Below are 113,747 nucleotides of genomic sequence, written 5' to 3'. Positions count from 1 at the left end.
ATTCATGAGTCAAAGGATGTAAAGGGCTCTGCACTCATCTCTGTAATATGGAACTTTGTTCTTAGAGAATTCTCTAGAGCAATCTTTGAAGTTCTGTCTTCTACTGACATTTCAAGCATGGCATATAGCCTTAAGTAGAACAAGAGGTTTATATAAAGATATTAAAGAGCTAAATTATTTTTGTGCATCTTATGAATGAAAAAAACGCTCAGCATAGTGGTCAATCTTATTCCCCACGAAGGGTGCGAGGTGCCGTTACCGCAGCAAGTAAACTCGCACCCCTCGCAGCCCCTTCTAGTGCCCGACTCACAGATTTTTGCTTGCAGCCCTGTGGGTCTGCAAATAAAAATAAGTGAGTCGGCGGTACCGTAAGTGCGGGGCAGCGCAGCACTTACTTGCTCCCGCAAAGCATTGTGGGGAATGGGATGATACAAATGATAGGTCTGAGTCACAAACAGCGCAAGTGTTGCGGGTTGAATGCACGCATGATTCACAGTGGTACACATCTTAGTTGTTTCTCTAAATGGGGGTTTCTGTATGGCATTTGGGCGGCAACAACGGGTACACATGCAAGACAACCGTTTTGTGGGTGTGTCGGGTGTATTTTGTGGGTGCGTGGCCAGAGTATTCACTAATCTGATTTATGCATATGCATTATGGAGCCCAATTTCAAGTGCATGTCCTGGTCATGGTGTAAGTGATGATGATGGCCACCGTTCCCGCGCACGGAAAGGCTAGGCGATGCGATGGAAAAGATACATATGCTTCAGAGGGGTTCACTACGGCTGGCCGGCGGTCGGGCTCCCGGCGACCAGCATCCCGGCGCCGGGAGCCCGACCGCCGGCTTACCGACAGCTTGGCGAGCGCAAATGAGCCCCTTGCGGGCTCGCTGCGCTCGCCACGCTACGGGCACGGTGGCGCGCTACGCGCGCCACACTATTTTATTCTCCCTCTATGGGGGTCGTGGACCCCCACGAGGGAAAATAATTGTCGGTATTCCGGCTGTCGGGCTCCCGGCGCCGGTATACTGAGCGCCGGGAGCCCGACCGCCGGCAAACAGAAGACCACCCCTTCAGAGAGTGCGTATAGTCGTATTAGCATTCCATTTGTAATTGGAATTGCCTGGTGCAGTGATGTCAGTTCACACACGTCACTGCACCTTTTGCAGTGGGCGTCCAAAGTAGCGCTCACATCATTTACTCAGAATCTGTCCCAATATATTTACTGATTTATTTATATCCTGAACACAGTAGAAACACAAAGTAACGTAATGTAAATAATCAGCAAGTTGATGATATGGAGAAATGCAGAAATCTAGTGTTTGCCTACAATTGTATTTGTGTGATTTCTCTGCAGAATACATCCCAGATGGAGAATCTGACATTCATGGATGGGACTTGTGTTTTAATCATATATGGTGGAACGAATGAACAGGCAACTATTTCCTTAAGGCAAACATATGTGAAAAACACAATGATAAACTATAAACAATCCTTTGTCTGAAGTGTAGAAACTGGAATTTGGACCTAATCCTTCTTGTGTCAGCTGCCTGCAGGGCCGGATTAAAAGCCACTTGGGCCTGGAGCCGAAAATGTTCAAGGGCCTACTGTGAGAAGGGGAGGAGCAGTGACCAGTGCTTTATGGGTGTGGTCAAAACCATGTGGGTGTCTAAGTTGGCAGAGTGTATTGGAATTGCCTGGTGCAGTGACGTCATTCCACACACTTAATGACTTAAACAGTAATGCAGGATTATTCAGTGAACACAGGTGACTGTAGATGTAATACTGATAAAGGCAATTAGGGGCCCTTATATCATACAAGGTAACAGCAGTGGTGGCGGTACTTATCAGGAGTTGTCTCCGGTGGTGAGGGATGGGGGACTGCACAGCCGTGCAGTCTGACTCCCGCTGTAGAGAAGATGCGGCGCCCGGCTCAGTGTCAGCTCCAGAGCCGCGATACATGCAATGGAACGCTGTGAGTCTCTGCACGCTTGCACACACCAGGACTCAGTCTCTCTCACTCACTCTAAGATGGATGAGCAGGGATTACATCACATAGCTCCGCCTCCGAGTGACTTTTGGCACTAGGGGATTAACACTAGGGGATGCGCCCATAGACTGCTGTGTAGAAGGAGACAGGCACAGAGCGCATCATATCCTATCAGTGTACACCCCCTACCAGGGTGGATTAGGTTGAAAAACCGGCCCGGGATATTTCTGGTAAGCAGCCCTAATGAGAGCGGAGTCTGTTAAGGGGTGGGGTCTGTTGAGCCCACGGCCTAACCCTATCCGGAGGTGCCTAAACCTAACCCCCCCCAGTGGGCTAACATTAACAGGGGTCAGCATACTTACAATTGGGATGCCAGGTGTCGGGATTCTGGTGTCTGCATTTCGGCTGATGATGGAGTTCCGGCGTCGGCACTGTGGCTGTGTGTCTGGATTCCAACTGCTGCCATCCCAACCGCCGGCATCCTGACCACATCCCAAATCTAACCCATAGGGTTTAAAAGCCACTCATGTAAAACATATATTAAGTTTGAGTTTTATTGTATTTTTCCTTAAATAGGTGAATGATGTATTGCATTCTCTGATATGTTTACTTGTTTTGTTTCTTTTTATTGGGTCAGAAAGACGAGCTGTTTTAGATAGCAATATATTGACTTCCCATCAGCTGTGTTTTTCTATATTTAGGCAATGTTGCTACAGCTAATAGATTCAAAGTCGGTTGCAAATGAGATTAGATCTTGTGGGTCCTGCATTATAAAGCTTGGTACCAATTGTGGCACCCTAGAGTATCACAATTATTTTCACGACACCCCTAGGCCAGAAGTTTCTTATTGAAAAATGTAAAAAGAAATATTAAATTAAGTCAATTGCACTCAATGTAGGATAGCAGCAAAAAAGGCAAACAAGGTACTAGCATGCATAAAGACTAGAGGCGTATTGAGGCAAGGGATGAGAGTGTTATACTCCCACTATATAAAGCCCTAGTGAGGCCCCATCTGGAATACTGGGCACAAGTTTGGGCACCTTACTACAAAAAGGATATCCTGGAACTAGAAAAGGTTCAGAGGCGGGCGACCAAACTAATTAAGGGGATGGAGACGCCTGGAATACCAGGAAAGACTTGCAATGCTTTACATGTTCACACTGGAAAAGAGGAGATTAAGAAGGGACATGATCAACATTTATAAATAGTTAAGGGGACAATACGCAGAGCTTGCGGGGGATCTGTTTTTGTTAAGACCAACACAGAAGACACTCGGACACCCACTTAGGTTAGAGGAGAGGAGGTTCCGCGCACAGAGTCGGAAAGGTTTTTTTCACAGTAAGGACAATACGAGTTTGGAATTCCCTGCCAGAGAGAGTAGTAATGGCAGACTCATCAATACTTTTAAGAATGTCCTAGATAAATTCCTAATGGATTAGGATATACAGGGTTATGGTGGATAGATCACGTACCATAGTTGTAATAAAATGAGGAAATACAACATAATGGCTGACTTTATCAACAGATAAAATTACTCCTGAAAATAAAACAGTAGGAGAACTCAAATAGGTTGAACTCGACGGACGGATTGTCTTTTTTCAACCTCACAAACTATGTAACTATGTAACGCATATATCATCCTTAGGTTCAGTTGTGTGGTGAGGGACAATATTTGCTTCTGTTTGTCCACATGACATGATTGGCAGCCACCAGCACTGGTTTTGAGTATTACGTTGACCATAAATAATTTGAATTGGTCCCGGACTTCCAACCCAAGTCCCCCCTGCAAGTGTCCCGATGCGCCCCAGGGTGCCACAGCACACAGTTTGAGAACCACTGCATTAGACAATACGCCCCATGAGCGATACAGTATATTCTAATGTTTTCCGTACCCTCCCTGGCGGCCAATTTTGCGCGTACACACTGATATCGATAACAATATCGTTAATTGACGTCACCCAGCGACTGGGTCCAAATTTTACTGCATGTTCATACGATAGAGAGGGTCATACACATTAGGCGATGTTTTGTTCATATGTTTGGAAATCCAGTCATAAGGACACAGAGACATGCGAGTTCACTGCTGTGCTGTTTTATTCCATCACCAACTCCAGACACACTGCACACTGGACCACCCACTTCCCAGCATCCCCCTGGTCCTAGGGACCATTCACTGAAGATTCAGGCTTACACATATTAGTAAGGGAGTGTCTACAAATATTAAGCATTCTAATACACTAACATCACATCCTCTTTTCTTTAAAGACAAGCCCTGTACGCTTCAATGCAACAATTAACAACGTCATATTAAGAACATCATCTAACACGTTTCAATGAGTCTCTCAGGTCTGCGTATATTTCCCTTTTTGGGTCTTTCATACACAGTCTGTGTTTCATCGACCATGTTGGACCTTTCTAGAATCGTGGTTGGTTCACCATTATCAGGATCATCATACATGTCAGATGAAGGGTATTCTTCAGTCATGTTGTCTTCATTATGGTTAGGTTGAGATCTTAAATCCACCCGATTTCTTCTTACTTCCGTTCCACGCTCTGTACGTATAGTATAAGATCTTGGTTCTACTTGTGCTTGCACAATACCTTTCTGCACCCAAATACCTTTCTCGTGATCTCTGAGACAGACTTGGTCACCCGATTTAGATCAGATAAGCTTTTTGTTCGCCTGTCATGGAATAGTTTCTGTTTCGCCTGTTGACGTTCCTTACTCAGTCTGACCAACGCTGAGTTATGTGTATTAAGCAGTTCATCATGTATCGGGAGATTTGCTCTAATCCTCCTTCCCATCAGCATTTGTACAGGAGAAAGTCCATTCTGTAAAGGTGTACTGCGGTAGATTAAAAGACTTTTGTAGAAATCTTCTTTACCTTCTTGAGCTTTTTTCATGAGACTCTTTACAGTTTTTACTGAACTTTCCACCAACCCATTTGAGCGTGGATAGTGGGGACTTGACGTAGTATGGACAAATTCCCACTCATCAGCAAATTGTCTAAATTCAGCACTGGAAAACTGAGGACCATTGTCAGTGAACACTTCCATAGGAACACCATGCCTTGCAAAGATTGACTTCATGCAATTGATTACGGCTTTACTAGTAGTTGTATGTATGTAGTGTCTTCACCTCAGGGTAGTTAGAGTAATAATCAGTCGTACGTTTTCCCATTGCAATCAAACAAATCTACGCCAACTTTCTGGTACGGTCTCTCTGGCACTGCGTGAGGACTCAGTGGCTCGACTTGTTGTTTCGGTCTATACATAAGACATAATTCACATGTAGCTGTAGTCTGTGCTATGCATTGGTTCATTCTTGGCCAATACATAACTTCACGCGCTCTCCGCTTACATTTTTCTTCTCCTAAGTGGCCTTCATGTATCTTGCACAGCATAGTTTTTCTTAGTCGTGCAGGTATGACAAACCTATTGCCTTTGTAAATAATACCATCGACAACTGTAAGGTCACTGCAGTACATCCAATAATCATGAATAGACAGCGGGCACGCATTTTTTTCTGCTGGCTAACCTTTCAGAATGATATCTTTCAACACTTTCATTGTGTCATCTGTCTCAGTTTCTTTCCTAATCTGTTCTTGTCTTGCAAGAGACACTGCTAGAGAAGCTACGATCAAATTAACATAGGCTTTTATCTCTTCATCCATCAGACTTTTGAACCTTCACTTTTGTCCACAGCAGGAGAAAGTGTATCAGCAATGTACATGTATTTACCGGGACAGTACAGCAAGTGTACATCATATTTCTGTAGTCTGATAAGCATTCATTGAATTCTCATGGGACAGTCATGTAATGATTTAGTCATGATAGCTACCAATGGCTTGTGGTCAGTTTCCACTGTAAATGTTTGACCATACACAAATTGATGAAATCGCTCACATGTATATGTGATCACTAGAAGTTCTTTTTCTATCTGAGCATACCTTGTTTCAGCACTTGTCAGTGCTCTTGATGCATAGATTACTGGTTGCCATGTATCCTCATGTTCTTGTAACAACACTGAGCCTAGGCCAAATTGCGAAGCATCTGCTGAAATTCTTATTCTTTTCTCAGGATCAAAGAATTTTAGCACCGGTTGCTCTGTAATGATCTGTTTCAAGTTTTGCCAACTTTTTTCTTGTTCATGTGACCACATCCACTCGTTATCTTTGTCCAACAACCATCTAAGAGAGGCTGTTCATTCAGAGAGTTGAGAAAAACTTTCCTAAGTAAGTAGTCATTCCTAGGAATCTTCTGATGTCGTCTTTGTTGTTAGGACATTCACTATTGCTGATATTTTTCTTGGGTCTGGTTTTACACCTTGATCTGAGACCACGTCGCCCATAAAGGTAAGTGTATTCACGCCAAATTCACATTTGTCCTTGTTTAGCTTTAGATTCACTTTCTTGACAAGTTCCATTACTTATCTCAATCTAGAATCATGTTCATCCTTTGTAGATCCCCAGACAATTATGTCATCCAGCATTGTTTCAACACCTGGAATATGTTCAAAAATCATGTGTATCTTTTTGTGATATACTTCTGGAGCAGACAAAATTCCATATGGTAGTCGAAGAAATCTGTATCGACCTTCTGGTGTATTAAATGTACAAAGCTTTGAGCTGGCCTCATCTAGCTTCATTTGCCAGAATCCTGAAGATGCGTCCAATTTACTGAACCATTTTGCTCCCGCAAATTGCAACATGATTTCATCTCTAGTTGGTAGCTTGAAATGTTCTCATTTAACAGCTTTGTTGAAATCTCTGGGGTCTAGACATATTCTGAGTTGTCCATTTTTCTTTTCAACAATTACTAAGGAGCTTACCCATTCAGTAGGCTCATCAACTTTCTGTATCACACCCAAGGCTCCCATGCAATTTAACTCTTGTTTCAGTTTTTCTCTCAGCACAAACGGCACTTTTCTACAGGGGTGTATCACTGAAGAAACTTGTGTGTCTATATTTATTTTATGCTCTCCAGGCAAGCAACCAAGACCTTCAAACAAGTCTCTGTATTCTGTAAACATCGATTTGCAGTCATCTTCTACTTGTGATGTCACCATAAAAACTTTCTTTAGCAAGCTTAGTTTCTCACAGGAACTTATTCCTAGAATCGGTTGCACATTTTTATCCACAATCAGTAGAGATGTTTTAAACTGTTGTCCCTTATATTTCAGTGTCACTAAGCATGTACTTTTCACATGAATTTCCTCCCCAGTGTACCCTGTAACTTTCACTTTGGCTGAATGAATTTTAGGTTTTACTCTAAAAGTCTTATAGTCTTGAAACGATATTAAATTCACCTGCGCGCCAGTATCAAGCTTAAAGGGAATGACAATCTCGTTCACAGTTAAAGGGACAATCCATTCTTTCTTATCTGCACTGCAAAGTTCAATGCAATCCACAAAGAACTCCTCTGTTTGTTTAACAGCATGCACATTGGTTGTTTCATTTGCCATTTTACAACATTTGGCAAAGTCATTAAGTCTACCACATTTCATGCAGGTTTTACAATAAGCTGGGCACATTTTAGGATTGTGAGCATTTCCACATCTACTACAAATTTCCTTATTAGACTGTGGCTTAGACTGCTTCATTCTTGAGAATGGAGGTTTGCTTGGCTCTGTTTTCTGCACTACATGTACAGGAGCATCAACTTCCTTGTGTAACGTTTTGGCTTGAAATCTAGTTATTTCTGCAGATCTGCACATAGTCACTGCCTTATCTAGTGTTAGGTCTTGCTCTCTCAGCAATCTCTCTCTCTGAGTCCATTATCAGGTATTCCACAGACAATACGATCTCTAATCAGTGAATCCTTTAAATCACCAAACTCACAGGTTTTACTGAGTGATTGCAGCTCTGTAACATACTGATCAAATCCATCTCCAGACTTCTGATCACATGTGAAAAACTTATATCTTTCATATGTCACATTTTTCCTTGGCACAAAGTAATCTTCAAACTTTTGCATTATAGAAGATAGCACCATATTCTGCCCCTCATCAAACTTAAAACTATTATAAATGTCCAGCACATCCTCTCCTATCACATGGAGGAAAATGGATGCCTTAGTTTTGTCAGCTTCTGTATCAGCTACACATGCAGCAAGATATATATTAAACCTTTGCTTAAATCTTTTCCAGTTTTCAGACAAGTTACCAGACATCAGCATGCCGGTTGGAGGAGCTAATTTATCCATGGTTACTCACTGTTTGAAGATAGGAGCATACGGCAGGCTTTGCAGACACTGAGTATCACAGCCTTACAGACTGCTGCAGGATTCTTTCACACTCTGAGAGCACTAGCAGTCCAAGTTAAACTTCTTCTGACACCATGTTTTGTTCATATGTTTGGAAATCCAGTCATAAGGACACAGAGACATGTGAGTTCACTGCTGTGCTGTTTTATTCCATCACCAACTCCAGACACACTGCACACTGGACCACCCACCTCCCAGCATCCCCCTGGTCCTAGGGACCATCACTGAAGATTCAGGCTTACACATATTAGTAAGGGAGTGTCTACAAATATTAAGCATTCTAATACACTAACATCACATGCGATATGCACGAAAATATCGTTAACGATATCTATATATATATCATTAACTAAAATCGCCTGTGTATCCACCTTAACAGTCAAAAAGGAGAAACTATATGCAGAAATGAAATAATATATTTTACCTATACAGATTTGTTTACTAGATTTTATCTTTATTCTGTAAAATAGTTTTCTTACACTCCACATAATAGGTTATCAATAGGGTTTGATACTAGTTATTGTCACACAGTTCTTGCTTGTCTACATAATGCCCACTATTAATCTTACCACTGTTCAATTTAAAGCATATGCTGGCCTGCAGTCTTATTTATATACCACACTCATCATATGGAATACATATGATTCCCCGGCGCAATGGGATGCCAGCTGTCATGATCCCGACAGCGGTATCTGTCCGACAGAATGCCGGCAGTGGGGCGAGCGCTAGAAAGCCCCTTGCCACAGGTTATATTCTCCCTCTATGGGTGTGATGGACACCCACAGAGGGAGAATAACCTGTGTCACCGGTATTCCAGCGGCGGCATTTCACCGCCTGTCAGGATGCCGACGTCGGTATTGTGACCAGCGGGATCCCAACTGGCAAGTATTTTAACTGCTTCCCCATCATACTTAACATTTTTACAAATCTGTGCGGAATGCTGACAGAGGGAAATGGCAGGCGTGGCTGTACTATCTGTTCCAAAACAACTTCCAGTAATCAAATATGGAAAACGCACCATATATTACTGCTATCCCTGAGCAGGGCCGCCTTAACAGCAGTGTAGGCCCCTGGGCACAGCATTGCACTGGGGCCCCTACCCATCCTCCAGCAGTAGGGGTGGGGGGTGCTATCAGCGGCAGCTTTGATGTCCCACTGGAGGTAGGGGGTGTTCTATCTTCCGCTCAGCATGTAGGACCTGGAGCAGTCATTTCTGCTAATTACTCCTTTACTGCACAGATGGTGGGAGATGGGGCGGGAGGGAGAACACTAAGCTGTAGAAGGGGGCATTGGGCTGAATGAAGGGGCCCCGGGAACATGACTTCCAGGGTGGTAGGGGGTGTTTAATGTAGGGGAGGGGTGTGTAGTGGAGTGGGCTTCATATTCATCATTTTTCAGTAGGAGGGCAGCTTGCTTGACTGCAGATATCTCCAATTTCTGGTAATAGAGTTCTTAGCTTTCAATTGGATAAAAATAACTAGAGAGTCCCACTTTTCAGGAGGTGCTGGGGAGTTGGGGGTCAGAGTTCAGGAGCCAGAGCAATCCACCGACGAAAATATAAAACTGCATACCAGGCGTGACTTGATTGACAGGCAGAGGCAATCGCATTTTCTGCACCCCCCGCAGAAAATGCGGGGGGGAGGACGGGCGCTGCGCATGCGCCTGCATCTTTTTAGCAACATTTGCGGTTGGATCGCGTTTTGCGACCCAACCTGAATTAGCTCCACAGTACACACACAGGGGGGAAAGGGTCCCCCTGCAAATTCCCAAATTCCCGGATCAGGTGATCTGGGAATCCTACCCGAGTAGCTTGCCGGGATGAACACGTGTTCAACCCGGTAAGCTGTGTAGTGTGAACGGGAGCCGCGTCGAGGTGACAAGGCTCCTGTTCATAGTGTATGGGAGGGTGGCGCTGGGAGATCATGTGATCTCCCAGCGCCGCCCCTGCCGCGTCACTAGCAGCGTCACCAACCAGGTTGGTGAGCGCTGTGTGAAAGGGGGCTGTAGCACGGGTTGCAGCCGTGTCAGGCGACACGGCTGCGACCCGTGCTGCACAGTTGAAAAGGGGTATAATATAATGTGGTACTGGGTGTAATATGAGGGGGGGGGCTGTGTATAATATAATGTGGCACTGGGTGTAATATGGGGGGAGGGGCTGTGTATAATCTAATGTGGTACTGGGTGTAATATGGGGGGAGGGGCTGTGTATAATATAATGTGGTACTGGGTGTAATATGGGGGGAGGGGCTTTGTATAATATAATGTGGTACTGGGTGTAATATGGGGGGAGGGGCTGTGTATAATATAATGTTGTACTGGGTGTAATATGGGGGGAGGGGCTGTGTATAATATAATGTGTTACTAGGTGTAATATGGGGGGAGGGGCTGTGTATAATATAATGTGGTACTGGGTGTAATATGGGGGGGCTGTGTATAATATAATGTGGTACTGGGTGTAATATGGGGGGGCTGTGTATAATATAATGTGGTACTGGGTGTAATATGGGGGGAGGGGCTGTGTATAATATAATGTGGTACTTGGTGTAATATGGGGGGGGGGCTGTGTATAATATAATGTGGTACTGGGTGTAATATGGGGGGGCTGTGTATAATATAATGTGGTACTGGGTGTAATATGGGAGGGGCTGTGTATAATACAATGTGGTACTGGGTGTAATATGGGGGGGCTGTGTATAATATAATGTGGTACTGGGTGTAATATGGGGGGCTGTGTATAATATAATGTGGTACTGGGTGTAATATGGGGGGGCTGTGTATAATATAATGTGGTACTGGGTGTAATATGGGGTGGGGCTGTGTATAATATAATGTGGTACTGGGTGTAATATGGGGGGGCTGTGTATAATATAATGTGGTACTGGGTGTAATATTGGGGGGCTGTGTATAATATAATGTGGTACTGGGTGTAATATGGGGGGCTGTGTATAATATAATGTGGTACTGGGTGTAATATGGGGGGGCTGTGTATAATATAATGTGGTACTGGGTGTAATATGGGAGGGGCTGTGTATAATACAATGTGGTACTGGGTGTAATATGGGGGGCTGTGTATAATATAATGTGGTACTGGGTGTAATATGGGGGGCTGTGTATAATATAATGTGGTACTGGGTGTAATATGGGGGGCTGTGTATAATATAATGTGGTACTGGGTGTAATATGGGGGGGCTGTGTATAATATAATGTGGTACTGGGTGTAATATGGGAGGGGCTGTGTATAATACAATGTGGTACTGGGTGTAATATGGGGGGGCTGTGTATAATATAATGTGGTACTGGGTGTAATATGGGGGGCTGTGTATAATATAATGTGGTACTGGGTGTAATATGGGGGGGCTGTGTATAATATAATGTGGTACTGGGTGTAATATGGGGTGGGGCTGTGTATAATATAATGTGGTACTGGGTGTAATATGGGGGGGCTGTGTATAATATAATGTGGTACTGGGTGTAATATTGGGGGGCTGTGTATAATATAATGTGGTACTGGGTGTAATATGGGGGGCTGTGTATAATATAATGTGGTACTGGGTGTAATATGGGGGGGCTGTGTATAATATAATGTGGTACTGGGTGTAATATGGGGGGGCTGTGTATAATATAATGTGGTACTGGGTGTAATATGGGGGGGCTGTGTATAATATAATGTGGTACTGGGTGTAATATGGGGGGGCTGTGTATAATATGATGTGGTACTGGGTGTAATATGGGGGGGCTGTGTATAATATAATGTGGTACTGGGTGTAATATGGGGGGGGCTGTGTATAATATAATGTGGTACTGGGTGTAATATGGGGGGGCTGTGTGTAATATAATGTGGTACTGGGTGTAATATGGGGGGAGGGGCTGTGTATAATACAATGTGGTACTGGGTGTAATATGGGGGGCTGTGTATAATATAATGTGGTACTGGGTGTAATATGGGGGGGCTGTGTATAATGTAATGTGGTACTGGGTGTAATATGGGGGGGGCTGTGTATAATATAATGTGGTACTGGGTGTAATATGGGGGGTTGTGTATAATATAATGTGGTACTGGGTGTAATATGGGGGGGGGCTGTGTATAATATAATGTGGTACTGGGTGTAATATGGGGGGGGGGCTGTGTATAATATAATGTGGTACTGGGTGTAATATGGGGGGGCTGTGTATAATATAATGTGGTACTGGGTGTAATATGGGGGGCTGTGTATAATATAATGTGGTACTGGGTGTAATATGGGGGGGCTGTGTATAATATAATGTGGTACTGGGTGTAATATGGGAGGGGCTGTGTATAATATAATGTGGTACTGGGTGTAATATGGGGGGGCTGTGTATAATACAATGTGATACTGGGTGTAACATGGGGGGGGCTGTGTATAATATAATGTGGTACTGGGTGTAATATGGGGGGAGAGGCTGTGTATAATATAATGTGGTACTGGGTGTAATATGGGGGGAGGGGCTGTGTATAATATAATGTGGTACTGGGTGTAATATGGGGGGAGGGGCTGTGTATAATATAATGTGTTACTGGGTGTAATATGGGGGGAGGGCTGTGTATAATATAATGTGGTACTGGGTGTAATATGGGGGGAGGGGCTGTGTATAATATAATGTGGTACTGGGTGTAATATGGGGGGAGGGGCTGTGTATAATATAATGTGGTACTGGGTGTAATATGGTGGGGGCTGTGTATAATATAATGTGGTACTGGGTGTAATATGGGGGGAGGGGCTCTGTATAATATAATGTGGTACTGGGTGTAATATGGGGGGGCTGTGTATAAGCCGCTCATAACTTTATTGTGATTACATAAACCTTTTACTTAAGCTAGCTTATCACTAAATAAAACCACACCACACACTGAAATAAAGACACGGACACAGTAGCTGGAGTTAAAGGTCAGACGATGTTTATTAATCGCTGACCAACTCTTTAAACTAATAATTGAGGCCGAATTAGAATTGAATTGAATATATATTAACTTTAGTTTGGAGGATGGCAAACAGAAAACCGCTGCCAAACACCAGCACCCGTCACCTAGATGACAAACCACCAAACCAAGGAGGGGAGTACACATACCCCGCCTCCTTCCCGCATAACCCGCATTGTGCTGGCCTTACCCCTCTTTCTCTGGCAAACGTTCGGTTCCCGCAGGGGAACGTCTAAATGTCCAACCGCAAGAAAAGGACACACCTGCCGTCCATTTAAAGAGGGAGCCCCACAATGACCACTTATGCCTGTGTGACAGCTGGTTGGCAGCGATTTCCCGCCAATCTGGCTTTCAATAGCCCACAGCAAGAACCAAAAAACGTAGACGCATTCTGGGAGGGCGGGCGGGCATAAACTGAAAGGCAAGAGGGAGTCTAGCAAGATGGCCACCCCCTATATACTAACCTAAGACCCTCCTCTTCATCCTGATGCACAACCCCTTAAACCAATAGGAAAAAACCAACCGGGAAAACTGATCTGCCTAGCAACTGCTTAGTCATTTAACAACCAATCACAAAAAGTTGATCGCTTATATGGCCTCAGGCTTATGCAGCCTTCAGCTTATCTAAGCCGCTCATAACTTTATTGTGATTACATAAACCTTTTACTTAAGCTAGCTTATCACTAAATAAAACCACACCACACACTGAAATAAAGACACGGACACAGTAGCTGGAGTTAAAGGTCAGACGATGTTTATTAATCGCTGACCAACTCTTTAAACTAATAATTGAGGCCGAATTAGAATTGAATTGAATATATATTAACTTTAGTTTGGAGGATGGCAAACAGAAAACCGCTGCCAAACACCAGCACCCGTCACCTAGATGACAAACCACCAAACCAAGGAGGGGAGTACACATACCCCGCCTCCTTCCCGCATAACCCGCATTGTGCTGGCCTTACCCCTCTTTCTCTGGCAAACGTTCGGTTCCCGCAGGGGAACGTCTAAATGTCCAACCGCAAGAAAAGGACACACCTGCCGTCCATTTAAAGAGGGAGCCCCACAATGACCACTTATGCCTGTGTGACAGCTGGTTGGCAGCGATTTCCCGCCACCAAGGTTTTCCAAACCGCCACCGCCATCCGCAAACAGAACCTTAACCAACCAGAAACTAACTAGCTCTAACGAAAAAGACCGAAAATATCTTCCAGAAAAAACTGCACTCCTTCCGGAGAAAGGTGAACCCCATCGTCTCTATAGAACTGCCTGTTCCGCAGCACCAGCAGAGGATGCTTAATTGCCACTCCGCCTATGGCCTTGACAAACAGAGACACCGTCGAGTTCACCTTTTTGCGTGCTTTCTCCAGCGCCGAGAAACGCACCGCACCACGCCAATGGAAACGGGGCACCATTTCCGACCAGACAATGCATACCCCAGGCCAGTGACAACGTATCGCCACCACATCCGCCTTTATAGACAAAATCAAGTCTATGCCTTTAACTCGGCCCAGATCATTACCACCCAGATGAATGATAATACAACTGGGGCGACCCCAGCGGCGCTCCCTAGAAAAAAGGACGCGCAACAAATCACCCCATAACATGCCCCTAACACCTAACCATCTAAATTGCCGGGACCCAAAAATCTCAGTCGCCCTAGATGCCATGGGATGTTTCTCCGCCCAAAAAACATATGAATGACCAACCATCCATATGTGGTCTCCAAAATTGCTGACAGCTGTAAAAGAAAATATCCTAATGTCAGATTATGCACATAATCTGTAATTTAAACACAACGTAACCAATAAAACCCAAGTGAAGGAGAAAACTCAAAAAACCTCCCGTGGACCTTGGTAGAACAGCCAATTGAAATTAGGCCCCCTCGGAGGAAAAATTTTAAAAATTCGCTTCACACCCTCGATTCCTGAACGGTAAGCGTTCAAAAACCGACGAGTAAACACGTTTTTGGGTTAGCGCAACAGGCGCACTTATAATTTATCTATACGGACATAGGACTTATAGGAGGCCGACTTCCAGCGACCCAACTCCCGAATAGCCGCTGGTGATGAACCAGCGGCCGCCGCATGGGTAGCCGCCCCAATCCGAAAGGAATGAGTACCGAAGTCCGCCTCCTGCAAGCCCAACGCCGTCAAACATTTCTTGAACACCGATGAGAACTGAAACTTTGTCAGAGGGTCCAACTGCGCGTGCACCAGCAACTGGTTGCCCCCCGGAGGTCTTAACCGCACATACTCTTGCGTCAACCGCAGCGGGCAAACGCCCATACCTCCCTGAGCCTCCAAGGACAACCAGCGACCCCGACCTGTTTGATCTGTCTTGGACCGCACAATCCTACAGAGCAACAGGCCCTCCTGCAAGCGCACATTCTCGTAGAGCAGACCCGATTCCCGGGACGCCTTGCTGCTCGCCACTAGCTCGCTCACCCGAAAAGCCCCGAAAAAGGCCAGGGCATACGCGCTACTAAACAATGCCACCTCAAATTCCGAGGACGCAATCCGAGGTAGCACACGCAGCAATTCCGCTAGCAGCTGCAACGTTATAGGCCTACGTGAAATCCGCAGGCGCCGGGTGCAACCTAGCCCAACCTTTCAGCGCTCTGGAAAGGACAAACGACCCCGTGGGGTCCGTTGTCCCGTGGAGTCGCGAGTGAAAGGCGATGCCCGCAAGGGCAGTAGCCATGGCCGCTTTTGACCTACCGTTTTGGTAATGCTCCCAAACAAAGGTCAACAGGGCGTCGGCCGAGGACTCACCTGCTACCCCGTACCTACTCTGAAAGGCTGACCAATCCCGCCATGCAGCATCATACGCTCGTAGCGTAGAGGGAGCCAGTGCACACCTGGCCAACGCCGTTAAACCGCTTCGACCATCTGCCAGACAGAAGGTGGGCACTGTAACCCCTCTGCCTCCGCTCCCGGAACCAACGTCCTGAATTTGTCAAACTGGAACCGGGACAATGCATCCGCAATTCCATTGTCAACTCCAGGTACGTGGCGAGCCCTAAAATTAATATTGCGCTGCAAACAAACCAACACTAAATGCCTTAGCAATCGCAGCGCCTGCGGAGATGAGGAACGCTGGTTATTAATCGCATGCACTACCCCTAAGTTGTCGCAAAGAAACAAAATGTCCCTATTTGCGAACCGTCCGGCCCATAACTCAAGCGCCACTAAGATCGGGAACAATTCCAGCAGAAGCAGGTTCTTGGTAAACCCACGCGTTACCCAAGATGCCGGCCAGGCCGCAGCGCACCATGAGCCAGCGAAGAACGCGCCGAAACCTCGACTGCCTGAAGCATCCGTGAACAACTGCATCTGCTTACTGGAACAACAAGGAGCGGGCCACAACACTTCCCTGTTGAAGGACACCAGGAACGAGACCCAAATCCGCAAATCATCCTTGATCTCGCGGGAAAGGTACACGGAGTGATTCTGTCGAACCGTCCCCGCGGTGGCCCGCTCAAGTTTGCGACAGAAAATCCTACCCAAGGGGATAATCCGACACGCAAAATTGAGAGAACCAAGCAAGGACTGCACCTGTTTAAGCCGAACCCTGCGTTTTCCTAAACAGTCTGTAATCAAACCCAATAGTTTCCGCACCTTATCCTCGGGCAAGCGACAGCACCCCCCTACCGTGTCAATCTCGATACCTAAATAGCTAAGACAAGTGCAAGGACCCTCGCACTTATCCTGCGCAACCGGTACCCCTAAAGCGCAGAATAACGACCTGGCCACCGAGAGAATGTCCCCACAGACCGAACTGTCTCCGGGGCCTACAAAAAGAAAGTCATCCAGGTAGTGAGCCACCCCCATCTGCCCGGAGGCGGTCTGGACGCACCAGTGCAAAAACGTGCTAAAGCACTCAAAGTAGGCGCAGGAGACAGAGCAACCCATGGGGAGACACCGATCGACGTAGAATTCGCCCCCTATTTTGAAACCCAGAAACCGCAGGGAATCTGGGTGTAGCGGGAGTAGCCGAAAGGCCGACTCCACGTCCAATTTTGCCAACAGACTCCCCGGACCACAATCCCGCACTAATCGCAGCGCGTCGTCAAACGACTGATATCGAACTCTGCATTGGGCTTCCGGGATAGCGTCGTTGACCGACAGCCCCGGCGGGTGCGACAAGTGCTGTATCAAACGAAACTTACCTATGGCCTTCTTGGGCACTACCCCTACTGGGGAAATACACAAGGAGGGCAACGGGGAAAGGGCGTAGGGCCCAGCCATGCGCCCCAGCCCAATCTCCCCGTCAACCTTCCGCCGGACTTCCTGCAGGAATTCCCGAGCCGATCTCAAATTCTGGCGTGCAACCACATACACCGAATCCGGGATTGGCAAACGAAAACCGTGCTGAAAGCCCTGCAAGAGAAACGATGCCGCCGACTCATCGGGGTACAAGGTAAGCCAGCGCTGCAACTCGGGAACTATAATCGGGGAGAAGGCCTTACTTGCCAATTCCACCGGCCTCGGTGGAAGCGGCAGGCTTACCGCCTGTCGCCGCGGTGCATTCCTTGGCCGGGTGACTGGCTCCGCACAACCTGCATGAGTGGCGAAAACGACAGCCCGTTCCTTTGCCGCATTTGCCGTCGTTGTAGGCAAAGCACTTGCCTTTTCCCGTCAATCGAGAAGCCACCGCCCCGGCCGCCCCGGGCTTCTTGGCCGTGACGTCCGGGGTGGGTTTGACCTGCTGCGTGACCTCCAACCACACCTCAACATCCTTAAAACCCGCGGGCAGGATGGGGTTGCCATCCTGATTGCGACGAAACTTCTCGTCGTAATCCCGCCACGCGGAACCCTTGGATTTTAAGTACATATCGTGTACTAAAAACAAATATTTCACCAAGTTGGCATACTCCGCGGGACGCGATTCCGTGTAGCAAGCCATGAACACCAAAAACCCACGCAGCCACTGGTGAAAATTGCGAAACGCATTTTCCCCAATACCACCCGGTTTCTTGGCCGCGTCAAAACCCTGCCGCATTTCCTCTGTAAGGGTGAATATGTCTACATACTTCCCCTTACGTATTTTTTCCCGCATGCGCTTACGAACCCCTCTTGTCACTGCCGTGTTGGCGCAATGTACCATCTCGCCGTAACGGGGAGGGTCGGAGGGGACCACCTGCGCAGGAGCGGCCACCTTGTGCGCCTCCTTGGCCATTCGCCGCGCGATGAGCCTAGCTAATTTACGCGGGCGCCGCGGAGAGCCGGATGATACGCTGCTAGAAGACGAGGAACTACAAGTTGAAACGTGTAAAGGAATATTTAGCTCACCGGAGTTTGAAGGACCCGGAACCGCGTCGTCCGCTGCACCCGCCTCCGCTGATGGCCGTACCTCCACGTTCGCAGTCGCGCTTGTCCGTGACCTTCGCCTCGTGACGGGCGTAGCCCCTGAATTAGACGGAACCTGCAAGGGAGAAAAAGAGGGGACAACCGGCACCGGGGGAACCAGAACATCATTAACACTTGTCCGCAAATGCGGAGGCGGAGAGCCCGTCCCCCCGTTCCGTGGCGGATGGCCGCCCGGCAGCTGCAGGGAGGGGGCCCCCGCCGAGGTGTACCCGATCGACTGCGTAAAGGCTGACCCGCTCACTGCACCAAAACTCGCGGGGTAAGACGGCCGCCACGCCCATCCGTATGACGCCGGAAGGAACTGAGGGGGCGCCGCGAGAGGGGGCCAACTCTGTGCCACCTGATACCCACCGCCCGGTGCCTGCCCGTACTGCAGGCCCGCAAAGGCCGGCAAGGGCACCGCGACTCGGGGGCCACCGACCGACCATGTGGACTGCACGCCGGCGCCCGCGCTGGCCCCGTGCGGGGAAAACTGTGTGCCGGACACCGTCATGAAGCCCATGGAAGGCATGCTGGCGGCTAAGGGGAATGCTGGAGCCGGAGGCCACGCAAAACCCCCGGGGAAGGACTGGCTCCCCGCGAAGCCTTGCTGCGCTGCTACCGAAAGCGCCCCGCCGGGCGTCATATAAGCCGCCGAGACGGATGTCTGTGTGGACCCAAACTGAAAAGGACCGGGAAGGGCGTGGAGAGGGGTTTGAAAACCGACGAGCGGGGGCGCCGTTAATGGCGTCGGGGCGTCTGACACCCAGGAGGAGCCCGAGCAGGCCACCGAGGCCGGGGGAAAACCCTGCCATGTGACTGCCGCCGGGGCGGGTGTGGCGGCCGCCGCTGCCACGTCCCCCGCCCCGGCGACACTAGGCCCAAACGGCCCAATATTATTTAAATTGAGGTGCGGTGTGCTAAACCCCCCGCTGGAGGGGGGTAGTATGGGGCCCTGTATTGTCCCGGGGACAGCGGGAGCCGCTACCCGCTGCCCTGGGCTCATATCCCCCAGCTGCATATTGACCCCCCCTCGCCCCCCGCAGCTCTGCCGCGGCCGTCCGGCACAGCTTGTGCCCCCAGGACGCCGCCGAGAGCCGGCCGCGGGGATGGAGGAGGAGGGCCGGAGGCACTTATGGAAGGAGGGAGGGAAGTCGTTTCGCCCGCGGGAGGCGCCGGGGAGTGCGGCCCAGCCGGACCGCGCGCACCCGCGCCACGTGCAGAGCGGCCGCCGGCCGCCGGAGGGGAAGTGCTGCAGACGCCCGAGGCAGGAGGGAGAGGAGAGGCCCGTCCCGCTGCGAGCGCCGGGACGCGCGGCCCGGCCGAGCCGCGCGCATCGGCACCACGTGACGAGCGGCCGCTGGCCGCCCGTCTCCGTGCGGCAGGGGAGCGGGCTGTAACTGCCCGTCCCCGCCGCCTGTCTGAAACAGGGGGAAGTCCTCTCTGTGGCGCAACGCTCGGGGAGCGGGAGCGGAAGGCGCTCCCCGCATCCACGAGGCGCCGGGGGGGGGAGCTGCACGTTTTGGACGAGGCATGGCAGAGGGGGGAGAATCTGCAAAAGTAGACAATGACACGCAGAGAGGGGGCACAGCACTGTATAATGCCCTAGAGAAGGCAAATGAAATTCAAAAAAACAAAAAAACAAAAACAATTTACAGGCAGTGAAAATAAGCAATAGTACTTATCCTTCCTGGGGCATAAACTGAAAGGCAAGAGGGAGTCTAGCAAGATGGCCACCCCCTATATACTAACCTAAGACCCTCCTCTTCATCCTGATGCACAACCCCTTAAACCAATAGGAAAAAACCAACCGGGAAAACTGATCTGCCTAGCAACTGCTTAGTCATTTAACAACCAATCACAAAAAGTTGATCGCTTATATGGCCTCAGGCTTATGCAGCCTTCAGCTTATCTAATATAATGTGGTACTGGGTGTAATATGGGGGGAGGTGCTGTGTATAATATATTGTGGTACTGGGTGTAATATGGGGGGGGGGCTGTGTATAATATAATGTGGTACTGGGTGTAATATGGGGGGGCTGTGCATAATGAAATGTAATATGGTAGTGGGCAGAGGCGGAACTACCGCCAGTGCAACCAGTGCGTTGCACTGGGGCCCGCCTCTGTCCAGGGGCCCAAAGCATGTAATGAGTCAAACTGACTCATTACATGCCGCTGTGCGCTGCGGGCAACCGCTTCCCGCAGCGTACAGCCGCCCGGAGAGAGGAGAGGAGCAGCGGTATGGGGCAGAAGGAGGAGGAGTGAGCCGAAGGAGGGAGCCGCAGCAGCGCTTTACTACTGTTTGAGGCGCTGCTGCTGCTGCCCCTCTGCTTCACTATAGGCTGTTTTCTGAGAACAGCCTATAGTGAAGCAGAGGGGCAGCAGCAGCAGCGCCTCCGCCAATGACAAAGCGCTGCTACGGCTCCCTCCTCCACCTCCCTCCTCTACCTCCCTCCTCCTCCTTCTCTCCAGCCCGGGAATCGTCAGAAGGTGCACTGAGGAGCCTGAGCCAGAGGAGAGGGTAAGTATAATTCTTTCTTTCTTTCTTTCTTTCTTTCTTTCTTTCTTTCTTTCTTTCTTTCTTTCTTTCTTTCTTTCTTTCTTTCTTTCTTTCTTTCTTTCTTTCTCTTTCTTTCTTGGGACTGCCTGCCGCAATGTGTAAAAACGGGGGACTGCCTGCCGCAATGTGTAAAAACGGGGGACTGCCTGCCGCAATGTGTAAAAAGGGGGAATCTGCCTGCCGCAATGTGTAAAAATGGGGACTGCCTGCCGCTGTGTGTAAAAAGGGGGAATCTGCCTGCTGCAATGTGTAAAAAGGGGGAATCTGCCTGCCGCAATGTGTAAAAACAGGGGACTGCCTGCCGCAATGTGTAAAAAGGGGGAATCTGCCTGCCGCAATGTGTAAAAAGGGGGAATCTACCTGCCGCTATGTGTAAAAAGGGGGAATCTGCCTGCCATAATGTGTAAAAAGGGGGACTGCCTGCCGCAATGTGTAAAAAGGGGGAATCTGCCTGCCGTAATGTGTAAAAAGGGGGATTGCCTGCCACAATGTGTAAAAAGGGGGAATCTGCGTGCCGCAATGTGTAAAAAGGGGGAATCTGCCTGCCGCAATGTGTAAAAAGGGGGGACTGCCTGCCGCTATGTGTAAAAAGGGGGAATTTGCCTGCTTTAATGTGTAAAAAGGGGGACGCTGTCTGCCGTAATGTGTAAAAAGGGGACGCTGTCTGCCGTTATGTGTAAAAAGTACACGCTGTCTGCCGTCATGTGTAAAAAGGGGGACGCTGTCTGCCGTTATGTGTAAAAAGTGTACGCTGTCTGCCGCTATGTTTAACAAGGGCACGCTGTCTGCTGTTATGTGTAAAAAGGGGACGCTGTCTGCCGCTATGTGTAACAAGGGCACGCTGTCTGCCGTTATGTGTAAAAAGGGGGACGCTGTCTGCCGTAATGTGTAAAAAGGGGGACGCTGTCTGCCGTAATGTGTAAAAAGGGGGACGCTGTCTGCCGTAATGTGTAAAAAGGGGACGCTGTCTGCCGTTATGTGTAAAAAGTACACGCTGTCTGCCGTCATGTGTAAAAAGGGGGACGCTGTCTGCCGTTATGTGTAAAAAGTGTACGCTGTCTGCCGCTATGTTTAACAAGGGCACGCTGTCTGCCGTTATGTGTAAAAAGGGGACGCTGTCTGCCGCTATGTGTAACAAGGGCACGCTGTCTGCCGTTATGTGTAAAAAGGGGGACGCTGTCTGCCGTAATGTGTAAAAAGGGGGACGCTGTCTGCCGTAATGTGTAAAAAGGGGGACGCTGTCTGCCGTAATGTGTAAAAAGGGGATGCTGTCTGCCGTAATGTGTAAAAAGGGGATGCTGTCTGCCGTTATGTGTAAAAAGTGTACGCTGTCTGCCGCTATGTGTAACAAGGGCACGCTGTCTGCCGTTATGTGTAAAAAGGGGACGCTGTCTGCCGTTGTGTAAAAAGTGCACGCTGTCTGCCGTAATGTGTAAAAAGGGGACGCTGTCTGCCGTAATGTGTAAAAAGGGGGACGCTGTCTGCCGTAATGTGTAAAAAGGGGGACGCTGTCTGCCGTAATGTGTAAAAAGGGGATGCTGTCTGCCGTAATGTGTAAAAAAAAGAATCTGTCCGCTGTAAGGTGTAAAAGGGTCTCTACCTGGTGTAGTGGTGCTACTGTGCGGCGTAATTTGAAGAATGGAGACTACTGTGCACCGTTTTATGAATTGGTATTATTTTGTGGCCACACCCCTTCCCCACAAAGCCACGCCACTATGTATTTTTGCGCGCGCCTACGGCGCGCACTGCCCCTGTTTTGCATGCACACACTGCCGTTTCTTGCACACACTGCTAAAATGTCTAGTTACGGCACTGTTGCTAGGTATCCATTTCTCTGGCCCTGAGCAGGTTCCCCTCACCAGATCCTCTCCAGGGGTGAGGGGGTGGACTTGGATGGGATGTGGGGGGGAGGGGGGGGGGGGCAAAGCATTTTGTCGCACCTGGGCCCACCGCTCGCTAGTTCCGCCACTGTGTAATATGGGGGAGGGGACTGTGTATAATGTAATGTATTATAGTGCTATGTGCAGGCTGTAACTAGGGTAGAGCACTGTTCATGCTGTTGCACCGTCTACTCTTACCCCTATTGACCAACTCTATCAGCAATGCTGTTGACAGTTGCAGCACTGCCTGCTGTGTATATTACAGCAGGTAGCGCTGGGTACCCTGCGTGTCAACCCCTGTGTGGTGCGCTGCGCAGTTGAAGCGGTGCCGCTGAGGAGGGTGGAGCTGTGGGTCATGCTGAAGTGCTGCTGTCTATCATGGTGTACGTGACACACACACAGACAAACACACACTTTCTCTCTCTTGGGCGTAAGGGTCTCTGCCTGGCGTTATGTGTATAAGGGCCTCTGCCAGGTGTAATGTGTATAAGGGGCTCTGCCTGGTGTAATGTGTATAAGGGGCTCGGCCTGGCGTAATGTGTATAAGGGGCTTTGCCTGGTGTAATATTTATAAGGGGGTACAATATGGGTACAATATGGGGGTGCTGGTACAATATGGCACTGGGTACAATATGGGGGTGCTGTATGTACTGGGTGTAAAATTTATATATTGCCTGTTTCTTCCCACAAATGTACATAGTACCTTAATATAGTGCACCTTAATTTGGTGTGAGCTACTCAAGAAAAATTAAACCTCCTAAAGAGCTACTAGAATTTTTTTTGGGGAAAATCTGGCTAATAACTGAAAAATTATTAATTAATTTAATGAAAATGAAATAAATGTTTCATAGAAAAACAACAATGCATTTAATTAATACAGTGATATTGTTGCTATGCCCGTGATACATTATGCCACGTACTGCAATGCCCGTGATACATTATGCCACACACCATAATGCCCATTACACACAATGCCCCACAGTAAGGCTTCTAATTACTTTTAAATTACCTACTCATTGTCAGGGCTTTCATGCTCTGGGTTCCATGGTCGTTGCGAAGGGGTTTCATGCTCCTTGCCAGGGGTTTCATGCTCTGGGTTCCATGCTTGTTGTTAGGGGTTTCATGCTCTGGGTGTCATGCTCGTTGCCAGGCGTTTCATGCTCTGGGTCCATGCTCATTGCTAGGGGTTTCATGCTCTGGGTTCCATGCTTGTTGCCAGGGGTTTCATGCTCTGGGTGCCATGCTCGTTGGTAGGGGTTTCATGCTCTGGGTGTCAAGCTCGTTTCCAGGGGTGTAATGCTTATTGCCAGGTGTGTAATGGTCATTGCCAGGGGTTTCATGCTCTGGGTGTCATGATTGTTGCCAGGGGTTTCATGCTCTGTCTGGGGTAATGCTCGTTTCCAGGGGTGTAATGCTCGCTGCCAGGAATGTCAGGATCCCAGTGCTGAGCACTCCTGGCATTTTTGGGTAGCTTTGTAGCACTCTGATCCCTCTCAGATGCTAGAGGTCAAGTATGACCTCTAGCATCTGCCTCCTCGGAAGCGGAGGATTGCTGCGGTGGGTGGGGGGATTCAGGGGAGTCAATTGCAGACTCCTTCTGAGGTCGGGCAGCACAACCCCAGGGGTCGAGCTACCCGGATTGTGGTGGCAGCCTTGTGGGAGATTTGTGCCCATTTGTGACCCACTTTGGAAGGAGACTCTTTGGCTTATTGGATAGCGCTATAATTGGTTTTACATCAGGCTAATCCAGGAAACCAACTGTGGATTAAGGATACCATCAATAGTGCACCAAATTCTGCTGCTATCTGGAATCACTGTCAACTGGATCCTATGGGGATAATACAGACCTGATCGCTAGGGTGCGTTTTTGCATCCCTGCGATCAGGTAGTCGCCGCCTACAGGGGGAGGAGGAATTCGCTGTGCAGGGGTGCGATCGCTGTTTGTGCAGCTCTCCTGCACATGCGGTTTGTGCAGTCTCTGCACAGCCCAGGACTTACTCAGCGGCTGCTATGATCGGGCCGGCACTGACGTCACGAATAGGGATGAGCGGGTTCGGTTCCTCGGAATCCGAACCCGCCCGAACTTCATGTTTTTTTACACGGGGCCGAGCGACTCGGATCTTCCCGCCTTGCTCGGTTAACCCGAGCGCGCCCGAACGTCATCATCCCGCTGTCGGATTCTCGCGAGGCTCGGATTCTATCGCGAGACTCGGATTCTATATAAGGAGCCGCGCGTCGCCGCCATTTTCACACGTGCATTGAGATTCATAGGGAGAGGACGTGGCTGGCGTCCTCTCCGTTTATAGAGAAGAGAGTGAGACAGTAGAGAGAGACACAGTAGTAATTTTGGGGAGCATTAGGAGGAGTACTAGTTACTTGCTGAAGTGATAGATAGTGTGACTGTATATTATCTGACTTGTGGGGGAGACACTGACAGTGGGGAGCAGTTAGAGTCTGAGAGCAGGACTCAGGAGTACATATAACGTACAGTGCACACTTTTGCTGCCAGAGTGCCACACTGCCATTGTGACCACACTGACCACCAGTATAATATATATTGTGATTGTCTGCTTAGGAGTACTACTTGCAAGTTACTGATAGTGTGACCAGTGACCTGACCACCAGTCACCACCAGTTTAATATATATATAGATATATATATATATATATATATAGAAGTCCAGAAAAAGAACAGCGGCACTCGAGGATTTAGGTGAAGCAATCAATTTGTATTCAAAAAGATGATTACATAAAAGCCAACGTTTCGGGGCTTACATGCCCCTTTGTCAAGGTGTGTAACTGTGAAAGGTGCAAGAGCTTACCTTATATCCCCGTGGAGTTCAAACGCAGTGCAGGCGTGTGGATGGAGCCGCCGGACTTCCGGTCGCGGCTCTGTGACGTGTGAAGTGCTGCGCCTGTTGCTGTGGTAACCGGAACGCTGGAGACGCTAGCCACAATTGGGCAGTGACCGGGTAGAGGTGCGCGTGTCCATGGCAACAGGAACGCTAGAGTGCTGAGTGCTATAACGGGTGTATCCGTGGGCATCCGGGTTAAATGAATGTTAGTGAAAAAAAGTGCGCTGTGCTCGCTGCCTGGGTGCATGGGAACCATCACTACACCTTGGGGCACGGTGCGATCCGGGAGCCGAGGGATGAGTGGATGTGTCACAACCTGGTGGGAGTCAGACCTAGGTGGTAGTGAAAATGTCACTATATGGCAAATGGATAGAACGTTTAGGTGTAAACTGAAGTCTCAGATATCATGAGTCCGACTCACAGTCCAGATGAAGCTCTGGTGGGAAATATGACCTGGCCCAATATATGACCAGTGTACCCAGGAGGACTTAATGAGAAGTTCTCATGGAACATTTTTCTATAGCCTGTATTGTACAGTTTAGTGCACATCAGCCCCATAACGCGTTTTAGAACTGCACTACTAGATAAAGTCACCATTCTATCTACACACAGCCCAGGGTTTTCATTTATATTTCTTTCACTAGCCCGTGGTAGTCAAGACCTGGTGGAAGCCCGTCCCCTTTTCACAGCCCCCATTAGGCACTGTCTTCGCCGCCAGTTATGACACTGGTCATATATTGGGCCAGGTCATATTTCCCACCAGAGCTTCATCTGGACTGTGAGTCGGACTCATGATATCTGAGACTTCAGTTTACACCTAAACGTTCTATCCATTTGCCATATAGTGACATTTTCACTACCACCTAGGTCTGACTCCCACCAGGTTGTGACACATCCACTCATCCCTCGGCTCCCGGATCGCACCGTGCCCCAAGGTGTAGTGATGGTTCCCATGCACCCAGGCAGCGAGCACAGCGCACTTTTTTTCACTAACATTCATTTAACCCGGATGCCCACGGATACACCCGTTATAGCACTCAGCACTCTAGCGTTCCTGTTGCCATGGACACGCGCACCTCTACCCGGTCACTGCCCAATTGTGGCTAGCGTCTCCAGCGTTCCGGTTACCACAGCAACAGGCGCAGCACTTCACACGTCACAGAGCCGCGACCGGAAGTCCGGCGGCTCCATCCACACGCCTGCACTGCGTTTGAACTCCACGGGGATATAAGGTAAGCTCTTGCACCTTTCACAGTTACACACCTTGACAAAGGGGCATGTAAGCCCCGAAACGTTGGCTTTTATGTAATCATCTTTTTGAATACAAATTGATTGCTTCACCTAAATCCTCGAGTGCCGCTGTTCTTTTTCTGGACTTCTACATTGCTGCTACCACAGAAGGCACCGGGGTACTTGAACGCCAGCCAGGAGAGTGCCAGTCCCATTTGGGATATATATATATATATATATATATATAATTGTATATAATATATATATAATATTGTATACCACCTACCCGTGGTTTTTTTTTTCTTTCTTCTTTATACATACTACTATAGTAGCTTACTGTAGCAGTCTGCGGTGCTGCTGAGCTGACTGTGTCCAGCAGGTCCGTCATCAGTCATTACATAATAAATATATATACCTGTCCGGCTGCAGTACTAGTGATATTATATATATATATATATATATATATTGATTTCATCTCATTATCATCCAGTCTATATTAGCAGCAGACACAGTACGGTAGTCCACGGCTGTAGCTACCTCTGTGTCGGCAGTCGCTCGTCCATCCATAATTGTATACCACCTACCCGTGGTTTTTTTTTTCTTTCTTCTTTATACTTACTACTATAGTAGCTTACTGTAGCAGTCTGCGGTGCTGCTGAGCTGACAGTGTCCAGCAGGTCCGTCATCAGTCATTACATAATAAATATATATACCTGTCCGGCTGCAGTACTAGTGATATTATATATATATATATATATATATATTGATTTCATCTCCTTATCATCCAGTCTATATTAGCAGCAGACACAGTACGGTAGTCCACGGCTGTAGCTACCTCTGTGTCGGCAGTCGCTCGTCCATCCATAATTGTATACCACCTACCCGTGGTTTTTTTTTTTCTTTCTTCTTTATACATACTACTATAGTAGCTTACTGTAGCAGTCTGCGGTGCTGCTGAGCTGACAGTGTCCAGCAGGTCCGTCATCAGTCATTACATAATAAATATATATACCTGTCCGGCTGCAGTACTAGTGATATTATATATATATATATATATATTGATTTCATCTCCTTATCATCCAGTCTATATTAGCAGCAGACACAGTACGGTAGTCCACGGCTGTAGCTACCTCTGTGTCGGCAGTCGCTCGTCCATCCATAATTGTATACCACCTACCCGTGGTTTTTTTTTTCTTTCTTCTTTATACATACTACTATAGTAGCTTACTGTAGCAGTCTGCGGTGCTGCTGAGCTGACAGTGTCCAGCAGGTCCGTCATCAGTCATTACATAATAAATATATCTACCTTTCCGGCTGCAGTACTAGTGTGATATAATATATATTGAATTCATCTCATTATCATCCAGTCTATATTAGCAGCAGACACAGTACGGTAGTCCATGGCTGTAGCTACCTCTGTGTCGGCAGTCGCTCGTCCATCCATAATTGTATACCACCTACCCGTGGTTTTTTTTTCTTTCTTCTTTATACATACTACTATAGTAGCTTACTGTAGCAGTCTGCGGTGCTGCTGAGCTGACAGTGTCCAGCAGGTCCGTCATCAGTCATTACATAATAAATATATATACCTGTCCGGCTGCAGTACTAGTGTGATATAATATATATTGATTTCATCTCATTTCATCTCATTATCATCCAGTCTATATTAGCAGCAGACACAGTACGGTAGTCCACGGCTGTAGCTACCTCTGTGTCGGCAGTCGCTCGTCCATTCATAATTGTATACCACCTACCCGTGGTTTTTTTTTTTTCTTTCTTCTTTATACATACTACTATAGTAGCTTACTGTAGCAGTCTGCGGTGCTGCTGAGCTGACAGTGTCCAGCAGGTCCGTCATCAGTCATTACATAATAAATATATATACCTGTCCGGCTGCAGTACTAGTGATATTATATATATATATATTGATTTCATCTCATTATCATCCAGTCTATATTAGCAGCAGACACAGTATGGTAGTCCACGGCTGTAGCTACCTCTGTGTCGGCAGTCGCTCGTCCATCCATAAGTATACTAGTATCCATCCATCTACATTGTTTACCTGAGGTGCCTTTTAGTTGTGCCTATTAAAATATGGAGAACAAAAATGTTGAGGTTCCAAAATTAGGGAAAGATCAAGATCCACTTCCACCTCGTGCTGAAGCTGCTGCCACTAGTCATGGCCGAGACGATGAAATGCCAGCAACGTCGTCTGCCAAGGCCGATGCCCAATGTCATAGTACAGAGCATGTAAAATCCAAAACACCAAATATCAGTAAAAAAAGGACTCCAAAATCTAAAATAAAATTGTCGGAGGAGAAGCGTAAACTTGCCAATATGCCATTTACCACACGGAGTGGCAAGGAACGGCTGAGGCCCTGGCCTATGTTCATGGCTAGTGGTTCAGCTTCACATGAGGATGGAAGCACTCAGCCTCTCGCTAGAAAACTGAAAAGACTCAAGCTGGCAAAAGCACCGCAAAGAACTGTGCGTTCTTCGAAATCCCAAATCCACAAGGAGAGTCCAATTGTGTCGGTTGCGATGCCTGACCTTCCCAACACTGGACGTGAAGAGCATGCGCCTTCCACCATTTGCACGCCCCCTGCAAGTGCTGGAAGGAGCACCCGCAGTCCAGTTCCTGATAGTCAGATTGAAGATGTCAGTGTTGAAGTACACCAGGATGAGGAGGATATGGGTGTTGCTGGCGCTGGGGAGGAAATTGACAAGGAGGATTCTGATGGTGAGGTGGTTTGTTTAAGTCAGGCACCCGGGGAGACACCTGTTTTCCGTGGGAGGAATAGGGCCGTTGACATGCCTGGTGAAAATACCAAAAAAATCAGCTCTTCGGTGTGGAAGTATTTCACCAGACATGCGGACAACATTTGTCAAGCCGTGTGTTGCCTTTGTCAAGCTGTAATAAGTAGGGGTAAGGACGTTAACCACCTCGGAACATCCTCCCTTATACGTCACCTGCAGCGCATTCATAATAAGTCAGTGACAAGTTCAAAAACTTTGGGCGACAGCGGAAGCAGTCCACTGACCAGTAAATCCCTTCCTCTTGTAACCAAGCTCACGCAAACAACCCCACCAACTCCCTCAGTGTCAATTTCCTCCTTCCCCAGGAATGCCAATAGTCCTGCATGCCATGTCACTGGCAATTCTGACGAGTCCTCTCCTGCCTGGGATTCCTCCGATGCATCCTTGCGTGTAACGCCTACTGCTGCTGGCGCTGCTGTTGTTGCTGCTGGGAGTCGATGGTCATCCCAGAGGGGAAGTCGTAAGCCCACTTTTACTACTTCCACCAAGCAATTGACTGTCCAACAGTCCTTTGCGAGGAAGATGAAATATCACAGCAGTCATCCTGTTGCAAAGCGGATAACTGAGGCCTTGACAACTATGTTGGTGTTAGACGTGCGTCCGGTATCCGCCGTTAGTTCACAGGGAACTAGACAATTTCTTGAGGCAGTGTGCCCCCGTTACCAAATACCATCTAGGTTCCACTTCTCTAGGCAGGCGATACCGAGAATGTACACGGACGTCAGAAAAAGACTCACCAGTGTCCTAAAAAATGCAGTTGTACCCAATGTCCACTTAACCACGGACATGTGGACAAGTGGAGCAGGGCAGGGTCAGGACTATATGACTGTGACAGCCCACTGGGTAGATGTATGGACTCCCGCCGCAAGAACAGCAGCGGCGGCACCAGTAGCAGCATCTCGCAAACGCCAACTCTTTCCTAGGCAGGCTACGCTTTGTATCACCGGTTTCCAGAATACGCACACAGCTGAAAACCTCTTACGGCAACTGAGGAAGATCATCGCGGAATGGCTTACCCCAATTGGACTCTCCTGTGGATTTGTGGCATCGGACAACGCCAGCAATATTGTGTGTGCATTAAATATGGGCAAATTCCAGCACGTCCCATGTTTTGCACATACCTTGAATTTGGTGGTGCAGAATTTTTTAAAAAACGACAGGGGCGTGCAAGAGATGCTGTCGGTGGCCAGAAGAATTGCGGGACACTTTCGGCGTACAGGCACCACGTACAGAAGACTGGAGCACCACCAAAAACGCCTGAACCTGCCCTGCCATCATCTGAAGCAAGAAGTGGTAACGAGGTGGAATTCAACCCTCTATATGCTTCAGAGGTTGGAGGAGCAGCAAAAGGCCATTCAAGCCTATACAATTGAGCACGATATAGGAGGTGGAATGTACCTGTCTCAAGCGCAGTGGAGAATGATTTCAACGTTGTGCAAGGTTCTGCAACCTTTTGAACTTGCCACACGTGAAGTCAGTTCAGACACTGCCAGCCTGAGTCAGGTCATTCCCCTCATCAGGCTTTTGCAGAAGAAGCTGGAGGCATTGAAGGAGGAGCTAAAAGGGAGCGATTCCGCTAGGCATGTGGGACTTGTGGATGGAGCCCTTAATTCGCTTAACAAGGATTCACGGGTGGTCAATCTGTTGAAATCAGAGCACTACATTTTGGCCACCGAGCTCGATCCTAGATTTAAAACCTACCTTGGATCTCTCTTTCCGGCAGACACAAGTCTGCTGGGGTTCAAAGACCTGCTGGTGACAAAATTGTCAAGTCAAGCGGAACGCGACCTGTCAACATCTCCTCCTTCACATTCTCCCGCAACTGGGGGTGCGAGGAAAAGGCTCAGAATTCCGAGCCCACCCGCTGGCGGTGATGCAGGGCAGTCTGGAGTGACTGCTGATGCTGACATCTGGTCCGGACTGAAGGACCTGACAACGATTACGGACATGTCGTCTACTGTCACTGCATATGATTCTCTCACCATTGAAAGAATGGTGGAGGATTATATGAGTGACCGCATCCAAGTAGGCACGTCAGACAGTCCGTACTTATACTGGCAGGAAAAAGAGGCAATTTGGAGGCCCTTGCACAAACTGGCTTTATTCTACCTAAGTTGCCCTCCCACAAGTGTGTACTCCGAAAGAGTGTTTAGTGCCGCCGCTCACCTTGTCAGCAATCTGCGTACGAGGTTACTTCCAGAAAATGTGGAGAAGATGATGTTCATTAAAATGAATTATAATCAATTCCTCCGTGGAGACATTGACCAGCAGCAATTGCCTCCACAAAGTACACAGGGAGCTGAGATGGTGGATTCCAGTGGGGACGAATTGATAATCTGTGAGGAGCGGGATGTACACGGTGATATATCGGAGGATGATGATGAGGTGGACATCTTGCCTCTGTAGAGCCAGTTTGTGCAAGGAAAGATTAATTGCTTCTTTTTCGGTGGGGGTCCAAACCAACCCGTCATTTCAGTCACAGTCGTGTGGCAGACCCTGTCACTGAAATGATGGGTTGGTTAAAGTGTGCATGTCCTGTTTATACAACATAAGGGTGGGTGGGAGGGCCCAAGGACAATTCCATCTTGCACCTCTTTTTTCTTTCATTTTTCTTTGCGTCATGTGCTGTTTGGGGAGTGTTTTTTGGAAGGGCCATCCTGCGTGACACTGCAGTGCCACTCCTAGATGGGCCAGGTGTTTGTGTCGGCCACTAGGGTCGCTTAGCTTACTCACACAGCTACCTCATTGCGCCTCTTTTTTTCTTCTTTGCGTCATGTGCTGTTTGGGGAGTGTTTTTTGGAAGGGCCATCCTGCGTGACACTGCAGTGCCACTCCTAGATGGGCCAGGTGTTTGTGTCGGCCACTAGGGTCGCTTAGCTTAGTCATCCAGCGACCTCGGTGCAAATTTTAGGACTAAAAATAATATTGTGAGGTGTGAGGTATTCAGAATAGACTGAAAATGAGTGGAAATTATGGTTTTTGAGGTTAATAATACTTTGGGATCAAAATGACCCCCAAATTCTATGATTTAAGCTGTTTTTTAGGGTTTTTTGAAAAAAACACCCGAATCCAAAACACATCCGAATCCGACAAAAAAAATTCGGCGAGGTTTTGCCAAAACGCGGTCGAACCCAAAACACGGCCGCGGAACCGAACCCAAAACCAAAACACAAAACCCGAAAAATTTCAAGTGCACATCCCTAGTCACGAATCCTCCCACAAAACGCCGGGTCCCTCCTGCGTTTTTCCAGACACTCCCTAGAAACAGTCAGTTGCCACTCACAAATGGCCTCTTACTGTCACTCTTCTTGCGACCACCGGTGCGATCGGATTTGTCGCACCATCCCGTCACTGTCCAGTACTCCCCGTCGCTGTGGACTGTCACACCTGTGCATTGCGGCACATACGCATGCGCAGTTCAGACGTGATTGCCCGCTGTGCGAAAACGCACAGTAGCGATCAGGTCTGAATTAGCCCCTTTGTTCTGGAACACAGAGCTGGTAATATAGGGGGTCATTCCGAGTTGATTGCACGTAGCAACTTTTTGCTGCTCGTGCGATCAACTAGACGCCGCCTATGGGGGAGTGTATTGTAGCATAGCAGGGTTGCGATCGCTTTTGCAGCCCTGCTAAGCTAAAAAAGTTTCATGCAAAACAAGACCAGGGTCAGACTTACTTACCCTGTGCGACGGATCCAGCGATGAAGGTCCCGGAAATGACGTCAGACATCCGCCCTCCAAACGCCTAGACGCGCCTGTGTTCGTATCTCCACGCCCAGAAAACGGTGAGTAGATACCCCGGAACGCCTCCCTACTGTCAATCTTCTTGCGATCACTTTCTTCTTTATTCTGGCCACTGCCCGGCAACGCCGCGCATGCGCAGTTCCGACCCGTTCGCACCGCAGCGAAGAACCGCTGCGTGCGAACGGGTCGGAATGACCCCCATATTTACAAACTGGATGCTTGCATTATAACTTAAAAAGTCTGCACCTTGAACTGTCCATTTATCTTATATGGGACACGTTTATGTTGCTCCTACATTTGGCACCTAATCAATTATTGAATCATATCAATCCCTATATACCCCAAGAAGTCCCTATTTAGGTAGAACTGTCCCAGCTCCATTATGGTATGAGGCCTATCATTTCTATAGGTGCTTGCATCATACATCTGCTAGAAGCCTTCACTCTGTCCAACTTCACCCAAGTATATTTTATATTAAGGGGTTGATGTGGGGAAGTTAGGATGCTGAATAGTGAATTATCGCAGGGGTGCACAATTTTTATTTTGTGCTGCGTCTTTTGCTGCGTTTCATGCAATAAACAGGTCAGAAACCACCAGTATGGACTCATTGTAGCCTCCAGTCATATTTTATCCTGAAGGCTGATTGATTATAGATCTAGGGTGACAGATTTATCCAAAGTTTGGTGCTTAGTATGCTACAGTAGATACTGTAGGTGGATCTAGGCCAGTGTAGGCGATCTGACACAGGGCGTAATTCAGACCTGATTGCAGCAGCAAAATCTTTCTCTAATGGGCAAAACCATGTGCACTGCAGGTGGGGCAGATGTAACATGTGCAGAGAGAGTTAGATTTGGGTGGGATATATTGTTTCTGTGCAGGGTAAATACTGGCTGCTTTATTTTTACACTGCAATTTAGATTTCAGTTTGAACACACCCAGTGGCCTGACTATGCCTACGGGCCTAATGCCCAATCCCTGGTGGTCTGGGGAGCGGGGGGAGGGTAGGTCACAGGTGCCCTCACCGCGAGCCTACCTGTCCCGGTGGGAGAGGCTGTGGTGGTGTACTTCGTTGAGCTCTTTTTCATCCTGCCACTACAGCCTTCTCCGGTCCTCAGCTTCAATCTACTGCTGCTGACCCGTCCTGTCCGCAGCTGGACATCTTCTTTGTTGATGGTCGCGTCTTCTGGCCTCTTCCGCGGTGTCTTCTGTCTTCTCCTGGCGCCGCCCGTCTCTTCTTCGCTCTCCCCAGCGGCATCTGACATCACACGCCAGGGCGGGGCCAGGTGTGGCGCAGTGAGCTCTGATTGGCTCACTGCGGCCGCTTCCCATTGGCTGCCGCTCTACGAGCCATAATTGGCTCACGGAGAGTGCCGGTGTTAAAAGGCCCCATGCTACGCTTCCTATTAGCTGCAGAATCGGTGACAAATTTAAAGTGATACTAAAGAGCCAATGGGGAATTCAGCTGCTGGTGAGGTGCCACCAAGTGCCCACATATTAGTCAGTGATGGTAGCCCCTATATTGCTACGATCCTCTATGGGTTGGCAGCATTTGCAATGCAGATGGACGCTGCTTATCGTTTCCAGCCTTCAGCACTCTAAATTAAATTAGCACAACTATGATCAGAATCTCTGACATGCAGGGGGGGTAAATACTGGCTGCTTTCTTTTTACACTGCAATTTAGAGTTCAGTTTGAACACACCCCACCCAAATCTAACTCTCTCTGTACATGTTATATCTGCCCCCCCTGCAGTGCACATGGTTTTGCCCATTAGAGAAAAATGTTGCTGCTGCGATCAGCTCTGAATTAGGCCCATAGGGGGTCATTCAGACCCGACAGCTGCTGTGCGTTTTTGCACAGCAGCGTTCGGGTCTGAACTGCGCGTGCGCCCGCGCTTCTGCCTGATTGACAGCCGCTGCGGCCCTCACAGCGACGGGTAACTCCTGCCAGCGCACAGGAGCTGCATTGGTAGGGAGTTTCTCCTAAAGTACAAAAGCATCGTCGCTGTGCATTGCTTTTGTTCTTGTGTAGTGGGGTCGGCCCTGACATGCGGGACGGATTAGCTCTGTGCTGGGCGTCCCCCCGCATGTCAGGGAAGCTGATCGTAGATGTGCTAAATTTGATCAGGTCTGAATGAGGGCCATAGTTCCTGATCAATAAACACACAGGCATTTAGTTGCCATATAGTAACTTAAAAACTAAAAACATGACCCTAAGGCTACGGCCACACATAGCGACCAAGCGGTTCCCGTTTAGCGGAACTCACTTGGCCAGAAGGAGAGTGCACATGGGTGCCTATGCAGGCACCTACACATGCGGCAGTCCCGTTGCCGCCGAGTCTGACTCTGACCGCAGCATGCTGCAGTTGGGCTGGACAGCAGGACAAAGGGATTTCAACGTGAACACATACATTTCAATATATGTGTTCACACTGTGCCGCACTGTGTTACATCGAAATCCTGTGTGTCACTGGCCGGATCCTGTTCTGCGGCATCCCGCGGAACACAATCCGTGTGAACACAGAACCCCCCTTTTGGCCAAGCGGGTCCGCTTGGCCTCTATGTGCGGCCTTAGCCTAAAGGTGGCCACACATGGAACAGTTATCAGCCAAACCATGCGCACAGCATCTATTCAGTGGAGACAGGAGGAGAGGGGGCATGCCAGCGGCTCACAGAGCGCTGGGCACGCCCCCTCAGTGACGAAAATGGGGCATGGCTTGCGATTGCGGGTCCTCTTGCGAAGCCACGCACCCTTTGCACAGGCCACGCCCCTTTTTGGGAGCGCACGCGGCTTCGCCGCGTGTGTCCCTCCTTGGGCCAGGACAAATTTGGGAGGTATGGCCAAACCAACGAACGATAGTGGTTGAGTGTGTTGGAGAGAGTGACTGTAATCAGATTGCTCCCACACGCTGTCACACAAGCAGGTCTACGTCTGTTCCTAGCACTGGCAAACTCTTCTGTTACTCAGCGCAAACCCACTCTTTCTAGTCAGGCCCGGTGCTGGTAGCCTGCTGTGCAGGGAGAGAATGAACATCCCAATAGAGCAGTTTCCAAACGGCCATCTTGGATTACCTCTGCCCATGGAGCCATATGAGATGCGGGGAGGAGACAACAGCGGTAACCAGAGCAACAGTGACGGCAGGGAAGATCATGCAGTCACTCCCCCCCCCCCCCCCCTTCAGGAAAAGGTGGCAGAAATGTAATAAAATTGTGTCATACTTTTTTCACCTAAACTGTGTATGTGTCTTTATTTTTAGAATTTTATTTGGTGAACTATAGGTGCCAGCTCACTGTGACAAGTAATGCTGGGACCTGTAGTTTGCCAAAGGTCAAATGTATTTTAGCTACTATTAACCCTTCATTACCTTCGTACCCACCCCAGGGCGATTGGCATGAGTGGGGAATAAATACAAGTGCTGGTATTTGTAGTGGACACAGGTATAGTGTCACCGGGCCTGATTCAGATTTGTACGCAAACCCAATGGCGAGAGGACAGCACAGGCTCGTTATGCACATGTGCACAATGGGTCCAGTGTTGTCATACATAGGGCCTAATTCATACCTGTGCGCTGTGCTGCAAATTACACTGTCCTGCGATCAGATAGTCTCCACCCAGGGGTAGCAAGTGTGCGATTGCATGTGTACACTGTGCGCAAATTCCCCTCAGTCAGCGGACAGCTGCAAAACCATTCGCATCACACTCACCATCAAGCGTTTTTCCCGTTCTGCGCAGTGTGTGTGTGTATCCCAATACTTACTCCTCCAGTGCAAAGAAATTAGGCTGATCGGGGTCGAAGCTGACGTCACACACCCGTCCTGAAACTGCTTGGGAACGCTGCATTTTTCCCGACACTCCCAGAAAACGGGCAGTTACCACCCACAAACGTCCTCTTCCTGTCAATCACCTTGTGAACAGCCGTGCGATCGGAGGTTTCGCACCATCCTGTCGCTGTTTGGTCATATGCGAGCACATTGCGTTGCATGCGCAGTAGTTCGATAATCGCCCACTGTGCAAAAAACGCACAGCAGCAATCGGGTCTGAATCGGCCCCATAGTACCATCTAAGGTCAATGACAGGCATCGGCCATTTGGGGGAGGGGGTGGTTCTAGAAAATATGCCCCCGTTTTCTGGGAGTGCCGAACATAGCGTCTGCGTCTTCCGACACAGATTTACTATGGAGCTGATGCAGCTATCTGTCCACCTGTGAATCACCCCAGCTGTCTGTTCATGATTACTTCTTGCCATGTTGGGTCTCAGAGAAAGAGTGGAAAGAAGCTACTTAAGTGACAAAGGGACTGGATTATTTCTGCAATGGTGCCCTGGACTTTTACCTAAGTGCCCATAGCAATTCTGGAAACATTGGCCCTCATTCCGAGTTGTTCGCTCGGTATTTTTCATCGCATCGCAGTGAAAATCCGCTTAGTACGCATGCGCAATGTTCGCACTGCGACTGCGCCAAGTAACTTTACTATGAAGAAAGTATTTTTACTCACGGCTTTTTCTTCGCTCCGGCGAACGTAATGTGATTGACAGGAAATGGGTGTTACTGGGCGGAAACACGGCGTTTCAGGGGCGTGTGGCTGAAAACGCTACCGTTTCCGGAAAAAACGCAGGAGTGGCCGGGGAAACGGTGGGAGTGCCTGGGCGAACGCTGGGTGTGTTTGTGACGTCAACCAGGAACGACAAGCACTGAAATGATCGCACAGGCAGAGTAAGTCTGGAGCTACTCTGAAACTGCTAAGTAGTTAGTAATCGCATTATTGCGAATACATCGGTCGCAATTTTATGAAGCTAAGATTCACTCCCAGTAGGCGGCGGCTTAGCGTGTGTAACTCTGCTAAAATCGCCTTGCGACCGATCAACTCGGAATGAGGGCCATTGGCCCTCATTCCGAGTTGTTCGCTCGGTATTTTTCATCGCATCGCAATGAAAATCCGCTTAGTACGCATGCGCAATGTTCGCACTGCGACTGCGCCAAGTAACTTTGCTATGTAGAAAGTAATTTTACTCACGGCTTTTTCATCGCTCCGGCGAACGTAATGTGATTGACAGGAAATGGGTGTTACTGGGCGGAAACACGGCGTTTCAGGGGCGTGTGGCTGAAAACGCTACCGTTTCCGGAAAAAACGCAGGAGTGGCCGGAGAAACGGTGGGAGTGCCTGGGCGAACGCTGGGTGTGTTTGTGACGTCAACCAGGAACGACAAGCACTGAACTGATCGCACAGGCAGAGTAAGTCTGGAGCTACTCTGAAACTGCTAAGTAGTTAGTAATCGCAATATTGCGAATACATCGGTCGCAATTTTAAGAAGCTAAGATTCACTCCCAGTAGGCGGCGGCTTAGCGTGTGTAACTCTGCTAAATTCGCCTTGCGACCGATCAACTCGGAATGAGGGCCATTGATACAGTCTCTAATATTTGTTTGGAAAAAAAATACCAAGCACTAGAACAAGTTATATAATTAATGTTACATAGCGTTCATTATTTCCAGTCACTGGCTCACCAATGTGCTCGGTTTGTACCAATTGTTCCCCAAAGTTAATCTCTCCTGACTTTACTGTACCAGCAAATACTCACTGGTGATCTAGTGGCTAAATATACTTCTCCCTCAGCCCGGAGGTATGTTCAGCTGTCCTCTATACTTAGACAGGAGTCTAGGACCAGAGTGCACTGCACGTAATACTGGGGTTTCATGTACAGTCTGACAAACTAGCAATATCTCCAGGTGCCAGGATGACCAAGTCTCAGAATACATTACAGCCGTAGATACTGTCACTGGAAGCTGCAGGAAGGGGTGTGGTTCGTTTTATCGACAGTATCTAGGTTGACAATGTTTAGGTCGACCACTATAGGTCGACAGTCACTAGGTCGACATGGATGGAAGGTCGACAGGGTTTCTAGGTCGACATGTGCTAGGTCGACAGGTCTGAAGGTCGACATGAGGATTTTTTTTTTTGGGTGTCGTTTTCTTCGTAAAGTGACCGGGATCCCAAATTAGTGCACCGCGTCCCCTCGCATGGCGACCTTCAGATCGCAGGGATGCAAAAAATGCACCCTAGCAATCAGGTCTGAATTAGGCCCATCGGGGGTCATTCGGAGTTGATCGCTAGCTACCGTTGTTTGCAGCGCAGCGATCAGGCAAAAAATCGGCACTTCTGCGAATGCGTATGGTGCGCAGTGCGCATGCACGACGTACTTTCACAAAAGCCGATGCAGTTTCACACAAGGTCTAGCGACGCTTTTCAGTCGCACTGCTAATCGGTGAGTGATTGACAGGAAGTGGGTGTTTCTGGGAGGTAACTGACCGTTTTCTGGGAGTGTGCTGAAAAACGGAGGCGTGCCAGGAAAAACGCAGGTGTGTCAGATACAAACGCAGGCGTGGCTGGGGAAACGGGGGAGTGGCTGGCCGAACGCAGGGCGTGTTTGTGACGTCAAAACAGGAACTTAACAGACTGAAGTGATCGCAAGGTAGGAGTAGGTCTGGAGCTACTCTGAAACTGCACAATCTTTTTTTGAAGCAATGCTGTGATCCTTTCGTTCACACTTCTGGTAAGCTAAGATACACTCCCAGAGGGCGGCGGCCTAGCGTTTGCACTGCTGCTAAATGCAGCTAGCGAGCGATCAACTCGGAATAACCCCCATAGTCTGCTACTTGGTCAGTGGTAACCTGAGCGCACTGTGTCATAGAGCAAGAGGAAATAGGGATGACGTACAGCAGTGTCCAAATTCAAATGGAACTGCACATACTTAATATATTTTACTTTTTTGTTTTTTACTTTCAATAGCAAGTTAAGAGCCCTTTAAGCATTCATCTAGCTCTAGCACATGCCTCCCAACTGTCCCGATTCCAGCGGCACAATTCCGCTATTCGGATACTGTCTCGCTGTCCCGCCCGCGGGCTGCAGTGTCCCGCGGGCAGGGGTGGGGGTGGGGGGCTAAGTTGGGAGAGCCTGTGATCACCTCTGCTGTGCAAAGCAGCCGTTGATCACTGAATAGATGCCATGTGCATGTGCACGGGATCTAACAGTGCGGGGCGTGAGCCGGGGGCTGCCCAGCTGCTCAGGGAGTGCTGGCACGCCCCCAAAGTGATGATAACGGGGGTCGGAAAGTGAGGCCCGTCCCGTTACACAAGCCCATGCTCCCTTTACCCGAGGCCTCACCCCTTTTTTGGCCACGAAAAAAATGGGTGGCTAGGTCCCGAATTAGAGACTTTTAAAGTTGTGAGGTATGATCTAGTAGTTATTGTTCTTAGTTAGTTTATCACCTTTCCAATGCCTGTCTATGAGGAGCGCAGCTCTCAGTATGTCATGTGATGGCAGAGGGGGGAGAAGGAGGGTGGAGAAGTCACACTGCACAAACAGATACAAAACACACTGGGCCTGATTCGCACACTAACAAACTTTTTTAGAGCCTGCAACTAACTAAGGGAGTCTTGCCCGGGCTGCTTACTATAGCACTCTGTTTCTACATCAGCTTAAAGGGATCCAGCATATGCTAAAATTATTAATATTTTTTGTTATTATTTTATGTTATTGTGCTACAGAACTTGGATAGAAAGGAATTCAGTGTGAATTGTGATGAATTGCTACAAAATAGATATTAACTAATCTGACTGGCTTTATGGTTTTATTGTATATTTTTATGTTATATTTTATGTGTAAATGAATTAAATGTGTAACATTTTGGGAGATTGATAATAATAAAAGAATCCCCTTTATTAATTCTTACCAGCCAGAGGCGGAACTACCGCCAGTGCAACCAGTGCGTTGCACTGGGGCCCGCCTCTGTCCAGGGGCCCAAAGCATGTAATGAGTCAAACTGACTCATTACATGCCGCTGTGTGCTGCGGGCAACCGCTGCCCGCAGCACACAGCCGCCCGGAGAGGAGCTCAGCGGCACGGGGGTAAGGAGGAGGAGGGAGGTGGAGGAGGGAGCCGCAGCAGCGCTTTGTTACTGGTGGAGGCGCTGCTGCTGCTGCCCCTCTGCTTCACTATAGGCTGTCTGCTGAGAACAGCCTATAGCGACGAAGCAGAGGGGCAGCAGCAGCAGCACCTCCACCAATAACACAGCGCTGCTGCGGCTCCCTCCTCCACCTCCCTCCTCCTCCTTCTCTCCTGCCCGGGAATCGTCAGAAGCTGCATCGAGGAGCCTGAGCCAGCGGAGAAGGTAAGTATAATTCTTCTTTCTTTCTTTCTTTCTTTCTTTCTTTCTTTCTTTCTTTCTTTCTTTCTTTCTTTCTTTCTTTCTCTCTTTCTTTCTTTCGACTGCCTGCCGCAATGTGTAAAAAGGGGGAATCTGCCTGCCGCAATGTGTAAAAATGGGGAATCTGCCTGCGGGGAATCTGCCTGCCGCTATGTGTAAAAATGGGGAATCTGCCTGCCGCTATGTGTAAAAATGGGGAATCTGCCTGCCCCATGTGTAAAAAGGGGGAATCTGCCTGCCGCAATGTGTAAAAAGGGGGAATCTGCCTGCCGCAATGTATAAAAAGGGGGAAGCTGTCTGCGTAATGTGTAACAAGGGCACGCTGTCTGCCGTAATGTGTAAAAAGGAGACACTGTCTGCCGTAAAGTGTAAAAAGGGGGACGCTGTCTGCCGTTATGTGTAAAAAGTGTACGCTGTCTGCCGTAATGTGTAAAAAGGGGACGCTGTCGGCCGTAATGTGTAAAAAGGGGGACGCTGTCTGCCGTTATATGTAAAAAGTGTACGCTGTCTGACGCTATGTTTAACAAGGGCACGCTGTCTGCAGTTATGTGTAAAAAGTGTACGCTGTCTGCCGCTATGTGTAACAAGGGCACGCTGTCTGCCGTTATGTGTAAAAAGGGGACGCTGTCTGCCGTTATGTGTAAAAAGGGGACGCTGTCTGCCGTTATGTGTAAAAAGGGGACGCTGTCTGCCGTTATGTGTAAAAAGTGCACGCTGTCTGCCGTAATGTGTAAAAAGGGGGACGCTGTCTGCCGTAATGTGTAAAAAGGGGACGCTGTCTGCCGTAATGTGTATAAAGAGGAATCTGTCCGCTGTAAGGTGTAAAAGAGTCTCTACCTGGTGTAGTGGTGCTACTGTGCGGCGTAATTTGAATAATGGAGACTACTGTGCACCGTTTTATGAATTTGTATTATTTTGTGGCCACACCCCTTCCCCACGAAGCCACGCCACTATGTATTTTTGCGCGTGCCTACGGTGCGCACTGTCCCTCTTTTGCATGCAGGGGTGGGGCTCCGATGCCGTTTCTTGCACACACTGCTAAAATGTCTAGTTACGGCACTGTTGCTAGGTATCCATTTCACCGGCCCTGAGCAGGTCCCCCTCACCAGATCCTCTCCAGGGGTGAGGGGGTGGACTTGGATGGGATGGGGGGGGGGGGGCAAAGCATTTTGTCGCACCTTGGCCCACCGCTCGCTAGTTCCGCCACTGTTACCAGTGCTTCCTCACAGTTAAGATAGAGCTCATATGGACATTCCAAAGCCTCTCTGCTGACTAAATCCTATGCCATGTGACTGTGGTTACCTACACAGATTTATGAAACATTAGTGGCAGGTTGAAGCAAAAATGTAAGCAAATATAGTAAATACCAAGATTACAGCCTGACCCAGTGATTTATATACACAACTTCTCATGGGATCACTGCTTTAACTTTTATCTGGCGTGCCAGCTGGAGATTTCAGCTGACATGTATCAATTCAATTTGAAAAGATTCCAGTAGAAAGAATTCCTCACAGTGACCTGGGACATACCTCCCAACACAACCCTCTCCAGGAGGGACAGAATGCTCTGCTCCTGGACTTGCCTCTTAACTTTTGATTGCCATCACCTGTGGTGAAACACCTTTCTTATCCATTAACCTGTTCAAAACAGGTGCCAGCAATCTCAAATGAAGAGAAAAGTCCAGGAGTAGAGCATTCTGTCCCTCCTGGAGATGGTCATGTTGGGAGGTATGACCTGGGATCCAAGGTGTCCCATAACTCAAACCCAAACTGATCTTCTTCCACCACAGACTATAGGGGTGGGAAAACATGTAGAGATGACTGCACAGACTAATAACTTCTTATTGGTCCACATGGTAGCACCCTGTGGCTACACCCACAGTACTGGCTTTTGCCGAGTCTGGGGCTGGTAAGGACAAGATGCAGCTGCCTTGGGTCCCAAAGCTGCCACACTTCTATGCCTGGCCTCTTAGATACTGGGCTCCCAATCATTTATGAGCACAACGGCAGATGCCGGCACTATAAGAGTAAATGTTAATAAATAAAATAAATAATTTCACCATAGAATATAGGCCCGAGTCGGACGCAGTGGGAATGTTGGATGCAGTGAACCAGTGTTTTCTGTCTACGCATGCACCATGAAAATTTAGACGCACGGTAGCATAAATGTAAGGGGGCGTTCCTGGGTGGTGACTGGGAGGTAACGGGGGGGCGCTAGAAGGACGCACAGGGATACTGTTTGCATGTCGTGGGCGTGTCACTGACAGTGATTGTGTACAGAGACGCACAGTACTTGCACATTCGGATGCAGATACACAACAGGAAAGAGCTTTGTAGCTGAATTGTCGTAATGTCACAGGGGCAGCTACAGCAAAAGACACAAGGATGCCTGCTGCTGCCGTAGAGTCCTAACTGAATGCTGTGCTGTGAAACCGTGTACCAACGTGTCTTGTGCTGTTACTGTGTGTGTGTATGTATGTATATATATATATATATATATATATATATATATATATATATATATATACATTCTATACATTCTACCATACACTATATGGTAAATCACCGGCAGGACCGTGATACATCCCTGCTTGGCAGATGCACCCTGAGATTGCGAGAGATGTAATGTGATGCAGATTCCCCTATAACTACACATCATGTTGTTTTCCTGTTAGTTCTATATTTAGAAGATGAATTATATGGTGGTGATTATTACTGATGCTCCCAATATGGTAACATTTGTGAACAGGTCACAGGTATCTACATGAAACCACTGGGTGTAGTTCATTAGGTCGACATACATTGAGTTGACCATTTTGTTCGACATTCCATTAAGTCGACATGATCACTAGGTTGACATGGTCATTAGGTCGACATGCGTTTTTTTACTTTTTTTGGTGTCGTATTCTTTGAAAAGTGTCCGGGAACCCCAATTAGTGCACCGTGTCCCCTCGCTTCGCTCACCATGCTTCGGGCAAGGTGCCTCGCTCCGCTACCGCTGCGCTTGGCACAAGTTACCGTTCCCAATTGTAGTCCACGTGGATTGTTAAGTATGAACAAGGTCAAAAAAATGAAGAAGAAAAAATTGTGAAAAACTCATGTCGACCTTTTTTCATGTCGGTCTAGTACATGTCAACCTAGTGATCATGTCGACCTAATGGAGGTCGACCAAACGTGGTCAACCCAATGTATGTCGACCTAATAACAGCCATCCGAAACCACTTACAGTATGAGTGACTCTTCTGCTACTGTATGTCCTACTGTATAATATACAACTCACAGGTCAGGCAGACAGTGATAAAATGTTTAGCGCCATCTACTGGTGATAAAAATGAATTGATTTTGTCTCCTATAGAAAACAATTAGAGGTAGAGGCATCACCATATGTTCAGCTTATTTACTAATATTTAGCAAAAGTGGATTTCACAGTGACTTATAACAACCAGTCTGGTTTTCACACAGGATCAATCAGATAGACAGTGTGTGCAACTGCAGGGAAGGGAAACTTCCTGCAGCTGCAGCTCTCAGAGGGACTGGAAGGTCCCTCTGCCTCCCTGGGTATCCGGTTGATAGATAGGCAGTGTCTAGTTAGACACCATGGGGTATATTTACTAAGGTCCCGATTTTGACCGAGATGCCGTTTTTTCTTCAAAGTGTCATCTCGGTAATTTACTAAGCAAAAATCACGGCAGTGATGAGGGCATTCGTAATATTTTGGAAGTCCTAGGAAAAAATCACGAATCAATACACCATCGGTCAAATACGCCTGCAATTTGGTAGAAATCGGGAATTTACTAAAAAGTGCAAAACACAAACACTGCCGACAATAGCCAAACACTGCCGTGATGAAATACAAATCGTGAAAAAGTGCTAAAAAAAACCAGACCTGCTTTTTTATCCCGTGTTTGTATAGGCATGCACGGATCCATGAGATCCGTGCATGTTTTTCAGTGGGAAGGGGTGGGAAATGTTATAATTTTTCACAAAAAAAATGCGTGGGGTCCCCCCTCCTAAACCAAACCAGCCTCGGGCTCTTTGAGCCGGCCCTGGTTGCAAAAATATGGGAAAAAAATTGACAGGGGTTCCCCCATATTTAAGCAACCAGCACCGGGCTCTGCGCCTGGTCCTGGTTCCAAAAATACGGGGGACAAAAAGCGTAGGGGTCCCCCGTATTTTTGAAACCAGCACCGGGCTCCACTAGCTGGACAGATAAGGCCACAGCCGGGGGTCACTTTTATACAGTGCCTTGCGGCCGTGGCATCAAATATCCAACTAGTCACCCCTGGCCGGGGTACCCTGGGGGAGTGGGGACCCCTTCAATCAAGGGGTCCCCCCCCCAGCCACCCAAGGGCCAGGGGTGAAGCCCGAGGCTGTCCCCCCCATCCAATGGGCTGCGGATGGGAGGCTGATAGCCTTTGTTGAAAGTAATGAATATTGGTTTTAGTAGCAGTACTACAAGTCCCAGCAAGCCTCCCCCGCAAGCTGGTACTTGGAGAACCACAAGTACCAGCATGCGGCGGAAAACCGGGCCCGCTGGTACCTGTAGTACTACTACTAAAAAAATACCCCAATAAAGACATTACCCACACACCTTGAAAGTATAACTTTAATGCATACATACACACCACCATATACACATACTTACCTTATGTTCACACGAGGGTCGGTCCTCTTCTCCATGTAGAATCCATGGTGTACCTGTTGAAAAAATTTAACTCACCAAATCCAGTGTAGAGGGCTCCTCGGGTAATCCATTTGTAATCCACGTACTTGTAAAAATAAAAAAACGGACACCCGACCTCGCACTGAAAGGGGCCCCATGTTTTCACATGGGACCCCTTTCCCCGAATGCCAGAAACCCCCTCTGACTGATGTCTAAGTGGGTTTCTTCAGCCAATCAGGGAGCGCCACGTTGTGGCACCCTCCTGATCGGCTGTGTGCTCCTGTACTGTCTGACAGGCGGCACACGGCAGTGTTACAATGTAGCGCCTATGCGCTCCATTGTAACCAATGGTGGGAACTTTGTGGTCAGCGGTGAGGTTACTTTCGGTCAACCGCTGACCTCAAAGTTCCCACCATTGGTTACAATGGAGCGCATAGGCGCTACATTGTAACACTGCCGTGTGCCGTCTGTCTAACATATGGTGTCTATCTATTGACTGTCTTACTAGACACTATCTATCTTTTATACCACACCCGCCTTCCTGGCCTGCACCCTCTCCCAATGTATGCCATGCTGCTGATCACTGCTGATCGGTCAGCATAGCAGGATCCCCCGGCGGCGGCTGCAGACAATAGCAGCAGCTCGGGAAGTGTAAATTACCCTCACCCCCCAAGTTGATGGATGCAACGTGTGTGACACTCACAGTAGTGCACATAGGGGGGTTTCTGAGTGCCCAGAACTCCCCTTCCCCAACAGAGGAGAGAGGGCCTCCTCATGGCCAATTGTTGCGATTTACAGATAAATGGGGAAGGGACAGAGCCAATAGGATGCAATTCCATTACAATTGCATCACCCCCTCCCAAAAGACCTGCTAATCGCAGCATTTTCCAGCGCTGATTTGTACGCAGATGGTCTATGGAAATAGTGCATCTGAGAAGCACTGAGCATGCACCGCGATGGTCTTTTGACAGCAGTCACAGACAGGAATAAGACGCAGAGTGATTTGCAGATGGTGGCCATTTGGTGGTGGTAACAGGAAGTGGTGACAAACCACAAAACGCGACCATTTCTGGGCGTACGTCTGCCAGCGACTGTGTCTTTCGTCGCTGATTCACTGGTTCTGGCTCTTAGTTTAGGTGCTCATTCTGAGAAACCTGAGGCTTGCTCCGATGTCCGATGTGCTACCGATGTTACCGATGTTGGGTCTTCCTACACCACATGCAGAACTACAAAAGATGCTGATTGTGGGTGTCTCAGTACACAACCCTGCGGCTGAGACATTAGCATATTTTCGCATGCAGAGCCGGCCCTAACCAACATGATGCCCTAGACAAGATTTTGGCTGGTGCCCCCTAGTACCACCTCAGACCCTGCACCCCTTTCCCAGCAGCATCACCCCTCACCCACAGCAGTCATCATTTTGGTGTTCTATTAGGGGCGTGTTCTTGCTGGGAAGGGGCATGGCCACACTGTAGTACCCCCAATTTAAATTACGCCACACAGTAGTGCATCTTTATTCACATTATGTCATGTGATAGTGTCCCTAATTCATGTTACATCACACAGTAGTACCACTTTACCTTATATATACGTTACTGCTCACAGCAGTGCCCCTTTTTCACATTACATCACACTGAATTGCTCCTTATTCACATTACACCACACCATATTACTCTTTATTCACATTATATCATGTGATAGTGTTCCTTATTCACGTTACATCACACAGTAGTACCACTTTACCTTATATACGTTACTCCTCACAGTAGTGCCCCTTTTTCACATTACATCACACTGAATTGCTCCTTATTCACATTACACCACACCATATTGCTCTTTATTCACATTAGACCACACAGTAGTACCCTTTCTATACGTTACGCCACACAGTAGACCACCTTATACACATAATGCCACACATTAATAATGCCTTCATACACCTAATACCACACAGTAATGTCCCTTACATATAAGACGTTATTAATGTAGTTATCAACATAATGCGCCTTACACATTATGCCAACCTTTATTAATGCCATTATACACATAATGTCCCTTACACATTTGCCGCACATTATTAATGCATTTATACACATGACACACATAATGCCCCTTACACATTTGCCGAACATGACTGCACAACCAACCCCCGCACACAGCACTCACATGGCCGATAACAATGTGACCTCTGCCTCTGCTTGGATACAGATGTGTCCTCATACATCTTTCCTCAATACACCATGCAGCAGGAGATGCCTGGCGCCTTTTTTTGATGAAAATGCATCTTATTTGCATTACTATGTGGCTAGGATGCTCAAGAAGCTTTTGCTGATTAAATAATAATAATAATAATAATTTTATTTATATAGCGCTCTTTCTCCAATAGGACTCAAGGCGCTTAACAGATACATTGCATAATATAGTACAGAAAATAATGAAGTACATTTTCATAAAATACAGAAGCATGAAGATACTAAAAGGGACACTATGGAAATGCTTTGGTAAACAGAAAAGTCTTGAGTCTACTTTTGAAGGATTCTATAGTTGGGGCCTCTCGCACTGTGCGGGGAAGTGAGTTCCATAGAGTCGGAGCCGCATGACTAAAAGCTCGACCCCCAGATGAATTACGGTAGATTCTAGGTACAGGTTGAGTATCCCATATCCAAATATTCCGAAATACGGAATATTCCGAAATACGGGCTTTTTTGAGTGAGAGTGAGATAGTGAAACCTTTGTTTTTTGATGGCTCAATGTACACAAACTTTGTTTAATACACAAAGTTATTAAAAATATTGTATTAAATGACCTTCAGGCTGTGTGTATAAGGGGTATATGAAACATAAATGAATTGTGTGAATGTACACACACTTTGTTTAACGCACAAAGTTATAAAAAATATTGGCTAAAATGACCTTCAGGCTGTGTGTATAAGGTGTATATGTAACATAAATGCATTCTGTGCTTAGACTTAGGACCCATCACCATGATATCTCATTATGGTATGCAATTATTCCAAAATATGGAAAAATCCCATATCCAAAATACCTCTGGTCCCAAGCATTTTGGATAAGGGATACTCAACCTGTACTGCTAAAAGTCCTTCATCTACAGATCGCAGTAATCGAGTGGGGCAGTATGGGGTCAGAAGCTGTTTCAGGTACCTTGGGCCCTGGTCATGTAATGCTTTGAAACTCAGTAAGCCAATCTTGAAGATGATTCGCCATCTTACAGGCAGCCAGTGAAGGGAGTAGAGGATGGGTGCTATGTGGCTAGAACGGGGCTGGTCGGTTAATAGCCTGGCAGCTGTGTTTTGCACCAGCTGTAAGCGTTGCAATTCTTTTGCTGGTAGACCAAGGTAGAGGGCATTACAGTAGTCTAAACGAGATGATACAAATGCATGTATGACTTTTGGCATGTCATCTGAGGGAATTAAGTGCTTGATTCTGGCTATGTTCCTCAGGTGAAAGAATGAGGATTTGATTGTGGCTGATATCTGATGTTTAAAGTGATATGCGTCATGCCTATATTCTGTGTGCGACTGTGACTGTATCTGCATACGAAATGCTACTTTACAGTGATTTCCAGGAATACACTGTAACGTAGCATTTCGTATGCAGATACATCCGCAGTACCACAAAGAAAATAGGCATGTTGCATATCATTTTAATCAGCAGAAGCTGCTTATGTCCCTAGGCATACCAAATGCCCTAGGCATTTACTTAGTTTGCCTATGCCTAGGACCGGCTCTGTTCGCATGGACAGTGGGAATTGCGCAGACCTCTAAATCAGGCCCAGAGGGTGGATGGCAGCTGTGTAATCGACCTCTGCAGAAGTGCCCTGTGTGCATTGGTGTTTCATACACAGGACCAGCGGTATCATGGGCGTCTTACATACTGCAGCCTCAGCTTTCTGAGCACTTACCGTTTAATGGTCCTTTAATTTGTTATTTAAAACCAGGCTTGGACTGGCCCACAGGGGTACAGGGGAAACCACCGGTGGGCCCCGCTGCCTGGGGGCCCGCCTCCTGCTCTAAGGATCAGGTTCCAGAGTGCACTTGAATTATACATTATACATGTGTTACCTTATATACTGGACTATGGTGTATTTTCTACAGTGCATTGCTGTTATTAATCTGGTACATTATCATGCATGCAGCTGCTGAATTTACTGTATATATTTATGAAGGTGCCCAGATGTTGCACTCTCAAATGGGTAGTCAAACCAATGAGGTGGCAGGCCACACCCCCTCAGCAGACTGACCACACCCCTAAACTTGGGCCCCTACCACTGCATTACCCCGGTGGGCCCTACATGCCCCAGTCCGACACTGTTTAAAACGAATCTATTAAAATAAAATTATGCTCTGATTCCTTATAGAAAATATTTATTAAATCTACATTGTTGTGCACATTGATTCGTATTGTACATTAGCTGGCTCATAGCCGTGGTCTATGGGGTAACAGGACGGCGGTCTTATCTAACAATATGCGGCTAGTTGCTTTGGCTCAGTGAGAAGGGAACCACCTCAGGCAGCTTTCAGCTTCTCTCTTCTCTCTTCCTCTATTGCGTGAATCCGTTCTCTCTCCTTTATCAGCTGAACCCCGCAGTACGTCACAAACCAGATAGACGCTGTGCTCGCTGGGAAACCTGCCGTAAGCCAGACGGAGAATAATGGTTACAGTGTGAGAAGAGGGACATTTCACTATAAGCAGAATATTCCAGTCTGAAATGTTAGTGCCTGGACTTCAGGGGCACAGAGAGTTGGGCAAGACAGGGTCAGATTGCCTGGGCCCGGGCCTGTCTGGAGGGCCTGATGGGAAATTTGAGTAAAGGGCCCGCTTGGTGCTTCACAGGGAACTGTAAGCAGAGCGGGCAGCAGCCGTGCTTCCACATTGGACCAAGCACGCCTCTAGTATAGTACCAGGGCTTCCTAATGTCTCAGCAGCCCTGCTGGACATTATACTAATGGTACAACCCTGAGGGCAAAATGGCTCAAAAAACATTACACAGTCTGAGAATCGCCCCTGATTCACCTGAGTATTTTGGTTTATACTCATCCTTCCTGGCTTTATAAAAAGAACACTGGGCTGTATTCAGAGACAGAGGTCTATTTACTAAGCTTAGAATGGAGATAAAGTTGACAGAGATAAAGGGGGTCATACTGAGTTGATCACAGGCTAGCTGTTTTTAGCAGCCGTGCAAATGCATAGTCGCCGCCCACAGAGGAGTGTATTTTCGCTTTGCAAGTGTGCGAACGCCTGTGCAGCCGTGTTCTGCAAAAACAGCTTGTGCAGTTTCTGAGTAGCTCTGGACTTACTCAGCCGCTGCGATCACTTTACCCTGTCCGGTCCCGGAATTGACGTCAGATACCCGCCCTGCAAACACTTGGACACGCCTGCGTTTTCCCTACCACTCCCAGAAAATGGTCAGTTGACACGCATAAACGCCCTCTTTCTGTCAATCTCCTTGCGATCGGCTGTGCGAATGGATTCTTCGTTAAATCCATCGCACAGCAATGAACCCGTACGACGCGCCTGCACATTGCGGTGCAGTAGTGACCTGATCGCTGCGCTGCGAAAAACGTCACTGTGCGATCAGGTTGTAATGACCCCCAAAGTCCTAACCAACCCGCTCCTGTAATTTTTCAAACACAGCCTATGACAGTAAGGAGCTGATTGGTTGGTACTTTATCTCCGTCCACTGTATCTCTCTCCAAGGCTTAGTAAATAGACGCCTCAGTCTTAAACTCAAGTTGAAAGTTTTGAGGTTTTCTGCAATTTGGGGGCTGAGACCAGGGCTGGATTGAATGTGGATTCGCAGAAAGTGGGCGTCAATGCAACTACAGTGGGCGTGCAGTTGCAAAAGTACAGTAAGTACGTACAGTAAGTACGTACAGTAAGTACGTACAGTAAGTACGTACAGTAAGTACAGTAAGTACAGTAAGTAAGTACAGTAAGTAAGTACAGTAAGTAAGTACAGTAAGGGCGTGTTCTGGGTGCGTAGCCTCAAGTACAGACAAATGTGGTGCTGAAATGTCCCAATCACAGCCACCTGCCTGGGTGTGAGCTATTACCCTGGTGTACAGTGATGACTGCGGATGATGACTGCGTCCGATTGGTCTCAACAGGCCCCTTGAGCTGAGAGAACCCGACTTGCAGTGGCCGCCTACATGTACAAGTGCAGCTAAGCACAGCCAGGGCGTGCACATGTAATATATTGAGCAGCAGTAGACATTTCTTATAATCTGTGGACAGTACCTGTTATAAGAATCCTCTTAGCGACCAGCAGAGCGAACTCCAGGCTGTTGAGGGCTAAAATATTGTATAAAATAATTGCCCAGAAATTAGCTGCGCCGAAACCCCCCCGGATTCTCCTGGACATTGATTCTGGCAGCTTGGCCTACCGGGGGAAAATGCAGAACGTTAGCGAATGTACGGTAATCAGTTCTCTCTCTCTAAAATAACATATTACATGTTTAGTGTACATTAGTTCACAAAGATAGTAAATACAAAGTAACCTTTATGATGTCAAAATTTTTTAAACCAATCTCTTGTCAATACATTTATATGGAATACGTATGATATCCCGGCACACGGGGAGGACAGCTGTCACTATGGGGGGTCATTCCGAGTTGATCGCTCGCTAGCTGTTTTTAGCAGCCGTGCAAACGCTATGCCACCTCCCACTGGGAGTGTATTTTAGCTTAGCAGAAGTGCGACCGAAAGGATCGCAGAACGGCTACAAAAAAATATTGTGCAGCTTCAGACCTACTCAGCGCTTGCGATCACTTCAGACTGTTCAGTTCCTGTTTTGACGTCACAAACACGCCCTGCGTTCGCCCAGCCACACCTGTGTTTTTCCTGGCACGCCTGCGTTTTTCCGAACACTCCCTGAAAGCGGTCAGGTTGACACCCAGAAACGCCCACTTCATGTCAATCACTCTGCGGCCAGCAGTGCGATTGAAAAGCTTCGCTAGACCTTGTGTGAAACGACATCGGCCGTTGTGAAAGTACGTCGCGCGTGCGCATTGTGCCGCATACGCATGCGCAGAACTGCCAATTTTTTGCTTCATTGCTGCGCAGCGAACATTTTCAGCTAGCGATCAACTCGGAATGACCCCCTATACCGTCTATCGGACTCCCGGCAGCGAGGCAGCAAGTTCCCTCGCAGGCTTGATGCGCTTGCCACACTTTATATTCCCACTCGGTTGGTGGCGTGGACCAACCAACCAAGTGGGAATAACCTGCATTTGTTAGAATTCCGACTGACGGCATTTCACCAGCTGTCGGGATTCCGGCGTAGGCCTCCTGAACGCTGTGATTCCGACAGCCGGGATATTAACTGCATCCCATTTATATTCATACAGAAATGTCTATAGATTAGTTAACTTGCGAGCAGGGCCCTCTTACCTCTTACACACGGTATTGTTTTATTAATAATATTATTATTATTATTATTATTATTATGTGTTACTGTGTTCCCAATCACAAAGCACAAAGGGATACACTACCAGTCATAAGTTTTAGAACACCCCAATTTTTCCAGTGACGTTTACGCAGCCCCATTACACCCAGGTACGTTTAATGTCTGAATGTTCTCTGACATTTAAGCATAGAAGTAATAAACAATTGGAGGTAAAAAAAAAGAAATCATAATATAATTTTGTTTAACAAAACTTCATCTAAATGTTTGACTCATCATAGTAGCCGCCTGTTGCAGATTTATCCGCTGAACACACTCATGGCTTTCATTCTACAAGGGAAAGCAATTATTGTACAGGAAGTGCTTCCCAACACTGCTGCGGAAGTTCCTACAAATGTGTTGCACCTGTGGGCTGCATTACTGTTACAGTTGTGTCCAGCCCCATCTTGGCCGCGAACGAGTCACATGTGCGTATGCATCACAATTGCGACTAGCCGCGCCTGCGTGCGACTCGTTTACGGAAGCGTATGCACCATGCAATCCTATGGGACGTGGGTGCGTATGCAAGGCACCTTCACAAGCATGCTAGCTGCGCCAAACAACTTAATCGCAGGTACTTGTTGTTATCTGAACCCAATACTTGTTGGCAGTGTCGGACTGAGACATGAAGGGCCTACCTGGGGAATACAGTGGTAGGGGCCCATGCATAGGGGTGTGACCAGCCTCCAGAGGGGGTGTAGCCAGTCAAAACGGAGGCGTGTTAACCATTAGATCAGGGGTCAGGGAACTTTTTTACCTTTTACCCCAAAATATGTTTAGATACGCCGACGTTACCCCCTTGATTTGAAAGGAAGGAAATCATATATTATTGTGTATATATACTGGTTATTATCACTGTTTATATAGATAGATAGATAGATAGACAGACAGACAGACAGACAGACAGACAGACAGACAGACAGACAGATAGATAGATAGATAGATAGATAGATAGATAGATAGATAGAATTTTTTTTATTATTGTCGCCAATTATTTTTTGCCATTGAATAACCCATTCACAATTAACACAATTAACGCTTTCTCCCCAAAACAGAAAGAAAGATGGATGAGGGGGAAGGGGTGGGGGGGGGGGGCATGACTTTTAGGAGACAGATGGTCACATCCTCACCTCAGTAATGTCAGAGGGAATTTCCCACTGTTATGTGGGCCACTGTCTGATCCTGCGGAACTCCGTCAGCGGTCAGTCACAGAACACTTCAAGTTCTGTGTGTGGGTTGGCGGGCCACGGGCGGGAGGACAGGACAGCACAGGACGGGCGTGCATGAGGGAGCACGGTGTGACGTTAGCACGTCACACCATGGCCAGGAACACAGCACAGGGCGGCCAGGAGCACAGGACGGGCAGGAGGGAGCGCGGTGTGACGTCAACACATCACATCGCGAGCCGGCCGGTGCTGGACGGGGCTGTGTCTCGGCAGCGCGACCGTCCATTACCCCTGGGAATTTCATTTTCACCCCATTTGGGCTAATTTACCCCTGTTCCCTGACCACTGCGTTAGAGAGTGTATGGTCTGGGCCCCTTTATAAATATATTCCATAATTTGCCATATTAATCACTATAGAAAATACACCAAAGTCCTGTGCAGTATAAGGTAACATATGTATAATGTTTTTTTCACGTGCACAGTCTGGAACCTGATCCCTAGAGCTGGTGGATGGGCTCCCGTGCAGTGGGGCCCACCGGAAATGTTACTAGTGACCCCCTGTGGGCCAGTCAACCCTGCTTGTTGAGTTGCCGTGTGGGATGCTGGCCGAACTTGGACATTTTTTGGAAGGGGCAATTATGTACAAGGCTAAACCATGCAGCATCCCGCATTACATCCCACCAGTAATCTGAATTAGGCCTTTTTGTCTTCATTTTACATTCATTTTCAGTGTTTGCTAAGCCACGCTTTTTTTTAACCTCTAGCAGTTTACGATGTATCTTTGAGGTTTCTCTGCGCCCTAGGCAACATTTTAGCCTACGATTCCTCCACTAGGATGTAGTCAAAAGGTCGACAATAACATTGTCGTCATTCATAATGTCAACCCCACGATGTCGACAGTTATGATGTCAACACTGTGAAAATGTTAATAAGCAATGTGTCAGCATTGTCAGAATGTTGACACTAGGTTTCGGCTGAGGACAGGAGGGCTAGGGTTCAGCTGCGGAGGAAGGTTAAGGTGGCCATACACTTATGCGACTTCTTGGAGTGAAGAAGTCGCATACGATCACTCTTGAACCGCCCAGCAGCTTCCTGGCGACAGGATGGCATATGCTACATCGTATACACTCCTTTTGAATATGATGTATCGTATGCAACCCCAGCCAAGGCTGCCGGTATGATATATCTATAGTGCAGTACTTCCGATTTAGGGGCTCCGATCCGATGCTCACGGGACCACGCATCGGATTGGAGGTAAAACATGTGATTTGCCAGTTTTCATCTGATATATCGGGCAAAACGTTGGAATCGGATTAAATCAGGCAAAATCGCACTTTTTATGGGCACCTTTAGAGTTACAGCTGCCTAATGGGAGCGCCGGCCCTGGTAACTGTGCTGTAATGGTGCTTTCACTGAGTACAATGGGACTAATTGGGAGTAATGGGCTGCATCGGTGCTGTAGCTGGTCTGTAACTGGGCATAATGGGGGTCATTCTGACCCGATCGCTCGCTGCAGTTTCTTACAGCGCAGCGATCGGGTAGGGACTGCGCATGCGCCGGTGCCGCAGTGCGCCGGCGCATGGCAGCCGTCGTTGCCTAGCGATCGCCTCTGAGGCAGAGGAGGTCGCTAGGCGGGAGGGGGCTGGACGGCGGCGTTATGCCGCCGTTTAGGGGGAGCGGTCCGACCAACGCAGGCATGGCCGGACCGCTGTGGGGGCGGGCCGCGGCAGCTGCATGACGTCACACGCAGCCGCTGCGGGCCGGGGAGCGTCGAGTAGCTTCTGGCCAGCACGCTAAAGCTGCGCTGGTCGGGAGCTACTCTTGAAGTGCAAAGGCATCGCCGCTGTGCGATGCCTTTGCACTTCTGCAGGGGGGGCCGGACTGACATGCGGGGCATACTAGCCCTGTGCTGGGCGTCCCCCCGCATGTCAGTGTGAATGATCGTAGCTGTGCTAAATTTAGCACAGCTACAATCAACTCGGAATGACCCCCATTGTTGCTGTAATGGGGCGTTATCACATAAGTTCAGAAAGGACAGAGTTGGGTGTACATACGCTTTCTTTCAGACCGATCATATGCCCCAGGGATAGGGCAAAGTGCGCACTGATGATAGTGACAGGTATGAGACCATGGTAACCTATGTGGGTGTTGTGCTCACAGTGATACATGCAGCTCTGCATATGGCCAGATACGAACCCACTGGATCACCTGCAACACCGTCGGCCAGCTGCCGAAACCATGGGGTCACCCAAGCCGGCTGCAACAGCTCCAATCCAGAGGCAAGAAGGGTGCGGTTGTCTGGCACTGATTCTGCTGGCTGCTCTGCATCAGACATATTAGTCTGTGACATGTCTGCCCTGCAGAAAATTAGGAGCCATCCTTATTATTGTACCAGCAGCCTCAGTACTGCCCCCTCAGATGCTGGCGCCCTTAGGCAGCTGCCTAAGGGGCCCATTTATTGACATTATTTTTACTAAAATAATGTGAAAAAGGGTGGTTTTTGTTTTCACACCCGTTTCACATTATTTTAGTATCACTTAAATGTATTAAAGGGCATTTGAAGACGTTTTCATGAAAAACTGCTCCAAACCCTTTAATTGTCATTTCTTTAGTAGCTCAGATCGCATTCCCCAAACTTATAATGGGAAATGTGATGTGGGCCGAATTTACAAAAAAAAAATGTAATAAAAAAATACAGCAGTGCTGCCCTGTGATAATGTCACCAGCTCAGGCTGGCGAGATCACACGGCAGCACTGCGATGTGCACCCTTTTGCCCAGCTTTCTCTGCCCCTGGCACACTGTAAATCATACTTAGCAGCCCCAGGAGCCGGTGTCTGCTGCTCTGGTGAGCGCTGCCGGGAGCTGGGCCCCCCATATGCTGCGCTGTGACTCTGGTTGCAGTAAAGTGACGCTGCAAAGCAGCAGCACACTTTACAGCACCACGGGTCACAGCGGCGAAGAAGGACCTAGCGCCTGGAAGCGCTCACCGGAGCAGTGGACATCGGCTCCTGGACCGGTAAATATAAAATCCGGGGGAGGGGGGCTCTTTTGCGTGCGGGGGTAGTCGCGGCGGGGGACATCCCGGTGGTAGCGGTGGAGCATGCGCAGTAGGACATTGGGGTATTTTTTACAAAAAATACTCCGATGATGCTGCAGAGAGGCATCGCAGGGACAGAGCTTGCTCGCAAGCTCTGTTCCTGCATGCGATAATTGATACATCCATGCAATGTAATCAATTATCGCAGAGCAAGTTGGGTCGAGTTTATCACCTGTCATCCTCATCATCAGATGCGGATGGTGATAAATAGACCCCTAAATTTACCTAATGGTAGCACCGGCCCTGGAGGTATTCTAAAACTTTCAAATGGTAGTGTATGCAGTCACAATATAGGTCAACATTAATAATAATGTTAATAATAATTGTCCAATGCTAAAATGGTTATTGTAAAACATAAAAGTGAAGTAAAAAGTCTAAGTAATATGGAAACTCTGTTGGAGTCATAAACGTCTATTAACCATTTACTCTGTTTGCTACTAAAAGTGGCAGAAGCGTAACTTTTTCCCATCTGACACATGATTAAAACCTCCCAACATCTCTTTTGATCCTACCCTGACAGGCTTAGCTAATGCTGCCATTAGCCTACTATCTACACATTAGCTACAATATATAAGGACCCGCTTTTGTGGTAGATAACGGACACCTCAGCGGTGACCCTGACTGACCTCCAGTTTGGCGAATTGCTCCAACTCAAAGAATTTTTGAACCCACAGCTCAAAGTTCAGACCAAAGCAGTTGAAAACAGACCAGATATAGACAATATCACAGGGTCCAAGCCACAAGGTGGTGACCAGAAACGTGGAGATAGTGGCCACCAACTCCTTCCTAATGTTATTATGACCCTCCCCAAGGTAATCGTAGACGTATCTATGGAAGAGGAAAGACATCAGGATAGAGGGTAAGGACACAGTTTCAAAGATGCTTACGTGCAGTGTGTGGTTTACGTGTATTGTATGTTTCGTAGTTATGCACATTTATTACCTTCATATGACTTTAATCTATTGACAAGTACAAGCCCTCCTGCAACTTTACCTAAGTACATTGTAAATATCTTTCCAGATTTCTGCTAGGGGTTTCAGCCATGTATTTATACTATCGGGCAGTGTTGTTGTGTTTTTGTTGTTAGCACAGCACATGACCACTTTTGAGTACATTGTGTGTCATATGCCAGGGCAAAAAAACTATTATTTTATTAATTATTTATTCATTAAAAGTTTCTTATATAGTGCAGAATATTCTGTTGCTCTATGTAAGTCTTTCTTATGATTTAAATACATAGGGGCAGATTTAACAAAGAGTTATATTATTGTTATCTCTTGTTACGTATGGTAAATGGTGCTCCAGCCAATCAGCGTCTGTCATGTGTTTGAAAAGCGAGTTAGGAGCTGATTGGCTGGAGCACCATTTAACATACGTAACGAGTGATAAAAAGAATATCATTCATTGATAAATCTGCCCCATAGTTACAAAATGGAAAAGGAAGCTAGATAGAAACAATGGGCCTAATTCAGACCTGATCACAGCAGCAAAGTTATTCTCTAATGGGCAAAACCATGTGCACTGCAGGTGGGGCAGGTGTAACATGTGCAGAGAGAGTTAGATTTGGGTGGGTTATATTGTTTCTGTGCAGGGTAAATACTGGCTGCTTTATTTTTACACTGCAATTTAGATTTCAGTTTGAACACACCCCACCCAAATCTAACTCTCTCTGCACATGTTATATCTCCCCCCCCCCCCTGCAGTGCACATGGTTTTGCCCATTAGAGAACAATTTTCTGCTGCAATCAGGTCTGAATTAGGCCCAGTGTATCTTGTATAAACTGTTATAGGCCCTACACACTTGCCGATGTGTGCGGGCGATATGGAACGATTTAGTTCAGTGAGGAACAAGAAATCATTCATATCGCTCAGTGTGTATGCACCAACGATGAACGATGCGCGGCCCTGCGGTCATTCATCGTTGGTTCTCCGTCGCTTTGCAATGCAAGTCAATTTGGACGATGATCGATCATCATTCAGATCGATCATCGTCAAAATTGCAAGCATCACTGAGTGTGTAGGCCCCTTTAGTGTAAGGCTAGCTGAAGCTGGTTTGCCCCTATTAGGTAATATATAAGACATAAAAATGTAAAAATACTGTACGTGTGAAATACTTTAGTGAACATTGTGTTTTCATCAGATCAACATTAGTGTGTTACATACTTTCTGTCTGCATGTTTTTTCTGATTGAAATTGAACAAATACTGTAACTATAATAACAGATTGCAGAACCCATCCTGCGGTACCTTATATACTGTAGTAACTTACTTGCAGAGCCAGTCATTGATCCCTCTGTCAAAGTGCCTGTAACAGGAGATGAAATGACCATTAACTCACAAAGATAAAATATAAACATCTTGTTTCTAGAATAAAAGGCGATGAAATCTGTGTTATTATAATGTATCTTATCTCATCTTCATCTCTGTCTGCTAAGATTACTGGAAAATTCCGCTCTCCAAATGATGGTTTTAGAAATGAATCATCAGAGCCCCATTCCCCTGCGCTGGATGGAGCCCACAGTGACAGTGAGCATCGGGCATGGGAGCTAACTTTTTTGGGGTGCTCACATTGATTCTACCCAATTACTCTAAGGGCTATATTTAGGAAGCTGTCGCTTTTGCAAGCTGCTGCTCCAGGTTGGAGCTGAAAATTTAAAGCAGCATGCACATTAAGTACCGCTTTAAATTTCTTGCTTCAACCCACCAGGAAGCGCGCTGCCGCTTCATAAATATAGCCCTAATGGTTGGTTCTAAATCGGAGTGGGAGAAGGGACCTTCTGACGTCACTAGGGGAGGAGACACGTCACCAGGGGGAGGAGCTACGGCCGAACAGGGTACCCGAAAAGTACCCTCGCGGGCTTGCTTCGCTCGCCATGCTTCGGGCTCGGTGGCTCGCTTCACTCGCCACCGGGTTACTAAAGGTAATAGTTGGTGGCTTGGATAGTAGAGGAACTATCCCACTGGCCTAGCTCCTCCCACTTGTGTTGTGGCTCCTCCCCCTGACGTAAAAGGTCCCTTAGGCCACTTGGATCTAGCATCTACCTAGCCCTAAGGGGGATTTCAATTAGCCGCGGGATGTACCGCAGCTTTTAGCTCCTTGGTTAAGAGTCCGGAGGGTGTACTTAACATGGATTTCTGTGTGCACCCTTGGGGCTTACTGTGGAATAAACAGTCACATACAGATTTTGAAGACATGACTGCGGGCAGCACAGATACCATTGAGTATGGGCGTTTTAACAGAGGAGGAGGCCTATGTGCAACCTCCTCCGTCCGGGCCCGCTCCTCTGCAGCTGGCGCCTGGCAGCGCAATAGAGTCTGAGCACTAGGGGGCACAGACTCTATTGTGCATGTGCAAAACTCCGGGAAAATGGCCGCCATGTTATTTACCCAGAGATTTGCGGACAGATGCTGCCGCTGGCGGGGGACTCTGGAGAGGTGAGTATTAAAAAAATTGGTTGCAGGGTGTGCGTAAGCCACTGCCATAGAGCTGCTTCCTATGGTTTCACAAGCACCTGCTACTGTGTCCTGAAGCTGACCACTGATATACTACATCAGAAATCCAAGAGCTTCTAAAGTGGACAAGTGGAGAAGTTGCCCAACCAATCAGCTTGTAGCTATCATAGAATGTTCTAGGTAAAGGACAGAATCTGATTGGGTGCTATGAGCTCATCAGAAGGATTGAGACCCCATGAGCTGGAATGGCGATATGAGACAGGGCCGCACTAGAGGCTCAGCTGTGGTAATCTCTGCCAATCAAGCCCTGGAGAGAGAATACCTATTAGTCTCTAAAATCAGTTTTTTAAATGCACTTTAAACTCATCCCATCTCTGGCAACAGAGGCAGCTCTACCTACTCAACGAGAGATCCGGCCAAAATCCATCTAACTTAAAATCAAGATAATCAAAAACGCTTAAAATCGCTTCTGCACAGTTTCCTAAAACTCACTATATGTGGCCCTGCATCGACGCAGAATCAGGCCACTGCGTGTAAATGAGTGTGTCCCCCAAACATTATTATGGAGCAATGAATATATACAGACAGCGCGTGTCTGTCTGGTATGCGGTTGCATACCGCTCGTCGGGATCCTGGCTGTCACAATACCGATGCCAGGATCCCGACGGGGCACCATGCCGCCGCTGGTATGGGTCTATCTACCCCAAATAAGGCACAACCACATCAGACATAGGTGCTTCAGAAGACTGGGGTTCGGTTTTGGGAAGATCAGGAATGTGGCCTAATATCACCATTATAACATTTTAGTTTGACTATGTTTCATGTGAACCTTGAATATTACCTGCAGGAAGAGGTGAGAATGGCTAAGTCACAACGCTGGTGCTGCGTTGACTTACGTTTCAGCAAAGACATGAAGTATAGCTGCGCCAACTTACGTTTCAGCAATGACATAGAGCATAGCTGCACCAACTTACGTTTCAGCAAAGACGTAGAGCGTAGCTGCGCCAACTTACGTTTCAGCAAAGACGTAAAGCATAGCTGCGCCAACCAATGTTTCAGCAAAGACGTAAGACAGAGCTGCGCAAACTTATGTTTCAGCAAAGACGTAAGACATAACTGCGCAGTCTTACGTTTCAGCAAAGCCGTAGGGCATAGCTGCGCCAACTAATGTTTCAGCAAAGACGTAGAGCATAGCTGCACCAACTTACTTTTCAGCAAAGACGTAGAGCATAGCTGCGCAAACTAACGATTTAGCAAAGATGTAAAGCATATCTGCGCCAATTTACGTTTTCAGCAAAAAGGCAAAGCATAGCTGCACCAACTTACGTTTCAGCAAAGTCGTAAAGCATAGCTGCGCCAATTAATGTTTCAGCAAAGACGTAGAGCATAGCAGCGCCATCTTACATTTCAGCAAAGACATAGAGCATAGCTGCTCCAACTTACGTTTCAGCAAAGACATAGAGCATAGCTGTGCAAACTAACGTTTCAGCAAAGTCGTAAAGCATAGCTGCGCCAATTAATGTTTCAGCAAAGACGTAGAGCATAGCAGCGCCATCTTACATTTCAGCAAAGACATAGAGCATAGCTGCTCCAACTTACGTTTCAGCAAAGACGTAGAGCATAGCTGTTCCAACTTACGTTTCAGCAAAGACGTAGAGCATAGTGATACATTTGGGGGGTTGTGGCGGGTCCAGGTGGTCCAGTCTGGAGATTGTGTTTATAACCCCGAACATCACAGCTGCTTTCACCCAATCATACACCAAGTTAGAGTACGCCAGACCCGCTGCCAGGAGACATAGAGACCAGTATTAAATACTGTCATTTATCGTGAAATGCAAAAGAAGCCCCTGTTAGATATGAATATTTATATATTATAGTGTGTGTATAATAGTGCTAAAAAACATACATGAAACTTTAGTAATGTAGACCGGTGTGCAGTCCTTTTCTAAAACCTGACACATTTCATAAAGATTAAGGGGAATGTCTGTCAGTCATCAATCTGGGATTGGAACACAGTCTGCGAGATACATGCACTTCCCAACCTTTAGAGGAGGTAACTGGAATACTGTGCTTTAATATTTGAACCTTTTTTTGACCCATATAAAAACCCTGCCATGGAGCACCTGTGTTGTACTTTTGTTCCATACAGCCAGGGACGTGCAGTCAGGGGAGGCAGTGCCTCCCCTGTCATAATGATTGAAATAATAAAAAGAAGATATTTATCACAGAGTCTGTGATAAATATCTTCTTTTATTATTGGAATCATTTTTCCCCTATTACTGTGGCTGCATGTTAGGGTGGGAGGCAGCGGGAGAGGTGCCTCCCGCTGCTAACATTAAAGTCCGGGCAGCGGGGGGCGGGCAGGGGGCGGGGCGCAGCAATGGGCTGTGAAAGCCCATTGAAAAAGAATGGAGAAGCGGCACCACTACAGGTGCCTCAATGACAGGGGCGTGCATTCAGCCCCGATGAATGCACGCCCCTGCATACAGCACATTATAACGTAATACCTGATATAAAAACTACATTGTGTATTAATTGTACATCTGAAATGATTGCACACGATTCATAAACATATCTTATCAATGCAATTATTCTGTATTTTTGTAAATAAATAAAATACATTATTAATCCTGAATCATCATCATCATCATCATCATCATAATAATAATAAATCTGTGTCACACAGAGCCTGCACAAAGCATTACAAAATTGAAATGTACATTTACTTTCAATTTACTTTATTGGATATTTTCTTCTGTTTTATGGTTGAAATAGAGCTCTTCCTAGCGCTGTTTTCTACGTCTCTCCTCTGCAGAATCAAGATCCATCCAGTGTCTACCAAGTTAATTAGTGAAGATCCAGGGACTTTCACAGAACTCTCTCTCCCCCTAGTTAGTTCGCTATTACAGCTCATTTCCACCAGCCATCCATTACTGTATCTCTGTCCGTACGCTTTTATTTCTAGTACTATGGCAATATTTAGGGGCATATTTAATTTATTACTTAGCCGGGTTATTTTTCCCAATAAGTAACAAATTTTTCAGTTATAATTTATCAAAGATATTTGACAAATCTAACTTGGGACAGTTTTTCTAAAAGTCTGTCCCGGCTACGCAGATTACCATTAAAAAGTTTTTTGTAGCTGTGTTACAGCAAAAGACTTCCTGGAGGACTGTGTGGCTGCGCATGTGCAATTAGTAAATATTAAAACCGAAAAAAAATTAGCGCTAATAAACTGGATATGTTTAAAATTACAAACATTTATTACATATTCCACACAATTGATTGTTGCAACAAATATCTAAAAATATGATAATAAGGGCATATCAAAGCACTGATAGCAAGAAGAATGAAGTACCCAACAGTGCGCACAAGGCAGCTAATAGTGCAGTAAACCAACAAGAGGCTTTTCCCACCTCCCACGTGAAGCATACAATAAAAAAGATACGTGGAATACCGCTTAACCAGCGCCTTACTATAATAAGACAGTATGTTTTTTCAATCTGTAGAATCCATACACCTCCTTCCGGTTTTCCTGTATATGAAGAGGCTCTCAGACCTCAGACACGTTATTGGTACCGGAAAGAGAAATAGTGGGCAGAATAGTATAATACTGTTTAAAAATTTAATGACATACAGAACATGTATTAAAATAGGTTTCCAACACAAAATCACACAATTAAGGTGGAGACTTAAAATGCTGCAACTGACACCCTCAGTGTCGGTGGAAGTATTGGCTAATTACCGAATCTTTGAAGAAAACGGGCTCATATGATCGTGATAGACGTGAGTCTGAGCAGAGTATATCGCCAGGCTGCAGCTCCGGGATTCCTCAATCACAGGATTCTTTCAAAGGTCGGGTCAGTCTGCACTCCTCATCGTCCACGTCTGGGGTCAGTTCAGAAAAAAGAGCACCCACGCGTTGAAACTTTGAGCTGACCTTGAGAAAGACCCGGGGAGGGTCGTAACACGTGGGTGCTCTTTTTTCTGAACTGACCCCAGACGTGGACGATGAGGAGTGCAGACTGACCCGACCTTTGAAAGAATCCTGTGATTGAGGAATCCCGGAGCTGCAGCCTGGCGATATACTCTGCTCAGACTCACGTCTATCACGATCATATGAGCCCGTTTTCTTCAAAGATTCGGTAATTAGCCACTACTTCCACCGACACTGAGGGTGTCAGTTGCAGCATTTTAAGTCTCCACCTTAATTGTGTGATTTTGTGTTGGAAACCTGTTTTAATACATGTTTTGTATGTCATTAAATTTTTAAACAGTATTATACTATTCTGCCCACTATTTCTCTTTCCGGTACCAATAACGTGTCTGAGGTCTGAGAGCCTCTTCATATACAGGAAAACCGGAAGGAGGTGTATGGATTCTACAGATTGAAAAAGCATGTCAAAGCACTGCTTATATTTGATTGATTAAAATCATGAACATATGAGCTGGGACTTGCAGTTCATCTTAGGAGTGTAGCCACAGTCCTGGGAAATAAAGATGGTGCGAAGATTATGTTACCAGCTGTATTGGAAGATGCGAGACCTCTGATAGCTTGATTATGGACTGCACTTTGTCCTAGTGAAAGCTCTGGTCCACCGCAAATGTCCACTTGGTCGCAATATTCCCTGTTTGGATTTCTAGGCTTATCTCCAATTGTAAAGATGAATCCAATAGTATGCCCAGCTCTCCACCAAAGCATTTCACTGCGTGCCACAGCTTTTTCAAAGCTGTGGCACGCACCATCTTTATTTCCCAGGACTGTGGCTACATTCCTAAGATGAACTACAAGTCCCAGCTCATATGTTCATGATTTTAATCAATCAAATATAAGCAGTGCATTGATATGCCCTTATTATTGTATTTTTAGATATTTGTTGCAACAATCAATTGTGTGGAATATGTAATAAATGTATGTAATTTGAAACATATCCAGTTTATTAGCGCTAATTTTTTCCGGTTTTAATATTCATTTGCATTGGGACTAACTATCCCTTTCTCATACGTCCTAGAGGATGCTGGGGAACCTTCAAGAACCATGGGGTATAGACGGGATCCGCAGGAGACATGGGCACTTTAAGACTTTGAATGAGCGTGAACTGGCTCCTCCCTCTATGCCCCTCCTCCAGACTCCAGTTAGATTCTATGCCCAGGCAGACTGGATGCACACTGAGGAGCTCTACTGAGTTTCTCTGAAAAGACTTTATGTTAGGTTTTTTATTTTCAGGGAGGCTGCTGGCAACAGTCTCCCTGCATCGTGGGACTTAGGGGAGAGAAGTCAGACCTATGTCTAATGAGTTTAAAGGCTCTGCTTTTTGGCTGCAGGACACCCAGGACACCATTGGCCCCTGAGGGTTTGGAACACTAGGTACGCCTAGGGGTTCACTCCCAGAGCCCGCCGTCACCCCCTTGCAGAGCCAGAAGTCAGAAGACAGGTGAGTAGAAGAAGATCAGAAGACTTCAGTGACGGCTATGAGGTACCGCACAGCGATCGCGCTGCGTGCCATGCTCCCACACACACAGCGGCACTGCAGGGTGCAGGGCGCGGGGGGGGGGGGGAGGGGGGAGCGCCCTGGGCAGCATAAAACCCTTTTTAAGGTGGCAAAAGTGGATATTAAGTGCCTTGGCACTGAGTCCGAACCCCCGCCAGTATTATCTTTTCAAAAAATAGTGGGGCTGAAGCGCGCCAATAAGGGGGTGGGGCTTACCCCTCACAGCTCGCATCAGCGCCATTTTCTCTTCACAGAAGCTGCAGAGACGCTGGTCCTATCCTCCTACACTGCTGTACAAGTAACAGGGTGCAAACGGGGGGGGGGGGGGGGGGCACAGTAATTTGGTGCAGTTATAAGTGATTATAAGAGCGCTACAGGTCTGGGGGCTTTATATTAAGTTTTCAGAACCGGGATTGAGCGCTGCGTTGTGAGCTGGCAAACTCCCTCTGTGTTTCTCTGACAGGCTTTACTGTGGGTCTGTCCCCTATTTGCCCAGTGTGTCTGTGGGTGTCGGTACACATGTGTCGGCATGTCTGAGGCTGAGTGCTCTTCCCAGGAGGAGACAGTGTTAGGGACAGAAACGGCTGTGGGAGTGACCCTGTCGGCACCGCCGACTCCTGATTGGGCAAATGTGTTGAATGCCTTAAATGCTAATGTGGCTCAGATTAATAAGAGATTAGATAGATCTGACTCTCAGAACCAGGCATGGAAGAAATCAGTGGAGGATGTGTTATCACAGGTCGAGACCCCGTGGGGGTCACATAAACGTTCGTTCGCTCAGTTGGCGGACACAAATACCGACAGGACACTGACTCCAGTGTTGACTATAGTGAGACCAGATTAGACCCAAAATTGGCAAAGAACATTCAGTACATGATTGTGGCTATAATAGACGTGTTACATATCACTGAGGACCCTGCTGTTCCTGATACCAGGGTCTGTATGTATAAGCGAAAGAAACCGGAGGTAACGTTTCCGACCTCTCATGAACTGAATACCTTTTTTAAAAAAATGTGGGAAAATCCTAACAAAAAGTTTCTGATTCCCAAAAGGATTCAGCTGGCATACCCGTTCCCCTCTGGGGATAGAGAAAAGTGGGAGTCATCCCCCATTGTGGACAAGGCCCTATCAAGGCTGTCGAAAAAGGTAGCGTTACCCTCTCCTGACACGGCAGCCCTTAAGGAGCCTGCAGATCGTAGACAGGAAAATACGTTAAAATCCATTTACGTCACCACAGGTACACTGCTCAGGCCAACCATTGCATCTGCGTGGGTGAGTAGTGCTATCGAAAAGTGGGCAGATAATTTGTCATCTGATATAGATACCCTAGACAGGGATAGTATCCTTTTAACGCTGGGTTATATAAGGGACGGCGCAGCCTACCTGAAGGAAGCGGCGAGAGATATTGGCATTTTTGGATCAAAAGCCAATGCCATGGCGATTTCAGCTAGGCCGGCATTGTGTATTCATCAATGGAATGCTGATGCGGACTCCAAGAAAGCTATGGAGTCTCTCCCATACAAAGGTAGCGTTTTGTTTGGTGACGGTCTCACTGATTTGGTATCTACGGCTACTGCGGGTAAGTCGTCATTTTTGCCTTATGTTCCTCCACAACAAAAGAAAGCTCACCATTTCCAGATGCAGTCCTTTCGGACAAATAGATACAAAAAAGGCCGAGGTTATTCCTTCCTTGCTAACAGAGGAAGAGGAAAAGGTAAAAGATCTCCAGCCGTAGCAGGGTCCCAAGAGCAGAAGTCCTCCCCGGCTTCTGCCAAGTCCACCGCATGACGCTGGGGCTCCTCTGCGGGAGTCCGCACTGGTGGGGGCACGTCTCAAACTCTTCAGTCAGTTCTGGGTTCATTCGGGCCTGGACCCATGGGTCTTAGAAATAGTGTCCATGGGGTACAAACCGGAGTTTTAAGACGTTCCCCCTCGACGATTTTTCAAATCAGCCTTACCAGCTTTGCCTCCGGACAGGGAGGTGGTATGCAACACAATACAAAAGCTGTGTCAAAATCAAGTCATTATCAAGGTGCCCCCATCACAACAGGGAGAAGGCTTTTATTCTAGCCTTTTCGTGGTCCCGAAGCCGGACGGCTCGGTCAGACCAATCCTAAACCTGAAATCCCTCAATTTCTATCTAAAAAAATTCAAATTCAAGATGGAGTCTCTCCGGGCTGTGATCTCCAGTCTGGGGGAAGGGGATTTCATGGTGTCGGTCGACATAAAGGATGCCTATTTACACATCCCCATATAGCCTCCGCATCAGGCTAACCTGAGGTTTGCTATTCATGATTGTCATTACCAGTTTCAGACGCTGCCGTTTGGTCTCTCCACGGCTCCGAGGATTTTCACCAAGGTAATGGCGGAAATGATGGTTCTCCTGCGCAAGCAAGGAGTCACAATTATCCCGTACTTGAACGATCTCCTGATAAAGGCGAGATCCAAAGACAAGCTGGTGCAGGACATTACGCTATCCCTGACAGTTCTGCAACAACATGGTTGGCTCCTAAACTTGCCAAAGTCACAGTTGAGTCCGACGAAATGACCGTTTTTGGGAATGATTCTGGACACAGAATTACAGAGGGTTTTTCTTCCACAAGAGAAGGCTCTGAAAATTCAGAGTCTGGTCAAACAAATTCTGAAGCCAGCGAGAGTGTCAACTCGTCAATGCACTCGGTTGCTGGGGAAGATGGTGGCGGCCTACGAGGCCATTCCCTTTGGCAGGTTCCATGCCAGAGTGTTTCAGTGGGATCTGTTGGACAAGTGGTCCAGATCCCATCTGCACATGCACCGGAAAATAATCCTGTCCTCCAAGACCAGAATCTCGCTCCTGTGGTGGCTGCACAGCTCTCACCTCCTAGAGGGACGCAGGTTCGGGATCCAGGATTGGATCCTAGTAACCACGGATGCGAGTCTCCGAGGCTGGGGAGCGGTCACACAGGGGAAAACTTTCCAGGGAAGATGGTCAAGCCAGGAAGTTTCTCTACACATAAACGTGTTGGCGTTAAGGGCCATTTACAACGGCCTTCTTCAAGCGGAACGTCTTCTTCACAACCTGCCCGTTCTGATACAGTCGGACAATATAACAGCGGTAGCGCACATAAACCGCCAGGGCGGAACAATGAGCAGAGCGGCAATGGCAGAGGCCACAAAAGTTCTCCGATGGCCGGAAAGACATACAAGCGCTCTGTCGGCGATATTCATTCCAGGAGTGGACAACTGGGAAGCAGACTTTCTCAGCAGACACGATCTCCATCCCGGAGAGTGGGGTCTTCATCAAAAGGTCTTCGCAGAAGTGACAAGTCTTTGGGGAATTCCTCAAATAGACATGATGGCGTCTCGCCTCAACAAGAAACTTCAGAGATATTGTTCCAGGTTGAGAGACCCTCAAGCAATAGCAGTGGATGCCCTAGTGACACCATGGGTGTTTCAGTCGGTGTACGTGTTCCCTCCGCTTCCGCTTATTCCAAAGGTACTGAAGATCATAAGAAGGACAAAGGTTCAGGCGATCCTCATTGCTCCGGACTGGCCAAGAAGGGCTTGGAATCCAGATCTTCAGGAGTCACTCATAGGAGATCCTTGGCCTCTTCCTCTACGAGAGGATCTGTTACAGCAGGGGCCGTGCGTGCATCAAGACTTACCGGGGCTACGTTTGACGGCTTGGCGGTTGAACGCCGGATCCTAGCCCGAAAAGGTATTCCTAGTGAAGTCATTCCCACACTTCTTCAGGCTCGGAAAGAGGTGACGGCGAAACATTATCACCGTATTTGGAGAAAATATGTGTCTTGGTGTGAATTCAAGAAGGCTCCTACGGAAGAATTTCAGCTAGGCCGGTTTCTCCCTTTTCTGCAAGCAGGTGTGGATGCGGGCCTAAAATTGGGCTCAATTAAAGTACAAATTTCGGCCTTATCAATTTTCTTTCAAAAAGAATTGGCTTCCCTTCCGGAAGTTCAGACTTTCGTGAAAGGTGTGCTGCACATCCAAACTCCATTTGTGCCTTCGGTGGCACCATGGGATCTTAACGTGGTGTTGCAGTTCCTTCAGTCACATTGGTTTGAACCTTTACAGAAGATAGAGTTAAAATTTCTCACTTGGAAAGTGGTCATGCTGTTGGCCTTGGCATCCGCAAGGCGGGTGTCTGAGTTAGCGGCCTTGTCTCACAAGAGCCCATATTTAATCTTCCATGAAGATAGAGCAGAGTTGAGGACTCGTCAACAGTTTCTACCGAAGGTGGTTTCATCGTTCCACATGAACCAGCCTATTGTGGTGCCTGTGGCTACTGCTGCCTTCGCTGAGTCAAGTTCCCTCGATGTGGTTAGGGCTTTGAAGATTTATGTCGCCAGGACGGCTCAAATTAGGAAAACAGATGCTCTGTTTGTCCTGTATGCTCCCAACAAGATTGGGAATCCTGCTTCTAAGCAGACTATTGCGCGCTGGATTTGTAATACAATTCAGAATGCTCATTCTACGGCTGGTTTGCCGTTACCTAAATCAGTGAAGGCCCACTCTACCAGAAAGGTGGGCTCATCCTGGGCGGCTGCCCGGGGGGTCTCGGCGTTACAACTTTGCCGAGCAGCTACTTGGTCGGGTGCAAACACGTTTGCGAAATTTTACAAATTTGACACCCTGGCTGATGAGGACCTCAGGTTTGGTCAATCGGTGCTGCAGAGTCATCCGCACTCTCCCGCCCGTTCTGGACCTTTGGTATAACCCCATGGTTCTTGAAGTGTCCCCAGCATCCTCTAGGACGTATGAGAAAATAGGATTTTCTCTGACGTCCTAGTGGATGCTGGGAACTCCGAAAGGACCATGGGGAATAGCGGCTCCGCAGGAGACTGGGCACAAAAGTAAAAGCTTTAGGACTACCTGGTGTGCACTGGCTCCTCCCCCCATGACCCTCCTCCAAGCCTCAGTTAGATTTTTGTGCCCAAACGAGAAGGGTGCACACTAGGTGGCTCTCCTGAGCTGCTTAGTGAAAAAAGTTTAAGTATAGGTTTTTTATTTTCAGTGAATCCTGCTGGCAACAGGTTCACTGCACCGAGGGACTAAGGGGAGAAGAAGCGAACTCACCTGCGTGCAGAGTGGATTGGGCTTCTTAGGCTACTGGACATTAGCTCCAGAGGGACGATCACAGGCCCAGCCATGGATGGGTCCCAGAGCCGCGCCGCCGGCCCCCTTACAGAGCCAGAAGACAGAAGAGGTCCGGGAAATCGGCGGCAGAAGACGTCCTGTCTTCAATAAGGTAGCGCACAGCACCGCAGCTGTGCGCCATTGCTCTCAGCACACTTCACACTCCGGTCACTGAGGGTGCAGGGCGCTGGGGGGGGGCGCCCTGAGACGCAATAAAAATACCTTAGATGGCAAAAAATACATCACATATAGCTCCTGGGCTATATGGATGCATTTAACCCCTGCCAGTTTTTCCTTAAAAAAGCGGGAGAAAGGCCGCCGAGAAGGGGGCGGAGCCTATCTCCTCAGCACACTGGCGCCATTTTCCCTCACAGCTCCGTTGGAGGGAAGCTCCCTGACTCTCCCCTGCAGTCCTGCACTACAGAAACAGGGTAAAACAAGAGAGGGGGGGCACTAATTTGGCAGATAAATCAATACAGCAGCTATATAAGGGAAAAACACTTATATAAGGTTATCCCTGTATATATATATAGTGCTCTGGTGTGTGCTGGCAAACTCTCCCTCTGTCTCCCCAAAGGGCTAGTGGGGTCCTGTCCTCTATCAGAGCATTCCCTGTGTGTGTGCTGTGTGTCGGTACGTTGTGTCGACATGTATGAGGAGGAAAATGGTATGGAGGCGGAGCAATTGCCTGTAATAGTGATGTCACCCCCTAGGGAGTCGACACCTGACTGGATGGTCTTATGGAAGGAATTACGTGATAGCGTCAGCACTTTACAAAAGACTGTTGACGACATGAGACAGCCGGCAAATCAGTTATTACCTGTACAGGCGTCTCAAACACCGTCGGGGACTCTAAAGCGCCCGTTACTTCAGATGGTCGACACAGACCCAGACACGGACACTGACTCCAGTGTCGACGGTGAGGAAACAAACGTATTTTCCAGTAGGGCCACACGTTACATGATCACGGCAATGAAGGAGGTTTTGAACATTTCTGATACTACAAGTACCACAAAAAAGGGTATTATGTGGGGTGTGAAAAAACTACCCGTAGTTTTTCCTGAATCAGATGAATTAAATGAGGTGTGTGATGAAGCGTGGGTTTCCCCCGATAAAAAACTGCTAATTTCTAAAAAATTATTGGCATTATACCCTTTCCCGCTAGAGGTTAGGGCGCGTTGGGAAACACCCCCTAGGGTAGATAAGGCGCTCACACGCTTATCAAAACAAGTGGCGTTACCGTCTCCTGATACGGCCGCCCTCAAGGAACCAGCTGATAGGAAGCTGAAAAATATCCTAAAAAGTATATACACACATACTGGTATTATACTGCGACCAGCAATCGCCTCAGCCTGGATGTGCAGTGCTGGGGTGGCTTGGTCGGATTCCCTGACTGAAAATATTGATACCCTGGACAGGGACAGTATATTATTGACTATAGAGCATTTAAAGGATGCATTTGTATATATGCGAGATGCACAGAGGGATATTTGCACTCTGGCATCAAGAGTAAGTGCGCTGTCCATTTCTGCCAGAAGAGGGTTATGGACGCGACAGTGGTCAGGTGATGCGGATTCCAAACGGCATATGGAAGTATTGCCGTATAAAGGGGAGGAGTTATTTGGGGTCGGTCTATCGGACCTGGTGGCCACGGCAACGGCTGGGAAATCCACCTTTTTACCCCAGGTCACCTCTCAGCAGAAAAAGACACCGTCTTTTCAGGCTCAGTCCTTTCGTCCCCATAAGGGCAAGCGGGCAAAAGGCCACTCATATCTGCCCCGGGGCAGAGGAAGGGGAAAAAGACTGCAGCAGGCAGCCTCTTCCCAGGAACAGAAGCCCTCCCCCGCTTCTGCCAAGTCCTCAGCATGACGCTGGGGCCTTACAAGCGGACTCAGGCACGGTGGGGGCTCGTCTCAAGAATTTCAGCGCGCAGTGGGCTCACTCGCAAGTGGACCCCTGGATCCTGCAGGTAGTGTCTCAGGGGTACAAATTGGAATTCGAGACGTCTCCCCCTCGCCGGTTCCTGAAGTCTGCTTTACCAACGTCTCCCTCCGACAGGGAGGCGGTATTGGAAGCCATTCACAAGCTGTATTCCCAGCAGGTGATAATCAAGGTACCCCTCCTACAACAGGGAAAGGGGTATTATTCCACGCTGTTTGTGGTACCGAAGCCGGACGGCTCGGTGAGACCTATTTTAAATCTGAAATCCTTGAACACTTACATACAAAGGTTCAAATTCAAGATGGAGTCACTCAGAGCAGTGATAGCGAACCTGGAAGAAGGGGACTATATGGTGTCTCTGGACATCAAGGATGCTTACCTCCATGTCCCAATTTGCCCTTCTCACCAAGGGTACCTCAGGTTTGTGGTACAGAACTGTCATTATCAGTTTCAGACGCTGCCGTTTGGATTGTCCACGGCACCCCGAGTCTTTACCAAGGTAATGGCCGAAATGATGATTCTTCTTCGAAGAAAAGGCGTCTTAATTATCCCTTACTTGTACGATCTCCTGATAAGGGCAAGGTCCAGGGAACAGTTAGAGGTCGGAGTAGCACTATCTCAAGTAGTACTACGACAGCACGGGTGGATTCTAAATATTCCAAAATCGCAGCTGATTCCGACGACACGTCTGCTGTTCCTAGGGATGATTCTGGACACAGTCCAGAAAAAGGTGTTTCTCCCGGAGGAGAAAGCCAGGGAGTTATCCGAGCTAGTCAGGAACCTCCTAAAACCAGGCCAAGTGTCAGTGCATCAATGCACAAGGGTCCTGGGAAAAATGGTGGCTTCTTACGAAGCGATTCCATTCGGCAGATTCCACGCAAGAACTTTTCAGTGGGATCTGCTGGACAAATGGTCCGGATCGCATCTTCAGATGCATCAGCGGATAACCCTGTCTCCAAGGACAAGGGTGTCTCTCCTGTGGTGGTTGCAGGGTGCTCATCTTCTAGAGGGCCGCAGATTCGGCATTCAGGACTGGGTCCTGGTGACCACGGATGCCAGACTGAGAGGCTGGGGAGCAGTCACACAGGGAAGAAATTTCCAGGGCTTGTGGTCAAGCATGGAAACGTCATTTCACATAAATATCCTGGAACTAAGGGCCATTTACAATGCCCTAAGTCAAGCAAGGCCTCTGCTTCAGGGTCAGCCGGTGTTGATCCAGTCGGACAACATCACGGCAGTCGCCCACGTAAACAGACAGGGCGGCACAAGAAGCAGGAGGGCAATGACGGAAGTTGCAAGGATTCTTCGCTGGGCGGAAAATCATGTGATAGCACTGTCAGCAGTGTTCATTCCGGGAGTGGACAACTGGGAAGCAGACTTCCTCAGCATACACGACCTCCACCCGGGGGAGTGGGGACTTCACCCAGAAGTCTTCCACATGATTGTGAACCGTTGGGAAAAACCAAAGGTGGACATGATGGCGTCCCGCCTCAACAAAAAACTAGACAGATATTGCGCCAGGTCAAGGGACCCTCAGGCAATAGCTGTGGACGCTCTGGTAACACCGTGGGTGTACCAGTCAGTGTATGTGTTCCCTCCTCTGCCTCTCATACCCAAGGTACTGAGAATCATAAGAAGGAGAGGAGTAAGAACTATACTCGTGGCTCTGGATTGGCCAAGAAGGACTTGGTACCCGGAACTTCAAGAGATGCTCACGGAGGACCCGTGGCCTCTACCTCTAAGAAAGGACCTGCTCCAGCAGGGACCCTGTCTGTTCCAAGACTTACCGCGGCTGCGTTTGACGGCATGGCGGTTGAACGCCGGATCCTGAAGGAAAAAGGCATTCCGGATGAAGTCATCCCTACCCTGATCAAAGCCAGGAAGGATGTAACTGTGCAACATTATCACCGTATTTGGCGTAAATATGTTGCGTGGTGTGAGGCCAGGAAGGCCCCTACAGAGGAATTTCAACTGGGTCGTTTCCTGCATTTCCTGCAAACAGGACTGTCTATGGGCCTAAAATTAGGGTCCATTAAGGTTCAAATTTCGGCCCTGTCGATTTTCTTCCAGAAAGAACTAGCTTCAGTTCCTGAAGTTCAGACGTTTGTCAAGGGGGTACTGCATATACAGCCTCCATTTGTGCCTCCAGTGGCACCTTGGGATCTCAATGTAGTTTTGGGGTTCCTAAAATCACATTGGTTTGAACCACTCACCACTGTGGATTTAAAATATCTCACATGGAAAGTGGTAATGCTGTTAGCCCTGGCTTCAGCCAGGCGTGTCTCAGAATTGGCGGCTTTATCCTATAAAAGCTCTTACCTAATTTTTCATACGGACAGGGCAGAATTGAGGACTCGTCCTCAATTTCTCCCTAAGGTGGTTTCAGCGTTTCACTTAAACCAGCCTATTGTGGTACCTGCGGCTACTAGGGACTTGGAGGATTCCAAGTTGCTGGACGTAGTCAGGGCCCTGAAAATATATGTTTCCAGGACGGCTGGAGTCAGAAAATCTGACTCGCTGTTTATCCTGTATGCACCCAACAAGCTGGGTGCTCCTGCTTCTAAGCAGACTATTGCTCGTTGGATTTGTAGTACAATTCAGCTTGCACATTCTGTGGCAGGCCTGCCACAGCCAAAATCTGTAAAAGCCCATTCCACAAGGAAAGTGGGCTCATCTTGGGCGGCTGCCCGAGGGGTCTCGGCTTTACAACTTTGCCGAGCAGCTACTTGGTCAGGGGCAAACACGTTTGCTAAATTCTACAAATTTGATACCCTGGCTGAGGAGGACCTGGAGTTCTCTCATTCGGTGCTGCAGAGTCATCCGCACTCTCCCGCCCGTTTGGGAGCTTTGGTATAATCCCCATGGTCCTTTCGGAGTTCCCAGCATCCACTAGTACGTCAGAGAAAATAAGAATTTACTTACCGATAATTCTATTTCTCATAGTCCGTAGTGGATGCTGGGCGCCCATCCCAAGTGCGGATTGTCTGCAATACTTGTACATAGTTATTGTTACAAAAATCGGGTTATTATTGTTGTGAGCCATCTTTTCAGAGGCTCCTCTGTTATCATGCTGTTAACTGGGTTCAGATCACAAGTTGTACGGTGTGATTGGTGTGGCTGGTATGAGTCTTATCCGGGATTCAAAATCCTTCCTTATTGTGTACGCTCGTCCGGGCACAGTATCCTAACTGAGGCTTGGAGGAGGGTCATGGGGGGAGGAGCCAGTGCACACCAGGTAGTCCTAAAGCTTTTACTTTTGTGCCCAGTCTCCTGCGGAGCCGCTATTCCCCATGGTCCTTTCGGAGTTCCCAGCATCCACTACGGACTATGAGAAATAGAATTATCGGTAAGTAAATTCTTATTTTAATACCTACCGGTAAATCCTTTTCTCTTAGTCCGTAGAGGATGCTGGGCGCCCGCCCCAGTGCGGACTCTATCTGCAGTAATTACTTATTAGTTATTGGTTATGTTACACGCAAGTTGTGTTTCTGTTGTTGTCAGCCTGTTGCTGACATTGTTTATGCCGTTGACTGGATTTCTGTTGAATGCCATGTTGTACGGCGTGTTTGAGGTGTGAGCTGGTATGTGTCCCACCTTAGTTATCAATAAATCCTTTTCCTTGAAATGTCCGTCTCCCTGGGCACAGTTCCTATAACTGGAGTCTGGAGGAGGGGCATAGAGGGAGGAGCCAGTTCACGCCCATTCAAAGTCTTAAAGTGCCCATGTCTCCTGCGGATCCCGTCTATACCCCATGGTTCTTGAAGTGTCCCCAGCATCCTCTACGGACTAAGAGAAAAGGATTTACCAGTAGGTATTAAAATCCTATTTTTTCTTTGGCTGCTTTTAGCAGAACTAGCTCATAATCAGCACCAGACCAATTACTTGGTCATTTGTTTCTTGCATTATAATTAGTAAATATGCCTGACGCTGGACCTTTAACAATGGAGAATGGTTGCTAACGCCATCTGAAAAGCTAAGCAAACACAATCACAGCAGTAGACAGGTCACTGCATCTCACAACATCAGCTCCTGACATGCTCTGTGCTGCTACAAACATTCTGATGAAGTTATTCGCTAATAAGCCGGGGATATTACGGACAAACTGGTGGCCTTAAACTAGCTCTGACGTAGGCCAGCAATTCCAGTGAATAACAAGACCGGTGAATGTACAGATGTTACAAACCCAATTCCCAGTCGGAAAGCTTATTCACAATCTTCAGGTCGGACGGCATGGTGAGGATATAGAGGAAGTGGAAGAAAACGTCCACGAGAACGATCACTAGGAGATTGGTCGCAGCCTGGACACGTATGTTCCACATCTCATTCTCCTTACGTGTCAGGGACTTGGTGTATACCTGGGTATGATAACAGAATATTCAGGGGATCTGTATGTAAACCATGAACATTATTTCCCACTTTCTGTTCTTGGGTTATTTTTAGCTTACTTATGCCAAAGTACTGTACTTGCGGGAGTGAGCACGTTTAATTAACACTTATTTCTGAAAAGTATAATGCTAAAAAGGATTTGAATAGTTTAAGGCTATAATATGTATTGTCCTATAGCAGTGGTTCTCAAACTTTTTTGAGTAACGGCGCCCTAGAGTATCAGAATTTTTTTCACGGCACCCCGGGGACAAAAGTTTCATATTGAGAAATTTAGAAAGAAATATACGGGGCAGTACGGATGGTGTAATGGTTAGCATTACTGCCTCACAGCACTGAGGTCATGGGTTCGATTCCCACCATGGCCCTAACTGTGTGGAGTTTGTATATTCTCCCCGTACTTGCGTGGGTTTCCTCCGGGTACTCCGGTTTCCTCCCACAATCCAAAAATATACTAGGTTAATTGGCTCCCAACAAAATTAACACTAGTATGAATGTGTCTGTGTACATGTGGTAGGGAATATAGAATGTAAGCTCCACTGGGGCAGGGACTGATGTGAATGGGTAAATATTAATAAGTACAGCGCTGCGGAATATGTGTGCGCTATATAAATAACTGGTAATAAATAAATAAATAAATAAATAAAATGTATAAAATTGTGTTTATGTTATCCTTAGGTTCAATTGTGTGGTGAGGGACAGAATTTGCTTCTGTTTGTCCACATATTTTATGATTGACAGCCAGGGCCGCCATCAGGGGGGTGCGAGGGCACAGCTGTCCCGGGCCCAGCCTCTCTGCTGCTGTCCTCCAACCCTCCAGTAGCTCTGTATTGAAAACTTCCCTCCCAAAATGGCCACCGCCACAGAGGAGACAGTTATTCAAGAAACTAGAGGAGCCCTCTAGTATCTTGAATAACTGTCTTCTCTGTGTCGGCGGCCATTTTGGGAGGGACGTTTTCAATACAGCTGCAGGAGGACAGAGGAGAGCAGCAGAACAGCGGGGATGGAGGCAGGCAGGCAGAGGCATCAGCTTCCTGGGCCCTACAGACAGCGCACATGTATGTTTGCATGCATGTGTGTGTGTATATAATACACACACACACACACACACACACACACACACACACACACACACACACACACACACGTGTTTACTGGTGCTATTCTACAGTGGGGGGCCCTACCTATTTTGTCAGTCCCGGGCCCCGCAATTTCTGATGGCAGCCCTGTTGACAGCCACCAGCACTGGTTTTGTTTATTACATTGACCATAAATAGTTTTAGTCCTGGACCTCCTGGAGTGCCTCAGGACCCTTGCAGGGGTGCCCTATGTTGGTGGTGCTGGTGCCTGTCAAACATGTGGACAAACAGAAGTGAATCCTGTCCCTCACTACAAAATTAAACCTAAGGATGACATATAAACATAATTTACTTAATTTAATATTTCTTTCAAAATTTCTCAATTAGAAACTTTCGGCCTAGGGGTGCCGTGAAAAAAATTCTGATACTCTAGGGTGCCGTGATTCAAAAAAAGATTAAGGACCACTGGCCTAGGGGCTGGTACCGCCCACACACCCACAGTTACAGCCTTGTCCGTTGCTTACCTGTTGGTAAAACTGGTCAAAGGTCATAATTGGGCCAAAGAAGAAGAACGGGAGGTAGAAGTTGTACTTGAGGAGGTCAATAGGAGAGTAAAATCCCTCTCTTCTGTCACAGGTCTCCAGGGCGAAGCTCATGCAGCGCAGGATGGTGAACCCGCTGCCCCCATAGAAGAGGATATCTTGCAGATTAAAAGTTCCTGTGACAAAGCCATTCTGGAGCCAAGGAACACAGAACCACAATCAGTCAGCCAATGAGGACATTTACCAACCTCTTAATATCAACAGAATAACAGGATTCCTTGTTGTGTCCTGAAAAGCCCTATATCAGTACCAGGATCTCCTACACACAAGGTGGGGTAAATGCCCTTGCGGGATAGGAACTGAATATTGGCCTCCTTCCCTATTCTCTATTAAGTGCATGACCACAGTTACCCATATGAGTATTCTTGGTGACAAGGGCTTAAGTACCACAGGTGCATGTGATCTAAAGATCTTTCACAATTGGGCGGTACATAAGGGACCTTACAAACAGTTGCTATGGGGCACAAAAAATATCTAGTTACGCCCCTGCATGGCAACTCCCTAAATATATTTCTCTAACGTCCTAAGTGGATGCTGGGGACTCCGTAAGGACCATGGGGAATAGCGGCTCCGCAGGAGACTGGGCACATCTAAAGAAAGCTTTAGGACTATCTGGTGTGCACTGGCTCCTCCCCCTATGACCCTCCTCCAAGCCTCAGTTAGATCTCTGTGCCCGAACGAGAAGGGTGCACACTAGGGGCTCTCCTGAGCTTCTTAGTGAAAGTTTTAGTTTAGGTTTTTTATTTTCAGTGAGACCTGGCAACAGGCTCACTGCATCGAGGGACTAAGGGGAGAAGAAGCGAACTCACCTGCGTGCAGAGTGGATTTGGCTTCTTAGGCTACTGGACATTAGCTCCAGAGGGACGATCACAGGCCCAGCTTGGATGGGTCCCAGAGCCGCGCCGCCGGCCCCCTTACAGAGCCAGAAGGCAGAAGAGGTCCGGAAAATCGGCGGCAGAAGACGTCCTGTCTTCAACAAGGTAGCGCACAGCACTGCAGCTGTGCGCCATTGCTCTCAGCACACTTCACACTTCGGTCACTGAGGGTGCAGGGCGCTGGGGGGGGGGCGCCCTGAGACGCAATAAAAACACCTTGGATGGCAAAAAAATGCATCACATATAGCTCCTGGGCTATATGGATGCATTTAACCCCTGCCAGAATCCATAAAAAAGCAGGAGAAAAGTCCGCGAAAAAGGGGCGGAGCCTATCTCCTCAGCACACTGGCGCCATTTTCCCTCACAGCTCCGTTGGAGGGAAGCTCCCTGTCTCTCCCCTGCAGTCACTACACTACAGAAAGGGTTAAAAAAAGAGAGGGGGGCACTAATTGGGCGCAGTATTAACTATACACCAGCTATAAGGGGAAAAACACTTATATAAGGTTATCCCTGTATATATATATAGCGCTCTGGTGTGTGCTGGCAAACTCTCCCTCTGTCTCCCCAAAGGGCTAGTGGGGTCCTGTCCTCTATCAGAGCATGTGTGCTGTATGTCGGTACTTTTGTGTCGACATGTATGAGGAGAAAAATGATGTGGAGACGGAGCAGATTGCCTGTAATAGTGATGTCACCCCCTAGGGGGTCGACACCTGAGTGGATGAACTGTTGGAAGGAATTACGTGACAGTGTCAGCTCTGTATAAAAGACAGTGGTTGCCATGAGACAGCCGGCTACTCAGCTTGTGCCTGTCCAGACGTCTCATAGGCCGTCAGGGGCTCTAAAGCGCCCGTTACCTCAGATGGCAGATATAGACGCCGACACGGATACTGACTCCAGTGTCGACGGTGAAGAGACGAATGTGACTTCCAGTAGGGCCACACGTTACATGATTGAGGCAATGAAAAATGTTTTACACATTTCTGATAATACGAGTACCACCAAAAAAAGGGGTATTATGTTCGGTGAGGAAAAACTACCTGTAGTTTTCCTGAATCTGAGAAATTAAATGAGGTGTGTGATGATGCGTGGGTTTCCCCCGATAACAACGGATAATTTCTAAAATGTTATTGGCATTATATCCTTTCCCGCCAGAGGTTAGGGTGCGTTGGGAAACACCCCCTAGGGGGGATAAAGCGCTCACACGCTGTAAGGGCTCTACCTTCGCCTGAGATGGCCGCCCTTAAGGATCCTGCTGATAGAAAGCAGGAGGGTATCCTAAAAGGTATTTACACACATACTGGTGTTATATTGCGACCAGCAATCGCCTCAGCCTGGATGTGCAGTGCTGGGTTGGCGTGGTCAGATTCCCTGACTGAAAATATTGATACCCTAGATAGGGACAGTATATTTTTGCCTATAGAGCATTTAAAAGATGCATTTTTATATATGCGTGATGCACAGCGGAATATTTGCCGACTGGCATCAAGTCTAAGCGCGTTGTCCATTTCTACCAGTAGAGGGTTATGGACACGTCAGTGGTCAGGTGATGCGTATTCCAAACGGCATTTGGAAGTATTGCTTTATTAAGGGAGGAGTTATTTGGGGTCGGTCTTTCAGACCTGGTGGCCACGGCAACAGCTGGGAATTCCACGTTTGTACCCCAGGTCGCCTCTCAACATGAGAAGACGCCGTATTATCAGGCGCAGTCTTTTCGTGGACAAGCGGGCAAAAGGTTCCTCATTTCTGCCCCGTGACAGAGGGAGAGGAAAAAGGCTGCAGAAATCAGCCAGTTCCCAGGAACAGAAACCCTCTCCCGCCTCTGCCAAGCCCTCAGTATACGCTGGGGCTTTACAAGCAGAATCAGGCACGGTGGGGGGCCCGTCTCAATGAATTTCAGCGCGCAGTGGGCTCACTCGCAAGTAGACCCCTGGATCCTTCAGGTGATATCTCAGGGGTACAAATTAGAATTCGAGACGTCTCCCCCTCGCCGTTTCCTAAAGTCGGCTTTACCGATGTCTCCTTCTGACAGGGAGACAGTTTTGGAAGCCATTCACAAGCTGTATTCCCAGCAGGTGATAATCAAGATACCCCTCCTGCAACAGGGAACGGGGTATTATTCCACACTGTTGTGGTACCGAAGCCGGACGGCTCGGTGAGACCGATTCTAAATCTAAAATCTTTGAACACTTACGTACAGAGGTTCAAATTCAAGATTGAGTCACTCAGAGCAGTGATTGCGAACCTGGAAGAAGGGGACTACATGATGTCTCGGGACATCAAGGATGCTTACCTTCATGTCAAAATTTAACCTTCTCACCAAGGGTACCTCAGGTTTATGGTACAGAACTGTCACTATCAGTTCAGACGCTGCCGTATGGATGGTACACGGCACCCCGGGTCTTTACCAAGGTAATGGCCGAAATGATGATATTCCTTCGAAGGAAGTGAATTTTAGTTATCCCTTCCTTGGACAATTCCCTGATAAGGGTAAGATCCAGGGAACAGTTGGAGGTCGGTGTAGCACTATCTCAGGTAGTGTTGTGGCAGCACGATTGGATTCTCAATATTCCAAAATCGCACCTGGTTCCGACGACGTGTCTTCTGTTCCTAGGGATGATCCTGGACACAGTCCAGAAAAAGGTGTTTCTCCCGGAGGAGAAAGCCAGGGAGTTATCCGAGCTAGTCAGGAACCTCCTAAAACCGAGCCAAGTCTCAGTGCATCAATGCACAAGGGTTCTGGGTAAAATGGTGGCTTCCTACGAAGCAATCCCATTCGGCAGATTCCACGCAAGAACTTTCCAGTGGGACCTGCTGGACAAATGGTCCGGATCGCATCTTCAGATGCATCAGCGGATAACCCTGTCACCAAGGACAAGGGTGTCCCTCCTGTGGTGGTTGCAGAGTGCTCATCTTCTAGAGGGCCGCAGATTAGGCATTCAGGACTGGGTCCTGGTGACCACGGATGCCAGCCTGCGAGGCTGGGGAGCAGTCACACAGGGAAGGAATATCCAGGGCTTATGGTCAAGCCTGGAGACATCACTTCACATAAATATCCTGAAGCTAAGGGACATTTACAATGCTCTAAGCTTAGCAAGACCTCTGCTTCAAGGTCAGGCGGTGTTGATCCAGTCGGACAACATCACGGCAGTCACCCACGTAAACAGACAGGGTGGCACAAGAAGCAGGAGGGCAATGGCAGAAGCTGCAAGGATTCTTCGCTGGGCGGAAAATCATGTGATAGCACTGTCAGCAGTATTCATTCCGGGAGTGGACAACTGGGAAGCAGACTTCCTCAGCACGACCTCCACCCGGGAGAGTGGGGACTTCACCCAGAAGTCTTCCACATGATTAAAAACTCGACAGGTATTGCGCCAGGTCCAGGGACCCTCAGGCAATAAGCTGTAGACGCTCTGGTAACACCGTGGGTGTACCAGTCAGGGTATGTGTTCCCTCCTCTGCCTCTCATACCCAAGGTACTGAGATTGATAAGATGGAGAGGAGTAAGCACTATATTCGTGGTTCCGGATTGGCCAAGAAGGACTTGGTAACCGGAACTTCAAGAGATGCTCACGGAGGATCCGTGGCCTCTACCTCTAAGAAGGGACCTGCTCCAGCAAGGACCCTGTCTGTTCCAAGACTTACCGCGGCTGCGTTTGACGGCATGGCGGTTGAACGCCGGATCCTGAAGGAAAAAAGGCATTCCGGATGAAGTCATCCCTATCCTGATCAAAGCCAGGAAGGATGTAACCGCAAAAACATTATCACCGCAATTGGCGAAAATATGTTGCGTGGTGCGAGGCCAGTAAGGCCCGACGGAGGAAATTCAACTGGGTCGATTCCTACATTTCCTGCAAACAGGAGTGTCTATGGGCCTGAAATTGGGGTCCATTAAGGTTCAAATTTCGGCCCTGTCAATTTTCTTCCAAAAAGAACTAGCTTCAGTCCCTGAAGTTCAGACGTTTGTAAAAGGGGTACTGCATATACAGCCTCCTTTTGTGCCTCCAGTGGCACTTTGGGATCTCAATGTAGTTTTGGGTTCCAAAAGTCACATTGGTTTGAACCACTTAAATCTGTGGAGTTAAAATATCTCACATGGAAAGTGGTCATGCTGTTGGCCCTGGCCTGGGCCAGGCGCGTGTCAGAATTGGCGGCTTTATCCTGAAAAAGCCCTTATCTGATTTTCCATTCGGACAGGGCGGAATTGAGGACTCGTTCTCAGTTTCTCCCCAAGGTGGTTTCAGCGTCTCACCTGAACCAACCTATTGGTGGTGCCTGCGGCTACTAGGGACTTGGAGGCCTCCAAGTTGCTAGACGTTGTCAGTGCCCTGAAAATATATGTTTCCAGGACGGCTGGAGTCAGAAAATCTGACTCGCTGTTTATCCTGTGTGCACCCAACAAGCTGGGTGCTCCTGCTTCTAAGCAGACTATTGCTCGTTGGATTTGTAGTACAATTCAGCTTGCACATTCTGTGGCAGGCCTGCCACAGCCAAAAATCTGTAAATGCCCACTCCACAAGGAAGGTGGGCTCATCTTGGGCGGCTGCCCGAGGGGTCTCGGCTTTACAACTTTGCCGAGCAGCTACTTGGTCAGGAGCAAATACGTTTGTAAAATTCTACAAAATTGATATCCTGGCTGAGGAGGACCTGGAGTTCTCTCATTTGGTGCTGCAGAGTCATCCGCACTCTCCCGCCCATTTGGGAGCTTTGGTATAATCCCCATGGTCCTTACGGAGTCCCCAGCATCCACTTAGGACGTTAGAGAAAATAAGAATTTACTTACCGATAATTCTATTTCTCATAGTCCGTAGTGGATGCTGGGCGCCCATCCCAAGTGCCGATTGTCTGCAATACTTGTACATAGTTATTGTTACAAAAATCGGGTTATTATTGTTGTGAGCCATCTTTCAGAGGCTCCTCTGTTATCATGCTGTTAACTGGGTTCAGATCACAGGTTATACGGTGTGATTGGTGTGGCTGGTATGAGTCTTACCCGGGATTCAAAATCCTTCCTTATTGTGTACGCTCGTCCGGGCACAGTATCCTAACTGAGGCTTGGAGGAGGGTCATAGGGGGAGGAGCCAGTGCACACCAGATAGTCCTAAAGCTTTCTTTAGATGTGCCCAGTCTCCTGCGGAGCTGCTATTCCCCATGGTCCTTACGGAGTCCCCAGCATCCACTACGGACTATGAGAAATAGAATTATCGGTAAGTAAATTCTTATTATCATGGATTATATGGACATCTTAGACATAATTCTGTCATCTCACCACCTATAGTCCCAAAAAACATACTTGCCAGGAGATGAAAGGCTCCACCTTGAAGGTCACCAGGCTACACAGGCCAGCAGCAAAGCAGAGCCACTTGGATTTTACCAGCGAGATAGTGTAGAGGATGACGCAGTGCGACAAGATCAGCATCAGGTAGTTACTTCCCATGATGGCAAATACAGTCAGGAGCCCGTACAGCATGTAGATCCAGGACCTGTACTGTGTGGAGACAAGTCTGTCACTCATTCACTCATGGAACCTGGAATTTAATTTTTTATGGTAAAATATCCAGAAAATATTTTAATTTATAATTGATGGTAACATTCTCTATAAGCGCTTTAATTACAAATTGCAAATGCATACACCAATATGTGCAATGCAGAGATGTACTATTACATTAATAAACATTAAAAAATTAAATTATCAAGATTATTTTTTTAAAGTATACGTGACTGTTCTAAAGCCATAATATTTTTTCCATCTTTTTTTTTCCAATTAGTTTATCCAACAGGTTAACTGAAATTTATAGAAAATAACAGAAAATGTCTCTAACTCTGAAGGTTTGAAGGCAATATAATTATGCCATTATTCTATTTAGGTCCCAAATATGTTACATGGGCATATTCCAACCTTTCCTGTTAATTTGAACTCATCAATAGGGACTATTTTATTTTTATATTTTTAATACAATTTTCCTGAAGGAAATCAACAGAGTTATTGATAGTAAATAAAAGCAATTTTTTTTGTTAACATATAAAATCCATCTGCCTGCCTGTGAAATCTACTGGCTGTAATACAATAATAATACCTCCTGACTGATAATTCATAATATATAATAAATTGTTATTTTTTATTATTAACCAACATTAAAGAATATGAGTTTATGGATGGCATTATACAAAGGGGTCATTGCACTGTATTATATATTAATTGTCCAGCAACAATAAAAAAAAAAAAAAAAGTACATACTGTAAATATATGCAGAATAAAAAATTTAAAAAGTATAAACGCTTTTATTTTAAGAATGACAACTCCAAAACTTTTCTACATAATGTTCTGTTTGTCTCTCTTTTGACAATAAAAGTGATTGTACACCTTCCTAACTTCAGCAGTTCTAGAAGGGGAGGGGGCAATTATTCCTGAGAGGGTATTTACAAGCCATTTAACAGACTTGTGGACCGACTGATGAGTGAAAAATGATTTCATGTTTTGTTTTATTGTATGTTAGATATCTGTCCTGAAAATACCAAAATGTTTCACAGTCCCCCAAATTCTGGCAAATAGTAGGTGGCCAAACTACTTTGCTTATAATAGCTTCATAATTTTTGCCTATGTTTGACTTACCTGAGGGACTAGAAGAGAGAAGATCTTGGCAAAAATAACATGACCTGCGAGGGCGAAGATGATATAATTCCTGAATGTTGTGAACCACATCACCCATTCGAAGTCTGCAACATCCTGAAAATATAATGCGTTGTTATTTTAGGGAACATGAAAGCACAGAGGTAAAAAGACGTCTTTAAATCTCTGACAGCTCATCAAGTTAGGACTTTCCCATCATTTTGAACTGAAAAACGGAACCTTCAATGTGAGCTGGAGGTTTGAAGGCCATATAATTATGCCATTCTTCTATTTAGGTCCCAAATATGTTACAGGGGCATATTCCAACCTTTCCTGTTAATTTGAACTCATCAATAGTTTGATTTATGGAAAAATGATGGCTGTCCTCGCAATGACTAGAACACATGGGAATCGTAGGTCAATGTCAAAAGGATGACTTTCTGCAATATGTAGCCGCCATTTTTTAGTTTGGTTTCAAAGCAATAACCAACAAATGCTCGAGTTTTTGGATTAATATTTCCTTACTCATTTCCTTTGTATATAGGTGTTTCCACACTTATGGACCACCCTGTACAATGGAATGCATATTAGTCAATGAAGACTATGCCATTTCTATGATGCAATGTCTTAGCAGTCAACAAAGAACATGCAAGTTGTATGATGGAACTCACAGGGCCACCATAAGGGGGTACAGGCAGTACACATGTATTGGGCCCTTTCTGACAGGAGGGCCCAGTGGGACAGTTTATTCTGATCACAAGGTCCTTTTTTTACATCCAGCTGAGGCCCTCACCCATGCTGAGTGGGACCCCACTTTTACAGTTGCAGGGAGAGCTTTGCTGTCTGCAGGTTCATGGAGTGTGGCCACCAGCCTAGAAACCAAGACTTAACACTGACATAGAGGCGCTATACCATAGACATGTTTCAGGGCTCGTTAAAGGGAATCTAAAATAAATGATCTTCATTTATTGAAGTCAGGAGCAAATCAATAAATGGGGCAAATGCATTTTCTCTTTGTTTTGCATGGAAAATACTGGCTGCATTTCCATGTAGCTCACATATACTGGGCAGCTGTATTCTAACACTACTATTTGGAGAGATAGAATGTGCCCCCCTTCTAAGTCTGTTTTATCTCCCTACTTTACAGCATAATTCTAAAGTAGGAATGGCCATTGACCATCAACTGGTAACAGTTATCGATGATTTGTTGCCAATGGCCGATGATTTTGCCATTGATATCGGAGACCAGATGGTTCTCCACCATCGATGGCAGCAAGTCAGTGATGATTTTTTTTTCCACAACGAAGGGGGCACAGAGCTTATTCTGGCCCCTTGCATCCCACCACTAAGCCCTATTTCTAAACCTAATTGGCCAATGACCCATCCTGCCCCACATCAGGGATGGCCATCATGTTGAGGAAGGAGAGCACAGCTCATGCTCCATATTGGCTCGTTTAGGGAGGCTTCAACCCCTAACCAAGATGGCCACCATCTGTACTTCTGCACATGTGTGGCACTATCTTGCCACTGTGTTAGTGTGCCATAGTGGGATGTGTTCCACTTAGCTTTAGCAAGACCCTGCTATTACCACTTATCAATACTGCTACAACCACTGATAACACTTGCATCCTGCGCTGCTACCCACATACAGTCACTGGCTGGTGACCTGTATACCATGCACCGTGCTACGAGTCTGTATATGCATTACTGTGTGTATGGCTGTACATCCAGAATACTGCTGAATAAACCACCCCACTGGTTAAGTACAGGGCTGTTCAGTGACCCAGGACATCTGCTGGTATGTACATCACTCTATCATACCACCACCAATTGAATACACGTATTCCAACACATCATTGGTCTCCCTGTCGATGGTTTCATGCTACCAATGTTAAGAGCCAATGGCACCATCAATGGTGAACATTGATGGTTAACCAGTTGATGGCCATCCCTATTATAAAGTCCACTGTAATACACAGATAAAGGCCCAAATGTAATCACATGCATGTTGCAGGCACTGTCGCAATATCTGTGATTTGGCCTGTAGATTTAAAGCGGTAATAATTTAAAGGCATTTCTAGGTTGACTATTTTATATTATTGCTTATTTAAATCTACAAGATTAATCATCACGATCGCTCCAGTGCCTGCAATGTGTAGGCAGTTATATTTGTTCCAGGATCAGAATTAGTGCAAGTGGTTAGAAGCTTATTAATGGGTGTGGCTACAGTAATTAGAGAGATGGTCAAAAGGTCGACAACTTATGGTCGACATGTATTAGGTCAACATGGGCAAAAGATCAACAGGGTCAAAAGGTCAACATGGAAAATGTAGACAGTAGAAAAGGTCGACAGGAACAAGAGGTTGACATGTAAATGGTCGACACAAAAAGGTTGACACCTTTTTTAAGTTTTTGTGTGTGCTTCGGGCAAGGTGGCTTACTCTGCTACCGCTGCGGCCGCTACAGAATACTATTCCCAATTGTACTCCACGTAGATGGTAAATCAAGAAAATGTTGAAAAATATGTGAAACCCCCCAAAAAACTTGTGTCAACCATATGTGTGTCGACATGTCAACCTTTTAAACCTGTCAACCTTTTGTACTTTTGACCTTAAACACTGTCTACCTTTTACCTGTCGACCTTTTGACCATGTCGACCATATGATGTTGACCTACTGACTATCTAGACACTGTCTACCTATATATTGGAACTCCTAATTAATATAACATACTGTAGCTCACGTCAGAATATTCAAATCTGGTTTTTCCATTAGCATAGGAAATGTGTAATCATCAGTAATGAAAACTTTCTATCATCTTACTACTCTCTGCATAATCACAGAAATAAGATGCTCCTGTTACAAAGCTGGCTATAAATTCATCCTTTATAACAATATCACATTTAGGAAACACAATTTATCATGTTGTTGTTGTTGTGTTTTTTTTTTAGCAATTTGGCTCTGACTATTCTATATGTGAGACCAAAACTCGACAGTTGTGTAATTTGCACTATTGAAAAGATATTTTATTATACTGTATGGGGGTCATTCAGACCTGATCTCACGCTAGGATTTTTAGCTGCGCTGCGATCAGGTCAGAACTGCGCATGCGTATGCACCGCAATGCGCAGGCGCGTCATATGGGTACAAAGCGGATCGTTGCTGTGTGATGGATTGTACGAAGAATCCATTTGCACAGCCGATCGCAAGGAGATTGACAGGAAGCGGGCGTTTCTGGGTGGCAACTGACCGTTTTTTGGGAGTGGTTGGAAAAACGCAGGTGTGTCCAAGCATTTGCAGGGTGGGTGTCTAACGTCAATTCCGGGCCCGGACAGTCTGAAGTGATCGCAGCGGCTGAGTAAGTTCTGGGCAACTCAGAAACTGCACAAAACTTTTTTGTATCGCTCGGCTGCACATGCGTTCGCACACTTGTAAAGCAAAAATACACTGTAGGCGGCGACTATCTGATCGCAGTGCTTCAAAAAAACCCTAGCAAGCGATCAGGTCTGAGATAGGCCCTATATGCCTAAGAAAATAAGACACGCTCTACGGGTCAAATTCAATTAGCCGTGAATTCTGCAACATGAAGTCCTGTGTTACATTATCACGCACTTCACCAGATATATTCATGACGCACACTCCTGATACCCGCACAATTGTATTACACACAGCATGTGACAGGCATTGCGTCAATCTAACGCACTAGCTTTGTAGTGCACAACTTATGTGATGTGCATGAAAGAGGGGGCAAATCAGCCTGAACCCCCTGAGAAAGGTAAATAAGAGGACAGGACAGTGTAGGGGGAGCTAGTGGCCACAAGCACAGTATTAGATGATGTTAAATTGCATCGAATGGGTGATTTTTCAAACATTATGAAAGGAAGAAAAATAAGTCATAATAATTAGGGGATTATTCAAACATTTCTATTAAGATAAAGTGTGTATATACATACCCCACGTCATTAATACCTCAACATACATGTTCCACATCATTAACACTTCTACATACTGTACATGCCCCATGTCATTAACACCTCTACATACTGTACATGCCCCATGTCATTAACACCTCTACATACTGTACATGCCCCACGTCATTAACACCTCTACATACTGTACATGCCCCACGTCATTAACACCTCTACATACTATACATGCCCCATGTCATTAACACCTCTACATACTATACATGCCCCATGTCATTAACACCTCTATATACTATACATGCCCCACGTCATTAACACCTCTATATACTGTACATGCCCCACGTCATTAACACCTCTACATACTGTACATGCCCCACGTCATTAACACCTCTATATACTGTACATGCCCCACGTCATTAACACCTCTATATACTGTACATGCCCCATGTCATTAACACCTCTATATACTGTACATGCCCCACGTCATTAATACCTCAACATACATATTCCACATCAATAACACTTCTACATACTGTACATGCCCCATGTCATTAACACCTCTACATACTGTACATGCCCCATGTCATTAACACCTCTACATACTGTACATGCCCCATGTCATTAACACCTCTACATACTGTACATGCCCCACGTCATTAACACCTCTACATACTGTTCATGCCCCACATCATTAACACCTCTACATACTATACATGCCCCATGTCATTAACACCTCTACATACTATACATGCCCCATGTCATTAACACCTCTACATACTATACATGCCCCACGTCATTAACACCTCTATATACTATACATGCCCCACGTCATTAACACCTCTATATACTGTACATGCCCCACGTCATTAACACCTCTACATACTGTACATGCCCCACGTCATTAACACCTCTATATACTGTACATGCCCCACGTCATTAACACCTCTATATACTGTACATGCCCCATGTCATTAACACCTCTATATACTGTACATGCCCCACGTCATTAATACCTCAACATACATATTCCACATCAATAACACTTCTACATACTGTACATGCCCCATGTCATTAACACCTCTATATACTGTACATGCCCCACGTCATTAATACCTCAACATACATATTCCACATCAACAACACTTCTACATACTGTACATGCCCCATGTCATTAACACCTCTATATACTGTACATGCCCCACGTCATTAATACCTCAACATACATATTCCACATCAATAACACTTCTACATACTGTACATGCCCCATGTCATTAACACCTCTACTTACTGTACATTCCCCATGTCATTAACACCTCTATATACTGTACATGCCCCATGTCATTAACACCTCTACATACTGTACATTCCCCACGTCATTAATACCTCAACATACATGTTCCACATCAATAACACTTCTACAAACTGTACATGCCCCATGTCATTAACACCTCTATATACTGTACATGCCCCATGTCATTAACACCTCTATATACTGTACATGCCCCATGCCATTAACACCTCTACATACTGTACATTCTCCATGTCATTAACACCTGTATATTCTGTAGGTGCTCCACGTCATTAACACCTCTACATACTGTACATGCCCCATGTCATTAACACCTCTACTTACTGTACATTCCCCATGTCATTAACATCTCTATATACTGTACATGCCCCATGTCATTAACACCTCTACTTACTGTACATTCCCCATGTCATTAACATCTCTATATACTGTACATGCCCCATGTCATCAACACCTCTATATACTGTACATGCCCCATGTCATTAACAACTCTATATACTGTACATGCCCCATGTCATTAACACCTCTATATACTGTACATGCCCCATGTCATTAACACCTCTATATACTGTACATGCCCCACGTCATTAATACCTCAACATACATATTCCACATCAATAACACTTCTACATACTGTACATGCCCCATGTCATGAACACCTCTATATACTGTACGTTCCCCATGTCATTAACATCTCTATATACTGTACATGCCCTATGTCATTAACACCTCTACTTACTGTACATTCCCCATGTCATTAACATCTCTATATACTGTACATGCCCCATGTCATTAACACCTCTACTTACTGTACATTCCCCATGTCATTAACATCTCTATATACTGTACATGCCCCATGTCATTAACACCTCTATATACTGTACATGCCCCATGTCATTAACACCTCTATATACTGTACATGCCCCACGTCATTAACACCTCTATATACTGTACATGCCCCATGTCATTAACACCTCTATATACTGTACATGCCCCACGTCATTAATACCTCAACATACATATTCCACATCAACAACACTTCTACATACTGTACATGCCCCATGTCATTAACACCTCTATAAACTGTACGTGTCCCACGTCATTAACACCTCTACATACTATACATGCCCCATGTCATTAACACCTCTACTTACTGTACATTCCCCATGTCATTAACACCTCTATATACTGTACATGCCCCATGTCATTAACACCTCTACATACTGTACATTCCCCACGTCATTAATACCTCAACATACATGTTCCACATCAATAACACTTCTACATACTGTACATGCCCCATGTCATTAACACCTGTATATACTGTACGTGCTCCACGTCATTAACACCTCTACATACTGTACATGCCCCATGTCATTAACACCTCTACTTACTGTACATTCCCCATGTCATTAACATCTCTATATACTGTGCATGCCCCATGTCATTAACACCTCTATATACTGTACATGCCCCATGTCATTAACACCTCTATATAATGTACATGCCCCATGTCATTAACATCTCTACATACTGTACATGCCCCATGTCATTAACACCTCTACATACTGTACATGCCCCATGTCATTAACACCTCTACATACTGTACATGCCCCGTGTCATTAACACCTCTATATACTGTACATGCCCCATGTCATTAACACCTCTACATACTGTACATTCCCCATGTCATTAACACCTGTATATAATGTACGGGCTCCACGTCATTAACACCTCTACATACTGTACATGCCCCATGTCATTAACATCTCTACTTACTGTACATTCCCCATGTCATTAACACCTCTATATACTGTACATGCCCCATGTCATTAACACCTCTACATACTGTACATGCCCCATGTCATTAACATCTCTATATACTGTACATGCCCCATGTCATTAACACCTCTATATACTGTACATGCCCCATGTCATTAACACCTCTATATACTGTACATGCCCCATGTCATTAACATCTCTACATACTGTACATTCCCCATGTCATTAACACCTGTATATAATGTACGTGCTCCACGTCATTAACACCTCTACATACTGTACATTCCCCATGTCATTAACACCTCTACTTACTGTACATTCCCCATGTCATTAACATCTCTATATACTGTACATGCCCCATGTCATTAACACCTCTACTTACTGTACATGCCCCATGTCATTAACACCTCTACTTACTGTACATTCCCCATGTCATTAACATCTCTATATACTGTACATGTCCCATGTCATTAACACCTCTATATACTGTACATGCCCCATGTCATTAACACCTCTATATACTGTACATGCCCCATGTCATTAACATCTCTACATACTGTACATGCCCCATGTCATTAACACCTCTACATACTCTACATGCCCCATGTCATTAACACCTCTATATACTGTACATGCCCCATGTCATTAACACCTCTATATACTGTACATGCCCCACGTCATTAACACCTCTACATACTGTACATGCCCCATGTCATTAACACCTCTACATACTGTACATGCCCCATGTCATTAACACCTCTATATACTGTACATGCCCCACGTCATTAACACCTCTACATACTGTACGTGCCCCACGTCATTAACACCTCTACATACTGTACGTGCCCCACGTCATTAACACCTCTATATACTGTACGTGCCCCACGTCATTAACACCTCTATATACTGTACATGCCCCACGTCATTAACACCTCTATATACTGTACATGCCCCATGTCATTAACACCTCTGCATACTGTTCGTGCCCCACGTCATTAACACCTCTACATACTGTACGTGCCCCACTTCATTAACACCTCTACATACAGTCCGTGCCCCACGTCATTAACATCTCTACATACTGTACATGCCCCATGTCATTAACACCTCTACATACTGTACGTGCCCCACGTCATTAACATCTCTACATACTGTACATACCCCATGTCATTAACACCTCTACATACATGCCCATGTCATTAACACCGCTACATACGTGCCCCATGTCATTAACACCTCTACATACATGCCCATGTCATTATTTCCTCTACATACATGCCTCATCTCATTAATACCTTTACATACATGCCCCACGTCATTAACACCTCTACATACATGTCCCATGTCATTAACACCTCTACATACATGCCCGGCATCATTAACACCTCTACATAGATGCCCCATGTCATTAACACCTCTACATACATGTCCCATGTTATTAACACCTCTACATACATGCCCGGCATCATTAACACCTCTACATACATGTCCTGCATCATTTAACCAATTACCTTGCTCATTAGAGAAAATGACATGAAACAAGAGCTATCTATAGTACATTGCCCATAATTTAATATTTAGACACCATTATTACTGGTAGGGAGGGATGTCTCAGGGGTACTGCACTGTGTCTTGCCATTTTTACATACAAAAAAGGACTATTCCCTACTTTTCCCCTACTCTGGAGGTGTGGACTATGAGACGTGTTAAGGCTCATTGGGACCTGTATTAAAGTGGATTTCTTATTGAATAATAAAGAGCTACATCTGCTGATAAAATGCGTGCTACCTAGTTTGCACTAATTACATCTTCCCCTGTGTCTGTGACACAGGTGTAAATTACTTCGTATGTACTTTTCTAAGAGACCTATTGGCCTGATTAGCCCAAGTTCCAGCAAAATCTTACATAAATTAATTTGCCAGTACGTGATTAGACAGACCCTTGGAACACAATCTTTGGTAACACAGTTCAACAATCTTGTCCGCGCCCAGCCACTAGGTGGCACTGTTGCTATTGCTGTCTAGGCCAAGCTTTCTGTTGTCTCACCATTTTCCTACCAAAGTAATGCCACCCCGACTTGACATTTTCTCTAAACGTCTTCCGGTTCATGTTATCTGCAGGACAGAAAAAGTATTATACATTATTATATAAAAGACATGGAATTAATTTATTTTGTCATGAGCCAATCGAGTCTGACTAATGTCAACATTAGCCCTGATTACAAGTATTATAAGTCTCTGAGTCATTCCATGACCATGTTTTTATACAGGTCATGGATCTTTGAGGTGAATTTATAATATTCAAATTACTTGTATTACTAACAATACATAAATAATAATAATAATAATAATAATAATAATAATACAGGCATTATTGATAGGGATGTATACTTTACATAATGTTAACCTCATTTTTGTATTATAACTGAAACCAGAGTAAAGAGATTGATACAAATGACACCAGTACCTCGAGATGCTTCGAATATCCCATTCAAAGAGTAAACCAGAGCGCAGGTCACAACAAGGGCGTAGAAGCCAAGCTCATAGTGCGGTAATGCCGTCTTTATCCCCATGGTGGCAGCAGATCAACACGGAAAATATGTTGTATAAAACACTAGACAAGAACATTGAGAATATTGTATTATTCACAGGGGCGGATTGGGAACAAAAAGCGGCCCTGGAAAAATTTGTACTAGTGGCCCCACATGGGCAGCACCAGAGGTGTAAGGTCTAGCCATGGGCCATGGCCGCAGCACCCTCCCCCCAAGACTTTCCAGATAGTGGGCATGTCCAGCATCAAGGGGGAAGTTAAAAACAAATAAAATTAAATATTATGAGCACATTATATGATACACCTTCAGAATTTAGGGAACTATATCATTCTTTAGAAAGATATACAGTATTTTCTTCCTTATTACACCAACCGTATCCCAATCACTATTCACTCAATCTTATATGATAGCCAAGCAGGCAGACAGAGCATACATTAGATCATCTGCAATCACAGGCTAAGTGGCAGTAATTTTCATATATGCAAATTATTTTGCATCTTATTCATTATGTCTATAAAAAGGACCACATGTCCTCAAACAAAACAGGCCCCATGGGTGCGTCGGCCCACCGGGGATCTTCCCTGTAAACCCTATGGCCAATCCACCTCTGATTATTCAGGTAGATAGGTTTTACTACTACTGACAGGGGGCAGGGGGCTGGAGTGACAGGGGGCAGCAGGCTGGAGTTACAGAGGACAGGAGTCTGGAGAGACAGTATCCTGGATTGACAGGAGGCTGGAGTAACAGGGGGAAGGAGGCTGAAAAGACAGAAGTATGGAGTTACAGAAGGTATTATGCTGGAAAGGTAGGACTCTGTAGTGACACTGGACAGGAGACTGGGGTGACAGACTTGAGTGACAGGGGGCAGGAGGCTTGAAAGACAGAGCAGGAGGTTGGAGAGAGGACACACACAGGGGGCAGGAAGCTGGATAGACACAGTGGTCAGTAGGCAGGAGGGGACAGGGGGCAGTAGGAGATACAGGGGCACAAGTTGGTTGAACCTCTTTAGGAGGATAGTGACATTGTTATATTCCTACACAAACAGGTATCTTCTGTACCATGTGATCTCCTACATGAATAGTGAATAACGACTGTAGACACTGTCTGCCCAGGGACGGAGTTTAAATTTCTTCAGAGGTTCCCCATTGCAGAGAAACCACCATAAAGTTAATGTGTATTTTTATTTCGAACATACCAAAAAATAGTATATACAGTATGTATTTTTTTAAGGGTGGCGCCAAAGGGACTTTTTGCCCTGGGCTCTACTTGGTCAAGAACTGTCCCTGCAAGCAGTCACCCACCATATATACAGTAGACTTGCTCCCATAATAGGCAATTGTTTCATATATTTGATAAAACACAGGTCACACGTTGGTAGTGCCGTAACTAGCGGTGTGATAGCGGTGCCTGTGGTCACAGTACCGCCAGCAGCACCCACACATCCGTACTTCCGCCGCTACTGCCACAACACCTAGGCACCCGCCCACTAGCCAGCCTACCTGCCAGTTTATCTGCTCGCCTATTTGCAGGCATGCTGAGGTAGAAGAGGGCTTTTGTGCATGGCTGCAGAGTGAGTGAATGTGCGGGCTAGACTCTGCCTGGTGCAATGTGTTAAAGAAAATGGGGCTCTACCTGGTGCAGTGTGTAAAAGGGGGCAATACCTGGTGCATGTGTAAAAGGAAAGCGGGCTCTACCTGGTGCAATGTGTAATAGGGGGCTCTACGTGGTGCAGTGTGTAAAATGGGGCTCTAACTGGTGCAATGTGTAAAAGGGGGCTCTACCTGGTGCAGTGTATAAAAGGGAGCTTACCTGGTGCAGTGTGTAAAAGAGGCTCTACCTGTATAAGGGGACTATACCGGGTGTAATGTGTATAAGTGCCACTGCTGTGTAGTGTAATTTGAATAATGGAGACTACTGCGCGGCATAATATGAATTGGTATTATTTTGAGACCCCGCCCTTCCCCATGAAGCCACGCCTCTATCTATTTTCCGGCGCACACTGTCCCGGTTTTAATTATTGGGGGAAAGGGGGGGGCACCAATTCTATTTCTGGCACAAGGCACCAAAATGTCTAGTTACAGCTCTGTACGTTGTCAGTGCTTCCATAGCTTACTTAGCGTGCTGTAGCATTAGATTTAAGGCATGTTATGTACTGTACCCTCTCAGATATTCTCAGCCAAATGTCTGCTATAAAGGGCAGTGGAAAGCCGGTGACACCTTGCTGGGTGTTAGTCTCTGGCAGTCTTGTTGGAGGTTATCTGGCTTAGCTGTTCCTTCTGACTTGAAATGAAATAAGTGACCTTCATTTAAGACTTTCATCTATGGTATAATGGAGGACTCAAATACCCCGCACACGTGAGAGTGCTTCTGCATTCATTCAGCGTAATATAGGGCCTAATTCAGAGTTGATCGCAGCAGCAAATTTGTTAGCAGTTGGGCAAAACCATGTGCACTGCAGGGGGGCAGATATAACATGTGCAGAGAGAGTTAGATTTGGATGCGTCCAATCTGCAATCTAAATTGCAGTGTAAAAATAAAGCAGCCAGTATTTACCCTGCACAGAAACAAAATAACCCACCCAAATCTAACTCTCTCTGAACGTGTTATATCTGTCCCCCCCGGGGGGCACATGGGGCCTAATTCAGACCTGATCGTAGCCGTGTAAAATTTTGCATGGCTACGATCAGCCACCCTGACATGCGGGGGGACGCCCAGCACAGGGCTAGTTCGCCCTGCATGTCTGGGCCTCCCTATGCCGCATGGGTGCGATAGCATAGCACGGCAGCAATGCTAGCGCACCCGGCGAGTAAGTCCTTACCTGCGCAACATTGCTGCGATGGTAGGCGACTTTTTGCCGCGTCCCGGGTAACAGCTCCCCCGCACTGTCTGGGCACGCCCAAAATGGTGGCTGAACCTGCCCCCTCCCGCCCAGCGAACGCCTCGGCCTGTCAATCAGGCAGAGGCGATCGCTGGGCTGAGATGCCGATAGTATCGCTGGCATGTACATGTGCAGTTCAGTCCTGATCGCCCGCTGTGCGAAAAAGCACAGCAGCAATCAGGTCTGAATTAGGGGATCCGGTCTCTAGGTTGACAGTAACTAGGTCGACACTATCTAGGTCGACTACTGTTGGGCGACTAACTAGGTCGACAGGGTTTCTATGTCGACAGGGTCTCTAGGTCGACATGTTCTAGGTCAAAAGGTCGACATGAGTTTTTCAGGATTTGTTTCTTTTTTTTTAACCTTTTCATACTTAGCGATCCACGTGGACTACAATCGGGAACGGTAACCTGTGCAGAGAGCAGCGAGGCACCTTGCCCGAAGCATGGCGAGCGAAGCAAGCCATGCGAGGCGACGCGGTGCACTAATTGGGGCTCCCGGTCACTGTACAAAGAAAACGACACAAAAAAACATTAAAAACTCATGTCGACCTTTTGACCTGTCGACCTAGAGACCCAGTCGACCTAGAAACCCTGTCGACCTAGTTACTGTCGACCAATAGTGGTCGACCTAGACACTGTAGACCTAGTTACTATCTACCTTCCATACCACTCCCCTGAATTAGTCCCATGGTTTTGCCCAACTGCTAACAAATTTGCTGCTGCAATCAACTCTGAATTACCCCATAGTTGCTCTAAGGATTGCAGTACGTGGGTCATGGTGAGAAGTGTCCTGCACTCACCCACATTGCGGTGTTGTGATCCAGCTGCATAAGATCAATTTCCCCCTCTTTTGCAGGATTCTGCAGTGCTAGGTGATAGCTCTTCAGGGTCACCCATCTATTAATGATCATTTCATTGTTTTTCTGATGAAATGCTGCTGGGTTTAGCCTAAAGCACACCTTATAGGAATAAGATCAGAGAGAGGACATCGGGAATGTCTGCATTACATGTGTCACTTCCCTGTGTTTGAAAGTATTCCTAACCTTGGTCAAAGTGAACTCAGAAATATGTTCTGCCCTGTATAAAGATGAAAAATACTCTACAGCAGGGGTATTCAACAGGTGGCGTGGAACTACACATCCCAGCAGGCCTTGGAACAGTTTTAGCATGCCTAAATAGTAAAACCATGGCAGGGCATGCTGGGATGTGTAGTACCGCAATACCTGGAGGGCTGCATGTTGAAAAGTCTTGCTCTACACAGGGCCCCCGCTAAGCAGGTAGCACCCGCCCCCAGATGTGCCTTCTCCACACTCTCATGTATGTCATCTCGAGATGGAAAACTGAAATGTGTCTTTGCATTTGGGTGCATGAGTACCCCCAGCCGACTGAACGCCTTGCAGCAGGACATGCTAAGTTGTTGCTGCCCGCTGAAGACACCATTGGTTGCAGTTGGGTCAGTTTGTGGCTGTGGCTTGGGGAACTAGTGAGGTATTCTTCCTGAAATCTCTGAACCTTTGTCGCTATTCTGCATCATGCCCCCTTCCTATTGAAATGGCCAAGGTGGATGGGTGCTCATGCTACGTGAAATTGTGAGTGTTGTATGTTTGGACGACAGTTATCATCATGACATTGTCAAACTGGTGGTCTAGTGGTGTCTTATCTTCTCCCGGAAGCTGCGTCTTCTTCTGGGTCCCAGCAGTCACGTAAGGAGCAGTTCTGGCACAGACCTGAGGATCGGCGTTCTGCCACTATCCCTATCTCTACTCCTAATCCTCCCTCTAGTGCAGGCCTGGCCAACCTGTGCTCTCCAGCTGTTGTGAAACAACAAGTCCCAGCATGCCCTGCTATTAGGTAATGCTAAAACTGTGGCAGGGCATGCAGTGATGTGTAGTTTTATAACAGCTGGAGAGCCACAGGTTGGCCAGGCCTGCTCCAGTGCATAGCCCTAGGGGGTAATACAGATCTGATTGCTAGGCAGTGATTTTTGCACTGCTGCGATCAGATAGACGCCACCTAGATCGGGAGTGTATTTTTGCTGTGCAAGTGTGCGATGGCATGTGTAGCAGAGCTGTACAAACTGATTTTGTGCAGTGTCTGCGCAGCCCAGGACTTACTCAGCCGCTGCGATCACTTCAGCCTGTTTAGGACCGGACTTGATGTCAGACACCCGCCCTGCAAACGATTGGACACGCCTGCGTTTTTCCAGACATTCCTTGAAAACGGTCAGTTGCCACCCACAAACGCCCTCTTCCTGTCAATCTCCTTGCGAACGCCCGTGCGAATGGATACTTCTCACAAACCCGTCGCTGACCAACGATCCCCTTTGCAGCCGTCCGTCACGCCTGTGCATTGCTGTACATATGCATGCGCAGTTCAGATCCGAGCGCCCGCTGCGATCAGGACTGAATTACCCCCCTAACCATCACCCCCCTCCCCCCAAAAAAAATCCTCCCCTCCCCCCTCAGCCAATCCCTAACCCTCCTGATAATGCCTAAATCAAACTGTCGGTATTCTGGGAATGTCAATATTTCACATGGCGACATTTCAGATGTCGAGATTGTGAAGTCAACATCCTCAGAACAGTCGACCATGTGATTGGATCCTGAAATCGCAGCGAATGGCACCATTATAGGGGGATCACTCTGCGGAGGGGGAGGGGCCAATTAACGCAAGATGCCTGCTCACCCACTGTGTCCAACTGTATCTCCCCTCAAAAAATAAAAATGTGTAAATTGAGGACAACTCTTCCCATCACAACTCCCACCATCATTACACGTTCTGGGGCCTATGTAGAGTTCGGCACAAGTCAGGTTTGCAGACAGTTTTTGCCTTTTCTCACACTTCACATGCTTCGAGTCCATGCATCATACACATCTTAGTCGCAACTGTATCTGAACGAGTGTCACCGGCGGTGTCTAGGCTGAGTGTCTACAATGCAAAAATACCCCAAAAGCTGCCGCTGTCACACAAACCCTCCAATCATACTCTATACAGGTTTGAAAATGAAAGAGAACATCTGCTTGGTTGCTGATAAGACACCTTTTCCCAACAGCATCCTCTGCACCAGGGGGGTCATTCCGAGTTGATCGCTCACTAGCAACTTTTTGCTGTGCTGCTATCAGATAGTCGCCTCCTATAGGGGAGTGTATTTTCGCTTTGCAAGTGTGCAGCCAGCGGCACAAAAAAGTTTTTTTGTAGTTTCTGAGTAGCTCTGGACTTACTCAGCCGCTGCGATCACTTCAGCCTGTCCGGTCCCAGAATTGACGTCAGACACCCGCCCTGCAAACGCTTGGACACACCTGCGTTTTCCCTACCACTCCCAGAAAACGGTTAGTTGACACCCATAAACGCCTTCTTCCTGTCAATCTCCTTGCGATCGGCTGTGCGAATGGATTCTTCGTTAAATCCATCGCTAAGCACCGATCAGCTTTGTACCCGCATGACGCGCCCTTCGCATTGCGGTGCATATGCATGCGCAGTTTTTACCTGATTGCACCGCAGCGAAAAAAACTAGCGTGCGATCAGGTCAGAATGACCCCCCAGAATCTACCTGAAACTTGTTTCCAAAAGTAGGCAAGTATGAATCACACCAATGCACATACAGACTAGGAAAGGAGGGGATCACACTAATGCATATACTGACTAGGAGGGGATCACACTAATGCATATACTGACTAGGAGGGGATCACACTAATGCATATACTGACTAGGAGGGGAGGGGATCAGACCTGACCACCCACTGTGCGAAAACGCACAGCAGCGATCAGGTCTGAATTAGCCCCATTATTGTGTGCGGAGCATAAAATGGTGTCATGAGTATAACTGTATGTGGCATGTATACAGTGTATGGCATAATGTGTGGCAAAATATGTAATGGGCATTACAGTGTGTGGCATAAGATGTAATGGGCATTACGGTGTTTGGCATAAGTTGTAATAGGCATTATGGTGTGTGGCATAATGTGTAATGGGCATTACGATGTATGGCATAATGTGTAATGGGCATTACGATGTATGGCATAATGTGTAAGGGGCATACTATAAGGAAAATAACAAATAATATAAAGGGCATGAATCAGGTTTTACTGTTTTTATATTTTCTTGTGATATATAAGGGGCTCTACCTGGTGTAATGTGTATAAGGGGCTCTGCTCTACAGTGGTGTAATGTGTGTAAGGGGCTCTAACATGGCATAATGTGTATGAGGGGTACTACTGTGTGGTGTTATGCGACTGACGGACACTTCTGTGCGGTGTAATGTGCCTTTGGCACACACTGTCCCTGTTTTGAATGGGGGGGTGGCACGAAAGGAAACTTTTGCTCTGGGCGCCACAAGGTCTAGAACTGTCCCTGTCTATCTTACAGTATGTTCCCTCACAGCAGCTCTTATTCCGCGCTTTATGCTCTATCGCCCCAGCCCTTATTCTCCACTGATTTATCACTCTACCTCTAATTCCTTATCCCTGCCTACTGTAAATTAACTGCCATCCTCAGCATTTATTTTTTAAGCGGCGGGGCACCGGGTTATGCTCAGTGGGTCATATAAAAGACTTAGGGGCCCATTTATCGATGAGTATTAGCTATTTAAAATCATTGCTTATGATAAATGGTGCTTCGGCCAATCAGCTCAACACAGACATTTTCGAAGTACAACAGGTTAGGAAACTGCTCTGCAGAACTGCATTGTGCCAGCTCCAGGCTTGCAACTCGTATTTACAGATGGAGACAAATCCTGTCGCAGCTGTGATTTAGTTCACATAGGCTGTGCAAAAATGTGCTAATGTCGCAGCCACCGGGATTTGTATTGAGATACCCACTAAAGGCCAGTCCCCCATTACCTCCCACAGACACTCCCTGCCTGTCACTCACTTTGCAAATAAATCCACTCTAGGACCACGACTGCAAGACCATCGCTGCACATGCTCAGTGCGACCTATACATTTGCATAGTGGCGCCATCTAAATAAGGACCCAACGTTCAAAAACTGAGAAGCTGGTCACCCTTATTTATCAACAAGTTGCTCTAAAAGCTCAAAAGTATGGTTGATTCTACATCGGAGTGGGAGAAGGGACCTTCTGACGTACCTAGGGGAGGAGACACGTCACCAGGGGGAGGAGCTACGGCCGAACAGGGTGCCCGAAAAGTACCCTCGCGGGCTCGGTGGCTTGCTCCGCTTCGCTCGCCACCTAATTACTAAAGGTAATAGTTGGTGGCGTGGATAGTAGAGGAACTATCCCGCTGGCCTAGCTCCTCCCCCTTGTGTGGTGACTCCTCCCCCTGACGAAAAAGGTCCCTTAGCCCACTTGGATCTAGCTTCAACCTCAAATCAAAAGTATGGCAACCACTTCCCTAGACTAGAGTAAGCTAGTGCCCCCTTGTGTCTGGTGTGCTGCATTGCTCCCCAGATACACAGCACAGCAGGTATAGCTAGCTGGGAGGCAGGTAGAGTGTGGTGTCTCAGGGGTGTCAGACATCAGAGATAGGCTGTGTGACGGGCAATATGCCAGATAGGTCACTTTGTCTATGGAAGAAGCATGTGAGTAAATACAGTGGGTGTCTCCAGTTACTTACAGAAGATGCAATGCCAGCAATGTGGCTGGGTAAAGCTAATTCAGAGCTGCTTTCTGCATCTTGTTCCATTAATAGCTCAGCGACTGAGCGATCACAGATACTGAGAGATGACTGCAGTGCTGTGTACTCTATACACGGTGTATGCAGCAAATCCTATGCAGGTCCCAGCACATGTACAATATATTAATATAGTGCTTTATGTCACACTACCAGCCATGTATGCAAGCTGGCGCAATATTATGCTGCATTCATCCCAATTCCTTCCTTTATTTCCTATTATAATAGAACCTGGCTATTCTACCCACTGCCTTTGGGAATATTTCTTGTAACGTATATATATTTATACATTTATTTTAAGTACATTTTAAGTTATGCATTAATAAAAAAATATATGACTGATAGAATAGCATCAGATACCATTTGTAAATGTTCCATTGGAATGCTTCTGTGCATCTGGAATGATGTGAAACGACTCCATACTTCAGTTACATTAAATACTCTAGGTATAATGACTCCAGACAATTGGTCACAAGTATCTGCAGTACAGCAATCAGTATTCTCTCCCAGTATACAGTACACTATGGAGCAGTATGTATAATGGAGCGGCACAGAATGCCCTCTCAGTTCCCATGTTCCAGGCTTTGCAATGCAAAGTAAGATACAGACAATGCTGCATTATATTGGATTTGTGGATGAGTTCAGTCCCCTGTATCACTGACCTTGAGAGGCAGAATAGGAGCAGGCAGCCTGGTGAGATGCACAGAAGTCAGTTCCCAGCAGCAGCAGGAGTAGTGCAGGGTGCAGGCAGGCGTGAGGGACCCATCAGTGCAGGGTGCGAAGTGCTGGGACACTCACTCAGGATCTCTGAAGTAAGTTGAGATGAATGAGCTCTGTGGGAGGCTGGCATTCAGCACTGCAGGGATGGGAGGCTGGTTATCAGTGCAGCCTGCTGCCTGCCGCACAGAGCCTGGCAGGAGATAGGGGTACTGCGGGTGCGGATTATTACATCTACACTAAAAAGGACTACAGTCAATAGGTCGACCACTAATGGTCGACATGCATTAGGTCGACAGGTTCGAAAGGTCAACAGGGTCAAAAGCTTGACATGGAATAGGTAGACAGCAGGAAAGGTCGACGGGCAAAAGGTCGACAGGGTCAAAAGGTCGACATGGAATAGGTAGATAGTGGGAAAGGATGTCGGGCAAAAGGTCGACGTGGAAATGGTCAACACAAAAAAAAGGAAGGCACAAATTTATCATTTTTGGGGGGTGTTTTGTCACTTCTCTGCCACAAACAAGCCCCATTACTGTACCGCGTCCCCTCGCATGGTGAGCAAGCTTCGAGCAAGGTGATTTGCACCTCTACCGCTGCGCTCGGCACAGGTTACTATTCCCAATCGTAGTCCACGTGGACAGTACAGTATGAAAAAGTTGAAAAAAAGAAATAAAAAACCTTGTATCAGAATATGTGTGTCGACAATTGTCATGCTGGCCTTTTGACCCTGTCGACCTTTTGAACTGTCTGCCATTTACATGTCGACCTTTTGGCCCTGTCGACCTAATGTATGTCGATCATAGATTGTCGACCTAGTGACTGTAGACATTTTTAGTGTAGATCTATAGAGCGGATACCGCGCCAGTACTAGGCTATAGGGAGCAGAGAAGTGAGAGAGCTGCGGGTGAGGCACCTGCAGAGGTGCGTGCAGTAATGAGGCACGGCTGACCAGCTGGCTCTGTGTCTGAATCATACGCAAGTCCAAAAGCAGACGCATCTAGCCACTTATAGCAAAGTGCGCGTGCGATGCTTACACACCTTGCATGTGTATGGCCTGTTCTTTCTGTCAGTGAAATGGGAATCTATCGGTGTTAACTGGGCGGCTATTTTGTGAACATACGCTAGCGACATAGAAGTGTCATGGTCATGTAGCTAGCGTTCCGTGTTAGTTGTGCGTAGGGCCGCCTGTTTCTCATGGACCTTTTCCACCCAGCATGGCGTAGATGTAAGGGTCGATATAAATGATGACGGTTTCGGCTGTGAACGGGAAACCAGCGGGCAGTGCGCCCATATGCAATGGAGCCATACGGGTAACTGGATTAGTAGAAGATCTGGCTATTGTCCGGTCTTGCAGCAGCTTTGTGTGCAGCTCACAATCAGGCCCGCTGTGACTATCCATTTCTGGATTCATATACTCACGCAGCACAGTTCATACAGAGTATATCCTTCTGTCTGTCCTGCTGGCGGAGCAGTAAGTGTGGGTCGGGCACTGACGACAACCTTTTGTGGCTTCTCTGCAGCCAATGTGTACAGCGCTGGTCTAGTGCCCCCAGTTGTGCTGCGCTCATTGCAGCTGCCTCATATGCCTAATCCCTGCCCCAGGCACATGAAGGTGCTGGGTTCTACGGGATGGATTTTAAGGTATAGGTCGACAGTTAATAGGTCAACCCCATATGGTCGACATGCATTAAGTTGCCAGGGTCAAAAGGTCAACAGGTAAAAGGTAGACAGTGCTTAAGGTCAACAGGTACAAAAGGTCGACACACAAATGGTTGACACACTTTTTTTTTTAAAAAATTCTCACGTTTTTCCAAGTTTTGCTTTATTTACTATCTACATGGACTATGATTGTGAATAGTAAACTGTGATGACCACAGCGAAACACCTTGCCTGAAGTGTAGCAAACATATCGAGCCGCGAGGGTACACGTTTCCACTGATTGCGCTTAGATACGGTTAAACATACAAAATCACACCCAAAACAACTTTTAAAAAAAACTTGTGTTGACCTATTTTTTTGTGTTGACCAGCGTCATGTCAACCTTTTGATCCTGTTGATCTTTTCTACCCGTTGACCTTACCCACTTGTCTACCTTTTACCTGTTGACCTTGTGGTCCCTCTTGATAATGTCGATTATCTTACAGGAAAGAAAGCTATACCTTAAACACCCCTTTAATACACTTTAAACCTTTAGCCGCTGCGGCCGCTATACTTAATACACACGCTACGTACTTTATACACTGTTTGCGTACGGAGTCCCGTATCACTGTACGGACTTATCGTACAAACGCCGCGCTGGGGGTACAAAGTACACACAGCGCGCACACACCCAGAGATACACTTTAAACCTTATACAGCAATGCGATGCGTTACTAATACACTCTTAAACCTTAGCAGGAAAAGGAAGACACAACACCGATTTGTAGTTAAACCACTAGGTTCCGACACCACAGCGTAATATTTGCTGAAAGGGGGTTTACAATACAAATCATGCACTACAATACAAGACAATATAACAGAATAATGGCTACAGTCAATGTACATACGTGATTGGAATCGCTTGCGCAACCCGGCCGGTCCCCGGTCATCTGATAGATAACTTTGTGAGTCTTGTGTCAGGCCAGGCTGCAGCAGGCTTTATTTATACAATTCTTCCAAAGCAATACAATGGATACTGTAATCCCTTTGTCCATTGGACACAGGAATGCACTTTTACAGTACAGGAGAGGTCATAGGTCGATTTGAAAAGGTAGACGATGTCTTTCCCAACTGCTCTTGTGGGTGGTCTCCTCTGGATTCCCGCCGCATACATAATATACAGTAAATACAGTTTATATCTATATTCTGCTTCTGCACATAACTATCCGCAGGAACATGCGATCTTCCGCAGACTAACACCGGAATGTTACCCTTAAAATACCCTACAGCTGGATACCAAATACCACCTTATAACTTTAGTCTGTCCCCTCTTATCCTGTAAAGGTGAATCCCTTTGTTCTGAAACCATTTAAACTGTTGTTATTTTCTGGTGTGGTGCAGTGGGACTGTGTGTACATTGTGCACTATTTAGATTAAATATGTAATGTGTTTTGATAGCTCTCCATGCATTCACAGACTCTACCGTAAATACCCATACCACGCGCTGATGCGCACTACCGCGGGAGCGACCATACGCAAATTGCGAATATGTGCACGCACAGCAGAACAAGTACACACGCGGAGGCCATCTGTGTGTTGTTTGTACGTGATGTGTGTACTGCAATATTTTTTGACTTTGACAGTCCACCCTTTGGCAGTCACCAATAACTGCCATTATCTAATCACTAAACAGAAAAATATCAATACAATATCTACAGACGATTGGATAGTCGGAGGAGAGTTGTAGGTAGGAAAGGTATGACCTAGTGGGATAGTAAAAAGCATGTATGTATGAATCCATGTCTGAGGGGCATGTATCATCGTGCCGTATATGTTCTAAATAAGCTTCGAGGTATTGCGAAGTATACATTAAATCCTTCTCATCCCGTATTAAGGGTCTGTAAGTGGGCCAACAAACACTACCGAGCTCTTTTCGGCTTCTTGTTCCAACAAATGGGGTGCACATTTAGTTGATGATACATGGAGGGGGAACATATGTGAGTGCTAGTATATGTGGATATCACCTGTCGACTATGTGTGTCATTAACTGAAGGTTGTAGAGATGAAGATAAGACACATATCTAAAATACATTCACATAACATTTTCATAAACATTCTTGGGTAGGGCTGATGTCTTTTCCGGATGGGTGTATCTGGGCAGAGGGGGAGACAAAGGAAAAACGTGTGAAAGAAACAGGCCATGGAATTCATTTGCAATCCTTATCATAACACTGTCTCTATGGATGGGTCGTAAATTAAATCTGCTGCTATAACAATGCCCTCGCTCCTTAGACTCATCAAATTTGTGCCGTGCTTGCGCCGCATCAGAATTCGAACACACCTAAATATCAAGCCAATAATTATGACGACTCCCAGGATACAAAGGAGAAACTTCCCTACACTCATAATAACATTTTGAGCCAACTCTCCTAATCCTGAGAACCAATTTCGTGGGTTCAACCATGAGACCCAGCCGGTCAGCTCATTACCCACAGCCGTCAGGGTAAGGTTGTGTCTCCTCTGGAACTCCCACTTCAACTGCAAGATATCGTCCATCTTTTGATCGATGATCTCCGTGGGGTCGTCAGTGCTGTTCGTGATATATGTACAGCACTTCACACCATATTGAGTTGCCAAAGTAACACAGTACCCACCCGTCACGGCTGTGATATAATTTAGGACCATCCTGTGCTGAATCAGTTCCTTCTTGTAAGCTTGTAACTCCCTTCCCTTATACCTGAAGGTGTCGTCATACATCTCAGTGATATTATGTATCCAGTTCGCTAGCGCATGGATATACCTATAATTTATAATTCCTCTGGCAGTACGGGTGATGTCTAATGCGAGAAGGAATTGAATCCCGGTGGATTCGTGGATCAAATATGTCCTCTCTATGAGGTGTCTCTTGACGATGTGTTCATAGTGAGTATGAGTGTAAGGAGCCTGAGCACTGCGGTGAACATCTTTCATCTTATCATGGGTTATGGTCATGACCTCTGGCAACACTCTTCCAATATAACACAATCCCTCTGAGCTTGGGGCAAGCCTCTTGTACGCCTTCCTCCCACATATGAAATAGGCATCATCGGGGAGAACATAGGGGACAGAATATGACATTACCATATTACAAACTTTCCAAGTGAAAAACCCAATCCCTAGTTCTCCCATCTGCTCAGTACAAGTATCGGGCTGGATGATATGAGCACAGTACCCTGGTGATACTTTTCCAACCCACATGGTCTTGCTTGCTCGAGTATATCTATACCGGAAATACCTTCCACTGTTGGCTATTTGGCGTACAAGTACAGAGTCTATGGGTATCCTATCAACTCTGTGCGAAAAGGTAATTGTCTGGTTATTCCACGTCACTTCACAATTTCCCGGTTTTCGGTAATTGGAAATATTGAAACATAATAAGGATCTATCTACATGATACTGGTGGAGCTTCAAGCTAGGGGGCCTAGAAATATTGAATTTCTTGTCCACCGGTCTCCCACCCCGTAATTCGAGTACCTCATCTATTGCTAAAGGGTACGGTACTAATCCTGACTTGCTCTGACCTTGAGGTACTTGTGAGCACACCCAGCATTCTGTCTGGTTTAAGACCTTACCCACTAGTGAGTGGTAATCACTCAATGGATGACGGTCCATGTCGATTTTAAGGCTGGACTGACATCTCTGGATGCACCCATCCTCGACTATGTTCTCACAATTCCTACAAATGCAATTTTCCTCAGACAATAACCCTTCACAGTGCCTCTGAGCTCCCTGACTACCAGAGCGCTTTCTGATACTCGCCTTTGCTCGAGTGATGTGTTGCTCTTGAGATTCTACAAATCCATCCTCGCCATCAGAACCCATTCCAGATCCTTTCTCGACCTCTCTGGGACCCTCACCGAAACAGACTGTCCTGGTCAACAACAGGATTAACAGGAAAACCCGGAACGCAGTCTCTTGGGGTAAGTCCATCTTGTTAAGGGAAGAGAAGGGAAACAAGAAGGGGGAGAAAGAGAAGGAGAGAAAGAGGGTAGTGGGAGATGGAGAAAATAAAAAATAAATAAAAACTGGTGCGACAACCGCCTCTGGTCTTGTTGTTCTCTGCGCTCAGGTGCCGTCTCAACAGTCCTGCCTCTCAGCTTTCCCGGAACAGACACTCCAGTGATACGATGTTCTCTACACTCTGCTCTTTGTCACGAGTTCTCTCCGGGTCAGCGACCTTTCTGTAGGGAACATAAATCTTGCATTTCAATGTGTTTAATTGTTGTGTATTATCAGTTGTGTGAAGTAAACCATCTGTGGAAAGTGAAAAGAGAGGGGAAATAATAAAAAGAAAATTTGTCAGATTTGCGTTCACCATCAGGCTGTCACACCATCATGTATATCGGTATCTATGCACAGTCTCCCTTCACCAGTATTCCCATTCTCCACCCTTTGTGCATGACCAGGCACACTGATACTGGTGTCCCTATGCTGGTGAGATATACTGGGTTTGGGCAGAACTCTGAAAAGACCGAGTAGGCATGTGACGTTTGAACTGTAATCCTGTCGGTGAACTTAAGAGATGAAGAGGAAACTTTGAAGACAAATCACAGAGTTTAGTAACAGATAAGTTTGTAGAGGCAAAGAAGATTTTACAAAGTTTGACATCTGGATTGGGCACTACGGGGAATGATTCCCTAATCGGTCTGTTCCCCTAAAAAAAATTCTATGTGTGTTATATCTCTACTGGGACTATCCCAGCCATCAATCCAGTGTCTTGTCCATTCTAAGTTCATAGGGAACCCGGTATCTTTGAGATAATTTCCTCTACCTGTGATGGACATGCATCTAAAACAGTGAAATGCAATATTAGTCTTTGAGGTTTGTTTTTTTAAACATATTTTGTGCTTCCTGGGTGGGAGCACTCTATATGTATACCATCTCTAACAAAACTCCTGTTAAGTTACTTAGAGGTCACTTCTGCTAGAGAGAGAAGCAGAAGTTTAGAGGCCTCCTCCTAATCCCAGTAACTTCTGTCAAAAGGGTAAAGTTGCATTTATTCTGTTCTTCCCATTAACCGAATCTGTGTTTTCTATATGGCTCGTGATTCCTTACTATATGTCCCTTGATCCCGTCTATGTGTTTAATACTGTGGCTTGTTTTCTCTATCTAGGGGTCTATATTAGGGATGTGCACTTGAAATTTTTCGGGTTTTGTGTTTTGGTTTTGGGTTCGGTTCCGCGGCCGTGTTTTGGGTTCGACCGCGTTTTGGCAAAACCTCACCAAATTTTTTTTGTCGGATTCGGGTGTGTTTTGGATTCGGGTGTTTTTTTCAAAAAACCCTAAAAAACAGCTTAAATCATAGAATTTGGGGGTCATTTTGATCCCAAAGTATTATTAACCTCAAAAACCATAATTTCCACTCATTTTCAGTCTATTCTGAATACCTCACACCTCACAATATTATTTTTAGTCCTAAAATTTGCACCGAGGTCGCTGGATGACTAAGCTAAGCGACCCTAGTGGCCGACACAAACACCTGGCCCATCTAGGAGTGGCACT

The 113,747-nt window shown here is 46.9% G+C and overlaps 1 protein-coding gene across 1 annotated transcript; it reads right to left on the bottom strand.

Moving 5' to 3' along the window:
• Nucleotides 1–50,855: 50,855 nt before the first annotated feature.
• On the bottom strand, nucleotides 50,856–106,711 carry HHATL (hedgehog acyltransferase like). Its single transcript, XM_063924351.1, has 12 exons — nucleotides 106,514–106,711; nucleotides 97,260–97,406; nucleotides 96,840–96,907; nucleotides 87,781–87,894; nucleotides 86,461–86,655; nucleotides 80,218–80,427; nucleotides 78,415–78,586; nucleotides 63,304–63,448; nucleotides 60,482–60,517; nucleotides 58,840–59,041; nucleotides 52,746–52,887; nucleotides 50,856–51,135 (listed from the first exon to the last, which is right to left on the bottom strand). The coding sequence occupies exons 2-12, from the start codon at nucleotides 97,363–97,365 to the stop codon at nucleotides 51,014–51,016; spliced, it is 1,512 nt and encodes a 503-aa protein (XP_063780421.1). The 5' UTR covers nucleotides 97,366–97,406; nucleotides 106,514–106,711; the 3' UTR covers nucleotides 50,856–51,013.
• Nucleotides 106,712–113,747: the final 7,036 nt, after the last annotated feature.

This window comes from Pseudophryne corroboree, chromosome 5 (assembly GCF_028390025.1).
Source record: "Pseudophryne corroboree isolate aPseCor3 chromosome 5, aPseCor3.hap2, whole genome shotgun sequence".
Classification (NCBI taxonomy): Eukaryota; Metazoa; Chordata; class Amphibia; order Anura; family Myobatrachidae; genus Pseudophryne; species Pseudophryne corroboree.
The sequence above is the reverse complement of the archived record's forward strand: the minus strand, read 5'-3'. Positions and strand labels throughout refer to the sequence as shown.

Coding starts and splice junctions, on each gene's coding strand:
- HHATL (XM_063924351.1), bottom strand. CDS start 97,365: ATGGGGATAAAGACGGCATTACCGCACTATGAGCTTGGCTTCTACGCC. Junction 87,895..96,839: donor ATTACTTTGGTAGGAAAATG/GTGAGACAACAG, acceptor TTATATTTTCAG/GATGTTGCAGACTTCGAATG. Junction 80,428..86,460: donor AGCCTTTCATCTCCTGGCAA/GTATGTTTTTTG, acceptor CCTTGGCTCCAG/AATGGCTTTGTCACAGGAAC.